The 144,179-nt window shown below is 44.6% G+C and overlaps 1 protein-coding gene across 2 annotated transcripts; it reads right to left on the minus strand.

Moving 5' to 3' along the window:
• Positions 1-2,011: 2,011 nt before the first annotated feature.
• On the minus strand, positions 2,012-63,687 carry BNIP2 (BCL2 interacting protein 2). Of its 2 annotated transcripts, XM_077263928.1 has the most exons (11): positions 63,463-63,687; positions 50,451-50,567; positions 47,579-47,640; positions 33,974-34,159; positions 24,148-24,324; positions 11,491-11,593; positions 11,012-11,143; positions 9,084-9,170; positions 8,888-8,986; positions 7,716-7,751; positions 2,012-4,453 (listed from the first exon to the last, which is right to left on the minus strand). In XM_077263928.1, the coding sequence occupies exons 1-11, from the start codon at positions 63,522-63,524 to the stop codon at positions 4,402-4,404; spliced, it is 1,113 nt and encodes a 370-aa protein (XP_077120043.1). In that variant the 5' UTR covers positions 63,525-63,687; the 3' UTR covers positions 2,012-4,401. The 2 variants fall into 2 exon arrangements, with proteins under 2 accessions (XP_077120043.1, XP_077120044.1); XM_077263929.1 differs by lacking the exon at positions 7,716-7,751 and having other exon boundaries at positions 2,529-4,453; positions 63,463-63,649.
• Positions 63,688-144,179: the final 80,492 nt, after the last annotated feature.

A 144,179-nucleotide genomic window follows, 5' to 3' on the forward strand; every position in this document is an offset into this window, starting at 1 on the left:
GTGTGCCCAAATAGTGGTTTACCCCCACATATGGGATACCAGCATACTCGAGACAAACTGGGCAACAACTATTGGGGTCCAATTTCTCCTTTTAGCCTTGTGAAAATAAATAATTGCTTGCTAAAACATCATTTTTGAGGAAAGAAAAATGATTTTTTATTTTCACAGCTCTGCGTTGTAAACTTCTGTGAAGCACTTGGGGGTTCAAAGTGCTCGACACACATCTAGATAAGTTCCTTTGGGGGTCTAGTTTCCAAAATGGGGTCACTTGTGGGGGGGGGTTTACTGTTTAGGGACATCAGGGGCTCTGCAAACGCAACGTGACGCCCGCAGAGCATTCCATCAGTCTGCATTTCAAAATGTCACTACTTCACTTCCGAGCCCCGGCATGTGCCCAAACAGTGGTTTACCCCCACATATGGGGTATTAGCGTACTCAGGAGATACTGGACAACAACTTTCGGGGTCAAATTTCTCCTGTTACACTTGGGAAAATAAAAAATTCTGGGCAAAAACATTATTTTTGAGGAAAGAAAACGTATTTATTATTTTCACGGCTCTGCATTATAAACTTCTGTGAAGCACTTTGGGGTTCAAAGTGCTCACCACACATCTAGATTAGTTCCTTCGGAGGTCTAGTTTCCAAAATGGGGTCACTTGTGGAGGAGCTCCAATGTTTAGGCACACAGGGGCTCTCCAAACGCGACATGGTGTCCGCTAATGATTGGAGCTAATTTTCCATTCAAAAAGCCAAATGGCGTGCCTTCCCTTCCGAACCCTGCCGTGTGCCCAAACAGTGGTTTACCCCCACATATGGGGTATCAGCGTACTCAGGAGAAACTGGACAATAACTATTGGGGTCCAATTTCCCCTGTTACCCTTGGGAAAATAAAAAAGTCCGGGCTAAAAAATCATTTTTGAGGAAAGAAAAATTATTTTTTACTTTCACGGCTCTGCGTTATAAACTTCTGTGAAGCACCTGGTGGTTTAAAGTGCTCACTATGCATCTAGATAAGTTCCTTGGGGGGGTCTAGTTTCCAAAATGGGGTCACTTGTGGGGGAGCTCCAATGTTTAGGCACACAGGGGCTCTCCAAACGCGACATGGTGTCCGCTAACGATGGAGATAATTTTTCATTCAAAAAGTCAAATGGCGCTCCTTCCCTTCCGAGCCTTACCATATGCCCAAACAGTGGTTTACCCCCACATATGAGGTATCGGTGTACTCAGGAGAAATTTCCCAACAAATTTTAGGATCTATTTTATCCTGTTGCCCATGTGAAAATGAAGAAATTGAGGCTAAAAGAATTTTTTTGTGAAAAAAAAGTACGTTTTCATTTTTACGGATCAATTTGTGAAGCACCTGGGGGTTTAAAGTGCTCACTATGCATCTAGATAAGTTCATTGGGGCGTCTAGTTTCCAAATTGGGGTCACTTGTGGGGGAGCTCCAATGTTTAGGCACACGGGGGCTCTCCAAACGTGACATGCTATCCGCTGAAGATTGGAGCCAAATTTTCATTCAAAAAGTCAAATGGCGCTCCTTCCCTTCCGAGCCCTGCCGTGCGCCCAAACAGTGGTTTACCCCCACATATGAGGTATCAGCGTACTCAGGACAAATTGGACAACAACGTTCATGGTCCAGTTTCTCCTTTTACCCTTGGAAAAATAAAAAAATTGTTGCTAAAAGATCATTTTTGTGAATAAAAAAGTTAAATGTTCATTTTTTACTTCCATGTTGCTTCTGCTGCTGTGAAACAGCTGAAGGGTTAATAAACTTCTTGAATGTGGTTTTAAGCACCTTGAGGGGTGTAGTTTTTAGAATGGTGTCACTTTTGGGTATTTTCAGCCATATAGACCCCTCAAACTGACTTCAAATGTGAGGTGGTCCCTAAAAAAAATGATTTTGTAAATTTTGTTGTAAAAATGAGAAATCACTGGTCAAATTTTAACCTTTATAACTTCCTAGCAAAAAAAAATTTTGGTTCCAAAATTGTGCTGATGTAAAGTAGACATGTGGGAAATGTTATTTATTAACTATTTTGTGTCACATAACTCTCTGATTTAACAGAATAAAAATTCAAAATTTGAAAATTGCAAAATTTTCAAAATGTTCACCAAATTTCCATTTTTTTCACAAATAAACGCAGAAATTATTGACCTAAATTTACCTCTAACATGAAGCCCAATATGTCACGAAAAAAACAATCTCAGAACCGCTAGGATCCGTTGAAGCGTTCCTGAGTTATTACCTCATAAAGGGACACTGGTCAGAATTGCAAAAAACGGCAAGGTCATTAAGGCCAAAATAGGCTGGGTCATGAAGGGGTTAAAATGCTATCTGCTACTATGCCACCTGGCCCAAACTTTAATAAAGCAATGTGATGGGAGTAGATGTCAAGTACAGTCTTCAGCTATACCCTATAGCAGTCAATGTCCGTCATCACTGCACATTACATTCAGTAACACATATACAATGGCTTTAACGTTAATAAATTGCGTGTGTGTACGCGGTTCGTAAACAATTTTTTTTCATAAGCTTCCATATTTTTACAATGTTCAAAAGTCACGTGGCTAAATAAGACTATTGCTAAAAAATTACCTGAAGAAAACCAAAAGGGCAGTTTTCATGGCACCATAAATACTATAGGATCTAGGAACAAAGATGACAGAACAACAACTAGTTATACTCGCAATGTATGAGAAAATATAGGCATTGATAAAGAAAAAAAGGAAAAATATTAAAGCGGTAACATGACTAGATGAATTTCTTCTATTGCAATTTTTGGAATCCTTCCACTTCACAATGAACGCTCTCCAATAATACAGATACCAGTGCACTAGGATTGTCAGCAGACCACAGTAGTCCATCCGCAGGTTGGTCAATGAGCGCTAATTTGCTGTCAACCGGTCTGTGTCTGCAGTAAGCAATGGACAACTCAAAATCCCTCACAGCCGTGTGTGTATGTAAGGCTCGCTGCGTCTGACCAATATGTTCACTGTATATTCTGGGGAAAGCTCCCAGTGTATATGGCAAAGAGGGTGACCACTTTCTTATTATCTTTACCGAGGTGATGTAAGTGGAGAATGTACCACTTACTCCTATACTGTTCTCAGCAGCTCAGTCCCACTATGGACTCACTGGTCCTAAACATGGTAGCTAATGTAAGGGCATGTGATCAAACCCGTCCACAAGCAGCCTCCACTGAAGAGCACTGCGTAGCACATGGGAAACTAGCGCATGCACAGTGTTGTTAAATAGACTTCTTTCACCCAAAACAGTCTCCTTTTCACCTGTCGGGATGGGCTACCATATAGCATTTATGGTATTTTCTTATGGAGAGAGGGCCACAGAAAAAAAACAAAACAAAAACTATACAGTACAATTTTTTTTCCTCAATAAGATCCTATGAGCGACTCCTGCCACTATATGCCTAAACACCGGGGCATGTCGGAGCCTTCAGTCTCAAACCCAAGTAATGGGCATATGATGTAAGGCTCCAGACCACCCGCAATGTCCTATGTGCTGGAAGGGACAATTGTGGTATCCATATTACTACATGTTCAGTGAGGAGGTATGTGGAAGACTGATTCACTTGGACTTGTAAGAACTTTGGGTGTGTTCATTTACTGCCCAATTTACTCCTACAAAAGTTGACAATAGAAAACAAAAAATAGGAAAGCAGATCTTTGATATGCTTAAAATAATGCAGCAACTACCGTAATTGAAATGCAAGCTACTAAACAATGGGGTAATCTCTTACCTAGGCTGACACTAGGTCAGGCACTAACCAGGGAAACTCACAAGTTATACTCTTTGCACATGAAACCCATAACACTTTCTATGCGTCAAAGCTCTTCCTTAGGTCAACATTCAGTGTTCTCACTGACAAAGCACAAGGTATGAGTCCTCTAATATAACTCACTGGACATGCAATGTACATCACCAAGAGATGTATCATATGAGCCAAATATGACAAAAACCATTATAGCAATAGTGCATCTAACCACCCAAACGGCAACATCTGAACACTTACTCAGTGGCCTAAAACCAACTTCTACAACAATGACTTGTGGTGTCTACTTCACAATCGGCTTCATCGCTGGTATAACCATGTGGTGTGCACACTTTCACTGTCACTATCACATACATTAACTAGTCAAAGGTAGGGCACCAGCAATGGGTTAACAGTCAATATATTGCAACACGTCCAGTGCCTTTGTATATTTGTAACAGTATGAATAAGGATCCAAGATTACTTTTCAAAGAAAACCCATAGTCACATCTGAAAGGCACGTTTCAGAGCAGGAAAACTTTGACAACAGTATACTGCAAACAGGAGTAACGGACACGTGTCCCCATCTTGATGGACGTTCTACCGGTTCATAGGACGTCATCTACAATCTTATTGCACATTAGCTTGGTCTTCTGTCTTCTTGTTAAGTTCTTTATCGACACTGAATAATAAAGTAGAAAATTAAGAAATTAAAGTTTGTTATTTGCTTAAAAAGAAAATGTAAAAGGACTCAGTCTAAGTTATTTGCCAAAACAGTCCTCAGCTGGAAGCTGCTCTCCTCTGAGACTGAAGACTTTCTACACAGCCTCTTTACTCCTGAGCAAAAGTCTCTGCTGGCCGCTTCTGCCCATCCGATTTAGTAATCATCTACGGTCTCAAACCCCCACAGATTAAAACTTCAAAAGTGCAGGTACGTTTTAAAGGGGTTGTCAGCAATTTCTGGACTTACTTTTTTACAATGGTGAATTTACAACCATGTCTTCAACAAGAAAGGGAACCCATTGAGGGCGAATTTACAGCACACACCTTGCAGGCAGACAGGCCACATTTCCTACTCGTACAGAATGACCAGTAATGCATCGCTCTGTGTGCCCAGACTGTCATTGCCCTATTACACAGGATCATGAGCTGCCAAGCTTAAAAACCATTTCACCTGACGAATGAGTGTTTTGCACTTTTGTTGGGATATTATCAGCCTGTTTAAACTCAAATATCGTAAAACGGGTGTTCCTGTAAGGCTATGTGCACACGTAAGAAGGGTCCTCTGCGGGTTCTCCCGCAGCAGATTTGATAAATCTGCAGGGCAAAACCGCTGCGGTTATCCCTGCAGATTTATCGCGGTTTGTCTTGCGGTTTCCGCTGCGGGTTTAGTCCTGCACTTGTTTTACTATTGATGCTGCATATGCAGCATCAATAGTAATGTTAAAAATAATAATTAAAAAAATGGTTATACTCGCCCTCCGACGTCCCGATCTCCTGCACGCGGCGGTCCGGTTCCAAAGATGCTACGCGAGAAGGACCTTCGTGACGTAACGGTCATGTGACCGCGACGTCATTGCAGGTCCTGCTCGCATAGCAACCCTGCGACCGGATGGCCGCGTGCAGCGCTGAGAGGTGAGTATATCATTTTTTATTTTAATTCTTTTTTTTTTTTTACACAAATATGGTTCCCAGGGCCTGGAGGAGAGTCTCCTCTCCTCCACCCCGGGTACCATCCGCACATGATCCGCTTACTTCCCGCATGGTGGGCATAGCCCCATGCGGGAAGTAAGCGGATCAATGCATTCCCATGTGTGCAGAATCGCCGTGATTCTGCACAAAGAAGTGACATGCTGCGGATTGTAAACTGCTGCTTTCCTGCGCGTTTTTTTCTGCAGCATGTGCACAGTGTTTTCGGTTCCCCATAGGTTTACATTGAACTGTACACTCATGGGAAACTGCTGCGGACCCGCAGCTGCAGAAACGCTGCGGATCCGCAGCAAAATCCGCAACGTGTGCACATACCCTAAAGGCTTATTCAAGATAACGTTTGAGCATTTCCACCCCAACTGATCACACTCCATAACAGGCCGTAGCAGCAAAGGCTTTTTACTGAAGCGGCTTTGCCTAGGAAAAACCTTCACAGCTGCGCTGGAGTCTTAAAGATGACTTGTGCGCATAGGGAGGTTTTAGGAGATTTTCTTATTTTTACTTTCCCTGAAGTGGTTTTGTAGGATTTGGATTATTTTTTTTTTCTGAGCGGACACTGCATAGTTTAGAGCAGTTTCCAACAGAATCCACTTCAAAGTGACATGCACTTAATTTTTTTCCACTAGGCATTTTTCAAAACCTATTTAGAACAACAAAAAAAAATCACGTGAACAACGAAGTGGATTTTCCATAGAAATGAAATAGAAGTTTTCCAAACGTTTTTGAAGAGGATTTTGGAGACAATCCACTAAAAAAAAATAATAATAAAAAAAAAATAAAAAAATCCTCCATGAGAACATTTCCTAAAAAGCTTCAAATGGCAGTCTGAACATTGCGAAACTGAATTTGTAATACATTTCATGATATCGATAAAAAAAAAATTGCATTTCACATAAAATCTCGATTTAAACAAAAGGTCATTTTCTCGTGACACATTACCTTTTGTAAAACATTTTTTAATTATTAATTTATACAATTGATCTTAAAAAGTAGCCATCATCAATAAATACCCATCTCCCCCTGCATGTGGCACATTTCTACCGCTAAGGAGGTGCATATTGAAGTCAGATTTTAAAGGGGTTCTCTGGTAATAGCAAAAAAATAACTAAAGAAAATAACATTATAAAAAAAAAAATCCCAAATACATTTTATTAACAAATCACGCTCATTTTGTCAAGGGAGATAATCACTATAGAACTAAAATGGCTGCTGTCTTATTACCCCAACAGAAACCTGTCCCAGAAGCAGAGGGGCACGTTAGCATGTGCAGTGGGGGGCTCACCATTCTAGGACAGGTTTCGGTCATTGTAACAAGGACAAAAAAAATTGAGATTTACCATTTAATAGTAATCGGGAATTTATTTATCAGGACATTTCCTTTAGTTATTTTTTCTATTCCCGGAGAGACCCTTTAATGAACCTGTAAAAATAAGCTGTGCTGCCCCTTGTGGCGATGGTGTTCTGCAGAGATTATCATACGTAGATAAAAGGCACCACTGTTCAATAGTCATTGAATGTTTATACAAATTCATAGAAAGACAATGGTGAGTAAATGAAAAGAAGATGAAATTATCTTGAAAGCATTTGAGATGTGTGGTTTATGTAAAATAACTGGGATTGATTGTGCTTCTAATTAAATGATGCACCAATATTTCATTAATAGAATGGACTCATGCAAGCTGTGGGAATTTGGTAACAGCATGTCAATGACAGGCAGGGGCACATAATGCAGATTGGGAAGTGCCCGTGTCCCTGCCGGCCACATGGAAGCTGGGAGAGAGGGGAGCAGACTCCGCTTTGGCGTACTGGTTAGCCTGAACACCACAGCACGGCAAATACAAACATTGCACTGGTTATATACCTTGTTATCATGTGTGCCCACAAACAATCATACCATGCCATATATACCTCGGTATCACTCAACAGCATGCGGATATATGTACATAGAGACATCAAACCAATTAGATACTGGGACTATTAGTGAACAGAAGAACAGACGTTGATTTAATGGAATCGTATAGAAGTTGGATGGCAGAAAAAGACCACGATGTCCATCTTGTCTGCCCTTATATTTTTATCCCATGATTATGTACAAAGTAAGACTACGTATAGGGTGCATGTTTGTATTTCCTAGTGCAATATGGTATTCTCCAAGCTGACCAAGAAGGGAAGGGTTAGTTTGTGCAGAGCAGATGGACTTGTCTCAGTGCAACCCACAGAAGGTGTGCAGATACCTTTTGTGTTTCTTTTTACTTTTTGCGTCGTCATACCTTAGTAGGAGAGAGTTGGAATTCAGTAAACAGAAACAACGGCTAGATAACGGATATGACAGGAGTATTTAGTTAAGAGAAATCGGCACACTAATGCAAACCATAAAGCTACACGCTTCCATATTTTCTACAGCTCATGGTATAAGGACATGTCCCCTACTGTCTCTAGAGTGCTGTCTATATGGAGCAAGAAGTGCAGGAAGCACATCAATCAGAGAGTGATGGGGCATCTGCAGGACACCATGAGGTGTCACGGAGAGAACACGTGACCCACACGTTCTTATGTGGAAACATGGAGAAGATATCCTACAAGCAGCTGGTGTGTGGGGACAACGATCTACTGACTAGTCACGGTCACAAGAAAGATTCCTTGACATAGGCCATCATCGGTTTAGGTGTAATATCCATAAGTAATGAGGTTCTCCAATCCAAACTATTTCACTAGAGAATACTATAAAAAGGCATTAGGTGGAGTCAGAACTATCACTGCAATCACCGGAATCAGACACTGGTGGAGCCATTAGCTATGTCTGCTTGAAGCATGTAAGAGAAAGCTTACTATTAAAAGCCAGCTTGGGATTGTGCTTTGGATGACTAGTCCGATGCAGGTCCCTGGCTGCTTTCTCTGCCTTTCTCCCCATAACAGACAGGTCTCACAGGGGCAGGGAGACACACACCCCTGTCAGTCTGGGGGACCGCGAGGGACCAGTTTTCGACTAGTCATCTGAGACACATAGTCCCTGGCCAGCTCTTCTAAGCAATTTTTTATTTTTTTTTTAATCTAAAATGCCTCCGCATTTCAGAGAAATGTATGCACAGCTGCAGTGACGGAGCCAGCGTCTGATTCCCGATGCCCATGGTTCATGGTTTGGGTGGCACGAGTCAGCTGACATTTTAATATGATGCATTTAGATAATAGAAATATTCTACATAGAGACCAAATAATACATATCATTAAAACGTGTTGCCCTACTGTTCCTGCAACTTTATAACTTCCAGCATTCTCTGAAGACCTGTTGCCATCATGGATTGCTGCGTGTTATATTCTTGCAATAACCGGTGAGCCAAAGGGGATCACTACTAATAAATGAAAACATTTTGCTCAATATTAGTCTAGAAACATAAATGTAACATACTCTTTTATGCAGTCTGGTATGACGACATACTCCATAGGAATAAGCTCGGCTAGTTCTACCAGGCTAAAGACATACTTAATCTTCTGACTGAATTTCGAGCTAAAGAATGGAGAAACAAAAAGCAAAAGAAATAGTGAGGATACATGAGATGAAAAGCTTATAAATTTCTTGTATAGAACGGATCAATCGGATGTACCTGATGAATGGCTTGGTAATAGCGAGCAATGTTCTGATAAACCAGGAAGGATGGACAATGATGAGAGACTTCAGATTTTTCCGTAGCCTTCAAAAAAAGAACATCACGTTATAAAAAAAAAAAAAATAATCACATCTCAGATTTACATGACTTTGATGGGCTGGGGAGGTCCTCGGAGTCAGGGGGCTGATACATATAGAAATGTGCTACTGACACCTGACTATGTTTCTATGGATGTCTATCAAATACCTTATAGCCTGGCTATTACAGTTAACTCATGGGATGATGTTACACTGTCAAATACCCAGCTGGACCACCAGGATTCCTGAAAATGGACAGGTGTGAATCTCCAAATGTATATGTGATCACTAGCCATTGGAAGGAATGGGGATTACATAGTGTTTGTTTTCTGCTTAAGCCACAGTGGAGCGGATCATATACAGAGGAAAGGCATAAAAGAGGTCGTTCTACAACTTTTTTTTGACAATTCCGGAGCGCTTGCATGTACAGTAGTGTTGTTCGGAGCCGTAGTGTGCATGATCAACCAACTTTACATAGTGCAATTTTGTTTTAGGCTATGGTACAGTCATTTTGTCCCCTCTGGAGGAAATAATGCAGACAGTAAAGATCTTTATGCCTGTATCATTGGTTCCTGTGCCGCTCCTGTGTGTCCATGCCAATATACCGTATATACTCGAGTATAAGCCGACCCGAGTATAAGAAGACCCCTAATTTTGCCACAAAAAACTGGGAAAACTTAATGACTCGAGTATAAGCCTAGGGTGGAAAATGCAGCAGCTACCCGTAAATTTCAAAAATAAAAATAGGTACCAATAAAAGTAAAATTAATTGAGATATCAGTAGGTTAAGTGTTTTTGAATATCCTTATTGAATCAGGAGCCCCATATAATGGTCCATACAGTTCATGATGGGCTCCATAACATGCTCCATACAAAATACGCCCCATATAATGCTCCATAAAGTTTATGATGGGCCCCATAAGATGCTCCATATTAAAAATATGCCCCATATAACGCTGCACAAAGGTTAATAAGGGCCCCATAAGAGGCTCCATAGAGATATTTGCCCCATATAATGCTGCACAAATGTTGATTATGGCCCCAATAGATGCTCCATAGAGATATTTCCCCATATGCTGTTGCTGCGATTAAAAAAAAAAAAAACTTAAAAAAAAAAACCCCGACATACTCCATTCTCTTCGCTCAGGCCCCTGGCACTTGCAATATTCACCTGTCCTCGTTCCACTGCCGGGCTCAGTCTTCCTGTCCTCCGCACTGACGTTCAGGCAGAGGGCGCGCACTAACCACATCATCGCGCCCTCTGACCCGAGCGTCACAGCAGAGGACGCAGAAGACGGAGCCCGGCGGTGGAACGAGGAAAGGTGAATATCGCACAATGCTACTCACCCTCCCCATTATACTCACCTGCTCCCGGCGCAGTCCCTGGCAGCTTCCCTGATAGCGTCTTTCCAGCATTGAGTGGTCACCGGTACCGCTCAGTACAATAATGAATATGCGGCTCCACCCCTATGGGAGTGGAGTCGCGTCCATATTCATTACTGTAATGAGCGGTACCATGTGACCGCTCAATGCTGGAAGAAGCTGTCAGCGCCCGGAGACCATCGGAGATGCAGGGACCACACCAGGAGCACGTGAGTATGTCACAAACACCCCCCCCCCCTGGGACAATGACTCTAGTATAAGCCGAGAGGGGCACTTTCAGCGTAAGAAAAGGGCTGAAAATCTCGGCATATACTCGAGTATATACGGTAGCTTAAACACAAAGTGTAGCAAGGAAAACATTTTAAGCAGAGATGACTGTGAAAAACAACTAGAAAACACTTAGGATTTGAACAGCTGAAATTCTCAAAAAAAATAAAGGAGGAAATAATTGTAAATCAGTCTTACCGCCTATCGATTTGCTGATAGCATCTCCGCAGCCAGCCAAGACTTGGCATTTTTCTTCTGGTTGTGGCTCCATTTAAATAAACAATCATGTAGTTCTCTGCAACTAGCATTTCCAAAGTGCCAATGACGTACCTGCCAAAACAGCGTGCACAGGTCTTACAATGCTGGAAATCATTAGACAGAAGCCAGAATGTATCACTGCTGTATGTGTGCGTCTGAGAAGTGAATGTGGATAACATCCTAGTATTCCTGGATTTGGTGTCCTGGGACCCTGACAATGCAGCAGAACCTCTGTGGAGTCACAGATTATAACAAGATCTTTGCACGTACGCTATACGTCAGAAGACACACTCCGCCACGTGGGCCTTTACCCTAATGTTGTGTTCCTACAATGCACAAACTGCAGCATGGCCAGGTAGCGGTGCAGGGAGAAATCATTCACACACCCCATCCACGTTACCCCACACAGCAACACTTACTTGAAGAGATTGTCCATTAGATATCGATAGTTCGGTTGACTGCTGTCTGGCATAAAACATACAGCAAATACAATAATGGCGTTCAAGCCATCACCATAGTAACCTAAAAACACAATGGAACAGGTTGGACAAAAATTTCCCACAAAAATGCAAAGTATATACAGTGGGGAAAAAAGTATTTAATCAGCCACCAATTGTGCAAGTTCTCCCACTTAAAAAGATGAGAGAGGCCTGTAATTGACATCATAGGTAGATCACAACTATGAGAGTCAAAATGAGAAAACATTTGCAAATTATGGTGGAAAATAAGTATTTGGTCACCTAAAAAACATGCAAGATTTCTGGCTCTCACAGACCTGCAACAACTTCTTTAAGAGGCTCGTCTGTCCTCCACTCATTACCTGTAGTAATGGAACCTCTGAGCTTGTTATCAGTATAAAAGACACCTGTGCACAACCTCAAACAGTCATACTCCAAACTCCACTATGGTGAAGACCAAAGAGCTGTCGAAGGACACCAGAAACAAAATTGTGGCCCTGCACCAGGCTGGGAAGACTGAATCAGCAATAGGCAATCAGCTTGGTGTGATGAAATCAACTGTGGGAGCCATAATAAGAAAATGGAAGACATACAAGACCACTGAATCTCCCTTGATCTGGGGCTCCACGCAAGATCTCACCCCGTGGGGTCAAAATGATCACAAGAACAGTGAGCAAAAATCCCAGAACCACACGGGGGGGATTGGGGGGGGGAGGGGACCTAGTGAATGGCCTGCATAGAGCTGAGACCACCATAACAATGGCTACCATCAGTAACACACTACGCTGCCAGGGACTCCGATCATGCAGTGCCAGAGGTGTCCCCCTGCTTAAGCCAGTACATGTCCGGGCCCGTCTGAAGTTTGCTAGAGAGCATTTGGATTATCCAGAAGGGTATTGGGAGAATGTCATATGGTCTGATGAAACCAAAGTAGAACTGTTTAGTAGAAACAAAACTCGTCGTGTTTGGAAGAGACAGAATGCTGAGTTGCATCCAAAGAACACCATACCTACTGTGAAGCATGGGGCTGGCAAATTCATGCTTTGGGCCATTTCTCTGAAAAGGGACCAGGACGATTGATCCATGTACATGAAAGAATGAATGGGGCCGTCTATCTTGAGATTTTGAGTGCAAACCTGCTTCCATCATCAAGGGCATTGAAGATGAAACGTGGATGGGTCTTTCAGCACGATAATGATCCCAAGCACACCGCCAGGGCAACGAAGGAGTGGCTTCGTAAGAAGCATATGAAGGTCCTGGAGTGGCCTAGCCAATCTCCAGATCTCAATCCCATAGAAAACCTTTGGAGGGAGTTGAAAGTCCGTGTTGCCCAGCAACAGGCCCAAAACATCAATGCTATAGAGGAGATCAGCATGAAAGAATGGGCCAACATACCACCAACAGTGTGTGCCAACCTTGTGAAGACTTACAGAAAACGTTTGGCCACTGTCATTGCCAACAAAGGATATATACCAAAATATTGAGATGAACTTTTGTTAATGACCAAATACGGTACTTATTTTCCACCATAATTTGCAAAATAAATCTTGCCAAATCAGACAAGGTGATTTTCTGGATTTGTTTTCTCATTTTGACTCTCATAGTTGTGGTCTACCTATGATGTCAATTACAGGCCTCTCTCATCTTTTTAAGTGGGAGAACTTGTACAATTGGTGGCTGAGTTAATACTTTTTACCCCACTGTAACTGGTTTATATTTTTCGAATATTTTACAAATAGAAAGTAAGATTTCTGAACATAGTCACCTGGCAGATTGTTAAAATGCCAAAAGGTAATTCATTCCAGTAAAGAGAGACCCCTTATGTTTGAGAGCCCATATCATCTCTCCTTCGTAAGATCACTGGAGCTTACATCTAGGATGGACAAAAACCGATCATCTGCACGTTTTTCTGACACAAATAATAACAGATGCAATCTATGGCATACGTGTCGAAAAGTTAATTTGCCATGTTGGATTTTTCAGGTCATTGTCAGGTGCTGTAGTTTGTGCGGACTGACATTTCTGAACCTCATCAACCAAAGCCAAATCTGAACCACAGATCATGAGAGTTATCGGTGATATGTCACTTTTATTTACAAATATGTCATCCAAGATGAAAACTTTTTAACAGACCAACCAAGAAAGACAATATCAATAGTAATAACTAATAATATTCAAACCCGCCAGTCTATACGAACATCCCAGGATATGAATGCTGCAAGTCCACCAGGTGAATTCGCTTTTGTGTTTTTTAGTTTGTGCTTTTTTTTAAAATTTAAAACAATTGCTGCTGTCAGTTTTTACTTTCGGACAACTCGTTTAAAAGTCCACCATGCTGTCCTATAAATCTGTCAGCAGAAAACAGGTGCCCGTAGGTTGTGAATTGTCTGTCAGCAGAACACTTGTATAAAACCTGTATCTTTGTGGGATTACATGAAAGCAGATAATCTCTTGACTGTAGGATGCAGATAATATGCAGTTTAGTGGCAGCTCTGGATGCTCTGTACAAATATTTTTCTGACCACTCATGACAGCACCTGAGAGTGGTACATGCTCCGGTCACTGGACAGGAAACCAAGAGCACAAAATAAAAGGTAACTCCCTCTTCCTCCTTCAATGTGGTTTCTTGTCCTTTGGATATAGGAGCCTGGAGCAGCCGAGAATCATAGAACACCACAGCATGGCCTATAGCATCCTCTAATAAGAATGGCAGTGAGTACAGGGGCCCAGTTGGATGCTGAAATGCTAACATCAGTTTGGGAGAATCAACATTTAATCCCTTAAAGACCAGGGGCAATTCCGTTTTTGCATTTCCATTTTTTGCTTCCCTTCTTCCCAGAGCCATAACTTTGCTATATTTCCGTGAATATATCCTTGCTTGTTTTTTTGCGGGACGAGTTATACTTTTGAACACCTCCATTGCCTTTACCATATCGTACTGGAAAATGGGGAAAAAAATCTAAATGCGGTGCAATTCCACATTTTTTTTTTTACCATGTTCGCCAAATGCTAAAACTGACCTGCCATTATGATTCTCCAGGTTATTAGGAGATCGTAGACACCAAACATGTATAGGTTCTTTTCTATTTAAGTGTTGAAAAAAAATCCAAAAAGTTGGTTAAAAAAAAAAAAAGTGCCATTTTCCGAGACCTGATCGTCTCCCCTTTTCTGGATCTGGGGCTGGGTGCAAGGCTTATTTTTTGCGTGCCAAGCTGTCGTTTTTATTGACACCATTTTGGGATAAATACGATGTTTTGATCACCTGTTATTATTGCAATGTTACAGCGACCAAAAAAAACCGTAATTCTGGCATTTGATTTTTTTTCCCTCGCTAAGCCGTTTACTGATAGATTGGGCGAGTCTGAATGCGGCGATATGAAATGTGTATTTTTTATTTTTTCTAAATTGTTTTATTTTGAATGGGGCAAAAGTGGGTTGATTTGAACTTTTATATAAATTTGTAACACTTTTTACTAGCGTCAATAGTCTCCATTGGAGACTAGAATTTGCGGTCATCCGATTGCTTGTGCTACACACAGCAGGACTTCAGCCCTTCTATGTGTAGCTAAAATGTTCATCTGCTATAAGTGCCGGCCACCAGCGGCGTTCATAGCAGTTCTGCAATGACAAACACAGGGGTTTCCTGCAGATGCCAAGTTGTCATGCCAACCCATCGGCGACCCGCGGTCATGTAACACAGGTGGCATTAAGACACACATCCGGTTAGGGCGAGTTAAATGCTGTTGTCAGAGATTGACAGACGCATTTAACTAGTTAACAGCTGCGGGTGAATCGCGACTCCACTCGCGGCTGTTAGGGGCATATGTCAGCTGATTAGATCAGCTGACGTGTTGGAAAAGGTGAGGGCTCATCGCTGGAGCCTGCACCAAAGAGAGAAAGGTGACCTATGATGGCCACGGAACGTCACAAGTCATTAAAGGGTTAATGCTTCAGTACCTACCTATGTTTGACTTGGGGCCTTGTGTTTCAGTAGTCCTATGGTTTTGTGATTCCAGCATGTCTTACAGCCTGGTGTTTCTTATTTAGGTTCTGTGGCTACGTTAAAGCGTCTGTCTTGTTAACAGATCCCGTGTTCGAATCTCAGTAGTATCTCGCCTTGTGTTTTGTATGTTGGACCGGCTGCCTCATGTCTTGTGTGTTGGGCTGGATACTACGGGTATGGCCTCATGATTCAGGTTTGCCATCCCACCTCATGTCTGGTCTTATGACTCATGTGTTGCCTGCCTGAAAGTTTTCTGGCCACTTTGTAGTTGTTGAAAAAACCTGCCAGCTCAGGTCTAGGGTTTTCTTCGGCTGCCTCTGCCTTACAGCTTGACTTGATGGGGCCTTCAGTTAATAAAATACAATCCTGAGGATAGCTGGTGAGTCCAACAGATTTCCAGTCAATATTGCATACTTGAATAACATATACAACTGGTCCGCATTTAATATTTGATCCCAGTTTGTCCTCTTGGTAGGAGGTGTAAATTGTTGCACTAATCAGAATGAAACTATTTTAAATCCCGTGTGGACGGGCTGACGTATCTAAGCCACATTTCTATGTCCCAGTTATTCTTCTAGTTGGAGTTGGTCATGGTTGTGATAAGCCAAATGACATTATTGTAAGTCCAGTTAATCTTCAGGGTCTGGAGTTATAATTTGGAATGGTGGGCATTTAAGTTGGTTAATTATTTAGGTTCCAGGTTATACTTTTAGTGGGATTTGCAGCTTGGGCATGGCTAAGCTAAAGAAAACAAGTGTAAATCCAGTTCATCCTTCCAGTCTGATGTCATAACATGGACTCTTAATTTACGTTGATAAAAATCTACATCTCAGTTTACCCTCCTAGTTGGAAGTGCAAGATGGACATGGCTGCGCTAAGCTGATTAAACCCACCGAAAGTCCAGTTAGGAACTCTTGTTGGAGTCACAAAAGAGCCTTGTGGATGCAAAGTGATTAAATTATCAATGCCACAATCCACTCTCCTGCTTTGGAGTGGTAAGATGAATTTGATTGTGACAAGTCGGGCGGCACTATACCGGTCTGCCCTCCTAATGGAGGTGCAAGCTGGACTCGCCAGTATGGGGCTGATAAACCATCAATATCCCAGTATAGCCAACTAATTGGAGTTTCACGACAGGCATGGTTAACCGGATCTGGTGAAAATATTCGGAAAATGTAGTAATTGGAAATTATATTCACCCAATGACGGTCCCGCTGCGGTCAGAGTCCGATGGGTGTCGCCGTCCGATGCCTCCCTTCTTCTTACGATGACGTCCTCTTCTTGCATTCACACCGCGGCTCCTGCGCAGGCGTACTTTGTCTGCCCTGTTGAGGGCAGAGCAAAGTACTGCAGTGCGTGGGTGCTGGGCCTCTCTGACCTTTCCCGGCGCCTGCGCACTGCAGTACTTTGCTCTGCCCTCAACAGGGCAGACAAAGTATGCCTGCACCGGAGCCACAGCATGAATGCAAGAAGAGGACATCATCGTAAGAAGATGGGAGGCCTCGAACAGGACCGCGACACCCATCGGACCCGGACAGCAGAGGGACCGCCCCTGGGTGAGTATAATCTAAACTCTTTTTCTCATCTTTCAGGATACATCGGGGGCTTATCTACAGCATTCCAGAATGCTGTAGATAAGCCCCTGATGCTGGTGGGCTTAGCTCACCTTCAATTTTGGGGGTGACAGGTTCCCTTTAAATATTCAATGCGCTTTAGGAGCGATAAATCTAACTCTGCAATAAACCTATAAGGGGAGGAATCAATGAAGGAGTTAAAATGTCCCCTTACCTGTTAGACTCCTGTGGCGAAGGAGGAACATGTTTTTGCTAGTTAAGGCGAATGCCTTCACACAGAGGTAAGACCATTCTGATTATTACTTAAGAGCAGAATGATACGTCATTAAAGGTACATGGTTGAGGGGACGTGGCTCTAATACCTTGGTTCAAGACCATCTGAGCTTTTGATTAATACCATATGAGGTCTATATCTCTTTCTGATCGAGTCGCTACCTCACGGATGGGAGGGGAGTGGTGCAAATTCAGAGGTGATAGTTATCACTTGGCTTAGTCTCTTTGCTCAAAAAATCTCAAAAACTAATCAATTTGGCATTGAACGGTCTTCAACTAACAATCTTAATCGTTGGATTGTATTAAAATCCAGTTATGTTATGTTATGACTTAACTTACACCCTAAGGAACACACACACAAAAAAAAAAAAAGAAAGAAAAGAAGATTTGTTATCCCTTCACCTCCGGGCAATTTTCCATTTTTTTTCGCTCCCCTTCTTCCCAGAGCCATAACTTTTCTATTTTTATGTCAATATGGCCATGTGAAGGCTTATTTTTTGCTGGGCGAGTTGTACTTTTGAATGGCACCATTGATTTTACCATATAATGTACTGGAAAACGGGAAAAAAAATTGCAAGTGCGGTGATTTTGCAAAAAAGTGCGATTCCATAACTGCCTTTTTTCTTTACCATATTCAATAAATGCTAAAACTGACCTGCCATGATTCTCCAGGTCATTAAGAGTTTGCAGATACCAAAACATGTATAGGTTCTTTTTTATTTAAGTGGTGAAAAAAAAAATCAAAAGTTAATGAAAAAAAAATACTGGTGCCATTTTCCAAGACCAGTAGCGTCTACATTTTTTGGGATCTGATGCTGGCTGAAGGCTTGCGCGCTGAGTTGTTTTTATTGATACCATTTTGGTGTTGATACGATCTTTTAAATCGCCTGTTATTGCATTTTATGGTAATGTTGTGGCGCCCCCAAAAAAAGTTTAAATTTTTGTCTTATTACACCATTTACTGATAAAATTAATTATTTTTATATTTTGATTGGGCGTTTCTGAACGCAGCGATCTCAAATATGTGTTTTTTTATCATTTTATTTTGAATGAGGCAAAAGGGGCAATTTGAATTTATATATTTTTAAAAACTATTTACACTTTTTAGTTGCTTTAATAGTCTCCTTAGGAGACTTGAAGCAGCGATCTTCTGATTGCTTGTGCTACACTTAGCAGGGCTCCAGCAGAAATGCTCATTTCCTATGCCACAGGACGACGCTCATAGCAGATTGGCAATGACAATCGTCCAATGGGCGTCGCGGTCCGGCGCCTCCTATCTTCATATGATGACTTCCTCCTCTTGTCTTCCTGCTGCGGCTCCGGCGTACTTTGTCTGCCCTGTTGAGGGCAGAGCAAAATACTGCAGTGCGCAGGCGTTGGGCCTCTTTGACCTTTGCCGGAGCTGTGGCAGGAAGACAAGAAGAGGACGTCATCGTATGAAGATAGGAGGCGCCGGACCCACACCGCGACGCCCATCGTACCGGACCACAGCGGGAAGTGGGTGAGTATAACCTGTTTTTCTTACCTTTCAGGTTACATCAGGGGCTTATCTACAGCATTACAGAATGCTGTAGATAAGGCCCTGATGCGGTGCCTTAGCTCATCTTCGATTTTTGGGGTGACAGATTCCCTTTAAGTCTTAGTACCAGTTCCTATATACTTCACTTGTTGGTTAGGTTATTTAACAAGTACAGAATATTTATTTGAATCCAAGGAAGATAACCAACCATACATATAGTGAAGTCCATAAATATAGACTCTCTGGGGAAAAAAAAAAAGTTGTTGTAACCAGTAGTAGTTCTTATACTCTGGTTGGTGCTTTTTTGAGACAATATCTTGATTGAATGATACCTAAAAACTTTCACAATCCTCCTTCCTGAAGCACTATCTGTTGAACTAGTATATTCTTGGGATCTCTCCTCAGGTGTAAGATCTTACACCTATCAAAGGGTTCTTTGGTCATTGTCTCTCAGGTGCGGCCATGGGTGAGGGGGAAAATGATAATTACATACCGGCAATTTGATTTCATGAAACCCATGACAGCACCCCTATTTATTCCCTCTGTAGCTTATGGTTGGTGGTGGTTGTAGAATTGGGGGGGCCAGGGAGCACCACACTTGGGCAATTGTATTACTGCATACCAGATACGTAATAATGAGGGGTGCCGCTCACTGCAAGGCTAAAGGGATAATTGTACGAAAAAACAAGAAAAGAAGCCATGCAAACGGAGCGCACACCCAAAGAAAATACAATCTAAATAGAAAAATATATAACAATAATTTATTTTACATAGAGACAAGTGCACAAGGATAAAAACATATTAAAAGAACAACAAACACACTACCGGTCCCATAGTAGATGTTAAATAAGAAGACGGCCCAAATGCAGATGGTAAATAACAGAGGCAAAAAAATACACCACCAATATGCTCTTTAAATTTTATGCATTATGTGAGGAAAACCTACAGTGTGGAGGGTGAAAAGCCATGCATGCTATGTATATATAGGCATGGTATGCCCCCTAATTAAATGACCAACAGATGGCAATGTAGATATGAGTAAATATAGCAAGTCTGGGCGTCCCCAGACAACCATAAGGTAAAAATAAAATACCCTTAAACTGTTAGAAATAATAGGCCACCAGTACGGCCCCAATAAGCCAAAAAAAGAGGAGTGGCAAAAAGAAACAAAACCGCCTCACCAAAATAGAGGTGCCAAGAAGATGAAAGTATATGGCACAAGGTAGACAGGGAAGAGAAGGGGGGCAGAAGGTAAGTCACCCAGTAGGTCGTCCAGTGCGTGGTGTGGGCCGTCGGCCGTCAGCAGTCAGCAATGGGAGAAAATGATCCCGGGATCCAAGCGGTGTGGGGGAGGCCCCACGCGTATCGCTGCTAACCGCAGCTTCGTCAGGTGAAGTGCTCTGGGAGTTGCCTCTACTGGGAGTTGCCTCTTTATTGTGTTCTCTTGGCTTCCTGCCCAGTGATAGGGGCAGATCCCGCTTTCTCAGGTACAGTCATGGGTTTCAGCAAAATTAATTTAGCGGTAATCTACTATATAATTGTCTAAGGGTACTTCCGTCTGTCCTTCTGTCTGTCTGTCGCGGTTATTAGTTCGCTGATTGGTCTCGCCAGCTGCCTGTCATGGCTGCCGCGACCAATCAGCGACGCGCACAGTCCGGAAAAAGATGGCCGCTCCTTACTCCCCGCACTCACTGCCCGGCGCCCGCATACACCCCTCCGCTCACCGCTCACACAGGGATAATGCCGGCGGTAACGGACCGCGTTATGCTGCGGGTAACGCACTCCGTTACCGCCGCTATTAACCCTGTGTCTCCCCCACTTTGTAATATTGACGCTGCCTATGCGGCATCAATAGTACAAAATGTAATGTTAAAAATAATAATTAAAAAAAAAACTGCTATACTCACCCTCTGTAGACCCCTGAGCCGCACGCGCCGCCCGCCATCTTCCGTTGCAGTGGCAAAGATGGTATGGCAGAAGGACCTGCCATGACGTCACGGTCATGTGACCGCGACGTCATCACAAGTCCTGCGCGCCTGCGCGGAAAGGACCTGATGTGACGTCACGGTCATGTGACCGCTACACGGTCAAGTGACCGCGACGTCATCACAGGTCCTGCGCTCAGACCAACCCTGGGACCGGAAGCTGCCGTGGACTACAAGGGGCCCTCGGAAAGGTGAGTATATGTTTATTTTTTAACCTGTGACAAACCTGGCTAGGCAATATACTACGTGACTGGCCAATATACTACGTGGCTCTGTGCTGTATACTACGTCACTGGGCAATATACTACGGCGCTGAACAATATACTAAGTCGCTGGGCAATATACTAAGTCGCTGGGCAATATACTACGTCGCTGGGCAATATACTACGTGCCTGGACAATATACTACGTGGCTAGGCAATATACTACGTGGCTAGGCAATATACTACGTGACTGGGCAATTTACTACGTGGCTAGGCAATATACTACGTGGCTAGGCAATATACTACGTGACTGGGCAATATACTACGTGACTGGGCAATATACTACGTGACTGGGCAATATACTACGTGACTGGGCAATATACTACGTGACTGGGCAATATACTACGTGACTGGGCAATATACTACGTGACTGGGCAATATACTACGTGACTGGGCAATGTACTACCAGAGGCAGCAAGGCAACCCCAAAACATCAGGGAACCTCCGCCATGTTTGACTGTAGGGACCGTGTTCTTTTCTTTGAATGCCTCTTTTTTTCTCATGTAAACTCTATGTTGATGCCTTTGCCCAAAAAGCTCTACTTTTTTCTCATTTGACCAGAGAACACTCTTCCAAAACGTTTTAGCCTTTTTCAGGTAAGTTTTGGCAAACTCCAGCCTGGCTTTTTTGTGTCTCGGGGTAAGAAGTGGGGTCTTCCTGGGTCTCCTACCATACAGTCCCTTTTCATTCAGATGCCGACGGATAGTAAGGGTTGACACTGTTGTATCCTCGGACTACAGGGCAGCTTGAACTTGTTTGGATGTTAGTCGAGGTTCTTTATCCAACATCCGCACAATCTTGCGTTGAAATCTCTTGTCAATTTTCCACATATAGGGAGGTTAGCCACAGTGCCATGGGCTTTAAACTTCTTGATGACACTGTGCACGGTAGACACAGGAATATTCAGGTCTTTGGAGATGGACTTGTAGCCTTGAGATTGCTCATGCTTCCTTACAATGTGGTTTCTCAAGTCCTCAGACAGTTCTTTGGTTTTCTTTCTATTCTCCATGCTCAATGTGGTACACACAAGCACACAGGACAGAGGTTGAGTCAACTTTAATCCATGTCAACTGGCTGCAAGTGTGATTTAGTTATTGCCAACACCTGTTAGGCGCCACAGGTAAGTTACAGGTGCTGTTAATTACACAAATTAGAGAAGCATCACATGATTTTTCGAACAGTGCCAATACTTTTGTCCACCCCTTTTTTTATGTTTGGTGTGGAATTATATCCAATTTGGCTTTAGGACAATTCTTTTTGTGTTTTTTCATTTAAGACAAATTAAATGAAGATAATAATACCAAAGAATTTGTGTTTGCAATCATTTTCAGGAAGAAACTGACAGAATTGCAGGGGTGTCAATACTTTTGGCCACAACTGTAAGTTCTAAAAAGAGAGAGAAAACCCCACTGATCACAAGATCTTACACTCTACAAGAGAGAATCCCACTAGTCATAAGAGCTTACACTCTACTTATGATCAGTGGGGTTCTTGCTCTAACTCTTGTAGAGAGAACTCAAGAACCCCACTGATCAGAGAGAATGCACAAAAAGAGAAAACGCCGGTTCTATTCAAAGCGACAATACGTTTGTGGAAGCACAGGGATTGAGTGCAGCTGATTAGCTTCCAGGAAGACAGGTGCAATACCCAGACAAGCAGAGTCTTAAGAAATCCTGGTAAAGAATGAATGGCAGGCACTCTGTGTCCAGTAAAACTCTTCCTTTACTTGAAGAGTCTGGACCCGTTGAAATGTAGTCTGTGCGTGAAACAGCTGTCATCCACATGGTGACCCACTCCCCCTGCATCCATGTTTTAAAACGTCTTCAAATAATGAAGTGTTACTGGGCACCGAGTGCCACCCAACCATCTTTTTACCAGGATTTCATAAGAGAGAGAACCCGACAGTGTGAGAGAACTCCGCTGACCATAGGAACTTAAACTCTTCATTAGAGAGGGACTTATCTGATGACTCTGGAGATAGAAAATGACTCTGCTGCACAAACTGTGCTCCACTGGAAACCGCTGATCTATAATTGCCTCGGTACTGGCCACCATTGTAAAAAGATATCTGTAAGGTGTCATAGCTGCAGGGTATTATGGGGAGGCCTGCGCAACAACTTAAAACTACATTATATACACACACAAGGTGTGTATGGGTACCAGCGCATACCCATACACACCTTGTGTGTGTATATATATTTATTGTTTGTTTTTACAAACCGAGGTGGAGGGTTGTTGGTATCGCAGCAGGTATTGACAATAACGTTGACAATTTGCGCCACCAACTTTTAAATCTTGTTAAAACTACATTAGCCTGTTCTATTATGTCTCAGCAGTGTATGAAATGGTGCTGGACAAGTTTTTTTCTATTGTGAGCTGAATCTCAAAATGTTCGTATTTGGGGAGGATTTGCTAATTTTAGGAAATTTGACTCAAATTCGATCCTCTGCAGATTGATCAGCTCATCTCTGACAGGTCTGCCTTGAGGGAAAGTAGTAGTATCTATTCTCTTGACCCCTCCTTGGAATGTATGCGCTGTGGCCTCTTTGCAGGTCAAGAGGAAATATAAATAACCCACAGCTATTTGTAGACTCCTATCCACAGAGCTAGAGTTGCTCTGATGTTGGTGTAGTGACTAAAAGGATTGATCTGTACATTCAGGTCACGCTTATAGTGCTGCGAGGAAGACTACTAGATGTTCTCTCTCATTTCACCAACTTGAGAAAGCCCCACTGAAGTCCATGAAGAGCCCAAATGCAAAACTCAAAGATGGAAACTGTCTCGTTCTGTCAGGAGATAGATAGCTCTTGGTCTGTTTTATGTACCGGTGCATAGAGGTGGTTATTGTAGACATCCTCCATCTCTCCATGTAATAGAGCTCTACAAATATGTACTATTAACATTGTCCTCATAGCAGCGAACATCGGGTATTGATTTTGAAACATTGGCACTTCATTACACAGAGTGCCAGGTGCCACACTCAGACCATTGTCCAGATTTACCTCCATGGCTAATGACTTTCTTGTAAGGCTCGATGGCTGACATGTCCACTCTATGATCCTGCTCTCCAATCCTGAACATACGCCAGCGTCTGCTCTCCTCCTTCTCCTCAGCAGCACTGTACTCTGGGATTGACCCTTTCGGAAGCACTTCAGCGGATTTCGGTTTTGGAAGGTCATCTGTTAAAACAGAACAAAATGAAGCTGCGCACTTCCAGAGATATCATCCGCTAGGGTCATTAACCACTTTCCTGTGGGTCTCTGGGAACAATGCTCTCTGTGAGAATTCTTCTTTTCAGTTAACCAAGAACATGGTTCTTTGTGCTGAAGTGGGACATTCCCGACAATCTGTAATACACTTCATACACAGTATGCCATTTATAGGGAACAGTGAATTGATTTTGGAAGACGACACTGTGCGGCCTATCATGACTATGAATTACGTCACCAGCAGATCTCATGGTGCCACTGGATGGAGCGGACGCCCCTGTTAACATTTTAGTATCTATATAATACAAAGAGAGAACGACAATACAAGTAAGCCATTTAGCGCACATTAAAAAATATTACCTTGATCATAAAGCCATCTCTGATATAAAACCCTTTTACTTCATGCCTTATTTTCGGTTATCCAATAGTAGGACTTCACTGATATTTCTGAAATATTTTTTCTCCTAAGAGCACATTCACAGTGTTGTCTCCCAAATTCAAGACATGGTATTGCTGGTTGATTTGGACATGTTCTCATAGTTTCCAGAGTCCTTTCGCAGAGAGTGATTACTTGCACACACGGGGCTACCAACTGCTTATTGCACAAGACATACTAACGGTGCTGTGTAAGCAGGCAAGCAAACGATCAGATATGAATTAACACGTGGACATGCGCCAAATCACAGCTAGGTATATACACGGACAAAGCATCCCATTATGGGGTACAGTATTTTGGTTGATTATGTGTGATTAATTGTAGGTTTTCATGATTTCTGCAAACCAAGAAGCCTGCTCCCTTACCACAAAGCAAGGAAGAAACGACCTACTGTTAGATGCCTCTTTCGAAGGCTTAGCTCTTAAAGTATACTATCCTCCACGGCAATGGAAACAGCAGCATAGAAAATAAAACAACAAATAGAAAGGAACCCCTTTACAGTGTCTTTAAATGAAGGGCACACCTTGGGCTGGTTAATGGCTTCATGAGCACACAGGCATGGCTTGCCGGAGAGGAGCCATGAAAGCATTAAACAGCTCGGTACATGAGTATTATAACAAGTAATCGACAAGCCACCCAGTATGTGATACAGTTGTGCTCAACACCATAAGCCCCCCTGAATATAAGGCAAGTCATGAAAAACTTCTCCCGAAATAAAGGGTTTAGTAACACTGCTTGGAGATATAGATTTATTAGGGTCTTGTACAAACTCGGCATGGGAAAAAGAAACAGAACCGAAAGCAATACAGACACGAGTAACCCCTTGCCTCCGCAGACGGTTTTCGTATTTACGTTTGCATTTCTTACTTTGCTTCAAGACCCATACATTTTTTTCTCCCATCAACCTAGCTGTATGAGGGCTTGTTTTTATTTTGCAGGACAAGCTGTAGTTTTTAATAACTCTGACCAATTTTATCATACAAAGTATTGAAAAATGTGAAAAAAAAATCCTAGTGGGATAAAATTGTGAAAAACAAATGCAATCCTGACATGGTTTTCTAAATTTTGGAATTACTGTGTTCTGTTTTAAAAAAAAAAAAAAAAAAAAAAAAGGAAACATGATTTTCCGGTCAGTTCAATTATGATTATGGCAATATAAGATTAGCATAGATTTTTACATTTTACATTAAGTAGAGAACAAAACTCAGAAGTTTGCACAAAAAAATAAAAATGTGACATTTGTCTTGTCCTTTAGCGTCATCTGTATTGTTATTTTTCTGTCAACGGAGCAGTGTGAGGGCTTGCTTTTTGTATGGCGATTATTTTCTGGGTCACATACAATGCATTTTATTTAGGTAGACGAGGTGTCAAAAAACACCTCAATTCTGGCATGTAGATGTTTTTTTCTCTTCATGGTGTTTGTTTCATCGGATAATTTGATAGACTGGACTATAACGGATATAGTGATAACAAATAGGTTTGTTTTTTTCTGTAATGTCTTTATTTTTAATGACAGACAATGGGAATGGGTATAATGCAAACATACAGTGGGTACGGAAAGTACTCAGACGCCTTATAATTTTTCACTCTGTTTCATTGCAGCCATTTGGTAAATTCAAAAAAGTTCATTTTTTTCTCATTAATGTACACTCTGCACCCCATCTTGACTAGAAAAAAAAAACAACACAGAAATGTAGAAATTTTGGCAAATTTAATAATAAGTATACAGACCCTTTAATAATAATAATAATAATAATTTTATTTATATAGCGCCAACATATTCCGCAGCGCTTTACAACTTATAGAGGGGACTTATACAGACAACAGACATTACAGCATAACAGAAATCACAGTTCAAAACAGATACCAGGAGGAATGAGGGCCCTGCTGCTCGCAAGCTTACAATCTATGAGGAAAAGGGGAGACACAAGAGGTGGATGGTAACAATTGCTTTAGTTATTTGGACCAGCCATAGTGTAAGGCTCGGGTGTTCATGTAAAGCTGCATGAACCAGTTAACTGCCTAAGTATGTAACAGTACAGACACAGAGGCTATTAACTGCATAAAGTGTATGAGAACATGATGGAGGAACGTGATTATGTTGTTTTTTATTAATAGGCCACACAGGGATAATTAGGTTAATGCGTTGAGGCGGTAGGCCAATCTGAACAAATGAGTTTTTAGTGCACGCTTAAAACTGTGGGGATTGGGGATTAATTGTATTAACCTAGGTAGTGCATTCCTAAGAATCGGCGCCGCACGTGTAAAGTCTTGGAGACGGGAGTGGGAGGTTCTGATTATTGAGGATGCTAACCTGACGTCATTAGCGGAGCGGAGGGCACGGGTAGGTTGGTAGACTGAGACCAGAGAGGAGATGTAGGGTGGTGCTGAGCCATGGAGTGCTTTGTGGATGAGGGTAGTAGTTTTGTACTGGATTCTGGATTGGATGGGTAGCCAGTGTAATGACTGGCACAAGGTAGAGGCATCGGTGTAACGGTTGGCGAGGACACTTTGCTCAGACACTCATTTACGGTAAGTCACATGCTGTCCATTTCCTTGTGGTCCTCCTTGAGATGGTTGTACTCCTTCATTGGAGTCCAGCTGTGTTTAATTAAACTGATAGGACTTGATTTGGAAAGGCGCACACCTGTCTATATAAGACCTCACAGTGCATGTCAGACCAAATGAGAATCATGAGGGCAAGGGAACTGGCCAAGAGACAGAATTTGTGGCAAGGCACAGATCTGGCCAAGGTTACAACAGAATTTCTGCAGTACTCAAGGTTCCTTAGAGCACAGTGGCCTCCATAATCCTCATATGGAAGAAGTTTAGGACCACCAGAAGTCTTCCTAGACCTGGCCGTCCAGCCAAACTGAGCAATCGTGGGAGAAGAGCCTTTGTGAGAGAGATAAAGAAGAACCCCAAGATCACTGTGGTTGAGCTCCAGTGATGCAGTAGGGAGATGGGAAAAAGTTCCACAAAGTCAACTATCACTGCAGCCCTCCACCAGTCAGGCCTTTATGGCTGAGTGGCCCGACGGAAGCCTCTCCTCAGTGAAAGACATACGAAAGACATTGCTTAAAAAAAAAAAAAAACAACACACACATATGAAGGACTCCCAGACTATGATAAATCAGATTCTGTGGTCTCATAAGATGAAGATAGACCTTTTTGGTGATAATTCTAAGCAATATGTGTGGAGAAAACCAGGCACTGCTCATCACCTGCCCGATACAATCCCAACAGTGAAACATGGTGGTGACAGCATCATGCTATGGGGGTGTTTTTCAGCTGCAGGGACAGGAAGACTGGTTGTCATTGAAGGAAACATGAATGCGGCCAAGTACAGAGATATCCTGAATGAAAACCTCTTCCAGGGTGCTCTGGACCTCATCACCTTCCAACAAGACAATGACAAAGGCATGGCTTCAGAACAACTCTGTGACCATCCTTGACTAGCCCAGCCAGAGCCCGGACCTAAACCCAATTGAGCATCTCTGGAGAGACCTCAAAATGGATGTCCTCCAACGTTCACATCCAACCTGATGGAACTGGAGAGGACCTGCAAGGAGGAATGGCAAAGCATAATATTCTACTAGTTTCTGTTCTTAGCCACCTAACTAGATTTTAACCTGTCAGAGGACCTGAAGCTGCAATACCACAGTAGTGCAGTACACGTTGTAAATCTCAGTCTCTTATGGGGGGGGGGGGGGGGGGGACAGGGGTCTTCGGTAGGCCACTGGCTGCCATGGTAACATACATGCGCAACAGCTCCATTAAATGCCTCTGTCAGAGATTAGGTGGTGCTCAGATGGTACAGTAGAAAATGGTGAATGTTAGGCAAGCTTTCACCTAGAAGGTGGGAGACGGCACCAGAAGAGAATGCACTCAGGATTGAGCAGGTTGACAATTTATCAAGGATGTCGTCATTCTGTGGACTCAAATAAAGGCAACGTTACCTGCCAAATATTGTAATTTATATCACTACTGGGCAGCATACAGCATTATTTGCTGAATCCTTTATTTTCTGTCAGAGATTAAGCCATCTAAATGGTTAACAGTACCAGAGGGCCAATCGCTGTTAGGGTAAGTTCACACAGGGCGTTTTTGCTGTGTTTTTTATCTGCGGAAAAACCTGATCATCTTAGCAGGAAAGAAGCTGCGCTAAAAACGCAGGTTTAGGTGCATTTTTTTCTCTCTTTGTGCATGCCAATAAAGTGGAGTGCACACAGAAAAAAAAACAACTTCCTGTAGATAGATAGAATGAATAGATAGAATAGATAGATTACCTGCGGTATCCTCTTCCCCGGCATTTTCCCACGGTGGGGAAGTTACCTCAGGTCAGGCTGTGAGGGAGCGCAGGCTCGGTGACGTCACCGCTGGTTCCTGAGCCTGCTCCGTCTCATTCATTCCCCAGTTGCTTACAGCCAGGAGCGGCCACATTAGCAGCGCTCCTGGTTGTAAGCTTTATCTCCCCCAGATAGTGAGTGGGACACTCGTTATATTGGACTGTGACGGATCAGGAAGTATGCTTTGCTTTTTTCATTTTAATTTTTATTACAGAAGATTGATGGCTTCGCTTTGGAATGGCAGAACAATAAAAAGATGGTCAAAACTGTGTGGTGTTTTATTTCATTAAAATACTTTTTTCTGCATGTGTGTTTATTTAACCCTTTAACTGCTATAGGATTAGTAATGGATAGGTGTCTTACTGACACCTCTCCATTACTATGCCGACTTAGTGTCACCTTACAATAAGAAGGTGACATTAACCCCTCATTACCCCGCTTGGCACCTCTACAGGGCAAGTGGGAAGAGGCGGACAAAGCCTCAGAATTGGCACATCTAATAGATGCGACTTCTCTGGGCAGCTGTGGGCTGCTATTTTTAGGCTGGGGGGCCTACATCAATGGCTCCTTACCAGCCTGAGAGCATCAGCCCCCAGCTGTGAGCTTTAGCAAAGCTGGTTGTCAAAAATTCGGGGAACCCACGCGGTCTTTTTTTAATTATTTATAGCACAGGAGCAGCAGATGAAAACTCCCATCAACCGCTCCGGATGTCACTGTAATTAGCGGCTGTAGGTGTCAGATGATGGGATCAGTAGTCCCATCAGCTGACACCAGTGATTGGAGGTGAAGTTTACACCTCCGATCACAGCTGAGCGCTCCTGCTGTCTTCTGACAGCGTGGGAAGAGCGGCTCTCTCACTGGCAGGGATGATCTCCCCGCCAATCAGAAGCGGTGTTTACCACGCTGGCATGCATATGACAGCGTGTCAAACACTGCAATGTTGGGCCCCCCATTCAAGTGAATGGGGATCGGGTCCGCTCTGCTGGATGACAGGCTGCATGGACGCATCATGCAGCCTGCCATCTAGATGTAGCAGAGCTGAGTGTGATGTCACATCTGGCTGTTCTTGACTTTTCTGCAGCAAATATGCTGCAAGAAAAGTCAACCTGCGTATTTGCAGCATTTTTTCACCATCCATTCAAGTCAATGGGTGGAAAATGCTGGAAAAACGCTGAAAGAAGTGACATGCCCTATGTCAAAAAAACGCTGCAAAGCACAAAATACTGATCACACAAAAACCCAATGTGTGTGCATATAATTTCTGAAATCTCATAGGCTTTGCTTGTACTGTAAAAAGCAGCTGAAAATTAGCATAACTAAACGCACCAAAAATGCCCTGTGTGAACTTACCCTTAGACAGATGACAGCTATGTAAACAGCCGACATCGGCAGCGTGTGGAGGGAGCTCGGATTCTGACCGCAGTGCTGACATACTTGTAGGTCATTTTGCGCTGAAGGGTAAATGGCATGAGCAGATCAGTTTGAAACAAAAGACATTATTGGGCTAATCCGTAACTAACTACAAATTAGACTCACCTCCCAATCTGGTTAGGGTACGGCCAGATGGAGAGGCCAAATACTGCTGTTTGATTTTGCAAAGGAAAAGCTGAAATTCGCGGTGTGGTTTTGCAAATTAATCAGCTGTTCCTCAGCAAGATCAAGTGCTTGCTGGTTAAACGATTGGCACCAATTCATAATGACCACCAATTTTCTCTGGCAGAGAAGGCGTGCGCTTCTTAACGAATCAGGAGTGCCTAGCCAGTGTTGTGCGTCAGAAATCTTACTCTAGTCTCTAACTAATTGGGGTAAGATTTCTTGGGTAAGGAATGCCACAGCCTGTCATGCGTTAGATGAGCTATGGTATCACACCCCTACTGCGCCACCTCCCATCTCTTCTATATTTTAGCAGAGCTGGGATAAACTTGTGCGAAAACACCAAAAGTCACAAAAGTTTTACGCAACTCCAAGATACTTAGAAATGTAGCATCTTTTCAAAAGCAATTTATGCCAAAATTCTGGTGAAGTTGTTTTGATGAATTGGGGCCTATAGATCTGTTTACAATGCACATTTGCTGACTTCAAACGCACACTGAACGTTCTTAGGAATGCTCCTTTTACGATAATTGTGCAGTCTGAACAAGATGCCCATCACCCAATGAATGAGCAAAACACTCTTTCGAGTGAAATGATATTGCACAAAAGATCATCATTCTTGGCAGCGCATCATCCCGTGTAAATAGGTGTAAACACTGTCGAACAATTGCAGCTGATGTGCACTGAACAATCTACTACAGATCATTCAGAGCACATCAGAAATGGAGTCGGTCTGTGTAAAATAAGCTATTGAATAACTGCCAAGCATGTTGACAGTCGGGGGACACTTAACACTGCTAATTGTGTAGTATGTGCAGGCTTTTGAACACTAGCTTCAATATCTCAAAATGTTATGAAGCTTGCTACTCACGGAAATGTCAAGAACTTTCTAGGATGTGGAAGAAAGAGAAAGTTTGATGGTGGAACCCAACATTTGTTTGAAATGAGGCAAAGAAACCATGTACAACATTCAAAGAACTTCAGGTTGATCTGGAGTGATGGTTTCAAACTGTATTCTACGCAGCTCACTGAGTAACATCCACCTGTATGTGCGAATGGATGCCAGACAGAACTCTGCCTAGACACAAAGAAAAATGACAATACTTTTGGGAAAATATTCTATGGACAGATAACACTAACCTAAAGATTGCTATGTTTACAGGCAATAAAATAAAGCCTATAAGAAAAGTGCACACTGCATATAGTGAAACATGGTGGAGGATCCATAATGTTGTGAGGCTGCCTTATTGCATCCGGAACCGGAGGCCTTGAATGTGTTACAGGAACAATGAAATCCGAGAATCATCACAGCATTTTATTGCCCTGTGCACCCAAGTAGCAGACATTAGGTTGGAGTGGAACAAAGTGGGCCCTACAAAAGAAAAATGACAAAAGCACACAAGCAAAAGCACAAAATGATTAGAAAATAAAAAAAATGGACTGTTTTATCCTGGACATCTTAGAGAGCTGAAATCTACTATTTGGAAAATAACTTCTGCAAATATTTAGGACCTTGAGAAATGCAGTGAAAAAAAATATCTGCAGAAATGAATAAGGGGCTTACAGAGGCAGGCATTGTTGCCAAAGCTTGTGCAACTACGTGTAAGTGAAGGATGCCTTAAATCCCATCCATGCCATGTACTAAGCTTTTTTATTTTTATTTTTGAAGTGACTGCATGTATGATGATAGGACAATGTTTAAAATAATCTAATACACAGTGTGTAAATCAATTATTTCTGAAATATTGGCCTATAATTACGAATAATCAAGGGTGCCAGTAATGTCAAGCACAACTGTATAGTACACGTATTCTTATGAATGAACAAAAAATAGCCAGAATGCAATATCATCAATCACCATTGACCATTAACAATGTGAACTATGGAACCACCAGGCTGTACCACCTTAATGCCTACATGACTACAGCCAATCAGAAGCTGCAGCTGCCAAATGGGACGGAACGGGACCATAGTGACATTTTCTGCAAGACCAGAACAATTTGGTGCTCGTCTGCTGACAACTTCCCTGAGAAGAATACTTACAGATTTGTTGTGGAAAGCAATCCCCAGCAATGTGTGAACATACCCTTACAGAAAAGCAGAGTGTTTCAACACATCTCATTATGAAGCGGATAGATTAGGTTTGGCTAAAAAACATTTGCTCGTCACCACAGATGAATAGGTGATAGGCCATGGAGACCGTAACCTGCATCTGTTCTATCTAGTAGCCTGAAACGTACCTACTTTTATCTTCAGAAGTCATTAATACCTTCCTGTGCAGAATCTCTCCCAAACTTAATAAGTCGGCAAGTTTACTTTAAGGGTATGTTCACACAATGTCTTTTAGATGCCAGCATACCCCTATAGTTATTGAAGAGACTTCTTTCACATCTTTTTTTCATACACAAGACAGTGAAGCCACCTAAAGAATTGTCAGATTACTTCTTTTAAAGCCTGAAGTGGTTAAAAGAAGAGAGAATAGATGAAACATATGTACAGCAATTCATTTTGACATTGCTGTGCTTATGTTCATTATTTTGGCATTTTATTAGCGTTTTTTCTGGTAGGTTCCAGGAAGAATCTGCCAGAAAAGAAACGATGTGTGAACCTACCCTAAGAGTTCAGAAACTTCCTTATTTTATAAAAAGTCTGTCTGCTGTGGACAAGGAGGTAAGAGGGAGGAGGGGTGTGCAGGTGAAGTTTCTTTCCTCAGTGTGTCTGGGACTGCATGAGGAGGGGCGCAGCAGCTGTAGCGGAGGGGCGCAGCAGCTGGAGCGGACGGGCTCAGAGCAAACAATACAGCTCTTGCATCTCACCAAGAAGAGCCCACCCCTTCAGCAAGCATGGAAAGAAAAAAAAAAGTCCATTAGCGAAAACCAGCAGAGTGCAGGAACAAGACCAAAATCATTTCTTGTGGTTAGATGTAGACACAGACAAACAAAACCATGACATTTGGCTTTACAGGTTATAACTGTTGCATCTGGGGAAAAAAACACTTCTCTACAAGCAAGCTGCCTTTAGAGGATTAGCACTAATCCAGCTCTATGTATTCAAGGTCCCCGTAAGCCATGTAGCTCATGAGTTAAGCGCCTCTGGCATCTAAAAGTCATTATATACTGCATGTCCGCTACAGGAATGGCTTATCTCAGACATGGGGAATACTATCGACCAGGTCACTACGAGCGCTAAAATAATTGCATGTAAATCATACTAAATACACAGCATGAAATAAATCCATTACCTTCCCATTCAAATTCATTGCTGTTTTCAGAAGGTGTATCTAGATCATCTAAATCCAAATCTCCACTTTCATCCAAGTCTTCAGATAAGATGGAGCCTTCGCCACGATCCAGAGTTAAGCTTAGGTTGGGAGCCATGAGTTTCTTCTTTGCTTTTCTACTGCCATTTATTTCCTCTGGACTCGGTACTAATAAGAAGAAAATGCCCACAGTGATATAAGCAGAAGTGTCAGGTACAAGTTCTGAAAACTCTCATTGTTTACATAAATGTGTGCATCACAACGTGGGAGAGCATGAGTAATAAAGGTGGGATGGGAGCGCTTCTCGCAGAAAATAATAGCATGAAAAACCATGAAGTCTGTTATCTGCGATTGCTATTGGCATGCAGTGGTCTTGACATTGCCTTAAGAGAAGATGCTTATGAAACATCATTTCAGCAAATGCTAAATTGCATTCTTGTAATATATAACATGGGTCAACCCAACAGTTGATAAAAAGTAAAAAAAAATATAAAATTAAAAAAATAAATAAAGTACTCACCTTTTTGCCCTAGCAATCCAGTGAAGTCAGTGGACGCCGCAGCCAATACCATACTGTACTTGCACCATTGCTTAGCCCTGAGGCATGACGACAGTAGGGCACATGAGTGGTCACTTGTAGATAAAGGCCGGGAGGACCCCAGGAGTTTATTAGCCAGATCACAGTCTGCTATGCTTTCCTATACTGTAAAAGAAAGGTATCCAACGCATACTGACCCAACAGTGACCAAAAGGACACCTTTGGCCTGTGTTAATTGAATGGGGCCCTATATGGAAATATAGACTAAATGTAAAGATATAATGCAGTGTGCACGCACAGAAGCTCTATGGAAAGGCACGCTCCATCCCTACGGCTCCATACTACAGAGCATTAGGCATTCTGGCACCTACTCCCCGATGTCTTTGTAAAGTGACGTATTCCAGGAGTATTCTAGATACAGCCAGAATATGAAATCAGACGCATGCTAAGGTACAGCTCACCCCAAGCCATAATGCTACGTTCACATTTGCGTTGTGCAGCGCAGCGTCGGCGGCGCAACGCACAACGCATACACAACGCATGCCAAACGCATGCATAACGCTGCGTTTTGCGACGCATGCGTTGTGTTTTTGGACGCCAAAAAAATGCAACTTGCTGCGTCCTCTGCGCCCTGACGCTTGCGTCAAAAAAGACGCAAGCATCAAAAAATGCAAGACAACTCATGTCCATGCGCCCCCATGTTAAATATAGGGGCGCATGTCGCATGCGTCGCCGCAGCTGCGCCCGACGCTGCGCTGCACAACGCTAATGTGAACGTAGCATAAGATTGTCAGAGGCTGAATACAATACTGTCCATAATTGGAGTTCTCTGTCGCATATCCTTAGAGAGTCAAATGTTTAGCTGTAATCTATTAGTGCCAACAGTCTCCTATCCACATGTACAGTGGGTACGGAAAGTATTCAGACACTTAAAATTTTCCCTCTTTGTTTCGTTGCTGCCATTTGGTAAATTCAAAAAAGTTTTTTCTTCTCATTAATGTACACTGTGCACCCCATCTTGACTGAAAAAAACAGAAATGTAGAAATTTTTGCAAATTTATTAAAATAGAAAAACTGAAATATCACATGGTCATAACTATTCAGACCCTTTTCTCATACACTCATATTTAAGTCACATGCTGTCCATTTCCTTGTGATCCTCCTTGCGATGGTTCTACTCCTTCATTGGAGGCTGTATTTAATTAAACTGATAGGACTTGATTTGGAAAGGCACCCACCTGTCTATATAAGACCTCACATCTCACAGTGCATGTCAGACCAAATGAGAATCATGAGGTCAAAGGAACTGGCCAAGAGATAGAATTGTGGCTAGGCACAGATCTGGCCAAGGTTTCAACAGAATTTCTGCAGTTCTGAAGGTTCCTAAGAGCACAGTGGCATCCATTGTCCTTGAGGGTATGTGCACACGTCCAGAACGCATGCAGAATTTTCCTGAGATAAACCTGAGGTTTTCCGCAGGAATTCTGCATGCGTTTTTTGCGCAATTTTGCGCGGGTTTTTTTTGCGTATTTTTTGCGTTTTTTTCCGGACACTCCAAAACAATGGGAAATCCGCATAAAATCCGCAAAAATAATGAACATGATGCTTCTTTTCCCCAGCAATGCGTTTTTTTGGCGGAAAAAATGCATCATGTGCACAAAAATTGCGGAATGCATTCTAAATGATAGGATGCATATGTATGCGTTTATACGTTTTTATAGCGGTTTTATCGCGAAAAAAACAAGAAAATTCCTGAACGTGTGCACATACCCTAAATGGAAGAATATTGGGACCACCAGAAGTCTTCCTAGACCTGGCCGTCCAGCCAAACTGAGCAATCATGGGAGAAGAGCCTTGGTGAGAGCGGTAAAGAAAAACCCCAAGATCACTGTGGCTGAGCTCCAGAGATGCAGTATGGAGATGGGAGAAAGGTCCACAAAGTCAACTATCACTGCAGCCCTCCACCAGTCGGGCCTTTATAGCAGAGCGGCCCTACGGAAGAGCCACCTCAGAGTAAGGCATATGAAAGCCCGCATAGAGTTTGCTAAAAAACAAATGAAGGCCTCCCAGACTGAGAAATAAGATTCCCTGGTCTGATGAGACGAAGATACGCCTTTTTGGTGATAATTCTAAGCGGTATGTGTGGAGAAAACCAGGCACTGCTCAGCACCTGGCCAATACAATCCCAACAATGAAACATGGTGGTGGCAGCATCATGCTATGGGAGTGTTTTTCAGCTGCAGGGACAGGACGACTGGTTGTCATTGAAGGAAATATGAATGTGGTCAAGTACAGAGATATCCTGGATGAAAACCTCTTCCAAAGCGCTCTGGACCTCAGCCTTGGCTGAAGGCTCACCTTCCAACAAGACAATAACCCTAAGCACACAGCTAAAATAACAAAGGAGTGGCTTCAGAACAACTCTGACCATTCTTGACTGGCCCAGCCAGAGCCCTGACCTAAACACAATTGAGCATCTCTGGAGAGACCTAAAAATGGCTGTCCACCAACGTTCACCACCCAACCTGACGGAACTGGAGAGGATCTACAAGGAAGAATGGCAGAGAATCCCCAAATCCAGGTGTGAAAAACTTGTTACATCAGTCCCAAGAAGACTCATGGCTGTACTAAGCTCAAAAGCGTGCTTCTACTCAATACTGAACAAAGGGTCTGAATATTTATGACCATGTGATATTTCAGTTTTTCTTTTTTAAATAAATTTACAAAAATTACTACATTTGTTTTCTTTTCAGGCAAGATGGGGTGCAGAGCATACATTTAGGCTGTGTGCACACGTTCCAGATTTTTCGTGTTTTTTTCGCTATAAAAATGCGATAAAACTGCAAAAAAAACGCATCCATTAAGCATCCTATTAATAGAAGGCAATCCGCAATTTTTGTGCACATGTTGCGTTTTTTCCGCTAAAAAAATGCATCGCGGTATAAAACGCAGCATGTTCATTAATTTTGCGGACTTCCCGTTATTTAATGCATTGGGAAGCTCCGGCAAAAAACGCGCAAAATCCGCACAAAAAATGCGAGAAAAACGCGAGAAAAATGCATGTGGATTTCCTGTGGAAAAAGTCGGGTTTTTTTCAGGAAATTTCTGCAAAGAATCCTGACGTGTGCACATAGCCTAATGAGAAAAAAACAAAACTTCTTTGAATTTACCAAATGGCTGCAATGAAACAGAGTGAAAAATTGAAAGGGGTCTGAATACTTTCCGTACCCACTGTACATACTATTAATATGTGTAGGTTACACAATGTGATCTGTATGAGTGAAGTCATGCGTTGTCATTACCTTCTTCAGAAGGAAGTGAGTCAGGACGGTGCAGACACAAGGACAAACCACAGATGGTAGTTAATACAGCAGGCACAGAGAGTAGCATGCAGATATAGCTAGGAGGTAGATACTTGCGTGAGTTATGAGATGCTGAGTAAGGGGTACAGTAAACTGACTGATCCAGCACTGGAAATGCCCAAGCTAAAGCAGACACACAGGGTCCACAGACAATAAAGGGACACAAAACAAGACGCATATTATAGGAGGAGTAAGTAGCAGAAATATTTCTAAGACCAATGTACAGAGAAATAATCACTTTATAGCCATGTTTTGTATTACTTGAGATTCAACTGGGACTTAAAATTCTACTTGTCATTGACTATGCATGGATCTAGGACTCAGCAATAAATTGCTACCTTACGGCTAGGTTCACACATTGCATTTTTTTTTAATGCAAATTAAAAGATGCGTTTTACAGTAAAATACAGCTGAAAAAGGGCAGCACAGCTTACCTGCCCAGGTCTCTGAACAAATAGGCCACGTTCACACTTTGCGGTTTTTACCGCGGATCCGCGGCGATTTTGATGCTGCGGGTCCGCAGCAGTTTCCATAGCGTCTACATTAACATGTAAACCCTATGGAAACCGCAAACCGCAGTGCGGTTTAAAACCCGCAGCATGTCACTTCTTTGTGCAGAATCGCAGCGATTCTGCACCCATAGAAATGCATTGTTCCGCTTACTTCCCGCATGGGGCTGTGCCCACGTTGCGGGAAGTAAGCGGATAATGTGCGGGTGGTACCCGGGGTGGAGGAGAGGAGACTCTCCTCCAGGCCCTGGGAACCATAAATAGTGTAAAAAAAAAAAAAGAATTAAAATAAAAAATGATGTTATACTCACCTCACAGCGCTGCCCGCGGCCGTCCGGTCTTCGGCTTGCTGTGCGAGCAGGACCTGTGGTGACGTCGCGGTCACATGACCGTGATGACGCCGCGGTCACATGACCGTGACGTCACGAAGGTCCTTCTCGGCACAGCATCTTTGGAACCGGACCGCCGGGTGCAGCGCCGAGGAGATCCGGACATCGGAGGGTGAGTATAGCCAATTTTTATTATTTTTATCATTACTATTGATGCTGCATATTGCTGCATATGCAGCATCAATAGTACAGGAGTAATCCCGCAGCAGAAACCGCGGAACTAACCGCGATAAATCTGCAGGGATAACCGCAGCGGTTTTGCCCTGCAGATTTATCAATTCCGCTGCGGGATAAACCTGCAGAGCACGCCGCAGAGTGTGCACATGGCCATACACTACAGGATGCAGCCAACCCATATAGCAAAGATGTTGAAAAACACGTGCAAAATACTAAATAGGCAGCCACTCACCACATACCCACTCATGGAGGGGGTGACTGCTTAGTATACATTTGCATAATAGAGGCCTGTATAGGGCGCTGTTCACATGTACAGTAGATAATGCATAGTGTCTGGTCCTCAGCCTATTAGTCACGCTCATACTATTCGATTAGGCGGTTTGGCCAGCAGTCTCTCAATGCATCCCAGTGTGAACACCCCTGTATACAGGACCCAACAAGCTGGGCTTGGCTGCACCCTGAAAAATAAAGCGCACAAAATACATATAAATATGTGAGGTATTGGTCGATATTCTGTCCAAGATATGGAGGATTTTTAGTCCTCTTTTGTGGCTTTGCTACTAAGTTTAGTAATAGGACTCAAAAGCGTGAGGACCCTTGACGTTGTGTTGCAAGCTTGCATGTCCTGTATGGTTATAATCGAAGAAATGTTACCACTAACATGAAGTACCATATGTCACGAAAGAAAAAAACTCTCTCAGAATCAGTGGGATACGTTGAAGCGTTCTAGGGCTATAACCTAATAAAGTGACAGTGGTAAAGGTACCGTCACATTAAGCGACGCTGCAGCGATAGCGACAACGATGCCGATCGCTGCAGCGTCGCTGTTTGATCGATGGAGAGCTGTCACACAGACTGCTCTCCAGCGACCAACGATGCCGAGGTCCCCGGGTAACCAGGGTAAACATCGGGTTGCTAAGCGCAGGGCCGCGCTTAGTAACCCGATGTTTACCCTGGTTACCAGCGTAAAAGTAAAAAAAACAAACAGTACATACTCACCCAGCGTCCCCCAGCTTCTGCTTCCTGACACTGACTGAGCTCCGGCCCTAACAGCACAGCGGCTTTCACTTTCACTTTAGGGCCGGCGCTCAGTCAGTGTCAGGAAGCAGACGCTGGGGGAGGTATGACGCTGGGTGAGTATGTACTGTTTGTTTTTTTTACTTTTACGCTGGTAACCAGGGTAAACATCGGGTTACTAAGCGCGGCCCTGCGCTTGGTAACCCGATGTTTACCCTGGTTACCAGTGTAAAACATCGCTGGTATCGTTGCTTTTGGTGTCAAACACAACGATACACGGCGATCGGACGACCAAATAAAGTTCTGGACTTTATTCAGCGACCAGCGACATCACAGCAGGATCCTGATCGCTGCTGCGTGTCAAACTAAACGATATCGCTAGCCAGGACGCTGCAACGTCACGGATCGCTAGCGATGTCGTTTAGTGTGACGGTACCTTAAGAATTGTAAAAATTGGCTTGGTCATTAAGTACCAAATTGTCACTAAGGGGTTAAATTAGTGATGTGTTAAAGTAAACAATTGCCTGAGAAATTCAATGGCCAACCAAGGTTTAAAACTAAACAAATGCCTACCAATGTGTGAAACTGAACAATGCCTGACCAGCTCAAGGGTTGACCAATGTGGGAAAGCAAACACTGACTTAAAAAAATCTTCTTCCACTAAATAATTTGATCAATTTGCCCTTTTTTCACATATGCCTTGCATTGGTGGCCTAACACCTTGTATTGTTCATGCTTGTAAGGTGGAAGCAAAGCTAAATTTTGATATCCTGAAAAATGTAGCAAAAAAAACAAAAAACACACACAGCAAGAAAAGCAGCAAAAACCTACCGCACTCTTTGTCTGCAGCTTTACTGCCAACGATCAGGTTTTGGCTGCAGAAAAATAAGCAGCAAAAATGCAATTTGTGAACATAGCCTAAAGGTACCGTCACATTTAGCACCGCTGCAGCGATCTAGACAACGATCTAGATCGCTGCAGCGTCGCTGTGTGGTCGCTGGGGAGCTGTCACACAGACAGCTCTCCAGCGACCAACGATGCCGGTCCCCGGGTAAACATCAGGTTACTAAGCGCAGGGCCGCGCTTAGTAACCCGATGTTTACCCTGGTTACCATTGTAAATGTAAAAAAAAAAACAAACACTACATACTTACATTCCGGTGTCTGTCCCCCGGCGCTGTGCTTTCCTGCACTGACTGTGAGCGCCGGCCGGAAAGCACAGCGGTGACGTCACCGCTGTAGTCTGCTTTACGGCTGGCCGGCGCTGACAGTGCAGGAAAGCACAGCGCCGGGGAACAGACACCGGTATGTAAGTATGTAGTGTTTGTTTTTTTTACATTTACACTGGTAACCAGGGTAAACATCGGGTTACTAAGCGCGGCCCTGCGCTTAGTAACCCGATGTTTACCCTGGTTACCAATGAAGACATCGCTGAATCGGCGTCACACACGCCGATTCAGCGATGTCTGCGGGAGATCCAGCGACGAAATAAAGTTCTGGACTTTCTGCTCCGACCAACGATGGCACAGCGGGATCCTGATCGCTGCTGCGTGTCAAACTCAACGATATCGCTAGCCAGGACGCTGCAACGTCACGGATCGCTAGCGATATCGTTCAGTGTGAAGGTACCTTTAGGCTCTCCTGGATTTGGACAAGTCAGGATAACTGGACAGATACAGTGTATGTACACAGTGCACACAATGTACTTTTCAGGGTCTGCTACTAAATCTGTGTGAAAAAGGACTCAGAATAAACATCGGCATTTGTATGTAAAACTAGCTTGCTATGCATATGTTCAGCCTCAGGAGCACCTTCTACCTGCTTCAGAAGTGAGCTGACCATTCTTCAGGCATCTTCCACTCAGAAGATGATCTCTACTTACAGTAAGAGTCAATATGAAGGCTCAAAAGATGCACAGAAGAAGAGTATATTTTTGAGTGGTTTCCCAGCTTTTTCACTTGAGGAACCACTAGTGGGTTTTTTTTTTGTTTTTTTTTTAAAATAAAGGGACCAGAAAAACACAAGTATAAAAGACGACCCAAAAATGCGATAAACCACTGGTGGTCCAAATTGTAGACGTGTCCTGAAGAGTCTTCCTTAGAAAACGCATTGGCTTTGCCTGCGTGTGAAAGACATCATCTGCACATATCCTAAGGTCGGTTTCACATGTCCGTATATTTCCAGTACTGGAAAAACGGTACCGGAGATATCTATGTCCGTGTGTGCAATACTTGCGGCACACATTCCCAGGCAGCGGGTCTCATCACTATTCCCTGCTCTGCCGGCAATCGTCGCGAGCAGAGGAGAATAATGAGAGTTACATTAAAGTCAGAACGATGACAGCAGGTGGCATCATCACTGGCATTTTCCCACGGTCCTGAGGTCATCGCAGTTCAGCCCGGCATCGATGATGTCACCGCTGGTGAATGATGCTGCGCTCTCAGCATCTCATTCACTAGTGGTTCTCAGCCTGGGTGGTCGCATCTTGGCACCGTCAGACGGTGGGACAGAACGACGGACAGGTATGGTATATTGTTGTTTTTTATTTTACTTTTATTACAAGAGATCGAGGGCTTCGGTGGAATTAGGCGAGGTCGTAAGTATGGTTTCATTGAGATTATTAAAGGAGTCTGTGTCATTTTTTCAATTAATAGACTTTATTCTGGCTGTGCCTTTATTTACCATGTAACTATAGGATTAGTAATGGAGAGGTGTCTAATAGACGCCTCTCCATTACTAAGCCATAGGCTTGATGTCACTTGACAATACAAAGGCGACATCAACCCCACAAATATGAACCCAACTTGCCACCGCTGCAGGGCAAATGGGAAGAGGCAGGCAAAGCGCCAGAAATCTAATAGATGCGCCTTCTCTGGGCAGCTGCAGGCTGCTCTTTTTAGGCTGGATGGGGGCCTATATCAATGGTTCCTTACCAGCCTGAGAGAGAATACCAGCCCCCAGCTGTGAGCTCTAGCAAGGCTGGTTGTCAGAAATGGGGGGACCCCACACTGTATTTAAAAAAAAATATTTATTTAAATAATAAACAGTGTGGGGACCCCTCTATTCTTGATAACCAACCTTGCTGAAGCCGACAGGGTTGCAGCCCCCAGCTGTGAGTTTTGCCTGGTTGGTTCAAGAAAATAGAGGGAACCCACGTCGGGTTTTTCATTCATTTATTTCGTTATATTTCAGGCGCCAGCTGAGGAATACCCCGATCATCTGCTCCTGCTGCCACTGTTATTAGCGGCAGCAGGTGTCGAATAATAGGAGTAAGAGTCCCAAAAGCCCCCCCACTTGCTGTCATCGTTCAGACTTTAAATATAACTCATCATTCTCCTCTGCTCGCGCCGATCGCCAGCAGAGCAGGGGAGAATGATGAGAGCCATCTTCAGCACCTGCCGCCGGGGAACAGCGCTTACTGTAGTGCTCCTTCGCCGATGCGTGTCACACGGAGGACATCAATGTGTGTTCTCCATGTGCGGTAAAAAAGATGGACATATCTACGTGTGGAGCACACGGACACACGGTCCATGGAAACCCACTGACATGTGCACAGACCAATTCATTTCAATGGGTCTACGTGTGTCGGTGTCTCCGATACGTGTGAAAACTGTCACCACAAGTACGTGTGAAAGAGGCTTAAGAATGTATTTCCAATGACCATTGGGAACAAGCGATCCTAGGAAGATTTGTTTGCCAATAGTTAGGTTGCTTAAACAGGCCGCCAATCATCCAACAAAAAAGCAAAACGTAAGATTGGTGGGTAACATATTCATCCTGGATACAGGACATGAGCTCACGAGAAAGTCGATATTCTATGTGCACAGGAGGGTCATATTAACGACTTTTCTGTGCACGGGAGTGTGGTTGGCCTGTCTACGCCTCCAGGCTATTAAACAGCCGACAACTAACTTCATTATGGATGACCGGCGATTCATTTAACAACCCTATCCGAAAGCCAGGTTATATGGTCAAAGACAGTAAGTGTTCCGATTTGTTCTCCTGTGCCACAGAACAGATGAGAGTACCAAACAAGGCAAAGCCACAATGTGCCATGGCAAATGGAAAGGTTCTGACAAAGCATGCATCACCGTTACTGAATACATTATTGCTTTTAAACAATCTCACTAGACGTACAAAAAAAACTGATGTGCCGCAATAAGCAACATTGATTTTAGTGGACATTTTTTTTTATACCCAGAGAGTGCCATAACCTGGATAGAAACCATAACTGCATGCTGTAATTTTACACCCTCCAAAAAACAAACAAACAACCAACCAAAAAAACACCACAATCTGCTTGTGTGTGGAAGTGACCTAAAACTATATTCCGATTTTGGAAAAAATAAAAATTAAAAATAACTTATAGGACAAAGTTTGATAAAAAAAAAACAAAAATTAGCAAATTTGCGATTTTACCAACAAACTGGCAAAAACTCAAAAATTATACTAAGGCTATGATCACAGGCACCCAAAACCTGCTGTCTTGGCACTTATAACGCTGCATTCAAAACACCCGTTTTGCAGCGTTATCCTGGCATTTTTTAGGTACGGATTACACGTGTGCTTTGCCAATGTATAGGGGGATATAATTGAATACAACTGTAAGATCTTATTATGGGCCCCATGTTCAAAAGACGCTCCCAAAATTGTAACATATCTGACTGGTTGTCAGGATGCTAAGCTCTAGCTTAAAATGAATCAGGGTGGCTAGATAAAAAGGGCTCAGAGTACAAATAGGTTTGTGGAACCACTAAATTTATGTTAAGTCTTCTGAAAATCCACAAAAAACTCCACCTCACTGTATCCCCCATAATATAAATGTATAAGATGGGGTAGGCAGCCACGCAGGGTCACTGGCACAGGCATTAGGCTCAGCCTACTCTGCCTAGATTGGGGGGTCATCGCTGTTGCACAATGAGGAGACCAGCAAAGAACTTATCTCACCCTCCTCACCCTGGAGGGTTTCACAACAGGTCATATCGCAGGCTTCCTCAGCGGGGAACATGCGCTCAGCAATGCCAATAAATAGATGCGTGTGGACATACGCAACACACAACTATAAAACTGAGGGGTGCTGTACTAATGTATAGTTTTGGCTTTTTGATTTTTTATATGTAACACAGCTAGGAAGTAAAATATATGCACCCAAGTGCTAAACTTAACTACTGCAATTAAGGTCCAGCCCTAATCAACACTGCTCCATACAAAATTAACACCCATTACAACAGGCCACAATTACCTACCATTAACCCCTTCATGACCTTGGGATTTTCCGTGTTCGTTTTTCGCTCCCCTCCTTCCCAGAGCCATAACTTTTTTTTATTTTTCTGTCAATATGGCCATGTGAGGGTTTATTTGTTGCGAAACAAGTTGTACTTTTGAACGACATCATTGGTTTTAGCATGTCGTGTACTAGAAAACAGGAAAAAAATTCCAAGTGCGGTGAAATTGCAAAAAAAGTGCAGTCCCACACTTGTTTTTTGTTTGTTTTTTTACAAGGTTCACTAAATGCTAAAAGTGACCGGACATTATGATTCTCCAGGTCATTACGAGTTCATAGACACCTAACATGACTAGGTTATTTTTTATGTAAGTGGTGAAAAAAAATTCCAAACTTTGCTAAAAAAAAAAAAGAAAAAGAACTGCGCCATTTTCCGATACCCGTAGCGTCACCAATTTTCATGATCTGGGGCCGGGTGAGGGCTTATTTTTTGAGTGCCGAGCTGGCGTTTTTAATGATACCATTTCGGTGCAGATACGTTCTTTTGATCGCCCGTTATTGCATTTTAATGCAATGTCGCAGCGACCAAAAAAAAGTAATTCTGGCGTTTTGAATTTTCTCGCTACGCTGTTTAGAGATCAGCTTAATGCTATTTTTTATTTTTTATTGATTGATTGGGTGATTCTGAACGCGGCGATACCAAATATGTGTAGGTTCGATTTTTTTTTTATTGATTTATTTTGAATGGGGCGAAACGGGGGTGATTTAAACTTTTATATATTTTTTTTTTTTTACTTTTGCCATGCTTCAATAGCCTCCATAGGAGACTAGAAGCTGGCACAACGCGATCATCAGATCGCTGCTATGCAGCAGAAATGCAGGTGTGCTATGAGCGTCGACCACAGGGTGGTGCTCACAGCTACCGGGGATCAGTAACCACAGAGGTCTCAAGGACCTCTATGGTTAGAATGCAGAAGCAATTGTCAGCGATGCGCTCATTTCCGTCCGCCCGGCAGCGCCGGTTAAATGCCGCTGTCTGCGTTTGACAGCGGCATTTAACTAGTTAATAGCGGCGGGTGAATCGCGATTTCACCCGCCGCTATTGCGGGCACATGTCAGCTGTTCAAAACAGCTGATATGTCCCGGCTTTGATGCGGGCACACCGCCGGAGCCCTGCATCAAAGCGCAGTATCTGACCTCGGACGTACTATCCTGTCCGAGGTCAGAAAGGGGTTAATCAATTTTTTTTCCATATTTTCATTTTTATAAACATTGAAAAAAAGTAAATAAAGGAAGAAGATGCAACAGGGAGGGAGTTTGAGGTACATGTAGCAGAGCTATACGCGTTGCGGGACAAATTAATTATCTTCTCGGCTGACAGGTGAGGAATATGGTTGTTTATGATTTTAGTTCTGTTACAGAAGACATTGGCTTCAGTGGATTGGGCGTTGAGGCGAGTATACATGGTTTTGGCAAATGTAGATTAATTAAAGAAGTCCGTGTCATTATTTCAAATGAAAGGACTTTATTCTGGGTGTGTATTTTTTTTACAATAGCACTATGCGGTTAGCAATGGCGGCACCTTACAGACACCCCTCTATTACTAACCTCTGGGCTTGATGTCACCTGACAATACAAAGGGTGACATCAACCCCCCCTCCCACTATCACCCCACTTGTTACCGCACCAGGGTAAGTGGGAAGAGCAGGGCTAAGTGCCAAATTTTGGGGAAAGGAAATGCTAGCTATACAGCAGTGAGGTGATATTAATAGCCTGGGAAGCCCCATAGGTATTACCCCCTGGCTATAAACATCTACCTTCAGCTGTCCACTGTCCCTATGCTGGTTAATAGAATGTAGGGAGATCCCACGCCATTTTTTTTTTTTAAATAATTTATTTAATAAAATACACATGTACAGTAAACTACACACAAAAAGCACTGATTTTATCTCATTCATATTTACATAGATTTTTTTATCTATCTGTATAGCTGTCTAATCTCTCTCTAATAGATATAGCAGAATATTTCCTTGAAAAACCATGTGTAATCACCCTATTTAAAAGCTCATGTTATTATTGCATTGCAATCGGATCATATTTGCATGTAAATCGGATGCTAGGTGTTACAAATCGCATTGTATTGGCATGAAAATCGAATGACACTCGTCCAACTTTTCTGGACTGAAATCGGACCTCTTTTCTTCCACAGTGATGGATATGAGCCCTTAGTTATAGAACAGCATAAAAAATAATCCCTACAAATTTTTTTTAGATGGGTTCAAAAATATGGATACTGGTATTACTGAATATGTATATATAGCATTTACAAACAGAAATATAGGTGGCACTATAATAGCCAAATCCTCTCTTACCTGGCCTGCCATCTGCTCCAGATAAGAAATCCCCTTCAATATGGTCATCTTCTGGAAGTGGTCTATTAAACAGTACATTGCAACATGATTAGCTAAAATCACACTAAGTGTAGACCTTGTAGACATACTAAGGTCTTCAGGAGGCATCTATAACACGTGATGGAATTCCAACTAAGTTGTGTACAACTGCACTGAGGAGACTGATGACAGGAGGAAAATGAAGGATAAATACTTATATAACCTACATCAAAACTAAGAATAGCTCCGAACATAACTTTGGCTAAAATAAGACAGACATTTTTCAATCTAAATTTAAAGGGTTTAACCAGGAACTTTTTTTTTTTTTTTTATAAAAGATCCAACTGGCTGTAACCACACTGGGCTCAGCGGTGATGCCAATGACAGTGATTGGCTGCAGTAGTCTCATCATCGCTGCAGCCAGTCAACAAGAACCAGTGCAGAGGCTGAGAGGCAGTGTTGGAGGGTGAGTTACTGCAGAGTTTGTTATTTTCAAAGAGCATAAGTCCATGGGACCTACAAAAATTATTCTAAGAAAACCCCTTGAAAAGGCATCTAGGGCAAATGTAGGAAACCTCCCTCTATGAGCCAGACAGAGAAACTGAAAAACTATTCTACTAGGCCTGTGCATTCAATAATATGGGACGGCTTGCATCTGATGATACATGTTTCAGTATTAAAGGGAACATGTCACCCCCAAAATCAATGGTGAGGTAAGCTCACCGTCATCAGGGGCTTATCTACAGCATTCTGTAATTCTGTAGATAAGCCCCCGATGTTACCTGAAAGAGGAGAAAAAGACATCTATATATCTATATATATGAGGCACCACATCACCACACATAATCCTGCCCCCACCCCATTACCACACACAATCCCGCCCCACCATATTACCACACACAATCCGCACCACATCACCACACACAATCCCGCCCCTCACAAGTCCCGCCCCCCACCACATCACCACACAGTCCCGCCCCTTCAACACATCACCACACACAATCCCGCCCCCCAACACATCACCACACAATCCTGCCCCCCCACCCCACATTACTAAACATAATCCCGCCCCCCCACCACATCACCACACAATCCTGCACCTTCAACACATCACCACTAGTGTTGAGCATTCCGATACTGCAAATATCGGGTATCGGCCGGTATTCGCTGTATCGGAATTCCGATACCGAGTTCCGATATTTTTGTGATATCGGAATCGGAAGTTCATATAACTTCCCAGTCATCTTCGGCGTGTGTGGTGTGTATGGTTCCCAGGGTCTGGAGGAGAGGAGACTCTCCTTCAGGCCCTGGGATCCATAGTCATGTAAAAAATAAAGAATAAAAAAAAAAAAAAATATACTCACCCCTCCAACGGACCCTGGGCCTCAGCGGTGCAACCGGCAGCCTCCGTTCCTAAGAATGCAGTGAGTGTAGGACCTGCGATGACGTCGCGGTCTTGTGACTGGTCGCGTGACTGGTCGTGTGACCGCGACGTCATCGCAGGTCCTTCACTCACTGCATTCTTAGGAACGGAGGCAGACGCTTGCACCTCTGAGAGCCAGGGTCCGTCGGAGGGGTGAGTATATCCATATTTTTTTTTTTTCTTTATTTTTTACATGACTATGGATCCCAGGGCCTGAAGGAGAGTTTCCTCTCCTTCAGACCCTGGGAACCATCCAGGATAGCGTCCGATATTTGTGTCCCATTGACTTGTATTGGTATCGGTATCGGCGATATCCGATATTTTTTGGATATCGGCCGATCCAATCCGATACTTTTGAATATTGGAAGGTATCGCTCAACACTAATCACCACACATAATCCCGCCCCCCCAACACATCACAAATAATACCACCCCCCCACCACACAATCCCGACCCCCACCACATTACTACACATAATCCCGCCCCCCCACCACATTACTACACATAATCCCGCCCCCCCACATTACCACAGATAATCCTGCGCCCCACCCCATTACCACATCACCACACAATCCCGCCCCCCCACCACATTACTACACATAATCCCGCCCCCCCACCACATTACTACACATAATCCCCGCCCCCCCACATTACCACAGATAATCATGTGCCTCATCCCATTACCACATAATCCCACCCCCACCACATCACATCACGACATAATCCCGCCTCCAACACATCACCACACTATTGTTATTAACTTCATTTTAAGTTAATTTACCACCTGCGTAAGCGCTATTGAATGTTGTCATTATTTACTTTAGTTTAATCACCAGCAGCGTTAATTAGATAGCAATGAGCGTGCCGAGCGTTAGCTGGCTGGAAACATCTAGTTAGATTATACTCACCCAGGGGCGGTCCAGCTGCGGTCCGGGTCCGATGTCTCAGGTCCGGTCCGGTCCGGAGCCTCCAATCTGCATTCCATGACGTCCTCTTCTGGTCTTCACGCCGCAGGCGCCGGGACAGGTCAGAGAGGCCCGTCGCCTGCGCACTGCAGTACTTTGCTCTGCCCTCAACAGGGCAGACAAAGTACACCTGCGCCGGAGCCGCGGCGTGAAGACCAGAAGAGGACGTCATGGAATGAAGATGGGAGGCTCCGGACCGGACCTGAGACACCCATCGGACCCGGACCGCAGCTGGACCGCCCCTGGGTGAGTAGAATCTAACGTCTTTTTCTCCTCTTTCAGGATACATCGGGGACTTATCTACAGCATTACAGAATGCTGTAGATAAGCCCCTGATGACGGTGAGCTTACCTCACCATCGATTTTGGGGGTGACAGGTTCTCTTTAAAGAATTAATCTGTTACATAGAGTATCAGCAAGATAACAAGCTGCATAATACATAGCTATGGTAAGAAACAACACTTACCTGGGAAAGTCTTCATCCTGCCATTCCTCCTTAAGCTCTACACCTTCCATCCTAAGCCTTGCTTCGGTTGTAGCCACAGACTCCTGTCTGTCAAAGGATCCAGAAAAGGTGTCTTGCCTAAAACATAATTAAGTGAATAATACAATTAGAACAGGATATTCAGAACATGAAAATATGAAATAAATGTAAAGTGAAATAAATGTGGCATAAAACTATCTCATGTGCACCAAGCAATGAAAAGGCTTCATAGAAAGTCATCCAATCTGAGATTAAGGCTGCATTCACACTACATTCTCTGCGCAACTGTATATGATGCTCGGCCCGGTCAAGTATCTCATGACCCCAAGTCAACAAACCCAGAGGCGTACAAGAGGCTAATCAAGGCCAGGAGAGCGGACTGACTGAGAGCAGCAGAATGTAGATTTGTATTTCTCATAAGTTGCTCTGTCCAGTAATGCATACCAATCTGAAGAACAAGACGACACTCCTTTGGCCTTCGTCTGGCGAATGTGGGCCTATGGGTAATGTGGGTACATCAGACGTATGTACCAGGAACTTTCCTGCTACATGTAGTAAGAGCATGAAAGTAGCTTCACATGTATCGAAAACTTATCAGATGGAAATTTTAACTACTTCCCCCTCTAAGAGCAGCATACAGAAGAGTCTTGGCCCATGTTTGCAGCTTTGAGCACTCAACTTGAACGACAATTCAAATAAGTTTCACCGAACCTTATAGAAAGGAAGAACCGAGAATGACTAGGAGATGCACCAGATAATTAGGAGACAACACATCTGGGTAGTAGTTTACACCTGGCTAGCGTGCAGCCAAGCGTGGCTGGCATCCTGTCCTGATGCTCAAGGAATGCAGCGGAACAGATCTGGTATAACGCAACCCATGATACAAGTTAACATATAGAATGCAAGGGCAAGACACAAACTGTTCACTGGTGGCTCATGCCCAGCATACAGTGGCACAACGCACATCAGCAACACATAGTGGCAAAATGTACATCTGTGACATGTCCAACTTATAGCAGCACAACTTTCATATAATGGTCACCAATAAGAAACAGACATGAATGACTACAGTGAGATGTGTAAAATAATTCAATTGTACCCATCCAAGCAAAGAAAGTATTCATAAGAAGCATTGAAGATGTCCACTGGAGGACTAGGTTGGGAAATCCTCCAGACACATCTCAGAAGGTTAGAACGCAGAGAACAAAGCCAAAGTTAAAGGGGTTATCCACTACTATGTGTGCAAACTGTAAAGCGCTGCGGAATATGTTAGCGCTATATAAAAATAAAATTATTATTATTATTATTACTACTAGGACAACCCTTTCTTGATCTAAATGTTTGGCCCTGATAAACTAAAACTTATACTCACCTCCTGTGACGGAGCCGTTCCAGTGGTGTCAGCAGTCGAGGCTCTTGTGCGGTTGTAGGACACAATCAGCGCTGGCGACACTGTCTCCACCTTCATATGAATTGAATATGAAGAGGAAGCTGGGCTGATCTCTGACTTTCTCTTCATTTTCAATTTGTATGAAAGTGGGGAAAGTGATGACGCCAGCGCTGATCAGGCGCCAGGCACAACGTGTCATAACCGCACGAGAGCCCCGAGACCGCGAGTACAAACACTGCTAAAATAGCGCCAGCACAGGCGGTGAGTAAAAGCTTTTTTTACTTTCTCGGGGCCAAACATTTAGATCAAGAAGGGGTTGTCCTAGTAGTGGACAAACCTTTTAACAAATTGGGTTTCTAAATAAAACCCAGCTTGGTTTTAGTGTGTGGAGATGTGAGAATGGTTGTGATACTCATGTTTGTGGATGACCAATAGGAAGCAATGCGACGATGGCCAAGAAGTAGAAGCTTCTCTGTCATTCTGTGATGGAGTATGCTGTATTTTTGCACAGACTTGTGTACAGGCCTAGAGGGCAATGCTCTCTTTCTGCTGGTAAAAAATGCTCTGTCTTAACCTGTTTATCACAGATCTTTTCAAACTGATCTCCCTAATAGTCATGCAACATGCAGGTCCTCATGTAGCTATATCATATAACTTATGTCTTATTATATTTCCATAATATTGGATATTTTCAAGTACTGTATATCTGCCCCAATAAGCAACATTAGACTCCTGCAAATGACAGGGTGGGACAACTTCTGCATGGGACTTCCATAAGCATTCTTTGTGCAGGAAAGGACTACGATCTTGAAAGCAGGAAAAGCATCCATACCCCTGGTAAAAACAGTCCAGAAAGCTATATAGAAAGGGGTCATTTCCACAAACATGGACAGACCCTAGTACAATATGACCAATGTATTATACATATGAAGCTAGAATAAAAGCGAAATGTACAGGACTGTAGTAAGTAGTAAAACATGTAAAAAACATAGGGCACTTAGTTAACATTTCTTTATAAAAAAAAAAAAAGTGTAAAAGCCATTCCACCACGAAAAGATGTAAGGAATCATTATAACGACAAACATAATTATGTCCTAAACAGGCCTTAAGGTAGACAGGGGCAAAGCAGAACCTGCGTCTGACTGTGTTGGGACTGGTCTGTGGAATGCTAAGCACATAAAGGTGCACAGCCAAGGAGGCCACACTCCCAAATGTACCGGAAGCTAAAGCAAAACCAAAAACAAGGGACAGCAAACCTGGTAATAGGAGTGCAGCATGCAGGAGAACATTGAGTACCTGGATCACTCTTTAAAACAAAAAAGTATAAAAAGCCATCCCACCGCAACATTACACAGCAAGAGATATTTCTAGAACTTGTTTTCATTATGCATCTCCTTGATAGGAACACGGACTTCTATTTTTAACAATATACCTGCACACTATCTAATTACGATAAAGAACATTTCAATTCTAATTTATACCTATATATTTTGATAGTAAACGGCAGTCAAAGGTCCACTGACATAAGCTAATAATATTAATATTACTATTATTATTATTATTATTAATAAATAAAAAATTATTATATAACTTGCTATTAAACCAATACATCTATTCATGGTAAGAAGATGGGATCCATTAATATTGGTGCAAGAATAATCGATGATAATGTATGTAAAGCGCTGCGGAATAAGATAGAGCTATATAAGCAAAGTATAATAAATAATCATCTATGAGAACAAAAAACAATGAGCTTAGGCTTCAAACACACTTATCAGCTGTACAGATGTAAAACAGGAAACCCCAGAAGGAAAACCGCTATACAGTGCTGGTGCCCGAGAGGAAGCAGGAAAGCAGCAAGGACTGTGCGGCTACACTGGGAGCAGCCTCCATGTGCCGCAACCAGCACATAATGGCTCGCCTTAACATGCACAGTTATATAGAGCTGCTTCTTTAGGCCAGTCACCTCTTCGGATCGGTCTGTATTAACAAACATGAGAGTTCTACATGAAATAACAATTCTGGAAAATGTTTAGCACTCTACTGTCCGACACTATAATGAGCCTTGCAATACCATTATAGATATTCACTAAACCATCTACACTTAGCTGTTTCAGGGTACTTCCCCCTCATCAGGGTAGTTACCGCAAGTGGCAATAGCATTCTCCTGGAAGGAAAGAAAGCTAGTGTGTGTTATCTGTGGAGCATTTCCAACGAGTCTCCATATTTAGTAGAAAAACTACCAGAAACTGTGACCAAATGATTGTATACTTGCAAGACAATAAAAACAGATAGTACTCACCCTCTACAAGGCCAGTGCCGGCTCTTTGACGCTGTTCCGCTCTCTGTATTGGCTGCAGTGCTGACGTCTATATCAGCAAAACAGCTGAGCTCGAGGATTGGCTGCAGCGGCGATAAGTGCTTTAGCTGTGATGTGTTACCGATGTTATCGAGAAATAGAGACCGGAGCAGCGGCAGAGAGCTGGCACTGGACCCTGGGAAGGGCGAGTACCATCTGTGTTTCTTGTTTCACAAGCATACAATCATTTGGGTACAGGTTCTTAGATAGAATGGCTCCTCTTAAAGGGGCAGTATTATCCCAAAACTCATCAACAGGTAAAGTGAGCCCCTCTAGAATATGACATGTATGTATTTTTGGTCTAATTGGGACTGTATTGCTGGCTGTTTACATCTGCAAAGTCATTAAATATTTATTTTGCTATTCCTATTTATCATAGGTGAAGTGAAAATTCATTAAATATTAATGCATTAAATAAAGTCCATCAATTATGGCAAGTGCACTGCTACATAATATTCTATTATATACTAGAATGAAACCTGCACAAAATATTCTGCCACCAGAACGGTCCAACATGGGTCAGTCACCGGCACGACACAAAATAAACCACGCTTTGGAAGGGAATCCCTCAAAAACAAACACACTGCGAATGAGCATGAACAAATGCAACCACAGGTGTGTTTCAAGAATGTGAACCTATGAAATACGGGACTAGTGGTCAAAACCTATTTTTATGTGGTTATATAGTTAGGCTGGAGTCACACTGCCGTATAACACTGCCGAATAACACTGCCGAGTGCTATGTGATATAACCTGGCCTAGCATTCGGCCCAGTGTTATTATATGGGGAAGAGCAGATCTGCGGTTATTTTCTCATGCCAATTCAGCATAAGAGAACAATGGCAGTATGCTGACATTGGCAGCGAGACTCACCTCACCTGCACACATACAAATCTATGGGAGCGAGTGAACCATCGCGCTGCACTCGGATATCACCCAAGTGCAGTGCGATTCTCGCCGACACCGGCAGCAGAGGAGATGGAGAAATGACTTGCTCTGATCCGGTCATGCGGGAGGATCGGAGTACGGAGCACTGACACTCGGCTCCCGATCGCAGCAGAGCAGGAGCCAAGGGTCATTAGTAGATCACATCCGATGCCATACGCTGGTGAGCCTTAAAGAAGCACTTCTACAAAGTTTTTTTTCATTCATGAAATGTGTGCGAATGTGCATGTAATGTAGTGTGATAATATACCGTACTCACCCACCCCTGTTCTCTCCGGTGTTTAGCGCCGTTCTACTCCTCTTCTGACTGAAGTCACCACAATTGCAACTAACTGGCTCACTCTATGGCTATGCTCACATGTTGCTTCTTTGCTGCATTTTCTTCTGCAGGTAAAACCTGCTCACTCGGCAGTAAAGAAGCTGCTTAAAGGGAACCTGTCACCCCCAAAATCAATGGTGAGGTAAGCTCACCGTCATCAGGGGCTTATCTACAGCATTCTGTAATGCTGTAGATAAGCCCCCAATGTTACCTGAAAGAGGAGAAAAAGATGTTAGATTATACTCACCCAGGGGCAGTCCCGCTCCGATGGGTGTCTCAGGTCCGGTACAGCACCTCCCATCTTCATTCCATGACGTCCTCTTCTGGTCTTCACGCCGCGGCTCTGGCGTACTTTGTCTGCCCTGTTGAGGGCAGAGCAAAGTACTGCAGTGCGCAAGAAAGGTCAGAGGCCCAGCGCCTGCGCACTGCAGTACTTTGCTCTGCCCTCAACAGGGCAGACACAGTACGCCTGCGCCGCGGCGTGAAGACCAGAAGAGGACGTCATGGAATGAAGATAGGAGGCGCTGTACCGGACCTGAGACACCCATTTGACCGGACCGCAGCGGGACCGCCCCTGGGTGAGTAGAATCTAACGTCTTTTTCTCCTCTTTCAGGATACATCGGGGGCTTATCTACAGCATTACAGAATGCTGTAGATAAGCCCCTGATGACGGTGAGCTTACCTCACCATCGATTTTGGGGGTGACAGGTTCCCTTTAAAAAAAAGCAGGTTTTGGTGCGTTTTTCTTGCCGATACAGTTTAGTGCCTGTTCCTGAGTTTTCTGCCCCCAAAACGCAGCAAAACCCAATACCTCATTCAGCGTCGGACTGGAGCACCTTGGGCCCACCAGATTATTCTGCTACACAGAAGTAAATACAAGACCACCAATTGTGTGATAAAACAGGCTAATATCAGGGTATAAGGTAGTATATGTCTTAATTATGTAGAAGGGGTTGGGGTAGCCCCCCTCATAGAATATAATGTAGCCCCCCTCACAGAATATAATGTAGCCCCCCCATAGAATAAAATGCAGCCCACCTCATAGAATATAATGCAGCACCCAACAAAATACAATGCAACCCCCTCATAAGATATAATACAGTCCCAACCATAATGTAGCACCCTCATAGGGTATAATGCAGCCCCCCATAGAGTATACTGTTGCCCCCTCATATAGTATGATGTAGCCCCTCAGAATATAATCTAGTCCCCTGAGAGAATAATGCAGTCCCCCCCACAGAATATAATGTAGCCCCCTCATAAAGTATAATGCAGCCCCTCTCCACCCTGCATCATTGTTCTCCCCATCCACCCCATCATTGCCTTGTCCCCCACCACCCCTATCATTGCCCTTTCCACAACCTCCATCATTGCCTTCTCCCCCACAACCCCCATCATTGCCCATTCCACCACCACCATGGTCTTTTCCTCCACTATCATAATTGTTCTTTACACAACCATAATTGCTTTCTCCCCCACCGCCCTATCATTACCCATTTCAACACCCCCATCATTGCCCACTTCACCACATCCATCATTGCCTCCTTCCTCATCACCCTGTGGTGCTGTGTGTTTGTCTGCGCGTGTGTGTATGTGGTGCGGTGCTTTGTGTGTGAGAGTGGTGCGGTGGGGCTTTACATGCGGGCGGTGTTAGCTGCAGCCTGCGGTTAATGCTGCCCGCTATTTAAGTGAAATGGTATTCACTCTTCTCCATGCCCATGTGGGCGTGGAGAAGCATGAATGTTAATTTCTCTTTAGCAGCGGGGACAGGTGTGGCTTCCGGTCACCCACTGCTGCTCCACGGGCACAGAGCGGGTCCCCTTGACTCACGGGCCCAATAGACTCTGGCTAGGTGCCCTTAGAGCAGTGAGAGCCTTAGGCAGCTGCTGGCCAGTATGTCAGTAGGTGTCAGTGCCTGGACCCACTGGAGAATCCTCCGGTTATCCGGTGGGCCAGTATGACCCTATCAAATTTTTTTTGCCGTCATCAAAAATGCATCATGTGAACATAGCCTAAACACTGTAAAAGCCACTTCCGGGTCACGCAGAGTGGTGATGTCATAAAGAAGAATGGCGCTGGACACCCAGGAGAGCAGGGGTAGGTGAGCAAATTAATATGCTCACGCTACATTACATGCACACATTTAATGACTACAAATATACCGTACATAGGAGGGCTTCTTTAAAAGACTTCAATAAAAACTGAATAACCCCTTCTAATAATGTGAAAATTCACTAGACCAGAAGCAGAAGACCGTACAAACAATTATCAATTTTCATTATAAAAACACTAATGTAAGCATATTTTATGTGACATTGTATTTGGCCTTTTCCATTAAAGGTTCACAGACCACCCAAATGAGCAAATGAGGATTGCAGTCATGGAGGGGCTCTATGATGTAGAACATTTGGTGTTCAGCCATTATATATTAGACTCCACAGGACAGCAGACGTTACACAGTTACGTCAGAACTGACCTCTTAAGACTTTTAATCAAGGTTAAAAAAACACCACTTTTAGGCTATGTGCACACGTCCGGAATTGCGGCGGAAATTTCCACGGCAATTCCGCAACTGTGCCGCGGGTAAAACACATGCAGAATTGGCATGAGTTTTCCCGCTAAACACTGGCGTTTTACAAGTGTAATTAGCTTGCAGAATGCTAGTGTTTTCCAAGCGATCTGTAGCATCCCTTGGAAAACTGATTGACAGGTTGGTCACACTTGTCAAACAGTGTTTGATAAGTGTGACCAACTTTTTACTATTGATGCTGCCTATAATTTTCAACAATTTTGGTCCTCGAGCCCTCAGAGGCCATGTGCACACTTTGTGGATTTTGCTGCGGATTCGCAGCAGTTTTCCCATGACTTTACAGTACCATGTAAACCTATGGAAAACAAAATCCACAGTGCACATGCTGCAGTAAAAAACATGCGGAAACGCTGCGCTGTTTATTCCGCAGCATGTCAATTCTTTGTGCGGATTCCACCTGCTCCATAATAGCAATCAGCAGGTGTAAAACCGCAGGTGGAATCAGCACAAAAAACGCAGTGCGGATTTACCAAAATCAGTGCGGAAAAATCCACACACCTTTCCGCAACGTGTGCACATACCCAGACAGTTCTCTTCTCCTCTTTCTGTTCTCCTTACTTAATGTGTGACACACATTGCCCACACCTGTTACTTGCCACAGGCGAGTTTAAATGAGCATCACATGCTTGAAACAAAATGGTTTAGGCTACGTTCACATTTGCGGCCAGCGCCGCAGCGTCGGGCGCCGCAGCGGCGCCGCATGCGTCATGCGCCCCTATATTTTAACATAGGGGCGCATGGACATGCGGCGCACTTGCGTTTTGCGCCGCATGCGTCGCTGCGGCGCCCGCGTCGGGGCGCAGAGGACGCAGCAAGTTGCATTTTTGCTGCGTCCAAATTCAATGAAAAAAACGACGCATGCGGCGCAAAACGCAGCGTTGTGCATGCGTTTTGCTGCGTTTTTGTTTGCGTTGTGCGCTGCGGCGCCGACGCTGCGGCGCACAACGCAAATGTGAACGTAGCCTTATCCACAATTTTGGAAATGTGCCCATTTTTATGGGTTTTGAGGGAAATTGTCCAATTTGCCATTTTTTGTGTTGTTCCAATACACAAAGGAAATAAATGTGTAACAAAACATGTTTAATTGCAATAATTTTTGTGGAGAAATACTTCATTTTTTTAAATAATTTCAAGGGTGCCAACCAGGGCTGTGGAGTCGGAGTACATTTTGGTGGAGTTGGAGTCGGTACAAATTGGACTGACTCAGACTCCTAAATATATATATATATATATATATAAATATAATATAAATTGGGTTCAGTAGTTCAGTGCAGGATGTACTATAAATGTTTTCATAATTTGGGAAAGTTATGAAATGTCCTATAAATGTCTGTTCTGTTCCTGACCTAAGCATCTCTGCTTTTACTTGAGATCAATCTGTGCTGTACTTTAAGTACATGTTCAGTAGTGAGGCAGGGCTGTGGGGTCAAAGTCAGAAGTCAGGGAAATTGAGGAGTTGGAGTCAGTGGTTTTGGTTTGGCTTACCGACTCCTCAGCTCTGGTGCCAATACTTTTGGCCATGACTGTATATAAACGCCTTAGGGTGCTTTCACATTGCTTTTTGGCACCCGTTTGTTTGTCCCTACTGGAGGCGGATACCCAGACACAGTCTACTATGCAGGACTGTGGAGTCGGAGTCCATTTGGGTGGAATCGGAGTCATGGAAATTGAGGAGTCGGAGGTTTGGCTTACCGACTCCACAGTCCTGCTACTACATCTGAGTGTCCGCCTCCAATAGGAGTATATGTCCAATAATGATGCACAACCGTGCGAATGTTCACTCTGTCAGCACTGTTATAGTCTATGGCCTCGTCGGCGCATATACCAGAATCTCATTATTTTGCGAACGGCTTTGGACGCAAGTTCCGACAAAACCAACGACCAGGTAACAACATGCAATGTGAAAGCACCCTTAACGTGTCAAGTGGTAATCTAACCACATGGCGGCAGCATTTTGGTCATAATCGAAAAAGCACACGCTAAGGCGTAAGTTTTTGTTGCCTACAAATGTAGGCATGTGTTCCAGAAAGAAAAAAAGGAGTAAATGAAGGAGACCACAGAACTTTTCGGACGAATGCCATAAACGCTTCAAAAGCAGTCATCATCACCAAGACTCCACAGTGTCATTATGATTATCCAGGATTGGCAGCAAGTGTGGACGGGCACATAACTGCAAGTGTGTGATTTGCTTACTTCCGGCCACATTCAGACTACACATGCTCGGCCTCACTCAATGTATTGTATTACAGAAGTGTATAGCATTGTATTACAGCGGTGTGCACACGGTAAGGATTCAAAAGACTGGACAACCCATTTTAAAAGGGCCTGTCAGCACAGAATGACCGCTCAGTGCTTCCCAGCAGGGCCAAACATATATATATACACACCTTCCCACTTGTTTGTTTTCCATCTATCTCCACCATCTCATCTCTGATTGACAGCTCTGGCTTCATAGAGCTAGAGGAGGGAGGAGAGAGGGAAAACAAGCAGGTGGGAAGGTGTATGTAAGTGATTGCCCTTCGCTTGGTTTGAACAGTCATTCTGTGCTGACAGTCCCTTAGGCACGGTGGCTCAGTGGTTAACATTGCAGCGCTGGGGTCCTGAATTCAAATCCCACCAAGGAAAACATCTGCAAGGAGTTTGTATGTTCCCCCGTGTTTGTGTGAGTTTCCTCCTGGTTCTCCGGTTTCCCCCCACTCTCCAAAGACATACTGATAGGGAATTTAGATTGTGAGCCCCAATGGGGACAGCGATGACAATGTGTGTAAATCGGTGTGGAATTAATGGTGCTATATAAATGAGTAAAATAAATAAACAGTGCAGCTCCACAACGAGAACAACATGAAAGAGATAAACTCCAAAAGGTTACAAGTCCACTAAGGTCCCTGCTGGACATGACCTGTCGGGCATTTCAGCTACAGTCACAGCAGATCTTCCAAATCTCAGTGATGAATAACTTAGTCAGCTGCCAACTATTGTCCTGTATAACAGTGCCAGGCTGATACCCATGGAGGACTCAAATCTTCTGCCTCTGACAGAGCAGCAATTTTCTGACTGTAAAGTCAAATGTTCTATATTTTGGGTAAACCAGCATGATCTACAGGTATAAAGGACAACCTTCTCAGCCCAGATGGAAGACAGCTTAGTTTCAGGCTAATCACAGGTGCTTTAACATGATATATACCAGGATGCATCACTAATGATATTATTGTAAAAGAAAATATTGTATCCCCTTCTACAGCATAACCTCCAGAAGCACAAATATGCACAGTTTTACTGACCAGTTTTCTTTTGATTGTTTTTTGGCCTTTGTCAGGTATTTGGAGCCCGGGCACATGCCATCAAAAATAGCAAGTTTTCTAAGGGTAACCAATTCTGGAAATTCTCTGTCATAGGAGGGGGATTTGGAGGAGTTTGAGGGTATGTGCACAAAGCGTCTTTTTCAGGACATAGTCCACATGAAGGAGCTACAGAAACTCTACAAAGAATGAACATAATGCACTAGTCATGAGCGAGTATACTCGTTGCTCGGGTGGTCTCCGAGTATTTGTTAGTGCTCGGAGATTTAGTTTTTGTCGACACAGCTGCATGATTTACGGCTGCTGGACAGCTTCAATACATGTGGGGATTCCCTAGCAACCAGGCAACCCTCACATGTACTCAGGCTGGCTAGTAGCTGTAATTCATGCAGCTGAATTGACAAAAATGAAATCCCCGAGCACTAACCAATACTCGGAGACCACCCAAGCAACGAGTATACTTGCTCATCACTATAATGCACAGCGATGTCTGAGCCACTTGCTGAGCACACATTCAGTCTTTCCTTCTTTCAATCACTTCAGACCTCGAAAGGCGGGAAGCACCTGACAGACCTAAAATGTTCATTCTTGGGGTGACTTCCATTTAGGATCTGCTCACTAAAACTGAAAAAGCGCCAGAGAAGCAGAAAATATCGCCAGTGGTTTCCTCAAGCGTCTTCAGCTTCAAAGACACAATCTAAAGGACGCTCTGTGCAAATTCCCTAAGGGTGGGTTCAAGCAGGATTTTTTGCTGAATTTTCACAGCAGAAACTCTCCAAGGCTAGGTGCACACGACGCCCTTGTTCTGCCAGCATAGCCGCATCAGGATAATGCCAGAGGTCTTTTTCCTGATGCATATTTGCTGGCGGGTAATGCGTTTCTGCGGTGACTCCACCACTGACATCTTTTTACTGGGCAAAGTGGTGATCAGCTTCATAGCGGAAGTAGCCTTCTGAATGGGCAGGTTACTTCTTTCAATCACTTCATGGTTTCTGAACCCTGAAGCAGTTAAAAGAAGTGACTAAACACAGAGCATGTGCACAGCAGTGTCGTTTTCACATTGCTGTGCATTATATTCATTCTGTGCGTCAGGCAGTGATGAGTAAGCGTGTTCAGGTGAGGTGTTATCTGAGCATGCTCTGGTGCTAACCGAGTGTCTTCGGTGTGCTCGAATAATACATCCGAGTCCCCAGCCTGCATGTTTCATGGCTGTTCAACAGCTGCAACACCTGCACAGATTGCCTAACAAACGGGCTATCCATGCATGTGTTGGGGCTGTCGAACAGCCACGGAACATGCAGGCTCGGGGACTCAGGCTTATTATTCGAGCATGCTGAAGACTCTGTTAACACCCGAGCATGCTCAGATAACACCTCATCCATACAAGCTCGCTCATCACTAGCATTATGGTGGTTCTTCAGGTGAATGTCAAGTGGAATCCACCTAAAAAAAGTCACCAATCTGACCTTTTCTTTTTTTTAACTCCTCGTGGCTTTTGTTCAAAAAACTCACTAAAAAAAAAAAAAATCTCAACACTTTTTACATTTCCTTATCGGTTTTGACTAGCTTTTGCAGAGTTTTTTTCTATATTCTTCTATATGGAAACCACTCGCTGGTCGTATCTTCGGTCTCTTCAGCGTCTCCCACCACCTCAGGTTTCCACAGAGCCAAGAAGGTGAAGGGAGCGACCGTTCTCCCGCCGCCCCCTTATGTCCTGGAGCCGCCCGGGGGTCTCCGCGTGGGACACTACCAGTGGGGGCCATTTGGTTTTTGAAAGAGAGGAGTCTGGGAGACGGGAGCACAGGGGGACAAAGCAGAAAATACCTCAGAGAAGAAAGTGACAACAAAGAAAGAAGAGACATCAGGAGAAGTCGCCGTCTGCCGCGAGCTCGCCCACCTGGGTAACTGCGCCCCCCACAACAATTAGTGCCAGCCCCAGATGTGCCAGGACGTGGGCACAGCTCTCAGGCCGTGTTCCGGTAGGCGACCCAGGTACCGAGCACATGTACAGGCAGGGAGCACCGCACACAACGTACACAGCCCGGTGCGGAGGGAACACCGCCGCCAGGCGCGGGAAATGGCAGCACTCACTCGGCATCCTGGACGTCCGGCTCCTCGGCAGACATGTCTGCAGCTCCGTCCCCATCAATCATGTCATCGGCTCCGCGCTCACCACTACAAGGAGTGGCCCGGACCCCGCTGCGGACACGGCCTCCGGGGGCAGCGGCACTTCCTATCCTCTACAAGGACCTTGCTGACGTCACGGGCACATGATCATGATGTCAGCACCACGTGACCGCTCATTGGCGGCTGTTCTCCTGTCAGTGACTGAGGGACTGCTGCTGTGCTGTGGTGTCCTGTAATGGGGGCGACCAGTAGTGTCCTGCCTTGGGTGGTGTATGATAATTGGGGGTGACCAATGGTGTCTTGCGGTAATTGGGGGCAATCAGTAGTGTCCTGCTCCCGGGAAGGGGGGACCTGTAGTGTCCTGCTCCCGGGAAGGGGGGACCTGTAGTGTCCTGCTCCCGGGAAGGGGGGACCTGTAGTGTCCTGCTCTGGGGGGGCGACTAGTGATGTCTGGTAGGAAAATACTAAAACCCTATGTGTCATATACCTATGCCTATGGTAGATTTTTTAGTCATATTTGTCTGTACCTATGCCTATGGTAGATATTGTACAGTGTGCAGGAAATCAGCGATTCCGCAAAATTAATTAATGAACATGTTGCTTTTTTTCCGCGTTTTTCGTTTTTTCGCGGAAAAAAATCGCAACATTTGCACAAGTTTTGCGGATTACATAGAAACGATTGGGAACCATATGTAAGCGTTTTTTTCATGTTTTTATCACATTTTTATAGCGAAAAAAACGCGATAAATACTGAACGTGTGCACATAGCCTTACAACTCCCTTCTCTGTGTACCTGAACTGAGAGAGGGAGGGTGATGTTTTGAGTGAGATAAAAGGCACCTTCACACTGAACAACTTAACAATGATATCGCTAGCGATCCGTGACGTGGCAGCGTCCTGGATAGCGATATCGTTGTGTTTGACACGCAGCAGCGATCAGGATCCTGCTGTGATATCGTTGGTCGGAGCTAGAAGGCCAGCACCTTATTTCGTCGCTGGATCACCCGCTGTCATGGCTGGATCGGTGTGTGTGACACCGATCCAGCGATGTCTTCACTGGTAACCAGGGTAAACATCGGGTTACTAAGCGCAGGGCCGTGCTTAGTAACCCGATATTTACCCTGGTTACCATTGTAAATGTAAAAAAAACCAAACACTACATAATTACATTCCGGTGTCTGTCGGGTCCCCCGGCGTCCGCTTCCCTGCACTGTGTCAGCGTCGGCTGGCCGTAAAGCAGGGCACAGCGGTGACGTCACCGCTCTGCTTTAGGGCCGGCGCTTACACAGTGCAGGGAAGCGGACGCCGGGGGACCCGACAGACACCGGAATGTAAGTATGTAGTGTTTGGGTTTTTTTACATTTACACTGGTAACCAGGGTAAACATCGGGTTACTAAGCGCGGCCCTGCACTTAGTAACCCGATGTTTACCCTGGTTACCCGGGGACTTCGGCATCATTGGTCGCTGGAGAGCTGTCTGTGTGACAGCTCTCCAGCGACCACACAACGACGAAACAGCGACGCTGCAGCGATCGGCATCGTTGTCTATATCGCTGCAGCGTCGCTTAGTGTGACGGTACCTATAGGCTAGAAGCTAATGTTAATATTGTCTACCTTGAGATAGTATATAAACCCTCCTCTCACACATCCAGTACCCTAGCAACCAGAGACTGCAGAGTAAGTGGACATGCTAGCTGGGGCATATCTTACAGAAGTCAAGCTGCAACACCAGGCTCTCCCATCATCACTTTGGTAAGTATTACGAATAACCGTTTTAAGCTCCGTTTTTTTTATTGGAATAAGTTCATATTAGTGACAGAAAGTTACTTTCCCAGTTTCATTAAGATCTTTTTAGGGATTCAGTCTTTATGCGCCGCCATATTCTGCCATACCTATGCCTAGTGTGTTATCATGGTTGGAAACGGAATAACGGTTTTAAGCTCCGTTTTTTTTATTGGAATAAGTTCATATTAGTACAACAAGGTTATCTTCCAAGTTTCATTAGGATCTTTTTAGGGATTCAGTCTTTATGCGCCATATTCTGCCATACCTATGCCTACTGTGTTATCATGGTTGGAAACGGAATAACGGTTTTAAGCTCCGTTTTTTTATTGGAATAAGTTCATATTAGTACAACAAGGTTATCTGCCAAGTTTCATTAGGATCTTTTCAGGGATTCAGTCTTTATGCGCCATATTCTGCCATACCTATGCCTACTGTGTTATGGATGGAAGCGGAATAACGGTTTTAAGCTCCGTTTTTTTTATTGGAATAAGTTCATATTAGTCCAACAAGGTTATCTTCCCAGTTTCATTAAGATCTTTTTAGGGATTCAGTCTTTATTTGAATTATAAAGTTGCTATGTAGGAATATATGGGTGTTCAACTTTCTTCCCAAAATAATCTCTGCTAATGGTAACCAGATCTTCCATCTAAATATAGCACAGTCAATGTCATCTGTCCTCGATCTAGCTTGCCATATAATAAATGGCTCCATACAATGTAGCTGGCTCTGCTGAAGTCAAGTATTCACTTCCAGGATGGATGATAATTCTTCGGTTTGGGTTTGTTGGGGATAACACTTGGAGTACTGTACTGTTAAGCTGGGTTCACACTGCGTTGTGTGAACCCGTTTAACGGACTACGTTACACCGCGCCATAACGCGGTGTAACGTAGTCCATTAACGCCGCCATTACTTGCAATGGCGAACGCATCACTAGCGCACGCCCTCAATGGCGTGACGGACCCGAGACGCATTGAGTGACGGACCCGAGAAGCGGGCTGCAGCGTTTCCGGGTCCGTCACTAGTAGCGCACTGCTAGTGCAGATGGAGCTAGCAGATGCTCCATCTGCGCTAGCGCAGTGCCAAAGTCGGCACTTGCGTTAGTGCAGTCCGTTTAACGGATTTGTTGAACGTACTGCACAACGCAAGTGTGAACCTTAGCTGCAAACGTTGGACCTCTGCCTGGTCTGTCAAATTTTCTTCATGCCACCAGTAGGAAGGTGCTTTAAAGGGAACCTGTCACCCCGTTTTTTCAATCTAATATATAAAGCTGAATGTGTGTGTGTGTGTATGTATGTATGTATGTATGTCCGGGATTGGCATCTGAACCGTAGCAGCTACAGCCACAAAATTTTGCACAGTCACACGTCTGGACCCCGAGAGCGTCATAGGCTATGTTGTGAGGTGAAATTTTAACCCCGCGCTTTCCAATTCACCAAACAATTTTGCCCCTATCTACATAATGGGGAAAAAGTGAAAGGAAAAGTGTTGGAGGCGTCGCAGCTACAGGCACAAAATTTTGCACAGTCACACGTCTGGACCCTGAGAGCGTCAAAGCTATATTGTGAGGTGAAATTTTAACCCCGCGCTTTCCAAGTCACCAAACAATTTTGCCCCTATCTACATAATGGGGAAAAAATGAAAGGAAAAGTGTTGGAGGCAAATTAACAGCTGCCAGATGTGAACAAGGGGGACTTAAAGAATGACAGCGATGGCACCAAAGAGTATATACTGTACAGTTGCTAAGGTGGGGCCCCAACATGGGATAATCACACCACCACGGGGATATGAACACACACACAAAATGCGCCACACACTACCACGTGCTCGAACACATATACCACCCTCAGTGCACATTTCACCACACATACACCAACCTCGCCACATAAAAGTAGAAACACAAAAGTCGCCGCTCAAAACTCGCCACGCGCAAAACTCTCCACATGCAAAACTCGCCACACGTGCAAAACTCGCCACACGCAAAACTTGCACACGCAGAAAAATTGCCACACGCAGAAAAATTGCCACATGCACAAAAGTTGCAACACATGCAAAAGTTGCCTCACACAAAACTTGCACATACTCAAAAGGCACCACACATAAAACTCGCCACGCGCAAAACTCGCCATGCGCAAAACTTGCTGCACACAACTTGCTACACTAACCTGTCACATGCAACTCGACACACAAAAAGTTGCTACACGCATGTCGCCACACAAAACTCATCTCACAAAAGTCCCTACATGCATGTCGCCACACGCAACTCAACACACACAACTTGACACACGAAACTCGCCCTAAAACACACACAAGTCTGGTATCCTTCAAAAATAAAAATCTGATTAATAAGCAGACAAACTACAAGAGCAACAAATGTACCATATAGGAATCCGGCAGCTGTCAGTCACATGACCAGTCTATTATGTGTATGTGTGAGCTAATATATACTGCCAGGGGGTGGGCTTACTGTTGGCTGGGGATTTATCAGGCTGCCATTTTAGCTTACAAATACTGAGGTAAAAATACTGACCAAATAACGTGTGAACGAGGGCTAATACAGGAGGAGATGGCATACAGCTATATACTATATACAGGAGATGACACACAGGTATATACTATTTACAGGGGAGATGACACACAGGTATATACTATATACAGGAGGAGATGACACACAGATATATACTATATACAGGAGAGATGACACACAGGTATATACTATATAGAGGAGGAGATGACATACAGGTACATACTACATACAGGAGGAGATGACATACAGGTATATACTATATACAGGAGGAGATGACACACAGGTATATACTATATACAGGAGCAGATTACCTACAGGTATATAGTATATACAGGAGGAGATGACACAGGTATATGCTATGTATAGGAGGAGATGACATACAGGTATATACTATATACAGGAGATGACACACAGATATATACTATATATAGGTGAGATGACACACAGGTATATACTATATACAGGAGATTACATACAGGTATATCTAATATATAAAGCTGAATGTGTGTATGTATGTATGTGTGTATGTCCGGGATTGGCATCTGTACCGTCGCAGCTACAGCCACAAAATTTTGCACAGTCACACGTCTGGACCCCGAGAGCGTCATAGGCTATGTTGTGAGGTGAAATTTTAACCCCGCGCGTTCCAATTCACCAAACAATTTTGCTCCTATCTACATAATGGGGAAAAAGTGAAGGGAAAAGTGTTGGAGGAAAATTGACAGCTGCCAGATGTGAACAATGAGGACTTAAAGAATGAGAGCGATGGCGACAAAGAGTATATACCGTACAGTTGCTAAGGTGGGGCCCCGACATGGGATACTCACCACACACGGGGATATGAACACAAACACAAAATGCGCCACACACTACCACGTGCTTGAACACATATACCACCCTCAGCACACATTTCACCACACACACACACCAACCTCGCCACATAAAAGTCGAAACACAAAAGTCACCACTCAAAACTCGCTACATGCAAAACTCGCCATATGCAAAACTAGGCTCACGCAAAACTCGCCACACGTGCAAAACTCACCTCATGGAAAACTCACCTCATGCAAAACTTGCACACACAGAAAAATTGCCACATGTACAAAAGTTGCACCACATGCAAAAGTTGCCTCACACAAAACTTGCACATACTCAAAATGCACCACACATAAAACTCGCCACGCGCAAAACTCGCCATGCACAAATCTTGCTGCACACAACTTGCTACACTAACCTGTCACATGCAACTCAACACACAAAATGTTGCTACACGCATGTCGCCACACAAAACTCATCTCACAAAAGTCGCTACATGCATGTCGCCACACGCAACTCAACACACACAACTTGACACATAAAACTCGCCCTAAAACACACACAAGTCTGGTATTGTCCTTCAAAAATAAAAATCTGATTAATAAGCAAACTACAAGAGCAACAAATGTACCATATAGGAAATACGGCAGCTGTCAGTCACATGACCTGTCTATTATGTGTATGTGTGAGCTAATATATACTGCCAGGGGGGAGGGCTTCCTGTTGGCTGGGGATTTATCAGGCTGCCAATAGCAACCAATCACAGCTCAGCTTCTATTTTGCTACAGTTAATTAACCTGAGCTCTGATTGGTTAATATAGGCAACAAAGACATTCTCAGTATAACAAAGCTAATATATGTTGTGAAATGCTTCTATTTGCTTAGTTTTTGCCTTTTAATAATTACATTTCTATCTATTTGTTTTGTGGTTTTTGTGTGCAGAATAAATTTTTGTTAACACATTCTATTTTGCTAACAGCAGTCATTAACCCGGGCGAAGCCGGGTAGTACAGCTAGTATTAGATAAAAATACCGTTAAATAGGGCCTGAGCTGTGCTAGACAATAGTGTATTTTTTGTCCCCTGATTCCCCACCTATGCTGCCGAAATACCTTACTAAAGTCACCGTTTTTGCCGCCTGTCAATCACGCTGGTCAAATGGCCGTGTTTAAATCCCTGCTTCTCTCCCCCCCGCTCCTCGGCGTGTCTGACGTAAATTTGATCTGTGAATCGCACAGATCGCGCTCTTTTTTGGCAACTGTGGGCATAGCATACAGCGCATCACTGCGCATGCACCGGATGCGCGGTGATGTGCTGTATGCTCTGCCCACAGTTGGGCAAAGCATAATGCACAAGAGCAGAATGCACTGCGCATTTGCCAAAAAAGCGATTCACAGATCGAATTTACGTCAGACACGTCAGATTGAAGAATATGGCACATAAAGACTGAATCCCTAAAAAGATCCTAATGAAACTTGGCAGATAACCTTGTTGGACTAATATGAACTTATTCCAATAAAAAAACGGAGCTTAAAAACGTTATTCCGTTTCCAAAAAAGTGAACCACTACATTCATGTATAGCAACTTCATGTCAAATAAATACATAAGTACATAAATTGGTTACTCTGCTTCAAATAGAGTGAAGTGGAAAGGAAAACTAAATTAAGAAAATGAAACAGTAAAAAAAATCTAAAATAGGCATAGGTATAGATGAATACGACTAAAATATCTACCATAGGTATAGGTTAATTTGGCACATAGGGTTTTAGTGTGCACCTGTCTGGTAATAGCGGGAGACCGGTGATGGGGGCAACCAGTGGTGTCCTGCTCTGGGGGCCGACCAGTAGTGTCCTGTAATTGAGGGTGACCAGTGGTGTCCTGCTCTGGGGGCGGACAATTAGTGTCCTGCCTTGGGTGGGAGACCAGTGGTGTATGATAATTGGGGGCGGCCAGTAGTGTCCTTCTCTGGTGGGCTACCAGTGATGTCCGGTAAATGACTACTAGTAGTGTCCTTCTCTGGAGGGGCCACCAGTGGTGTCTGGTAATTAGGGGCAACCACTGGTGTCTGCCAGTAGTGTCCTGCTCTGGGGGGGGGCGACATATATACAATGTGCATATGGCTCTACGGCAGGTGTGCCTCATGGAGGGATTCATATTATCTGGAGGGAATGTAAAAAAACAAAAAAGTTTTTCCAACTCAGTGATTTATGGCACGGTACACATAGCGGCTCTCCTGCGCACATAGCGGCTCTCCTGCGCACGTAGCGGCTTTCCTGCGCACGTAGCGGCTCTCCTGCGCACATAGCGGCTCTCCTGCGCACGTAGCTGCTCTCCTGCGCACGTGGCGGCTCTCCTGCAGTCCGGGTGGTTTATGTTTATCTTCTGGTTCTTTATTTTTTGCTTCTTTTTTTTGTTTTACCAAATAATTGCCTTTTTTTCCCCAAAATCAGTATTTAGCAATGTGTGAGGAATTTTTTTCTTGCACAAAATCGTGTTATCCTGTGGCATTTTTGGTACACGTAATGTTTTTGGGAGGCAGGACGAAGACTAGGCTGCAGGTGCCCCAAGCTCTGAGGGGCCACAGAGAGCCCCTTTTGGTGCCATGGTCCTGAGTGCAGCATCTGAGGGGTTAACCTGTCAAGATCTGTGTGAAATGGTCTCTGCTGTTTCAGTAATGTCTTCTGGTGGCCGGTGCCGCTGCGTACATCGTTTACTAGTGATGATTGAATCCATCCATGGAGAATCAAACTCAAGTTGAATTTCTTTAACTTTTTCGGGTCCTCGTGACTCCAAATAGCGTTTGATTCGTGCAGATCGGCCAGAAGAAAAGCTGTCAGGTGGTCAGTCGGCCTCCCCATATTTCCCAGCAGCTTTCACATCAAAGCTCAGGCCACATAAATTGGTCTCTGTTCCCCTCTATGCCCCCCTGTACCCCTTCTCCTAAGACTATATTGACAATAAAATAGATATATTATTGGGGGATTACAAATCGCTCCACACCTTTCCAAGGCAGTTGGACTACTTGAGATTTGAGCAAGTAAAATTTTTGGGAACATTTTTTTCAGAACTCAGTGAATTAGAATTTTATCAACCGCTGATACGCTTTTTCATGGCAGCCGTTAAAGGTAAGGTACCGCGTTTGTAGATCATTAATAAAAAACTGTAATGTAGCATAACATGCTGCTATAACCAAGTTTTAAATGCATGTGAAACAGATTTCGTGTGTTATATGTGTTTAAAGAAGGAACTGGGGGCTGACATCTTGGTTTCACAGCAGTTCACGACACTAAGGGTATGTTTCCACTGTCAGGATGGCCGGCGGTATCGCCGCAGCGGCGAAGCCGCTCGGCGCTAAGCCCCGCCCCCTTTCTGGGACGCGATCATGCCGGATGTGTTAACTCTTCACATCCGGGATGATCGCTCTCTCCCATAGCGCCCTGTGATATGCCTTGCGGGGACGCTGCGTCCCCGCAAGGTGTACGGACATGCTGCGATCTGAAAAGACGCGCAGCATGTCCGTAGTCGCAGAGCCGCCGCGTGCGGGTTTCCACGCATAGTGGACACGGGATTTCATAAAATCCCCTCCACTATGCTGGAACATCTGGACGCTGCTTGTTTGACGCTGCGGCTCTGCGCAGCGTCAAACAAGCAGCGTTTCCTGACCGTGGAAACATACCCTAACAGTGTCATTTTACAGCACCCCATGGACATAGGGTCAGCGCCGGTCTATTATCTCCTATCTATAACATTGGAGAGGCGTTAGCAGTGAGCTGGGCACGCCTCTGTGGGCTGCACAACTCACTGCTGTAGGTGTGACTAGCAGCCATTTTATTATAGCCCAGTGCTCTCTGCCCAGATACACTTACTCTCTATCACAGGAGCTCCATTCACTCCATTAAGCTGCATTCCCAGCCTACAGAGAGGTGACACCTGACACCTCTCTCTGCCATACAATGTATCTCTCCCCTCCCTCCACATTGCCTGGCCATTCACTGCAGACCTGGAGCTCCTTCTTATCTTACTGAGGGATGAGTCACAGACAGCTCTGCACAGACAATGCTGCTCCATACACACCACATAAACTAACTGTGCTTCTGATGCACTAACTGCTGGTGATAGCAGATCACAGGGCAGTCACACACAAAATGGCTCTGCTGTGATGCTGCTATTCATTCTGCCCCAGGGATATTAGACCACCCAAAAGGGGAGGGAAATGCTGATGTCAGCAGGTACTGCCCAGATTTTCCAGCTAACAGTAAAGCTGGTAAGTCTTACTATAGCTGCTTGAGGTCTAAAATGGAAAATGCTCCCCCTAGTGGTCAATATATATATTTGTAAGAAAATATATAATATTTTTCATATAGAAATGTTTGCAAACAGTGCAAACATTGCATTAGTACATTTTATTTACTATTTTAAGCTTAATTTCACAAAAAAACAAACTACAAGAAAACTGGTGGCACCTTCCCTTTAACCCCTTCATGACCCAGCCTATTTTGGCCTTAATGACCTTGCCGTTTTTTGCAATTCTGACCAGTGTCCCTTTATGAGGTAATAACTCAGGAACGCTTCAACGTATCCTAGCGGTTCTGAGACTGTTTTTTCATGACATATTGGGCTTCATGTTAGTGGTAAATTTAGGTCAATAATTTCTGCGTTTATTTGTGAAAAAAATGGAGATTTGGCGAAAATTTTGAAAATTTCGCAATTTTCAAATTTTGAATTTTTATTCTGTTAAATCAGAGAGTTATGTGACACAAAATAGTTAATAAATAACATGTCCCACATGTCTACTTTACATCAGCACAATTTTGGAACCAAAATTTTTTTTTGCTAGGAAGTTATAAAGGTTAAAATTAGACCAGTGATTTCTCATTTTTACAACAAAATTTACAAAATAATTTTTTTTAGGGACCACCTCACATTTGAAGTCAGTTTGAGGGGTCTATATGGCTGAAAATACTCAAAAGTGACACCATTCTAAAAACTACACCCCTCAAGGTGCTTAAAACCACATTCAAGAAGTTTGTTAACCCTTCAGGTGTTTCACAGCAGCAGAAGCAACATGGAAGGAAAATATGAACATTTAACTTTTTATTCACAAAAATGATCTTTTAGCAACAATGTTTTTATTTTCCCAAGGGTAAAAGGAGAAACTGGACCATGAACGTTGTTGTCCAATTTGTCCTGAGTACGCTGATACCTCATATGTAGGGGTAAACCACTGGTTGGGCACACGGCAGGGCTCGGAAGGGAAGGAGCGCCATTTGACTTTTTGAATGAAAATTTGGCTCCAATCTTCAGCGGATAGCATGTCACGTTTGGAGAGCCTCCGTGTGCCTAAACACTGGAGCTCCCCCACAAGTGACCCCAATTTGGAAACTAGACGCCCCAAGGAACTTATCTAGATGCATAGTGAGCACTTTAAACCCCAAGGTGCTTCACAAATTGATCTGTAAAAATGAAAACGTACTTTTTTTTCACAAAAAAATTCTTTTAGCCTCAATTTCTTCATTTTCACATGGGCAACAGGATAAAATGGATCCTAAAATTTGTTGGGAAATTTCTCCTGAGTACACCGATACCTCATATGTGGGGGTAAACCACTGTTTGGGCATATGGTAAGGCTCGGAAGGGAAGGAGCGCCATTTGACTTTTTGAATGAAAAATGATCTCCATCGTTAGCGGACACCATGTCGCGTTTGGAGAGCCCCTGTGTGCCTAAACATTGGAGCTCCCCCACAAGTGACCCCATTTTGGAAACTAGACCCCCCAAAGAACTTATCTAGATGCATAGTGAGCACTTTAAACCCCAAGGTGCTTCACAAATTGATCTGTAAAAATGAAAACGTACTTTTTTTTCACAAAAAAATTCTTTTAGCCTCAATTTCTTCATTTTCACATGGGCAACAGGATAAAATGGATCCTAAAATTTGTTGGGAAATTTCTCCTGAGTACACCGATACCTCATATGTGGGGGTAAACCACTGTTTGGGCATATGGTAAGGCTCGGAAGGGAAGGAGCGCCATTTGACTTTTTGAATGAAAAATGATCTCCATCGTTAGCGGACACCATGTCGCGTTTGGAGAGCCCCTGTGTGCCTAAACATTGGAGCTCCCACACAAGTGACCCCATTTTGGAAACTAGACCCCCCAAGGAACTTCTCTAGATGCATAGTGAGCACTTTAAACCCTTATGTGCTTCAGAAATTGATCCATAAAAATGAAAAAGTGCTTTTTTTTCACAAAAAAATTTCTTTTAGCCTCAATATTTTCATTTTCACATGGGCAACAGGATAAAATGGATCCTAAAATTTGTTGGCCAATTTCTCCTGAGTACGCCGATATCTCATATGTGGGGGTAAACCACTGTTTGGGTGCACGGCAAGGCTCGGAAGGGAAGGAGCGCTATTTGACTTTTTGAATGGAAAATTACCGTATTTTCCGGCGTATAAGACGACTGGGCGTATAAGACGACCCCCCAACTTTTCCAGTTAAAATGTAAAATCTCCTTAAAAGTCGGGGGTCTTCTTATAAACCGTGTCGTCTTATAGGACCGGTAACTAATGTGCCTTTTGGGGGGGGGGGGGAGTGGGCCTGATGATGACGAGGGGGCGTCTCACAGGAAAGTGAGTATCCCCCATTACCTCATTGTATCGCTGCAGCGTGGGGTCTCTGCTGGGAGCGGCGGCTGCTGCTCCTCATTGTGCAGCGTGGGTGCTGTGCTGTGGCGGCTCCTCTTCTTCAGTGTGGGGCCTCTGTGCAGCTGGGCGGCGGCGGCGGCGGCTTATCTTCAGGCAGTCGGGGCTCCTCCGGTATCTCCTTAAAGCCCGGAGGCCCTGCCGGCAACTCCATCGGTGCAATGCAGTGGCCTTCAGGAACATGGCCGCTGCTCAGATTCAGATCTCGTCCCGAGATCTCGGGAGACGAGATCTGAATCTGAGCAGCGGCCATTTTCCCGGAGACAGCTCCATTGCTGCTATGCGGTGGCCCGGCCGCTGGGGGCTGCGCATGCTCAGATTCAGATCTCTGAATCTGAGCAGCGGCCATGTTCCCGGAGGCCACTGCATTGCACCGATGGAGTTGCCGGCAGGGCCTCCGGGCTTTAAGGAGATACCGGAGGAGCCCCGACTGCCTGAAGATAAGCCGCCGCCGCCGCCCAGCAGCATTGAGGCCCCACACTGAAGAAGAGGAGCCGCCGCCCCACGCACAGCACAGCAGCCGCCGCCGCTCCCAGCAGAGACCCCACGCTGCAATGATACAATGAGGTAATGGGGGATACTCACTTTCCTGTGAGACGCCCCCTCGTCGTCATCAGGCCCACTCCCCCCCCACCCACCATATACACCCGGCAAGGCGATACCCGGCGTATAAGACGACCCCCGACTTTTAAGATGATTTTCAGGGGTTAAAAAGTCGTCTTATACGCCGGAAAATACGGTAGCTCCAATCATTAGCGGACACCATGTCGCCTTTGGAGAGCCCCTGTGTGCCTAAACACTGGAGCTCCCCCACAAGTGACCCCATTTTGGAAACTAGACCCCCCAAGGAACTTATCTAGATGCATAGTGAGCACTTTAAACCACCAGGTGCTTCACAGAAGTTTATAGCGCAGAGCCGTGAAAGTAAAAAATAATTTTTCTTTCCTCAAAAATGATTTTTTAGCCCGGACTTTTTTATTTTCCCAAGGGTAACAGGGAAAATTGGACCCCAATAGTTATTGTCCAGTTTCTCCTGAGTACGCTGATACCCCATATGTGGGAGTAAACCACTGTTTTGGGCACACGGCAGGGTTCGGAAGGGAAGGCACGCCATTTGGCTTTTTGAATGGAAAATTAGCTCCAATCATTAGCGGACACCATGTCGCGTTTGGAGAGCCCCTGTGTGCCTAAACATTAGAGCTCCCCCACAAGTGACCCCATTTTGGAAACTAGACCTCCGAAGGAACTAATCTAGATGTGTGGTGAGCACTTTGAACCCCAAAGTGCTTTACAGAAGTTTATAACGCAGAGCCATTAAAATACAAAATAATTTTTCTTTTCTCAAAAATGATTTTTTAGCCCTGAATTTTTTATTTTCCCAAGGGTAACAGGAGAAATTTGACCCCAAAAGTTATTGTACAGTTTCTCCTGAGTACGCTGATACCCCATATGTGGGGGTAAACCACTGTTTGGGCACACGTCGGGGTTCGGAATGGAAGTAGTGACGTTTTGAAATGCAGACTTTGATGGAATGCTCTGCGGGCGTCACGTTGCGTTTGCAGAGCCCCTGATGTGACTAAACAGTAGACACTCCCCACAAGTAACCCCATTTTGGAAACTAGACCCCCAAAGGAACTTATCTAGATGTGTGGTGAGCACTTTGAACCCCCAAATGCTTCACAGAAGTTTGATACAGGAAAGAAATATATCTTGGTACCGTGTTAGCCAGTAGATAGAAAAATATTTAGAATTGAGAGTCCTCAGTGGTTGATACCTTTTAATGGCTAACTGAAAAGATGGTAACAAATTGCAAGCTTTCGAGACTACATACGTCTCTTCATCAGGCAAAGACTAAAACAAATTCTGAAGAATCACATATTTATGCACAACATAGTATAGAGAAAAAAAAAAAAAAAAAAAAGAGGGGAAAAAAACCCATGGATAAGCTAGGTGACATGAAGCAGAATTACCATGGGTGATAAACAGTTACGTCCATAAATATTGGGCCAATTCTTAGATAAGGATTGTTTTATTGTCCTGTGATTAGGGTCTCGTTCTGTTGTGATGACATCACAACAGAACGAGACCCTAATCACAGGACAATAAAACAATCCTTATCTAAGAATTGGCCCAATATTTATGGACGTAACTGTTTATCACCCATGGTAATTCTGCTTCATGTCACCTAGCTTATCCATGGGTTTTTTTCCCCTCTTTTTTTTTTTTTTTTCTCTATACTATGTTGTGCATAAATATGTGATTCTTCAGAATTTGTTTTAGTCTTTGCCTGATGAAGAGACGTATGTAGTCTCGAAAGCTTGCAATTTGTTACCATCTTTTCAGTTAGCCATTAAAAGGTATCAACCACTGAGGACTCTCAATTCTAAATATTTCACAGAAGTTTATAACGCAGAGCCGTGAAAATAATAAATACGTTTTCTTTCCTCAAAAATAATTTTTTTGCCCAGAATTTTTTATTTTCCCAAGTGTAACAGGAGAAATTTGACCCCAAAAGTTGTTGTCCAGTATCTCCTGAGTACGCTAATACCCCATATGTGGGGGTAAACCACTGTTTGGGCACATGCCGGGGCTCGGAAGTGAAGTAGTGACATTTTGAAATGCAAACTTTGATGGAATGCTCTGCGGGCGTCACGTTGCGTTTGCAGAGCCCCTGATGTCCCTAAACAGTAAACCCCCCCACAAGTGACCCCATTTTTGAAACTAGCCCCCCAAAGGAACTTATCTAGATGTGTGTTGAGCACTTTGAACCCCCAAGTGCTTCACAGAAGTTTACAACGCAGAGCTGTGAAAATAAAAAATCATTTTTCTTTCCTCAAAAATGATGTTTTAGCAAGCAATTATTTATTTTCACAAGGCTAAAAGGAGAAATTGGACCCCAATAGTTGTTGCCCAGTTTGTCTCGAGTATGCTGGTATCCCATATGTGGGGGTAAACCACTATTTGGGCACACGCCGGGGCTCGGAAGGGAAGTAGTGACGTTTTGAAATGCAGACTTTGATGGAATGGTCTGCGGGCGTCACGTTGCATTTGCAGAGACCGTGTCTAAACAGTAGAAACCCCCCACAAGTGACCCTATTTTGGAAACTAGACCCCCAAAGGAACTTATCTAGATATGTGGTGAGCACTTTGAACCCCCAAGTGCTTCACAGAAGTTTACAACGCAGAGCCGTGAAAATAAAAAATCATTTTTATTTCCTCAAAAATGATGTTTTAGCAAGCAATTTTTTATTTTCACAAGGGTAACAGATGAAATTGGACCCCAATAGTTGTTGCCAAGTTTGTCCCGAGTATGCTGGTACTCCGTACGTGGGGGTAAACCACTGTTTGGTTGCACGTTGGGGCTCGGAAGGGAGGGTGCACCATTTGACTTTTGGAACGCAAGATTGGCTGGAATCAATGGTAGCACCATGTTGCGTTTGGAGACCCCTGATGTGCCTAAACAGTGGAAACCTCTCAATTCTAACTCCAACACTAACCCCAACACACCCCTAACCCTAATCCCAACTCTAGCCATAACCCTAACCCCAACACACCCCTAACCACAACCCTAACCCAACACACCCCTAACCCTAATCCCAACCCTAATTTCAACCCTAACCACAACCCTAACCCCAACACACCCCTAACCATAACCCTAACCACAAGCCTAATCTTAAACCTATTTCCAACCCTAGCCCTAATTCCATCCCTAACCCTGAGGCTATGTGCCCACGTTGTGGATTCGTGTGAGATTTTTCCGCACCATTTTTGAAAAATCCGCAGGTAAAAGGCACTGCGTTTTACCTGCGGATTTACCACAGATTTCCAGTGGTTTTTGTGCGGATTTCACCTGCAGATTCCTATTGAGGAACAGGTGTAAAACGCTGCGGAATCCGCACAGAGAATTGATATGCTGCGTAAAATACAACGCAGCGTTTCTGCGCGGTATTTTCCGCACCATGGGCACAGCGGATTTGGTTTTCCAAAGATTTACATGGAACTGTAAACCTGTTGGAAAACTGCTATGAATCCGCAGCAGCCAATCCGCTGCGGATCCGCAGCCAAATCCACACCGTGTGCACATAGTCTAATTCTAAGGCTATGTGCACACGCTGCGGAAAACGCTGCGGATCCGCAGCGTTTCCGCAGCTGCGGGTCCGCAGCAGTTTCCCTTGAGATTATAGTTCAATGTAAACCTATGGGAAACAAAAAACGCTGTGCCCATGCTGCGGAAAAAACTGCGCGGAAACGCAGCGGTTTACATTCCGCAGCATGTCACTTCTTTCTGCGGATTCCGCAGCGGTTTTACAACTGCTCCAATAGAAAACCGCAGTTGTAAAACCGCAGTGAAATCCGCAGAAAAACCACGTTGAATCCGCAGCGGTTTTACACTGCGAATTTATCAAATGTGCTGTGGAAAAATCCACAGAGGACCAGAATATCCTAACCCTAAGGAAAAATCCACAGAGGACCAGAAAACCCTAACCCTAACCCTAACCCTGGTTCTGAACCTAGTGGGGGAAAAAAAAATAATATTTTCTTTATTTTATTGTTGTCCCTAGCTATGAGGGTGATAAAGGGGGGGGTCATTTACATTTTTTTTTTTTTGATCACTGTGATAGGTTTTCACAGTGATCAAAATGTACATGGAACGAATCTGCCGGCAGGCAGATTCGGCGGGCGTACTGCGCATGCGCCCGCCATTTTGGAAGATGGCGGCGCCCAGGGAGGAGACGGACCGACACCGGGAGGCTCGGTAAGTATGTGGGGGTAAGGGGGGAGCTCGGGGGGTGGATCGGAGCACAGGGGAGGTGGATCGGAGCAAGGAAGGAGCGGGCAGGAGGACGGGGGAGCGGACAGGAGGACGGAGAGGACCGGGCCACATAACGGACGACTGGGGAGGAGATCGGGGTGGTGGTGGGGGGCAGAACATGATTTCCAGTCATGGCAGATGCTATTGCAGCATCGGCCATGGCTGGATTGCAATATTTCACCATTTTCATAGGTGAAATATTGCAAATTGCTCTGATTGGCTGTTGCACATTCAACAGCCAATCAGAGCGATCGTAGCCACGTGGGGGCAAAGCCACCCCCCCTGGGCTGAAGTACAACTCCCCCTCTCCCTGCAGATCGGGTGAAATAGGAGTTAACCCTTTCACCCGATCTGCAGGGACGCGATCATTCTGTGACACAGCATATGCGTCACAGGTCGGATTGGCACCGACTTTCATGACGCATACGCTGTGTCACAGGTCGGGAAGGGGTTAAGGTGCCTTAAGCCTCAGCGCCACTTTTTAACCCCTTCATGACTTTAGGATTTTCCATTTTTGCGATTTTCCCCCCCCCCTTCTTCCTAGAGCTATAACCTTTTTATGTTTCAATCAATATGGCCATGTGAGGGCTTGTTTTTTGTGGGATGAGTTGTTCTTTTGAACAACACCATTAATTTAGCCATACAGTGTACTGGAAAATGGGAAAAAATTCCAAGTGCTGTGAAATTGCAAAAAAAGGTGCAATTCCACAATCATTTTTTTTTACCATGTTCAATAAATCCTAAAACAGACCTGCCATAATGATTCTCCAGGTCATTATGAGTTTGCAGATACCAAACGTATAGATTCTTTTTTTATTTAAGTGGTGAAACAAAATCCAAAGTTTGTGAGGTTGATACAATTTTTTTGATCTACTGTTACTGCATTTTAGTGCAATGTTGCAGCGATCAAAAAAACGTAATTCTGCCGTTTTGACTCTTTTTCTCGTTGCGCCATTTACCAATCGGATTAATTGCTTTTTTATTTTGAAATATCAGGTCTTTCTGGACACAGCAATGGCAAATATGTGTATTTTTGATTTTTTTCTTCATTGTTTTTTTTTTTTTTTTTAATGGGACAAAAGGGGGGTGATTTGAATTTTTATCAATATACCTAATTTGGACGTGTCCGTGTGTCTGTGCACAATAAGTCATCCACAGCTGAACAGTAACTTAGGTATCCATAGTTACTACCACTAGCAGCTAACTGCCTGGGCGTAACCATGGATACCTAAGGAGAGGAGCTCTCCCTGGTGGCGAGTAAAGGCATAAGCCTTTTTTCCAACACTCACGCAACACTGAGGCAACAGTGTGAGGCAACATTGCAAAGATGGATCAAATTGAGCGCGCTGCTGCACGTAGAGAAGCGAATCGCATACGGATGCATAACCTGCATCTTAGGCCTCTTTCACATTTCCGTCGGTACGGGGCCGTCGCAATCCGATGTACCGACGGACGTTGTGCAAAATTGTGCACAACGTGGGCAGCGGATGCAGTTTTCCGACGCATCCGCTGCCCATTCTGAAGTCCGGGGTGGAGGGGGCGGAAATGGTGGATCCGACGGACGAAAAAACGTTCCCTTGAACGTTTTTTCGTCACGACGGTCCACCAAAACACGACGCATTCGTTGCACGACAGATGCGACGTGTGGCCATCCGTCGCAATCCGTCGTCAATAAAAGTCTATGGCAAAAAAAATGTGTCCTGCCGGCACATTTGCAGGATCCTTTTTTTACCAAAACGACAGATTGCGACGGATGGCAAAAAACGGAAGTGTGAAAGAGGCCTTAATGAAGCAGAAGAAGAACGAAATTGTTGAAGAACTGCTGATGCAGCCCAACAGAGGGCGGCCAGAGCAAGAGAAACAAATTAACTGAATCACGTAGAGCATCTAATGCTGCACGACAACAAGCAACACGCAATTCACAAAGTGATACACATATTTCACAAAAAAGAGAAGATAGAATACGTGTCCAAAATGCAAGAGTCACTCGACGACGGCAAGTTACATTTGCCGCTAGAGGACTTCTGAATCAAATTGATGAGACACATATTGAAGAGCACTATGCAGGCAAACTGACATTTTGATGTCAGTTCTGACAATCTAAAAATTTCAAAGACGAAATGGAGCAGGACAAAACATTCCCTTCCTGCTGCAAGAGAGGGCGCATCCAATTAATTGGATGCGCCCTCCCATTCGTATGGATAATCAATTAGTCAACTTGATGAAAGGAGAACATCAGCACTCCAGTAACTTTATGGCTAATATAAGGCAATACAATAGATCGTGTGCTTTGGCATCAATGGGAGCACAAGTAGCGCCACCTCCTAAGCATGTCCATACTGTTTTCAAATTCATGAACAAATTAACCACAGAACTGCCCCATTGCATCCCGCTGTGGGTAGTACTCCCAAGTTTGCTCACATGTATATCTTGGACAGTGAAGACGCATTAAGTGCAAGAAGTCAAGCAAATAAAAAGTGCCTCCCAGCACTGTTATCATCTCTTCGAGAGAAAATGAAAGCAATTAACCCACTCGCAAGCGCGTTCACAATTATGAGGGAATTTGAAATAGAGGAAGAGAGGATTGCTGAATTAGAAAATCGCGATCCACTCGAAATAACAATGCCAATTATAAATGACTACAATGATGAACAGAGGCGCTACAATGCACCAAGGTGCAGTGAAGTAGCTATAATTTATTTAATTTAATAGGGACATCGGAGTTCACCTCAAAAGTGAAAACCAAACTGTTCAAATCAGCTTTCTTCACAGAAAGTGTGATGCAATGACATATCCACTTCTATTCCCATATGGGGACTGTGGATGGACAATAAATTTGACAACTCCAATTGCTCTAAGTGTGCAACATCAAGAAATTGGTGACATTAATCTACCATCCATACAAGTGGATCAAGATCGACAAGAAAAAAATCACCCTGTTGCCGTACTATGCATACAGGCTTGCCATTCGTGACGAGTTCAATCCCCTTTTAAATGCTGGGAAGTTGAAGCAACAATTTATCGTTGACAGTTACGTCAAAATTGAATCCGACAGGATCGAATATATAAAACAAAATCAAAAGGCATTACGCGTCAACAATTATGCCGGCGTTATGGATCACATCCATAATGCTGCGTTACATAGGGCTATGGGATAGCTCTACCCGTTCACTTTCTTCATGGATAGCGCTATGGGATAGCTCTACCCCAACAGTATTAACAACAGAGCTTTTTCATACACAAGATAGGAGTGGCAGGAGATGTACATCAGGTATATATGTTTGCTATTAGTCTGCACATACAGTACAGACCAAAAGTTTGGACACACCTTCTCATTTAAAGATTATTCTGTATTTTCATGACTATGAAAATTGTACATTCACACTGAAGGCATCAAAACTATGAATTAACACGTGGAATTATATACTTAACAAAAAAGTGTGAAGCAACTGAAAATATGTCTTATATTCTAGGTTCTTCAAAGTAGCCACCTTTTGCTTTGATGACTGCTTTGCACACTCTTGGCATTCTCTTGATGAGCTTCAAGAGGTAGTCACCGGAAATGGTTTTCACTTCACAGGTGTGCTCTGTCAGGTTTAATAAGTGGGATTTCTTCCCTTATAAATGGGATTGGGACCATCAGTTGTGTTGTGCAGAAGTCTGGTGGATACACAGCTGATAGTCCTACTGAATAGACTGTTAGCTGCTTTTTTCTTGCCATAATACAAATTCTAAGTAAAGAAAAACGAGTGGTCATCATTACTTTAAGAAATGAAGGTTAGTCAGTCCGAAAAATTGGGAAAACTTTGAAAGTGTCCCCAAGTGCAGTGGCAAAAACCATCAAGCGCTACAAAGAAACTGGCTCACATGAGGACCGCCCCAGGAAAGGAAGACCAAGAGTCACCTCTGCTTCTGAGGATAAGTTTATCTGAGTCACCAGCCTCAGAAATCGCAGGTTAGCAGCAGCTCAGATTAGAGACCACACAGAGTTCTAGCAGCAGACACATTTCTACAACAACTGTTAAGAGGGGACTTTGTGCAGCAGGCCTTCATGGTAAAATAGCTGCTAGGAAACCACTGCTGAGGACAGGCAACAAGCAGAAGAGACTTGTTTGGGCTAAAGAACACAAGGAATGGACATTAGACCAGTGGAAATCTGTGCTTTGGTCTGATGAGTCCAAATTTGAGATCCTTGGTTTCAACCACCGTATCTTTGTGCGACACAGAAAAGGTGAACGGATGGACTCTACATGCCTGGTTCCCACCGGGAAGCATGGAGGAGGTGTGATGGTGTGGGGGTTTATTCAAAATTGAAGGCATACTGAACCACCATAACTACCACAGCATCTTGCAGTGGCATGCTACTCCATCCGGTTTGCATTTAGTTGGACCATCATTTATTTTTCAACAGGACAATGACCCCAGACACACCTCCAGGCTGTGTAAGGGCTATTTGACCAAGAAGGAGAGTGATGGGGTGCTACGCCAGATGACCTGGCCTCCACAGTCACCAGACCTGAACCCAATCGAGATGGTTTGGGGTGAGCTGGACCGCAGAGTGAAGGCAAAAGGGCCAACAAGTGCTAAGCATCTCTGGGAACTCCTTCAAGATTGTTGGAAGACCATTCCCAGTGACTACCTCTTGAAGCTCATCAAGAGAATGCCAAGAGTGTGCAAAGCAGTCATCAAAGCAAAAGGTGGCTACTTTGAAGAACCTAGAATATAAGACATAATTTCAGTTATTTCACACTTTTTTGTTAAGTATATAATTCCACATGTGTTAATTCATAGTTTTGATGCCTTCAGTGTGAATTTACAATTTTCATATTCATGAAAATATAGAAAAATCTTTAAATCTTTAAATGAGAAGGGGTGTCCAAACTTTTAATTACATCATATCCCTTTTATAAGAGACTGTAGATTGTAACTAATTTCAGTGTAAACACCGTCTGATCTTCTTCCCGCCTCCTCTTTCTTTCTTTCTTCTTATCTTACTAATTGTTCCCATTATTAATTAAGCCTGAAACGTTAGTATGAAGTGTGTAATTAATTGCATTAAGTCCCATGTCATGCACAGTGTGCATTTTTATGGATTTGGTGCTTAGATAGTGTTCCACTATGATTGTTATCTACTCGAGTGCCATTGCCTAGGATATATAGTGAGTCATGTGGGAGCCGACAGGATGGAATAGCAGGTGAGTATACGCATGTGTGATCTTTCCCGAACAGTGGACGGACATTGTCCAGAATATCCCGGAACTACTTCCCTCTAGGTGAGCATTACGAATTACTAAAGGAGGAGATATAGGTAGAAAGGAGAAAGATGATCTTTGGTTATTGGGTGGTGTCCTCCGTGGCGAGGGAGGAGGTTTCCATCATAAAGATAAACCTATCAAATGACAGGTTAGTCTCTTGTATATCAGTCTATGCATGCTTATTGGGTAATAGAAACACATGCACCTATTGGTAGTGCATTCTAAGGTGCGCGATTGGATGACCTCTGAAGATGATGTCATAGCCTAGTCTTTAAAAGATCTGGCTGTCGTTCAGCCAGCTCTTTATAGCCTCATTCCCCTGATGATACTGCAGGGCGAAACATGTTGGGGAGGCTTCTAAATTTTAAATGGCATGTACTGGTGAACTGTTGTGGAGGGCCGAACCAATAGGCTGAAATGAATTAAGCTCAATATTAATATCTACATATAATTATTAATATTATCACTTAATATTGAGCAGAATTCAGTATGCCAATATTACCCTATATACCGTTTGAACCCGAATTAAGCCTAATCTATATTTAGTATGAGGCCCACACAGCCTCCCCAATTCCACAGTAAGACCCCCATAGCTTCCTCATGTGCAGCCAAACATCCCATATACATAAATAACAAAAAAAAAATATATACCTCAGTCCCATTCCCCAGCACTCTGTTTCTGTTCCTGTCTCGGTGTCGCCGCTGCACTAACTCTCCACAGTACACAGCTGACACGATGAAATGACGTCTTCTCATCAGCTGTTTCACACGCTGATTGGTGGAGGAAGTGACCTGAGGACCCTCCTCCACCAATGCAGTCAGCGTGTATATACCGTATTTTTCGGACTATAAGACGCACTGGACCATTAGACTCACCAAGGTTTTAGAAGAGGGAATTAGGAAAAAAAATTGGAGCAAAAAATGTGGTCAATTCTGTATCCCCATCCTGATACACATGGCCCCTCATTCCTACCCTGGTAAGCATGGCTTCCTCATCCCTATCTTGGTATGCATGGATCCCTCATGACTAGTGATGAGCAAGTATACTCGTTGCTCGAGATTTCCTGAGCATGCTCGGGGGGGGGTCTCCGAGTATTTGTAAGTGCTCAGAGATTTAGTTTTTGTTGACGCAGCTGCATGATTTACAGCTGCTAGCCAGCATAAGTACATGTGGGGGTTGCCTGGTTGCTAGGGAATCCCCACATGTAATCAAGCTGGCTAACAGATGTAAATCATTCAGCTGCGGCGATGAAAACACTCGGAGGACACCCGAGCGTGCTCGGGAAATCTCGAGTAACGAGTATACTCGCTCATCACTAGTCATCACTATCCTGGTATGCATGGTCCCCTCATCCCTATCCTGGTGTGCGTGGCTCCCTCATCCCTATCCTGGTGTGCATTGCCCCCTCATCCCTATCCTGGTAAAAATGGTCCCTCTCATCCCTATCCTGGCAGGAATGATCGCCCTCTTCCCTATCCTAGTATGCATGGTCCCCATCTTTATCCTGGTATGCAGGGCCCTCATCTCGTCCTAGTATGCAGGGCCCCATCACTATTCTGGTATGATGGGACTATGCATACCAAGACGCTAGTAAAGAGAAATGAATATCCGTTGTCCTCCATGCCCATGGGCATGGAATGCAATGACAATTCATTTCTCTTTAGCAGTAGGCACAGGATTTAGCCACAACCATGGGCACGATCCGGACCGTTGGCCACTGTTTCAGCCCCTTGACTGTCTCGGTCCATGGGCCGGACTGAGACAGCCAGAGGGCTGGATGTGGCCCGTGGTCCGCACTTTTCCCAGGTCTGCACTAAAGGATAGGTGCAGCTGACTTTGATAGAAGTCTAAATAGATGGCATTCATCAGTAGTCCAATAGACAATGAGATGTGTGAAATAGACTTGATGAGATATTCCCCTGCTGACATATAGCCAGCATTTGGTGGATTAAGTGATACTAACTGATACCTTTAACCATTTCGATTCCTGAACATTAGGGAATGATAAATGGGGAAATAGTAGATCTGTCTGATAAGTTACCGAATTAGTCTATTTGACTGGACAGATAATAAGTCTGTGCACCTATAATGCAGCTACACTTTCCAAATTGGTTCCCTGATAATCAAAGCACTAGCACTTTATTAGTAACTAGAGACTAGCCACTGATTCCTCACTCACTAGTATTATGAGTTTTTAAAGAGTATGCCCCTTCTGTTAATAAAATATAATTAAAAATGACATTTTATTTAGGGTCCTTAATAGAGATTTATATTTGCCTTTTGCAATTTGTGTGAAGTATATGACAACCCTGTGCTGCCCTAAAACAGTATTGATTTATTGTCCAACTTTGCTATGCTCCTGTTAAACAGGGCTGTGAAGTCAGTAAGCCAAACCTCCGACTTCTCAATTTCCATGACTCCGACTCCACCAAAATGGGCTCAGGCTTCACGACTCTGACTCCACAGCCCTGCCAAGGCAGTGGAGTCGGTAAGCCAAACCTCTCCTCAATTTCCATGACACCGACACCACCAAAATGGGCTCCCACTCTCTGACTCCACAGCCCTGCTGTTAAACCCTGACTTGTCCCCTCCCCCAACCCATGAGGCATGGGACAGAAATGTAAGGTCAACAAGGCACCAAGACACAGCAGGGATAACAGAAAACCTCTATCAAAGAAAAGCACAAACCAACAATAGGGAGGAGGATAGGGACAGGGAGGAATAAACTAAATGGGAATAGAGACCAGGAGATAAATACACACGTACTACAGTAAACCACAGATCACTACTACAACAACTCCACTCCAACCACTTAGCTTTAGCACTCTGCACAGGAAGACAAATCTTTCACCAGCAGGGACTAAACTCCCTGAGTCAGTATATATATAGAGGGAGTAAATGATAACCAATTGCAGCTAAGAACAACCAAGCTGTATGGTCTCAGCAAACATGGAAAGAGTCCTTAACCCTCCCAGCACCGAAGGAAAGGCAATCCATTTAAAATAGGACATGAATCATACCATCTCTAAAGAAGAGTGTGATTCATTACCCGATGTGACCGTCTAACTCCAGCTCTCCCAGGGGGTCGTGACACCCTTGTTACATCAAATCAGCCGTCATGGGCTGGAAAAGATGCGGGCTCAGCGCCGGAGCCCACATCAAATGCCGACACATGACCTATGACGTACCTATACATCATAGGTCATTAAGGCGTTAATGATGCTGAGGATTAAGTGAATAGCGCCCCTCAGTGGGTGAAAATCCCACTGGTGACAGCTGTATATGATAGCTGACACCCCGCAGCATCGACCCTGACTGGTTTTAGAACTGAACGGGACGACTAACCCCTTAAACACTGCTGTCAATAGCTACAGTGGCATCTAAGTGGTTAAAGGGAACCTGTCACCTGAATTTGGCGGGACCGGTTTTGGGTCATATGGGCGGGGTTTTCGGGTGTTTGATTCACCCTTTCCTTACTCGCTGGCTGCATGCTGGCCGCAATATTGGATTGAAGTTCATTTTCTGTCCTCCGGAGTACACGCCTGCGTGTACTACGGAGGACACAGCATGAACTTCAATCCAATATTGCGGCAAGCATGCAGCCAGTGGGTAAGGAAAGGGTGAATCAAACACCCGAAAACCCCGCCCATATGACCCAAAACCGGTCCCGCCAAATTCAGGTGACAGGTTCCCTTTAAAAGACCCTCTTTGATACCATCAGGTCCCTTTGATCGTGACCACAGGGTACGGCTGCCTGTTAGATTCTGCTATAAGTACTACAATGCATGAGACAGCGATCAAAGTAAAACATATGTTTCACCGTGGAACTAAGTGAAAAAGTAAAAAAGAAGTGAAATTTAATGTGTAAAAAAAACCTCCAAAAAAGTAGCTTTGCCACTCAAAACACAGCTTTTGTGTTAAATTAACAAAAAACAAAATAACTGGTATTGCCGCTTTCGGACCCAATCTATAACACTGTCACTTCATTCTGTATAAAGTAAGAAATTAGCCTGCACACTGTTATAGAGATGAGGCGCTGGTGTAACGGACATTTCTACCGTACAGTAAGACTTAAAACCCACTTTGGTCACTCGGCGGGTGTCACTGACAACAGAACATCTCCTGAAGAGGAAGTTACTGTTCCTGAGCTTTCAATCTCTTTGCTTGGTCTCCGCAATCCCAGTTCCTTCTGCCCTCCTTGCACACACCATGCCACCGAAACTTTCATTGAATTAGTAGACCGTGAGGATAGACAGCTTTCCCATCAGCAAAAACTTGACTTTTTTCCTACACATTCTAACCTTTCACGAAGTAAAAAAGAAGCATTGAGGTCCCTACATAATAACAAAACAATTATTATCAAACTAGCCGACAAAAGGGGTGCCACTGTAGTCATGGACCAGTCAGCGTACTCTAATGAAATCTACCGTAAACTATTTGATCCAGATCCAGATAATTTCCAAAGATCCCACCACAGAAATCAAATCAAAGATATGTAACCTTGTCACCCTCTACCGGATCGATACATCATTGATAAAAAGACAGCCACATTTCTTGTACATCCTCACCCCATCACGCCAGTTTTCTACATATTACCCAAAATACACAAATCACTGGACAATCCACCTGGCAGGCCAGTTGTGGCATCAACGGATTCTATTTTATCACCACTCTCTATTTTTCTTGAAAAAGTCCTTACACCACTCAAAACAACCAGATCGTTCCTGTTGGACACAGGACATTTCCTACAGATCATTAACCCCTTCACCCCCGGAGCTTTTTCCGTTTTTCCGTTTTCGTTTTTCGCTCCCCTCCTTCCCAGAGCCATAACTTTTTTATTTTTCCGTCAATTTGGCCATGTGAGGGCTTATTTTTTGCGGGACGAGTTGTACTTTTGAACGACATCATTGGTTTTAGCATGTCGTGTACTAGAAAACGGGAAAAAAATTCCAAGTGCAGTGAAATTGCAAAAAAAGTGCAATCCCACACTTGTTTTTTGCTTGCCTATTTTGCTAGGTTCACTAAATGCTAAAACTGACCTGCCATTATGATTCTCCAGGTCACTACGAGTTCATAGACACCTAACATGACTAGGTTATTTTTCACCGAAGTGGTGAAAAAAAATTCCAAACTTTGCAAAAAACAAAACAAAACAAAATTGCGCCATTTTCCGATACTCGTAGCGTCTCCATTTTTCGTGATCTGGGGTCAGGTGAGGGCTTATTTTTTGCGTGCCGAGCTGGCGTTTTTAATGATAGCATTTTGGTGTAGATACGTTCTTTTGATCGCCCGTTATTGCATTTTAATGCAATGTCGTGGCGACCAAAAAAACGTAAATCTGGTGTTTCGAATTTTTTTCTCATTACGCCATTTAGCGATCAGGTTAATGCTTTTTTTTAATTGATAGATCGGGCGATTCTGAACGCGGCGATACCAAATATGTGTAGTTTTTTTTTTTTATTATTGATTTATTTTGATTGGGGCGAAAGGGGGGTGATTTCAACTTTTATGTTTTTTTTATTTTTTTCACATTTTTAAAAACTTTTTTTTTTTACTTTTGCCATGCTTCTATAGCCTCCATGGGAGGCTAGAAGCAGGCACAGCCCGATCGGCTCTGCTACATAACAGCGATCATCAGATCGCTGTTATGTAGCTAAAATGCAGGTGTGCTGTGAGCGCCGACCACAGGGGGGCGCTCACAGCCACCGGCAATCAGTAACCATAGAGGTCTCAAGGACCTCTATGGTTACAATGGAGGAGCATCGCCGACCCCCGATCATGTGACAGGGGTCGGCGATGCGCTCATATCCGGCCGCACGGCCGGATGCGGTAGTTAAATGCCGCTGTCTGCGTTTGACAGCGGCATTTAACTAGTTAATAGCGGCGGGTGATCGCGATTTCACCCGCCGCTATTGCGCGCACATGTCAGCTGTAAAAAACAGCTGACATGTCGCGACTTTGATGTGCGCTCACCGCCGGAGCGCACATCAAAGCGGGGGTCCCGACATGTGACGTACTATTCCGTCACATGTCGGGAAGGGGTTAAACACTTGGGCTACATACCACCTGACAGTATGTTTGTCACATTAGATGTTAACAGGTTATACATATCCATTTCACATGAAAAAGGCATGGAAGCTACCAGGTCTCTTCTAGTCTTATCCAGCTTGTCCATTGATTCAATTCAGTTGTGTCTTGACCTGCTAAGATTGGTTCTCTATGAAAACTTCTTCCTATATGAGCACACATTCTATATTCAGAAACGCGGGACCGCCATGGGATCGAATGTGGCGCCAGCATATGCAAATGCTTTCATGAACCACTTTGAAGTCAATCATATATTTACCAATATTTTGTTCATACAGTATGCCAACTACTATCGCTATATTGATGATATATTCTGTATTTGGACAGGAACTTTGAGTTCCCACAATGATTTTGACTCGTATCTTAATTCCATCCTACCAGAATTACAATTCACTATCCATTGTAGCAACGAACAGGTACCCTTACTAGACACCCTGGTACTCAAAAATGAGGAAGGACACCTCACAACGGACCTATACAGCAAGTCCACAGATTGCAATAACTTGTTACACTATTCCAGTTGTCATCCCAGAGCCACCAAGTATAGTCTGCCACGCTCCCAGTTCAGTAGGGTTTTGCGGATTGTTACAGATCCAGAAACACTCAACACCAGACTTGACATCAGGACACAAAAATTCAGGGACCAACATTATCCATCTAGATTGTTAGAGAAAGAAAAGGCCCGAGCCATAACTCCACCTTCTGCACCATCTACTTGCACTGCAGAGAGAGTACCATTCATGCACACCTATCATCCCTGTATGTCTAAGGTCTACTCAATTATTAAGAAACATTGGCCACTTCTTTCCGAGGCATATCCCAATATCGAATCCTTCAACACCTACGCTGATTTGTACCAGGAGGCCTACCAACATAAGGCATACGGTGGTGCTGGCCGATATAGGTAGCTCACGCCCTACTACCACACAGAGATTACTGAGCACCAGACAACATGGTACATTTCCTTGCCTCAATTGCGCCGCTTGGTCTGTCATTAGGTCAGAGAATATTACCCACCCTAGGACTGGCAAAAGTTATCCCATTCGTGGCTATTTCACATGTGACTCAGATTTTGTGATCTATGTGGTCAAGTGCCCATGTGGTCTCCTGTACGTGGGGGAGACTACACAACATGTTAGAGACCGAATAGCAAGTCACAAGCCCACTATAAGATGTGGCAAAATCCGGCTCCCCCTCCCGGATCATTTCACTAAACAAAGACATTCGGTTGCACAATTGAAGTTTCAAGTGGTGGAGCAGGTCACCCGCCTCAGAAGGGGCGGCGACCATGTGAAGCTTCTTAAACAAAGAGAATCATATTGGATCTATATGCTTGATACTCTAGAACCCAGAGGCCTAAATAGAGAAATAGATTGGCTCTTATGAATATTTGGATATATTTATTAACCATATTCTTCTACTATATTGCAGACACATTGACTTTGCTACTCCATAGGTGAGTTTACATCTAAACACAAAAGGATAATATCCTAATTCCAATAGATGCTCCCCTTTAGGCCCAGTATCATCTGTGTGGCATGCCATCCATAATGTGTGACCTTTTCGCTACCTGTTTTATATTTATCCCCTCTCTATGATTGGTCCATTTACCCACCATCATATATTACATCTAATATCCTATCCTTTTTAACATTACCTGCATATTACTTAATTTAAATAGCTCTGACTGCCCTCATATCGCCGCCATCTACTGCTGCCCATTATCATACAGGGTATTTCTCTTCTAAATGGTATATTGCTGCCGGACATTTCCGCCTGTTGGTAACCATGCAGGGAGCTCCCTTGACGACCAGTGCGCAAGCGTATTCTTGTTCACTTACTACGGTACACAGCGTCCCTGACGACCAATGCGCTGTTAGGACTGGCGGAACGCACCGAATAAATATAAAGATAATAAAAGGTGCGGTCGCAGCCCGGGGTCCACCGTGCAGAGATGGAACCTGCTGCTAGGTAATGGCACTATATGGCAGTACTACGCCAGACTAAACTCGGGTTCTGTCACCTGGTATGAACTGATGCGAACTCTGTTGCTTCACAGAGTCGCAGGGAAACTAAGGAAACGCTGAGCCTGTTAGCAGTCACAGGGTGCAGCAGATGGACGCTAGTGGTATTCCTGAAATTCACCCCCACTATGCTGGTGATTGATCCAGCTCTGACCCTTGGTGGCTTTTGAGCTCGCGCCTGAGGACGCCCTGAGTCAGATGCTGAGATCAAGCGGGAGTTCCCACCCTACACTGACCGGTTGTCAACTAATTAATTAGTACAGAGCCGCACTGGCAGACGCCACTAACTACCCTTACAAGGGTTAGGAAAGCGCTCTAATTGTGTACGGCGCCGCACTGGCGGTCGCTGCTGGTTAGGCGCAGTAAGGATCATGCTCTTGTGTTAAGGATAGCACTGTCAGGCACTAGGTAGCTCCAACATTCGCGAACATTCAACAACTCAAGGAATGGGAATGATTAAGGAGCAATCACTAGAACAGGCATAAAACCACACACACGATTACAGGTTTATACTAGCGCATGGCCAAGCGACCCTTTTATAGATGTAGCCTTCCGGGATATTCCTAGTGGTCCAATCAGAGCCGCTACAGGACCTGAGCATGTGACCTGCGAAATCCAATGAGAGGTCGTCCCACGGGTATGCTCAGTAGATGAAAAGCAGGACCTCGTCCCTGGAATGTCTGCTCGCCGCTGATTAATGCTGGTTACAAAGGCTGAACCTGGGGCAGTAGCCGTAACCAGCTCCACAGTATCCGCTTGAGCCAGACGCTGGGACCGACGTGTCTGCTGAGCAGACTCCACTGTGGCTGAGGAAGAATGGGAGACCCCAGACAACATGGTCCAAGATTCCCCCTGTGCAGCGGCGGGAACTCGACACCTAACATGCGCAGTCGCATACATTGATTGTGAGGCGTCACTTCCGGGCTGGACATGACACTTCCGGCCGGATGGTGCGAAACACATTTAAATACCTCGCAGCTACTCCCTAAGCACATGCTGCCATATCTCGATCACGCTACAGCACAAGGTAAATACCGATCCAGATGCCACACTGTATCATAGGATGGGCACCACAGTGACTTTACCTACAAATCCACAGGTCTTTAGCCATACTGGCTCATACATTCATATCCTTGGCGCAGCAAATTGACACTCTAGGTAATCGAGCACTATGTATACTACCTCTTTACATTTATATGACATAACCCCTAAATACATCATTTTTCCTTACAGCTACTGCGGATTTTTCAGTTCTTCTATTCCCCAATCTGTGCCTTATTTTCTCTATACACCTGGATTAAGGTAAACCTCTACCACTCCTCTCCCTTATGTGCTTTGCTGCTTCATGGTTACCCTATTCTTTGATGTATACATGTTGTTATAGTGTTTAGAATTTTGTTATAGATTAGGATTTACTCTTGGGGTTACTGTATTACCGCAGGATGAGGTCACTTATTTATCATGCCATTCTGTGAAATTTACTTTTGATTTGTTTTCTTTTTTTAACAGCGACATATGAATAAGACCCCGGAGGGGTCGAAACGTCATTCTCTGTAGTCGTTTTTCTTGAATATACCTTTTGCTCCCATATGTACAGTATTTATAATAAATTCTATGATTTCTGCAAGATATTCCACTAGAGTGTGTGGTGAACTTTGACTCTTCTTTCCATATGGCATCCAGCATTTGAAAAATGTAATAAAAAAAACACTCCAAAAAATGTATAATCTCCGAGTAATATACCAGTCATGTAGCACCTATTCCAGCTCCATGACTGGTATATTACTCGGAGGGTATACATAAATATTTCTTTCTTGTTCCATCTGTATCCTTCTGCCTACTTACCTACTGGCACCTATATTCTATTTTTGTACCTCATTTCGGGTTCAGGAGTGGTACTTTAGCTAGAACCATTTAGTACTATCCAGACCTTGATCTTCTCCCCCTTAATTTTATTGAGTATGCATGGTCCTCTATGTAATTGATAAACATTCTTACTTGCCGTATATGTCTTGCATTGATGGTTTATGGCTTTTCCAATGCTCCATTAATAACTGTTGTCTGGGTTAGAGGGTTTATGGTGTTAATAGCATTGTTTTTAGTTGATATGGAATCTAATATACTGCCCGTAATCATTAGGCCGCCTTGTTTCTCCACCTATGGCCTCTATAATACCGTTTCTAGTCAGCATGATGTCATCTCTTTACTTACTCAGGATGTCTCTATTATTGCCTCCGGTCTTTATCTTGCCATCCCTCTACCTACCTGTGGTGTCTATATTATCGCCTTTCGTCACCATGTCACTTTTTCATTTATTTACCTAGGGTGGCTCTAAAAACGTCTCTGGACACAACACATGATTATAATGGGTCTTCTAGTTACATAGACTTTCTATGGGGCTATTAGAGTGGACACCATTGTATAGTATCTAAAATAATAGAGTTGTGGATTGGTGGCACTTTGCTACATGATATATGTGATAGCCCGTATTTTCAGTTATTCAGCATTACTCTATTGTTGGCCCACAAATCTTGTATAGAGACAATTTCCTCATACTTTGGTTCCCCATCCCTTTTTATTCCCTCCCATTCCCAACAGCTGTAAGCAGTTGCTGTGGATCATCGCCCACCAGTGTACTATGTTGGCTGACACAGCGCAGAGTGCGCATGCACCAGTAAATGATACTCTTTCAATTATATTCCTTGCTTTCTTCGGGATGTGCACGCGCACCATCAAGTCCTGTAAGAGAAATTTCTGCCCTACTTTATGCCCTACGCAGCTTCCATTTCTGGAGGCTTTTTTTCCACTTGCATTTCACGAGCCATGCATGTGATTGATCAGACACTGGCAGGCAAATCCTGCCAGTTAGGTCATGATTCTAAATCATAAGAAATTGAAGGAATTGGAGCACTCACCCAGATCCTTCTTGATGTGCAATTTTATTCCATGGTAAAACGTGACATCAAACCATATTAAAGTGCGGAGTGCAGGTAGCAGGGGAGCTATGCAGATGGAGAGCCTGACGGACTATGGCCGTTTCGTGCTTTCTTAGCGCATCTACAGGTCCATCTGGTCATGATTCATTCTGGTTCCTGTGACTTGCCACCCCACATCGTTCACCACTGGTATGTACTTTGTTAACCTGTACACCATGTCCAAATTATTATGCAAATGATACTTTTCTCGGATTTTCCTAAATGGTCGGTGCAAATGGCGGTCAGTCTAATAAAAGTCATCAGCCATTAGAGTATACATCGAATTTTATTGAAGAAACCTCCCAATAATAACAGTATAATCTCCAAAATGAATAAAAACTCAAAATGCAGTGTTCCAAATTATTAGGCACAGTAGAATTTCTAAACATTTGATATGTTTTAAAGAACTGAAAATGCTCATTTGTGGAATTTGCAGCATTAAGAGGTCACATTCACTGAACAAAAAAGCTGTTTAACTCCAAAACATCCTAATAGGACAAGTAGGTAGGAACCCTTCTTTGATATCACCTTCACAATTCTTGCATCCATTGAACTTATGAGTTTTTGGAGAGATTCTGCTTGCATTTCTTTGCATGAAGTCAGAATAGCCTCCCAGCTGCTGTTTTGATGTGAACTGCCTCCCACCCTCATAGATCTTTTGCTTGATGATACTCCAAAGGTTCTCCATAGGGTTGAGCTCAGGGGAAGATGGTGGCCACACCATGAGTTTATCTCCTTTTATGCCCATAGCAGCCAATGACTCAGAGGTATTCTTTGCAGCATAAGATGGTGCATTGTCATGCATGAAGATGATTTTGCTCCTGAAGGGACGTTTCTGCTTTTTTATACCATGGAAGAAAGTTGTCAGTCAGAAACTCTATACACTTTGCAGATGTCATTTTCACACCTTCAGGAACCTTAAAGGCCCTACCAGCTGTTTCCCCATGATTCCGGCTCAAAACATGACTCCCCCACCTCCTTGCTGATGTCGCAGCCTTGTTGGGACATGGTGGCCATCCACCAACCATCCACTACTCCATCCATCTGGACCATCCAGGGTTGCTCGACACTCATCACTAAACAAGACTGTTTGAAAATTAGTCTTCATGTATGTCTGGGCGCACTGCAACTGTGAACACTGTATAGGTGTGGCCGAATAGTAGGTTTATGAACCAAAGCAAGCCTTTGAAGGATCCTACACTTTGAGGTTCAAGGGACTCCAGAGGCACCAGCAGTTTCTAATATCTGTTTGCTGGTTTGTAGTGGCTTTTTAGCAGCTGCTCTCTTAATCCGATGAACTTGCCTGGCAGACACCTTCCTCATTATGCCAAACACGTCTGTGCTCAGATTCAGCCACAAATCTCTTAACAGTACGATGATCATGCTTAAGTTTTCGGGAAATATCTAATGTTTTCATCCCTTGACCAAAACACAGTGCAGCGCCCCAGAGTCCTGGTCGTTGCAGTAACGTCTCTCTGCCGCTAAGGGGAGTGATGGTACGTCTGATTGCACTAAAAGAGTTCCCCTGACCAGGTATCACAGTCACACACTACACTTCACACTCCGGCCACCAGGGGGAGCAAAAGGTTCTATGTATTAGGCCACTCCTCACACTGTGGTAAAACTGGGGGTTGGATAGGAAGTGAAGAGAAAGCAGTTGGGAAGAGTTCGAGAGAGGGCCTGTCAGGGGTGGGATCCTGACAGCGGCCTAACACAGACAGATCGTTACGGAGCCGTGCCTGTACCTTATAGCGGCAGTCTCCTAAGAAAGGACACAAAGCGAAGTATATTGTGGAGAAGTGAGAAACGGGATCACACCACAAGGAGATAGAACCAGAAGGAGTCGTGCCCCGAGATCGGCAACATCCTTCTGAGGCGCGTAGCTGGCGGCCGGAACGCCGAGGAAGTAATAGACTCTACGCATTACTTTGAACTACGGCAGGGCAGTTTAGGTTGGCTGTCTCACCTTTTATACCTAATGAAGACAACGGAGGCAATTGTGGGAGAGGGGCGTCTCTAGGGTCCCTATAAAATAACTCCAGGCCTACCCCGTCATACGGGTACATCCTATCCATATCATCTGGGGAACGGAGAGAAAGAACAGAAACATACACGACAGTTGTGAGGACTATCCCGTGGTGCTCAGCAGGGAAGTACTACAACACCCAGGCGCTAGTAGGTAGGCTACTGATTTCCACCTGCAAAGGGAACTCTGGATGTGCCTTCGGACCGGCCGGTCTCAGCCAGCCCTGTTAGCAGTGCTCTGGATTGTGGATGCCGAAGCCTTCAGTAAAGAAGTAAAGAGACTGCAACCCTGTGTCCTTGTCATTTACTGCAACCTACACCACCACCTACTCCTTTTATTGGGCGCCCCTTAGCAGGGCCACGGACCGGGTCGGGCCACCGTGACATTCCCAGAACCGAGAGACCCGGTACCGAGTACCCCGCTGCCCTGCGTCTGGGGGCCGCTCCAATTTTGGCGTCACGAACAGGATGTACTTAAGCCTGAGGAATCAGGTCATGTGTGCCTTGGAACTGTGATTGAATTGTGCTTGAACCGTGCTTGAACCGTGATTTATTGCAAAGACTGTGTATTGCTACTTGCCGCCAAAATCCGCCATTGACGCGCCGTGAGGGGCATGAGGGGAGGAGCCATAGCTTCGTGGGCGGAGCCGGCCGAAAAGAGCGCGGAGCAAGAAGACGCGGTAAGGTGCTGATTCCGGAAGAGGAACCCCGACTTCCACCAGGTTAGCAGAGGGGAGGAGCGGCCATGTCTGATTCAGGAAGAGTGGAGGCGGCGATCGCAGACCCAGAGGCATCTCTGGGCCCCGCAGTAGACGCAGCCGCGGGCCTTGTACCACCGCCGGGTTCCGCAGAGCATGCCGCCCCCAGCAGCCAGCCGGATACTGCCGCGGCCACAGCAGCCATAATGCCCTTCTCCATGCCGTACCTACCTGGAGCAGTCTGGCTCCCGCGATACTCTGGAGAATCACATACATTAACCGACTTTAAAGAAGGGATCTGCAGCCTGCTTGAGTTTTATTCCCTGACAGAGCCTCAGAAAGTTCATATGATAACAGGCCAACTCTTTGGAGCGGCTCTGAGAGAAGTGAAGTCCTGGCCCGCCGCGGATAAGAGAACTGCGCAGCAGGTCTTTGCAAAGCTTGAGGCCACCTTTGACACCCGCACCGCCAAAGAAATTAAATTGATGTTCTATGGGTGCAAGCAGAGGCCGCAGGATAGCTTACGGGACTATGCCCTTAACCCCTTCACCCCCAAGGGTGGTTTGCACGTTAATGACCAGGCCAATTTTTACAATTCTGACCACTGTCCCTTTACGAGGTTATAACTCTGGAACGCTTCAACGGATCCTGGTGACAGTGTTTTCTCATGACATATTGTACTTCATGATAGTGGTAAAATTTCTTTGATATTACCTGCGTTTATTTGTGAAAAAAATTGAAATTTGGCAAAAATTTTGAAAATTTCGCAATTTTCCAAATTTGAATTTTTATGCAATTAAATCACAGTGATATGTCACACAAAATACTTAATAAGTAACATTTACAACATGTCTACTTTACATCAGCACAATTTTGGAACCAAAATTTTTTTTCGTTAGGGAGTTATAAGGGTTAAAAGTTGACCAGCAATTTCTCATTTTTACAACGCCATTTTTTTTTAGGGACCACATCTCATTTGAAGTCATTTTGAGGGGTCTATATGATAGAAAATACCCAAGTGTGACACCATTCTAAAAACTGCACCCCTCAAGGTGCTCAAAACCACATTCAAGAAGTTTATTAACCCTTCAGGTGTTTCACAGGAATTTTTGGAATGTTTAAATAAAAATGTACATTTAACTTTTTTTCACACAAAATTTACTTTAGCTCCAATTTGTTTTATTTTACCAAGGGTAAAGGGAGAAAATGGACCCCAAAAGTTGTTGTACAATTTGTCCTGAGTACGCCGATACCCCATATGTGTGGGTAAACCACTGTTTGGGCGCATGACAGAGCTCGGAAGCGAAGGAGCGCCATTTGACTTTTCAATGCAAAATTGACTGGAATTGAGATGGGACGCCATGTTGCGTTTGGAGAGCCCCTGATGTGCCTAAACATTGAAACCCCCCACAAGTGACACCATTTTGGAAAGTAAACCCCCTAAGGAACTTTTCTAGAGGTTTTTGAGCACTTTGACCCACCAAGTGCTTCACAGAAGTTTATAATGCAGAACCGTAAAAATAAAAAATCATATTTTTTCACAAAAATTATCTTTTCGCCCCCAGTTTTTTATTTTCCCAAGGGTAAGAGAAGAAATTGGACCCCAAAAGTTGTTGTACAATTTGTCCTGAGTACGCTGATACCCCATATGTGGGGGTAAACCACTGTTTGGGCACATGGGAGAGCTCGGAAGGGAAGGAGCTCCGTTTGACTTTTCAATGCAAAATTGACAGGAATTGAGATGGGACGCCATGTTGCGTTTGGAGAGCCACTAATGTGCCTAAACATTGAAACCCCCCACAAGTGACACCATTTTGGAAAGTAGACCCCCTAAGGAACTCATCTAGATGTGTTGTGAGAGCTTTGAACCCCCAAGTGTTTCTCTACAGTTTATAACACAGAGCCGTGCAAATAAAAAATATTTTTTTTTCCACAAAAATTATTTTTTAGCCCCCAGTTTTGTATTTTCCCAAGGGTAACAGGAGAAATTGGACCCCAAAAGTTGTTCTCCAATGTGTTCCGAGTACGCTGATACCCCATATGTTGGGGTAAACCCCTGTTGGGCGCAAGGGAGAGCTCGGAAGGGAAGGAGCACTGTTTTACTTTTTCAACGCAGAATTGGCTGAAATTGAGATCGGACGCCATGTCGCGTTTGGAGAGCCCCTGATGTGCCTAAACAGTAGAAACCCCCCAATTATAACTGAAACCCTAAAACCAAACACACCCCTAACCCTAATCCCAACAGTAACCCTAACCACACCTCTAACCCAGACACACCCCTAACCCTAATCCCAACCCTATTCCCAACCGTAAATGTAATCCAAACCCTAACCCTAACTTTAGCCCCAACCCTAACCCTAACTTTAGCCCCAACCCTAACTGTAGCCTTAACCCTAGCCCCAACCCTAGCCCTAATCCTAGCCCTAACCCTAGCCCTAACCCTAATGGGAAAATGGAAATAAATACATTTTTTACATTTTTTAATTTTTCCCTAATTAAGCGGGTGATGAAGGGGGGTTTGATTTACTTTTATAGCAGGTTTTTTAGCGGATTTTTATGATTGGCAGCCGTCACACACTGAAAGACGCTTTTTATTGCAAAAAATATTTTTTGCATTACCACATTTTGAGAGCTATAATTTTTGCTTATTTGAGTCCACAGAGTCATGTGAGGTCTTGTTTTTTGCGGGACGAGTTGATGTTTTTATTGGTAACATGTTCGGGCACGGGAGATTTTTTGATCGCTTTTTATTCCGATTTTTGTGAGGCAGAATGACCAAAAACCAGCTATTCATGAATTTCTTTTGGGGGAGTCGTTTATACCATTCCGCGTTTGGTAAAATTGATAAAGCAGTTTTATTCTTTGGGTCAGTACAATTACAGCGATACCTCATATAATTTTTTTATGTTTTGGCGCTTTTATACGATAAAAACTATTTTATAGAAAAAATAATAATTTTTGCATCGCTTTATTCTGAGGACTATAACTTTTTTATTTTTTTGCTGATGATGCTGTATGGCAGCTCGTTTTTTGCGGGACAAGATTACGTTTTCAGCGGTACCATGATTATTTATATCCGTCTTTTTGATTGCGTGTTATTCCACTTTTTGTTTGGCGGTATGAAAATAAAGCGTTTTTTTGCATCGTTTTTTTTTTTTTTTCTTTTTACGGTGTTCACTGAAGGGGTTAACTAGTGATATAGTTTTATAGGTGGGGTCGTTTCAGATGCAGCGATACTAAATACAGTATGTGTACTTTTATTCTTTGATTTTTTTTATTTAGATAAAGAAATGTATTTATGGGAATAATGTTTTTTTTTTCTTTATTTAGGAATTTTTTAAAAAAATTTTTTTTACACATGTGGAAATTTTTTTTTTTAACTTTGTCCCAGGGGGGGACATCACAGATCGCTGATCTGACAGTTTGCACAGCACTCTGTCAGATCACCGATCTGAGTTCCAGTGCTGCCGGCTTACCAGAGCCTGGTCTGCACCCGGAAGTAAGCCCTGCAGGACCCGGATGCAGCCCCGCGGCCATTTTGGATCCGGGGCCTGCAGGGATAGGAGGTAAGAGACCCTCGCAGCAACATGATCACATCGCGTTGCTCCGGGGGTCTCAGGGAAGCCCGCAGGGAGCCCCCTCCCTGCGCGATGCTTCCCTCTACCGCCGGCACACCACGATCATGTTTGATCGCGGTGTGCCGGGGGTTAATGTGCCTGGGGCGGTCTGTGACCGCTCCTGGCACGTAGTGCCGGATGTCAGCTGCGATAGGCAGCTGACACCCAGCCGCGATCGGCCGCGCTCCCCCCGTGAGCACGGCCGATCGTGCTGGACGTACTATTCCGTCCCTGGGAATTAGGGCCCACCCCACATGGACGGAATAGTACGTCCAATGGCAGAAAGGGGTTAATCTCCAGGAGGCACTGCAGGCCATCAAGCAGAATGACCCAAACAGCATGCAAGGTGAGGATAAACTCCCGAAAGAGCGATTCATCGAGGGGCTCCTGTGCAGTCACCAAAGGGCCCAACTGCACTTCCTGGCCATGCAGAATCCAGACCTGACTTTCGCACAATTCAAAGATAAAGCCATCCAGGCGCTACAGGAGCGACAGCCCAGCCATGCAGTACTTCCCAGGCATCAAGCTCTCACGTACCACCAGGAGGTGGCGCCAGATGCTCCAGTTTCCGCTGAGGCCGATGCCCAGATCCTGGAAGACGATTCCCCTGCAGGACTACGCCTCCAGATGCAGGAGCTGACCAAGAGCGTTGCTGCCCTAGCCCGGACCGTACAGTCCCACCAGGAGGCCCCCAAGGAGAAGATCCAGCTGGCTTCCAGACCCGAGGATGTCCCCTGGCAGCGACAGAGGAGGATCCCGCCGACCAGAGGCAGGGATGACGACCGCTTTCATCGGGACGGACGACCTATCTGCCGCCGCTGCCACCAGGTGGGCCACCTTGCAAGGTACTGTCATTTAAACGAGCAACCCCTGGGGCAGAGGGCCAACCTCCAGGAGTAGGACAATCAGGCCTGCAAAATTGGAGAGCCAAATACATTGGAGGGCGACCAGTTCTTCCCATCGTGATCGACGGTATCCCCATGAACAGTTTGCTGGATACCGGTTCTCAGGTGACGACTATGCCTTACATCCTTTATAAACGTTATTGGGAGGACACCGACATTACTCGTGGCCCCAATGATGATTTCACCATAATAGCCAGTAATGGTCAGCCATTGCCACAAGTGGGATATAAAGAGGTCACCATTAAAGTGGGGCTTGTAGAATTGGAGGCCCAAGGGATTGTCATTGTTGATATTGACCGACGTGAATGTAATCCCATGATGACCATTGGTACTAATGTCATAGAAAATTGTCTTGCAGAGGTTATTGTCTTGTTACAGCAGGTAGCAGAAACAGCTGGTTACAGTGAACAACGTGCCCTGCAGAAAGAAATCAGAGCTCTGATGCAGAGACAGCAGGTGGAGCTGACTGGTGGTGAAATTGGCCGTGTCACAGTGAGTGATTCAAACCCCATTGCGATACCCCCCAGGAGTGAAATGTTAATATGGTGTCGGGCAGCCATAGGCCTCAGGGATAAAGACTACCAAGCCCTGGTAGAACCTGTATATTCAGATAATAGGCCTACCCTCCTGACAGCCAGAGGGGTGGTCGACGTCCGCAAGGGGAGGGTGCCAGTACGTGTTCTTAACTGTGGGGAGGAAGAAGGCCTCCTAACCAAATATTCCACACTTGCCAAACTGTTTACTGTTAATAATAGTGTGATACAGGCACCCGGACCCTTGGTCCCGTCCAATCCGGCGGAGAACGACGGCTCTGCAGGGCAACTGAAAGATTGGTGTCGGGAATTGCACGTGGGCACTGACTCTACCCCATCTCACCAGAAACAGGGGGCCTACAGGGTGGTTCAGGAGTATGAGCGGGTATTCAGCAAGCACCCCCTAGATTTCGGGCAGGTAAAAGGGATTCAACACCATATCCCCACAGGAGATCATCCACCCATAAAAGAGAGATACCGTCCTGTACCCCCAGCTCATTATCAGTGTGCCAAAGACATGTTGCGAGAGATGAAGGAGGCTGGGGTAGTGAGAAACAGTTGTAGCCCCTGGGCAGCTCCATTAGTCCTCGTTAAGAAGAAAGATGGCACAATGAGGATGTGTGTTGATTATAGGCAGCTAAATCGCATTACACATAAAGATGCATACCCACTGCCCAGGATAGAGGAGTCCTTGGCTGCTTTAAAATCTGCTAACTACTTCTCTACCTTGGATCTCACCAGTGGGTACTGGCAGGTTCCCGTGGCAGAGGCGGACAAGGAAATGACGGCCTTCACGACGCCGATGGGTCTCTGCGAATTCAACTACATGCCCTTCGGATTGTGCAATGCCCCGGGAACGTTCCAGAGGATAATGGAGTGTTGTCTAGGGCACAAGAACTTTGAAACCGTGTTTCTATACCTGGACGACGTCATCGTCTTCTCCAAGACTTATGAGGACCATCTGAAGCACCTGGCCTAGGTGTTCGAAGCCCTGTCCAACTTTGGCCTAAAGGTAAAACCGTCCAAATGCCATCTGCTAAAACCCAAGGTGCAGTACCTGGGCCATGTAGTGAGTGCCGAAGGGGTGGCCCCAGACCCTGACAAGGTCACTGTGATCAAAGACTGGCCGAAGCCCGGCAACCTCCATGAAGTCCGGCAGTTCTTCGGGTTGGTAGACTACTACAGGAGGTTTATCAAGGACTTCACCAAGAAGGCCGCGCCATTGCAAGACCTGTTGGTGGGCCAACCCAAGAAAACCAAGGGTAAGAATACCCCATTTGATTGGAATGATGGACTGGAAGGATCGTTCACTTGCTTAAAGTTGGCGCTGACGGGAGAAGAGGTACTGGCCTACCCTGAATATGACCAACAGTTTGTGCTGTATTCGGATGCCAGCAACGTGGGGCTGGGAGCCGTGTTGTCCCAGGTCCAGAAAGGCAAGGAGAGGGTAATCGCTTACTCCAGCAGGAAACTGCGTCCCACTGAAAGGAACCCTGACAACTACAGTTCCTTTAAGCTGGAATTCCTCGCCATCGTTTGGGCAGTGACGGAGAGGTTCAAGCACTACCTGGCCTCAGCAAAATTCACCGTCTTCATGGATAATAATCCACTAACGCATTTGGACACAGCAAAACTTGATGCCTTGGAACAGCGGTGGATGGCCCTTCTGTTCAATTACGACTTCACCATCAAGTACCGGGCAGGGCACAAAAATGCGAATGCCGATGCATTGTCCCGGATGCCCAACTTGCCAGAAACGGGGGAAGACCCGGAGGCACTTGAAGAGGTAGAGCTGCCCGCTTTTCATCGCCCCAAGGCCACCCAGTGTTCCCATCATGTGGAGAACAGGCGCAAGAATAAGCAGGATGCCACGCTGAATCCCCTACCCCATCACGGATGGGCAGAGACCCAGGATGGTGAACCCGCGGTCCGTCGGGTGAAAGAGCTTCTGACGCAGGCAGGTTTGCATCCCGGCCCGGATGATCCACAAGAGACACAACAGCTGTGGAAGGGGAGAGGCAAACTGTTTATTCATGATGGTAAGCTGTGCCGGAGAAGCATCGACCCACGCACTCATGAATTGGTATGGCAGATAGTGGTCCCAAGGCAAGATGTGCCAATGGTTCTGGGAGCATACCACGATGGGGCAGGACACTTCGGATGGAGGAAGTTGGATAGGCTACTCCGTGGGAGGTTCTACTGGATTGGCATGAAGAAAGCCATCGAGAAGTGGTGTCGAGAGTGTGGCCCATGTAGCCTACGCAGGAAGGACTGTGACAGCCAGCGGGCCTTGCAGCCTATCATTACCAAACGGCCGCTCGAACTGGTCGCGCTAGATCACGTGAAGATAACACCTAGCCGGTCAGGCTATATCTACGCTCTTACCATCGTGGATCACTACTCTAGTTTCCTGGTAGTCGTGCCTGTCAAAGATCTAACGGCCAGGATGGCCGCCAAAACCTTCCAGCAGTACTTCTGTAGACCACATGGGTACCCGGAGAAGGTACTGACCGATCAGGGGCCAGCATTCGAAGCGGAAGTGTTCCAGGAGTTCTGCAATCTGTACGGGTGTAAGAAGATCAGGACTACACCATACCATCCACAAACCAACGGGATGTGTGAGAAGATGAACCAAGTGGTGATCGACTTACTGAAGACCTTGCCTGTGGAGGAACGGAACTTGTGGCCAACAAAGTTGCCTGACTTGGTAGACATGTACAACCACATCCCAGTGAACTCCATCAACTGCACTCCAGAGTACCTGATGCGAGGAAGATCTAGCAAGTTACCTGTTGATCTGGACTTGGGGGTCCTAACCCCTGAAGATACCTCGCCAGATGCAGATTGGGATACAGAAAGGCAGCAAAGGTACCGCCAAATACAGGAATGCGTGGAAAGAAGTCTAGCCCAAGCCAGACAAAAACAAGAAAGGGACTACAACCAGCATGCTCCTGCGATTCCCTTGTCACCCGGTGAGCAAGTACTCAAACGGAAGAGGAGATTACACAAGCTTGACGACCAATGGGAAGCAGAACTGTTTACCATCCTGCCATCCGATTTTGACAATACGAAGGTCTGTCTCATCAGCAAAGATAGAGGGGAAACCTCAATGGCAATATCCAGAGACCACCTTAAAATATGCCCTGACAAGTTGAGAGAGAGGGAAACAGATCCAGGGACCTCTCCACCTGTAGAAGAGGAGAAGATGATACACACGGTTCTCGGCGATTTTCCTCAGTCTTGGACTCAAATAAATCAGGCCATCGTGGTACCTGTTTTAACGTTTCGTCAACTGAAACCGCCAGAACTAAATGTGGTGCCAGATCATTCGGACCCGCAATCACAGCAGACCCCACCAGAGGATGCCATGCCAACAGTTGAACCGGCAAGTTCTCCCTCTGCTATCGGTGAATCTGCCATGCCCACCATTAGTAGCAGTAGCCCTGAGAGCCCCAGCATGCCAGTGCTACCCAGACTCACTAGAAGTGTAGCTAGAAGACAGTGCACTACACAAGCGATAGCAAGCGCAGCGGGCCCTGTTAGGCCAATAGCAACCCCTGCACTGCGGATGTCTACACGTAGCACCAAGAATCAAACTCCACTTCGCTACAAAACTTGGAAATATTAACGATAGCTGCTATTTGGTTGAAAATATTTGTGTAAATATCTTTGTTACAGGTTTAAAAATGGACAATGGAGTAATGGACAGTGAATTGCTCCAAATCTTTCAAAAGGGATCCCTTTGTTTACCCGGGATCCCTGCTGTTTCAAAGTTACACCCACTGAACTGGGAGTCATGAACTGTGCATGACCAAGACTTTCGCAACGTTCAAGTGTCCTCACCTCCCATAAAGGGAAGCACTGTTATATTTATTTGTTTATAGCATTTACTTGTTCATAGCATTTCGAAAATTTTGTATGTCTTTTACTAACATGTATTGTTGTTCTTCTTTTCCCAGTCCGGGAGTACTGGATTTAACGGGGGGAGTGCAGCGCCCCAGAGTCCTGGTCATTGCAGTAACGTCGCTCTGCCGCTAAGGGGAGTGATGGTACGTCTGATTGCACTAAAAGAGTTCACCTGACCAGCTATCACAGTCACACACTACACTTCACACTCCAGCCACCAGGGGGAGCAAAAGGTTCTATGTATTAGGCCACTCCTCACACTCTGGTAAAACTGGGGGTTGGATAGGAAGCGAAGAGAAAGCAGCCCGGGAGAGTTCGGGAGAGGACCTGTCAGGGGTGGGATCCTGACAGCGGCCTAACACAGACAGATCGTTACGTAGCCGTGCCTGTACCTTATAGCGGCAGTCTCCTAAGAAAGGACATGAAGTGAAGTATATTGTGGAGAAGTGAGAAACGGGATCACAGCACAAGGAGATAGAACCAGAAGGAGTCGTGCCCCGAGATCGGCAACATCCTTCTGAGGCACGTAGCCGGCGGCCGGAACGCCGAGGAGGTAATAGACTCTACGCATTACTTTGAACTACGGCAGAGCAGTTAACTTTAGGTTGGCTGTCTCACCTTTTACACCTAATGAAGACAACGGAGGCAATTGTGGGAGAGGGGCGTCTCTAGGGTCCCTATAAAATAACTCCAGGCCTACCCCGTCATACGGGTGCGTCCTATCCATATCATCTGGGGGACGGAGAGAAAGAACAGAACGTCCTGACGAAGGATAATAACTACCGAAACGCGCATCGGGTGAGGCGCAGGCACAGGATTCAGCCCCCTCAGGTATATATAACTATATGTTTGCTGTACATTTTTTTCTTTTTCACATATGGCTGAATGCTTCCAGCACATGCTGGCACTTTATCTATAAACCTAGTGGTAGGTCCTTGCACTTTTTGCACTTTTCAGAATTTTGTAATTGGAGATAATTAATATCTGATATTTATGCACTTGGTCACTTTATTTTGGCTGCGGTATACTTGTGCACTTTAATAATTTTATTGCATTACTGTGTTTGAATTGTTTTTCTTGGCACAAGAGAGATTTATTTATGTACAGCATAATTTAGGATATCCTGATATCATAGTGGGGTTGGAATTAGGAATATTATTTATATCCTATTTCCCTGGTGCCGCACATTTTGTTGGTTTTTATATTTCTTTTAATTTTGGTATATTGTAACCATTGCCACTACAATCAAAAATAGTCTAATAGCAAAACTGGCTTGGTAAAATGTAAATAATAATTACTAATTAATGACTAAATACTAATTGTAATGAAATATCCACAATAAAACGCTTGAATGTTAAGATTTTGTAGTTTCCTTGAACTTGTAAAGATTTTTTTTTTGCCGGCAATGTAGAATCAGAAACAATGGAGAACAATGAGAATGAACTCTTGGGAGACGTTTCCCACTAGTGGCATCTTAATATATGGTTTAATGGAACAGAAAAAGGCATAAAGTCCAATAGAAATTATAATTGATGCCAAGGTAAGATGACTCTATCCGCATAATCATAGTGCAATTCTTGTAAAATCACAACACTAAACAAGATGAGATGCACACATGGGGAGGGGCAGGGAAGAAGAAACCTGTTCAAAAACCAACATGGTCCTAACTGTTGCTTTGGGCCCTAATATAGTCCCAAGGAGCCCAGACTGCCTCAAATCTGTCCATTCTCGCATTCAAGAAGGCTGTCATGTGTTCCATCCTGTGAATGTCAGCTATTCTGTTTAATAACTTCAGAGTAGTCTGTCTCCAATGGAGGGCAATCAAACACCTAGCTGTCGTCCATACCGGTAGCAGAAATCTGGACGAATTCTTCCCCATCCCTCTAGGAGAAACATTTAGTATACATAGCAGGATCCAGCTCAATATCCACATAAATAACTTTTCGTATTAGGGAAAGAGCAGAAAATGTAGAACTCAGAACCCAGTGCTGAGCAACAACGCCAGCAAATATTTGGGAGCTGATGGTTCAGTCTGTGGAGGAGCTCCAGAGTATGATACCAAAACATCATAATTTTAGATTGGTTCTCCTTATAAAGGGTGCAGATGGTGCCTTTGTTACCTAGCCTCTCAAATTCCGTTGGTTGAGAAACTGTTAATGAGCCTTTTAGTGAAGACACAAGGTGTCTTAACGACCAGAGGAACCGTATTTTTCTGACCATAAGACGCACTTTTTTCCTCCAAATTTGGGAGGAAAGTGTGGGTGCGTCTTATGGTAGGGATGTAACATGGGGAGGGGGCAGCAGCGAGTGGGATTGCACTGGGAGGCAGGAGGCAGAAAAATGTCCCTGCCCGGCTTCAGGAATCAGCGCTGGGGAAACCACATGGTCCCGATCATTAAAGTGCTGTGAATATTCATTAGCTGCTTCCCCGCCCACCTGTCAGCTGAGCGGTGAGCCAGAGCAGCAAATGAATACTCCTTCACAGGGACACACATGCTTTCCCCAGCGCTGGATTCCTGCAGCAGCTGGGGAGATCTGTGTGTCTGGTGGAGGAGGCAGCAGCAGCAGGGCCAGAGGGGAGACACAAGATCGCATACCTGTCTGCCGGGGCTGTGCTGGGTGCTGAGTGCTCCAGCACAAGGACCTTTGTGATGTCAGGAGTGAGGGGGCTGGAGCATCACTTGGCAGCACAGCCCTCCCTCTTCTGATGTCATCACAGGTCCTGCAGATACCACACTACAATCTGCAAGCTTCCTCCTGTGCTGTGGAGAGGCAACAAGAGGGAGCGCTCTGTGGTGTCATGGGATGGGATGCTACAGCATTTTACCTCACCACAGCTGGCTGCCACAATTAAAAGGTTAGTCACTACAACACACAATAAAGCACTCTGCCACTTCTGTGGTGAACTATAACTCCCAGCATGCCATAGGATCTGCAGGACATGCAGGAGAGTTATAGTTCTCCCAATGGGATAATAATAATAATAATCTTTATTTATATAGCGCCAACATATTCCGCAGCGCTTTACAGTTTAACAGTTTCAAACACAACAGTCATGGGTAACAATGTTAACAATACAGTAATAAGACAAAATAAGATGAAATAAGACGACCCTGCTCGTGAGAGCTTACAATCTACAATGAGGTGGGGAGATACAAAGTACAGGTGTGTATTTACAATGATGTATTTACAATGATGGTCCAGCCATCTTCAGGGAGTGGGGGGTAGATGGAGATAGTGAATGGGCTACACACACACAAACATAAAATGAGTTTGATTAGGGAACGTGATAGGCCGCTCTGAACAAATGAGTTTTCAGCGAGCGCCTAAAACTATGCAAGTTGTGGATGGTTCTAATATCTTGGGGTAGAGCATTCCAGAGGATTGGCGCAGCACGGGAGAAGTCTTGGAGTCGGGAGTGGGAGGTACAGATTAGTGCAGAGATTAGTCGAAAGTCGTTTGCAGAGCGCAGTGGTCGGCTAGGCCGATAGACAGAAATGAGGGAGGAGATGTAAGGGGGTGCCGCACTGTGGAGAGCTTTGTGGGTGAGAACAAGTACTTTGAATTGTATCCTGTAATGAATGGGCAGCCAGTGTAATGACTGGCGAAGAGCGGACATGTCCGAGTAACGATTAGCCAGATGGACAACCCTGGCTGCCGCATTAAGGCTAGACTGGAGAGGGGAAAGTCGCTGGGAATGGGATCTCAAAGCAGCACTCCAGTGTTATTTTTCAGTGCCAGAGTGGTGCTTTAAATATAAGCCCTGTGCCCCCATTCTTATACTTACCCTCCAGCATCTTCATATAGTACTTTACAGACACCACACTGGTCCCGCAGCTCCATCTTCTACCTGCAGCTTCCAACATAATAACATACTATTATATATAATAATAACAACACATATAATAGTATGTTTATGTTATTAAATATTTTACCACCTTTTTTGCTTCAAATATTTTTTTCCCTATTTTCCACCTCTAAAACCTGGGTGCGTCTTATAGTCCGGTGCGTCTTATAGTCCGAAAAATAGCATTTTCATTTTTTCTCACCTTCCCAGAGCCATAACTTTTTTATTTTTTTGTCAAAATAGCCATGTGAGGGCTTATTTTTTGCGGGACGAGTTGTACTTTTGAATGAAACCATTGGTTTTACCATGCCATGTACTAGAAAACGGGAAAAAAATTCCAAGTGCGGTGAAATTGCAAAAAAGTGCAATCCCACACTTGTTTTTTGTTTGGCTTTTTTACTACGTTCACTAAATGCTAAAACTGACCTGCCATTGTGATTATGCAGGTCATTACGAGTTCATTGTCACAAAAACATGTCTAGGTTCTTTTTTATCTAAGTGGTGAAAAAAAAATTCCAACTTTTTGTTTAAAAAAATTGCGCCATTTTCCGATACACGTAGCATCTCCATTTTTCGTGATCTCAGGATGGATGAGGGCTTATTTTGTGCGTGCCGAGTTGACGTTTTTAATGATACCATTTTGGTGCAGATACTTTCTTTTGATCGCCCGTTATTGCATTTTAATGCAATGTTGCAGCGACCAAAAAAACGTAATTCTGCCGTTTTTACTTTTTTTCTCGCTACGCCGTTTAGCGATCAGGTTAATCCTTTTTTTCTTGATAGATCGGGCGATTCTGAACACGGCGATACCAAATATGTGTAGGTTTGATTTTTTTTTTATTGTTTTATATTGAATGGGGCGAAAGGGGGGTCATTTGAACTTTTATATTGTATTTTTTGATCTGCTCTGCTACATTGAGGCGATGATCAGATCGCCTCTATTTACAGTAGTAGAATTACTCACTTGATATGAGCGCTGACCACCTGTCGGCGCTGACAACAAGCCAGCAGTGACAACCATAGAGGTCTCCAGGACACCTCTGGTTGTTATGCCAACGAACCGGTGACCCATGATCACATGACGGGGGTCACCGGTGGGCAGATTTCTGTCCCGATGGCCGGAAGCGCAAGTTAAATGCTGCTGTCAGCATTTGACAGCGACATTTAACGGGTTAATAGCCACGGGTAGATCGCGATTCCATCCATGGCTGTCCTGAGCACATGTCAGCTGTTCAAAACAGCTGCCATGTACCGGGATAGATGTGGGCTCACCGCCGAAACCCACATCAAAGGGAGGGAGTCCAACATCAGTGTAAATGTATGCCCGACGTCTGAAAGGAGTTAATTTGCATGAACTGGAAGAACTCTCTATTATAACAAATTTAGATTTAATAGCATCAAACGAGAGAACTTCCAACGTGGTACCATCTGCTAAATCCACATATCTAAATAATTCTGCCAAAATCCACAGGTGGACCATTGTCAGTTCCATACTATTTGGTGTACTATTTGGCTCTTGGGAGAGGTCAACCCAAAGTGCCTTGCACATTAGAGCCAAAGATCCCTCGTAAACTGCATAGGACCCAGCAAAGTACCGTATATTTTGGACTATAAGACGCACCGGACCATAAGACGCACCTAGGTTTTAGAGGAGAAAATTTAAAAAAAAATTGCAGCAAAAAATTTGTTCAGTTCTATACTTAATGTCCCCAATCCTGGTATACATGGCCACCTTATCTGTATCCTGGTATGCAGGCCCCCATCTCTTTTCTGGTATGCATGGCCCCATTTTTATCCTAGTATGCATGGCCCCATCCTTATCCTGGTATGCATGTCCCATCCTTATCCTGGTATGCATGTCCCCATCCATATCCTGGCATTCATGGCCCCATCCTTATCCTGGCATGCATGGCCCCTTCCTTATCCTGGTATGCATGGCTCCATCCTTATCGTGGTATGATTGGCCCCAATCCCTATCCTAGTCTGCAGGGACCCCATCTTCCTGGTATGCATGGCCCCATCCTTATTCTGGTATGCATGGCCCCATTCTTATCCTGGTATGCATGGCCCCATCCTTATCCTGGTATGCACGACCCCATCCTTATCTTGGTATGCATGACCCCATCCTTATCTTGGTATGCACGGCCCCATCCTTATCCTGGTATGCACGGCCCCATCCTTATCCTGGTATGCACGGCCTCATCCTTATCCTGGGATGCACGGCCCCATCCTTATCTTGGTATGATTGACCACCTTCCCCATCCTGGTATGCATGGCCCCATCCTTATCTTGTTATGCATGGCCCCTTATCCTGGTATGCATGGCTCCATCCTTTTCCTGGTATGATTGGCCCCAATCCCTATCCTAGTTTGCAGGGACCCCATCTCCGTCCTGGTAGGCATGGCCAGATATCCCTATCGCTGTACAGTATGCAAGAACCCCATCTCCATCCTGGTATGCATGGCCCCATCCTTATCCTGGTATGCATGGCCCCATCCTTATCTTGGTATGCATGGCCCCTTCCTTATCCTGGTATGCATGGCTCCATCCTTATCCTGGTATGATTGGCCCCAATCTATATCCTAGTTTGCAGGGAACCCATCTTCCTGGTATGCATGGCCAGAAATCCCTATCGTGATACAGTATGCAATGACCCCATCTCCGTCCCGGTATGCATGGCCCTATCCTTATCCTGATATGCATGGCCCTATCCTGATCCTGGTATGCAAGGCCCCATCCTTATCTTGGTATGCATGGCCCCATCCTTATCTTGGTATGCATGGCTCCATCCTTATCCTGGTATGCACTGCCCCATCCTTATCCTGGTATGCACTGCCCCATCCTTATCCTGGTATGCACAGCCCCATCGTTATCCTGGTATGCACGGCCCCATCCGTATCCTGGTATGCACAGCCCCTTCCTTATCCTGGTATGCATGGCTCCATCCTTATCCTGGTATGATTGGCCCCAATCTATATCCTAGTTTGCAGGGAACCCATCTTCCTGGTATGCATGGCCAGAAATCCCTATCGTGATACAGTATGCAATGACCCCATCTCCGTCCTGGTATGCATGGCCCTATCCTTATCCTGATATGCATGGCCCTATCCTGATCCTGGTATGCAAGGCCCTATCCTGATCCTGGTATGCATGGCCCCATCCTTATCTTGGTATGCATGGCTCCATCCTTATCCTGGTATGCACTGCCCCATCCTTATCCTGGTATGCACAGCCCCATCGTTATCCTGGTATGCACGGCCCCATCCGTATCCTGGTATGCACGGCCCCTTCCTTATCCTGGTATGCATGGCTCCATCCTTATCCTGGTATGATTGGCCCCAATCTATATCCTAGTTTGCAGGGAACCCATCTTCCTGGTATGCATGGCCAGAAATCCCTATCGTGATACAGTATGCAATGACCCCATCTCCGTCCTGGTATGCATGGCCCTATCCTTATCCTGATATGCATGGCCCTATCCTGATCCTGGTATGCAAGGCCCCATCCTTATCTTGGTATGCATGGCCCCATCCTTATCTTGGTATGCATGGCCCCATCCTTATCCTGGTATGCACTGCCCCATCCTTATCCTGGTATGCACAGCCCCATCGTTATCCTGGTATGCACAGCCCCATCCGTATCCTGGTATGCACGGCCCCATCCGTATCCTGGTATGCACGGCCCCATCCTTATCCTGGTATGCATGGCCCCATCCTTATCCTGGTGTGCACGGCCCCATCCTTATCCTGGTATGCACGGCCCCATCCTTATCCTGGTATGCATGGCCCCATCTTTATCCTGGTGTGCACGGCCCCAACCTTATCCTGGTATGCACGGCCCATCCTTACCTTCCTTGCGCACTCTCCCTACATCCTGCTTCAGTGCCAGCAGCTGCTTTGGAGGAAAAACATGCGTCTATAGTCTGAAAAATATGGTAAATGGTATTTTAATAGACTTAGTTGTACATAAAAGGGAGTTCTGGTGGATCGGGACCAACCATAACCTTTTCATTTCAGTCCAAATATTGTAAGCCCATAATGAAGCCCACGAGTGGAGCCTCCTCAGATGTGCTGCCCAATAGTATTTAACGATATCTGGAATTGACAAGCCCTCTTGTGATCTTTCAGATGTGAGAACACGTTGTATAGTCTATGTCTATGACATAATTCGTTCCATATGTACTTCCTTCTAGCAGCTTGAAGAGATCTAAGTTTCCCCAGGGGAACATTAATGGGGAGAGTCTAAAAATAACAAAAGTAGCTTAGGCAGGAGAGACATCTTAACTGAAGCTATCTGGCCAATCAATAAGAGGAAAAGGGGCATCCACTTAGTCAATAGCATCCTCAACTCTCCAAAAAGAGACGGATCGTTACAATTCTATCAATTGCTATAGGAAGAGGACAGATTATCCCCCAAATATTTAATAGCCTCAGTTTTCCATCTAAATTTATAGTTTGTCATTAAACGATCAAGAATATTAGGGGGAATATTGAAGGGTAAGGCCTCTGTTTTAGAGGTATTTAATTTATATCCCAACAGATGTCCATACTTCTTTAAAGTGACCATGAGGTTGGGGAGTGTTTATATGGAGTTTATTGAGGGTCAGTAAAACGTCATCAGCAAATAATGAAATCTTAAATACCTTATTCTTGACTTCCATCCCTGAGATATTATGATTTTGATGTATCATTGCCGCCAGAGGCTCAATACATGTTACATATAGCAGGGGGTAAAGAGGGCATTCCTGCCTCATGCCGTTCGAGATGCGAAAAGAGGGGGAAATGCAAAAGGACAGTTTAATTGAGGGTTATGGGGATCTATACAATGCCTTTAATGCTGTTAAAAAAAACTCCCAAGATACCAAAGGACTTCATTGTTTCAAAGAAGATAGAACAATTAAGTCGGTTAAATGTATTTGTTTTGTATTGTATTATAAAAACTTCAATAAAAATTCAGTTGAAAAAGATAAATAAGTGTTTGTGTTTTATTTTTGTTAGGCACATCAATCAAATCTGCTGCCCTTCTGGTGTTGTCCCCTCCCTGGCAGAAAGGGACAAAGTCTACTTGATCCATACTAATAAGCCGGAGTAGCCACTGACCAAGTCTACTAGCCTACATACACGTAAATATTTTCAAGTCTGAGATTAATAGGGCTATCAGACGAATATTAGAGTAATCCAAAGTGTCTTCCTGCCGTAGGAGTCGTGAGGGATCAGCACTTCTGCAAAAGTTTTATAATCAAGATACTGTATGTCAGCCCGTCTGGGCCATGAGACCTTCTCAAAGGCAAGTCTTTCAAGATTTCAGCTACTTCCTCTTGGGTAACCGAAATATTAAGAGTTTATCGCTTCAGGAGATAGGGTAGGTAAATTTAAATGTGATAAATAATTTTTCAATAGGGAGTCCCATCTATTCACATCCAAAGGAAGCGTATCCTGGAGATTATTTAATTACTATAGAAGTTATAAAATAAATTAGATATCTCAGATGAATTATAGTGTGTAGTATTGCCTTCACTTATTGTTTGGGGATTTGAGGACAAGGCCCTCTCTTTCCATTGCCTAACTAATAATATATGTGTTTTATTGCCCTTTTCATAATATTTTTGCTTTGTGTATAGTAGTTTCTCTACCTTTCACATAGGTATTTCAACTTATTTCTAATCTCTACCACCCTCCTCAAAACCTGCAGAGAAGGATATGCAGTTACTTTATTCTCTTCTCTTTTGAGTTGCAAAGATAAATTATTATATTCAAGTTTGGCCTTTTTTTTCAATTTGGAACCCTCTTTAATACAATGACCCTTCATTACTGCCTCATGAGCCTCCCTCCCAGAGCATTGAAGGAGAATGAACTGAACCCTCATTTAGTTGGAAAAAGGCAGATGCGCAAGTAAAGTTTTCCTAATGCTGAGGTCCTTGATAAGAATCTCATTCAGACGCCAGTGGCAAGCCCGGGTTAATGGCTGAGAAAACTTCAGGTCTAACAGAATTAGGGCATTATCAGACCACGTGATTTATCCCATCTCCGCCCTTTCCAACATTCTAAAAGTGTAAATATTTCCAAAAAATAAATCTATTCTTGTGTGGGTATGGTAAGGAGAGGAGAAAAAGGGATGATCTATTCTCCATAAATCAAACATAGATTTAGCTCTAATCAATTTCCTAGATTCCAACCCTAGCCTGGCTAAATTTTGTAGAAGCAAGCTGCTCCAATGAGTGCCTATCAAAAATCTCTGAAAAGGGGACTAAAGTCTCTCCCACTGTCAGGGCTGCTGTTGGCAATTTCTGACGTAAGCAGAAAACTTTTTATAGAAAACGAATCTAACCCACGTTTGGTACATAGATATTGCATAAAATAGTTGGCTTGCCCTTCAGAATAAAATCGCTACTCCACCCCTCTTTTTTTCATTATAAGCAGAGTAGACCTGGGGAAAAGAATTTAGTGCGGACTTATATGTGCCTGTATAATCATAGTGGGTCTCCTGTAAGAACACTACCTCTGCGTTCTGAGAATTTACCTCCCGCAGAGCAAGTCCTCTTTTCCTAGGTGAATTAAGACCCCTTACATTAAAGGGAACCTGTTACCCCCAAAATTGAAGGTGAGCTAAGCCCACCAGCATCAGGGGCTTACCTACAGCATTCTTTCAGGATACATCGGGGGCTTATCTACAGCATTACAGAATACTGTAGATAAGCCCCTGATGCCAGTGGGCTTAGCTCACCTTCGATTTTGGGGGTGACAGGTTCCCTTTAAGTGACAGTACAGGTGCCATGGTGAAAGCCTAAAGACCATTGTCTGCAAGTGTTGAGCTCACATAGGCCCAGAGTCTTCCACATATCTCCCATTCAGGACTGCCCAGTACAGGCCGGGTTCCCTTACTTTTACAGGACTTCTACTGCTCCATCTGAAAAACTGAACTATACCAAAAGAGGATGGTAAACACACAAGGTTAAGGAATACACAAAAACACAAACATTTTGATAAATTTCGACTTTCAGTGAACATAAAACTATGTTTCCCAGGAAAAACTCCTGGCAAGGGGTTATGCCTGTGAAACAAAATGAGCCCATCAGGAATTTGATGAGAATAATGTAACCCCAATATAAAATACTGTGGGAGTAGGGCCTGAGATTTAAAGCGAACCTGTCACCAGGTTTTACCGCTATAAAATACAGCCACTGCCTTTAAGGGCTTATCTACAGCATTCTATAATGCTGTAGATAAGCCCCCGATCTGACCTGAAAGATAAGAAAAATAAGTTTTATTATACTCACCCGGGGGGAAGTCCGGTCCAAGGGGTGTCGCAGATCCGGGTCCGGCGCCTCCCATCTCCTTGTGATGCCGCCCTCCTGCTTGCTTCATGGCTCCCGGCATCATGCTCCTGTGCAGGCGTACTTATCTGCCCTGTTGAGGGCAGAGAAAAGTACTGGCCATGGAAATATCCATGGAAGTATGGCAGGTACTATTATTATGTATATATTGTAATAATATTGAAAAAAAAAAATTCTCTATATGAAGTATTTTTGGGGGGCACTCCCAGGCTGCCTTTTGCGGTTGCAGTTTTGTTCTCTAAAGGACCATGAATATATGGAAGGCTATTGAGTGGAGTATACTTGCTTTGGAGGCTTTTGCTTATACTGTGCATAAGGCTGCTGGGAGATGCGGAGGGAGTGTGGATGTAATCCATCCATAACGTCCTATCCTGCACTCCTAAGGGCTAGTTGCACTCTTAATATGACCTACGGGGTTTATATCGATATTTATTTTAAATGTTTAAGCCTCGGTATGTATGTACTGTATGTATTGTGAGCCTGTTGTGGGCAAGTTTGTCCTTAAGTAAAACGGTGGCCATAGATGATGAACACTATGCATGCTCACTGTTATGATCCCAATGGCAGAGGATCTCTGATATTCCGGCAAGATAGCAAAAATATAAATACTGCTCTAGGGAGGTGGAAACTGGGCTAACCGCATACCTGATCCTGACACAACAACTAAAAGTAGCCGGTGAACGTGCCTACGTTGGTTCTAGACGTCTCGAGCCAGCCGGAGAACTGACTACCCCTAGAGGGAAAAAATAAGACCTCGCTTGCCTCCAGAGAAATTGAACCCCAAAGATATAGAAAGCCCCCAACAAATAATAACGGTGAGGCAAGAGGAAAACACAAACGTAGAGATGAACTAGATTCAGCAAAGTGAGGCCCAATAGTCTAGATAGCAGAAAATAGATAGTGGACTATGCGGTTAGCAGAAAACCCTACAAAACATCCACGCTGAACATTCAAGAACCCCCACACCGACTGACGGTGTGGAGGGAGAATATCAGTCCCCTAGAGCTTCCAGCGAGTCAAAAATCAAATGTAAAGCAAGCTGGACAAAAACACTGAATAATGCAAACGATCCAAATTGTACAAAACAGACTTAGCTTTTCTTGCATGAGGCAGACTGAAAGGAATCCGGAGGAGACCAAATAGGTCTGGATACAACGATGCCAGGCAAGAGACTGAGTCCAGAGGAGACTCAAATAGGAAACACCCGCTGCTTAACGACACAGCTGGAGCTCAGGCCTGCAACAAGACATACCTAACACAATACCGTTAGTGACCACCAGAGGGAGCCCAGAAACACAGTTCACAACAGTACCCCCCCCTTGAGGAGGGGTCACCGAACCCTCACCAAGACCCCCAGGGCGATCAGGATGAGCAGCGTGAAAGGCATGAACCAAATCAGCCGCATGAACATCAGAGGCGACAACCCAGGAATTATCCTCCTGACCATAGCCTTTCCACTTAACTAAATACTGGAGTTTCCGTCTAGAGATACGAGAATCCAGAATCTTCTCCACCACGTACTCCAACTCACCCTCAACCAAAACCGGGGCAGGAGGCTCAACAGCAGGAACCATAGGCACCACGTACCGCCGCAACAAGGACCTATGGAACACATTATGAATAGCAAAAGACGCTGGAAGGTCCAAGCGAAAATACACCGGGTTAAGGATTTCCAAAATCTTATAAGGACCGATAAAGCGAGGCTTGAACTTAGGAGAGGAGACTTTCAAAGGAACATGCTGAGAAGACAACCAAACCAAATCCCCAACACGAAGTCGGGGACCCACACCGCGGCGGCGGTTGGCAAACCGCTGGGCCTTGTCTTGTGACAATTTCAAATTGTCCACCACATGGTTCCAAATCTGCTGCAACCTATCCACCACAAACAAATACAGCAAAGTCAGCCCTTTAAATCATAGTTAAAACTTAGCATTTATTAATACACCTAGAATAAAAATATAAATAGAAATTGTGTACATAAAGTGCTCATGATTAACAGTGCACTAGATAAAAAATGGCACAATCTCACCCAAATTTTTAGCTGGCCCTCGGACTTCTGCTCCATATACCATGAGACCAGATGATGGGGAGAAAGGACATCAAGACCAAACAAACGACATAGGGGGGAGTCTCTGAGACCATTTTTTCTTATACACAGGATCTCGGCATACAGAGAGGTCACACCCTGCCACTGCAGGTGACTTCGTCCGTTTTTCTTTAGCCCGGATAAACTTCCCCTGATGAACCCCCCAAACGGGTGGGGAAACGCGTAGGGAAGACACACACTTTTTTTCAGGGTGGCTATATTTACCAGGGGCACCGAAAAATAGACTCACACTTGGGTACTGCCCTTGTAAGGGCGGGAGCTAATTGCAAGGGGCACGACAGGGTAAAGAGGACCCCGTGTTCCCCACTCCCCCCTATGTCGTTTGTTTGGTCTTGATGTCCTTTCTCCCCATCATCTGGTCTCATGGTATATGGAGCAGAAGTCCGAGGGCCAGCTAAAAATTTGGGTGAGATTGTGCCATTTTTTATCTAGTGCACTGTTAATCATGAGCACTTTATGTACACAATTTCTATTTATATTTTTATTCTAGGTGTATTAATAAATGCTAAGTTTTAACTATGATTTAAAGGGCTGACTTTGCTGTATTTGTTTGATATTTTGAGTCAGAGACATTCAGAGTAGACTTTCTGGGTGGTTGTATTGCTTATATTCTGGTAACCTATCCACCACAGAATCAACCCCAGGACAGTCAGAAGGTTCAACCTGACCCGAGGAGAAACGAGGATGAAAACCAGAGTTGCAGAAAAAGGGTGAAACCAAGGTGGCAGAACTAGCCCGATTATTAAGGGCAAACTCGGCCAGTGGCAAAAAGGTAACCCAGTCGTCCTGATCAGCAGAAACAAAACATCTCAAATAAGTCTCTAACGTCTGATTAGTTCGCTCGGTCTGGCCATTAGTCTGAGGATGAAAAGCCGACGAAAAAGACAAATCAATACCCATCTTAGCACAAAAGGATCGCCAGAATCTGGACACAAACTGGGATCCTCTGTCAGATACAATATTCTCAGGGATGCCATGCAAACGAACCACATTCTGAAAGAACAAAGGAACCAAATCAGAGGAGGAAGGCAACTTAGGCAAGGGCACCAAATGGACCATTTTAGAAAAACGATCGCACACCACCCAGATGACAGACATCTTCCGAGACACCGGAAGATCCGAAATGAAATCCATGGAAATGTGCGTCCAAGGCCTCTTTGGGATAGGCAAGGGCAAAAGCAACCCGCTGGCACGAGAACAGCAAGGCTTAGCCCGAGCACAAATCCCACAGGACTGCACAAAAGAACGCACATCCCGCGACAAGGAAGGCCACCAAAAGGACCTGGCCACCAAATCTCTGGTACCAAAAATCCCAGGATGTCCCGCCAACACCGAAGAATGAACCTCAGAAATAACTCTGTTGGTTTGTCCATCAGGGACAAACAATCTCTCTGGTGGACAACGATCAGGCCTATCAGCCTGAAATTTTTGCAGCCCTCGTCGCAAATCTGGGGAAATGGCAGACAAAATTACTCCCTCTCTGAGAATACCAGCCGGCTCAGAGACTCCCGGAGAATCAGGCACAAAACTCCTAGAAAGTGCATCAGCCTTCACATTCTTCGAACCAGGCAGGTACGAGACCATAAAGTCAAAACGGGAGAAAAACAACGACCAACGGGCCTGTCTAGGATTCAGGCGCTTGGCAGACTCGAGGTAAATCAGATTTTTATGATCAGTCAAGACCACCACACGATGTCTAGCTCCCTCGAGCCAATGTCGCCACTCCTCAAATGCCCACTTCATGGCCAACAACTCCCAATTACCAACATCGTAGTTCCGCTCAGCAGGCGAAAATTTCCTTGAAAAGAAGGCGCATGGCTTCATCACGGAGCCATCAGAACTTTTTTGCGACAAAACAGCCCCTGCACCAATTTCAGAAGCATCCACTTCAACCTGGAAGGGAAGAGAGACATCCGGCTGGCACAAGACTGGCGCTGAAGTAAACCGACGCTTCAGCTCCCGAAAGGCCTCCACGGCCGCAGGAGACCAATTAGGTCTGGATACAACGATGCCAGGCAAGAGACTGAGTCCAGAGGAGACTCAAATAGGAAACACCCGCTGCTTAACGACACAGCTGGAGCTCAGGCCTGCAACAAGACATACCTAACACAATACCGTTAGTGACCACCAGAGGGAGCCCAGAAACACAGTTCACAACAGTGGCCTGGCATTCTGTTATGATCCCAATGGCAGAGGATCTCTGATATTCTGGCAAGATAGCAAAAATATAAATACTGCTCTAGGGAGGTGGAAACTGGGCTAACCACATACCTGATCCTGACACAACAACTAAAAGTAGCCGGTGAACATGCCTACGTTGGTTCTAGACGTCTCGAGCCAGCCGGAGAACTGACTACCCCTAGAGGGAAAAAATAAGACCTCGCTTGCCTCCAGAGAAATTGAACCCCAAAGATATAGAAAGCCCCCAACAAATAATAACGGTGAGGCAAGAGGAAAACACAAGCGTAGAGATGAACTAGATTCAGCAAAGTGAGGCCCAATAGTCTAGATAGCAGAAAATAGATAGTGGACTATGCGGTTAGCAGAAAACCCTACAAAACATCCACACTGAACATTCAAGAACCCCCACACCGACTGACGGTGTGGAGGGAGAATATCAGTCCCCTAGAGCTTCCAGCGAGTCAAAAATCAAATGTAAAGCAAGCTGGACAAAAACACTGAATAATGCAATTGATCCAAATTGTACAAAACAGACTTAGCTTTTCTTGCATGAGGCAGACTGAAAGGAATCCGGAGGAGACCAAATAGGTCTGGATACAACGATGCCAGGCAAGAGACTGAGTCCAGAGGACACTCAAATAGGAAACACCCGCTGCTTAACGACACAGCTGGAGCTCAGGCCTGCAACAAGACATACCTAACACAATACCGTTAGTGACCACCAGAGGGAGCCCAGAAACACAGTTCACAACAGCTCACGCACACTTTACCAATTGGTTGGTTCCGAGGAGACGTCACAGACATACTCAGTGCGGCAGAGAGTAGGCCGAATACAGCATTCGTGACGGTGGTGTCTTCAACATACTGTTGTTGTACAGTAAGATTTTTTTCTGTAATGTGACTGTTTTAGTACTACCATATGAATATGGTATCCTTCTTTATATGAGCTCATTGACACTATTACACTGCTGCACTTTAGAAGCAGATGTATATCAACTGGGTGACTTGTTCACATGTATCACTGAATGCGCTGGTATGAGCACCTGATGTATTAATTAAAACTGTTTTACATATCGTATATACTGGAGTATAAGCCGACCCCCCCTAATTTTGCAATAAAAAACTGGGAAAACTTATTGACTCGAGTATAAGCCTATGGTGGGAAATGCAGCAGCTACCGGTAAATGTCAAAAATAAAAATAGATACCAATAAAAGTAAAATTAATTGAGACATCAGTAGGTTAAGTGTTTTTGAATATCCTTATTGAATCAGGAGCCCCATATAATGCTCCATGCAGTTCATTATGGCCCCATAAGATGCTCCATATTCGAATATGCCCCATATAATGCTCCGTGCAGTTCTTTATGGCCCCATAGATGCCCCATATAATGCTCCATGCAGTTCATTATGGCCCCATAGATGCCCCATATAATGCTGCATGCAATTCTTTATGGCCCCATAGATGCCCCATATAATGCTCCATGCAATTCTTTATGGCCCCATAGATGCCCCATATAATGCTCCATGCAGTTCTTTATAGCCCCATAGATGCCCCATATAATGCTCCATGCAGTTCTTTATGGTCCCATAGATGCCCCACGTAATGCTCCATGCAGTTCTTTATGGCCCCATAGATGCCCCATATAATGCTCCATGCAGTTCTTTATGGCCCCATAGATGCCCCATATAATGCTCCATGGAGTTCATTATGGCCCCATAAATGCCCCATATAATGCTCCATGCAGTTCTTTATGGCCCCATAGATGCCCCATATAATGTTCCATGCAGTTCATAATGGCCCCATAGATGCCCCATATAATGCTCCATGCGGTTCTTTATGGCCCCATAGATGCCCCATATAATGCTCCATGCGGTTCTTTATGGCCCCATTTATGCCCCATATAATGCTCCATGCAGTTCATTATGGCCCCATAGATGTCCCATATAATGCTCCATGCAGTTCTTTATGGCCCCATAGATGCCCCATATAATGCTCCATGCAGTTCAATATGGCCCCATAGATGCCCCATATAATGCTCCATGCAGTTCATTATGGCCCCATAGATGCCCCATATAATGCTCCATGGAGTTCATTATGGCCCCATAAATGCCCCATATAATGCTCCATGCAGTTCTTTATGGCTCCATAGATGCCCCATATAATGTTCCATGCAGTTCATAATGGCCCCATAGATGCCCCATATAATGCTCCATGCGGTTCTTTATGGCCCCATAGATGCCCCATATAATGCTCCATGCGGTTCTTTATGGCCCCATAGATGCCCCATATAATGCTCCATGCAGTTCATTATGGCTTCATAGATGCCTCATATAATGCTCCATGCAGTTCTTTATGGCCCCATAGATGCCCCATATAATGCTCCATGCAGTTCATTATGGCCCAATAGATGCCCCATATAATGCTCCATACAGTTCATTATGGCCCCATAGATGCCCCATATAATGCTTCATGCAGTTCATTATGGACCCATAGATGCTCCATATAACATTGTGCCACATGTAATGCTGCTGCTGCACTAAAATAAAAAAAATGACATACTCCCCTCTCGTCGCTGCCTGCTGCTCCTCAGCATCCCGTCTCTCTTCACTGACTGTTCAGGCAGAGGGAGGCGCGCACACTAATACATCATGGCGCCCTCTGACCTGAACAGTCAGTGCAGAGGACGCGGAAGACGGAGCGTCGGTGGAAAGCAGAAAGGTGAATATGAAATACTCACCTGTTCCCGGCGTTCCTGACGTGGTCCCTACATGTCCCATGGTCTCCGGGCGCGGCAGCTTCTTCCTGTAGTGAGCGGTCACATGGTACCGCTCATTACAGTAATGAATATGCAGCTCCACCCCTATGGGAGTGGAGTCCATATTCATTACTTTAATGAGCGGTACCACGTGACCGCTGAACAAAGGAAGAAGCTGCCGTGCCCTAAGACTCTGGAACATGCAGGGACCGCGTCAGGAGCACCGGAAGCAGGTGAGTATTTGACAGTCGTCGCTCCCCCACACCCGCCGAACATGACTCGAGTATAAGCCTAGAGGGGCACTTTCAGCCAATTTTTTTGGGCTGAAAATCTCGGCTTATACTCTAGTATATACGGTAATTGATGGATGGTTTATTGAGGCAACACTATTTAAATGTTCACTTGATGTTTGTCCACTGCTTGAGAAAGGCAGAGAAATCTGCTGAAACTTTGCCATTAATGGATCGATAAAGCCACTTTTTTTACATTTATTTTTCAGAGAGCTGCCTGTTTTTTTCTGATTTGCTGAATAAGGAGGGAGCCGATGATGTTCGCTCATCTCTAGTCACAACCCATTGCAAGTCTATGAGACCCTCATTCTGGCTCTCTTAGACTTGCATTGAGAGCTTGTGACCGTTACCTCTGACTTCCGTTCAGTCTGAAGTTGGGGTCACAAGATGGCTGCATGGTGCCGCTACGGCACCAGGAAGAGCTGAAGATGCAGGCTGTGAGTATAATATTAAGTGCATGGATCTTAAGTTAGTGGCACCACTCCAGCACTGCAATGAAAAACAACAACGCTGGAGTGGTGCATTAAAATATCAACTTCCTGAAGTAAGTTTCCTTGGCCGAACACTGCATCCTAAGGTCCTTGCATATTTCTTGGTATTCTCAATGCTGAGAGGCAGATACCTACAGTATCTATCATACAATACCATGATGGAGACATCTTTTCTCTCCCCCATGATGGCACCACGGAGAGAGGGATCCACCCCACAGGGACAGGAAACCTACAGATAAAAAAGGCGGTACCTCTTTCCCGCATCAGTTGGTTTCCTGTCCCTGATGGGGAACCTATAGTCGACTTGGGACATACCTGTAGATCGTCGTGGGATGCTGGGGGCCGACCAGTCCGATTCAAGCAGTGTTGGTTCCCTGTCTCGGCTGGGGCGGTTTTCTGAAGCGCCACCACTGGGGTCAACGGACCTTGAGGGTATGTGAGGAGAGGCAGTGAAGAAAGGATCTGAGCCTGCCGCTCCTGGGGTTATCACAGAAAAGATCACCGTGGTGGCAGCGGCGGGGGGCGACTAGGTGACAGCGGTCACCTCACTGGAATGCTGCCGGACTGTCTGTGGTACAACATGGCAGGGGGCGAGTAGGTAACAGCAGTCACCTTACTGGCGGTGCGACACCTGGGATGCCGCTAAGAGCTGTGCACACACCTTGACGTTTGGTGAATGGGCTCACAACATTTGGCCAAATTTTGTGCTAAAAATCTCATGTGTTTTTTCATAAATTTCACAAGCCATTATGCTGTTCACATTTCATGTATTGCACATTTCCTTGCTTTAGCACAATAAACTTGAGTGCAGCCATTATCTATTTGCTATGTAAGACTTTTTGGTTATGCACCAGTTCAGACTAGATGGCTGTTCAGTCAGTTTTTCTATATTTACTATGTATTGCTTTTTCTGACTTGAACGCCCCGCCCTTCACCATGCTGTGATTTTAATTACATCCAAACACAGTTGGTTCTAACCTCCTCTATAAATACAGGCTTTACCATTTTATTAGCCATAGGTAAGTGTTCACACTAGGCAGACAGGTTAGTTACCTGTTGTGGATTCTGTTTTTGGGCTCCCTCTGGTGGTTACAACTGGTACTGGGTGACTTTGGTGGGTTGCGGTCTCTGGTTTCCACCTGTCCATCAGAGCCTGGGTGTTTCCTATTTAACCTGGCTTTCCTGTCATTCCCTTGCCGGCTATCAATGTATCAGTGTGTCTCTGTTACCTTTGCTACCTGCTCCTAGGCCTTCAAGACAAGCTAAGTCTGGATTTCCCTGTTTCATGTTTGCTTTCATGTTTTTAGTCCAGCTTGCAGATATGTAATTCTCTGCTGCTGGTTGCTCTAGTGGGCTGAAATTACCACTCATGTACCATGAGTTGGCACATGAGTTCAAGTAATTTCAGGATGGTATTTTGAAGGGTTTTAAGCTGACCGCGCAGTTCACCTTTTGTATCCTCTGCTATCTAGCTTAAGCAGGCCTCATTTTGCTGAATCTGTTTTCATAACTACGTTTGTGCCTTCCTCTCATTTCACCGTCATTATATGTGGGGGGCTGCTATTTCTGTGGGAATATTTCTCTGGAGGCAAGATAGGTCTGTGATTCTTCTGATAGGGGTAGCTAGATCTCCGGCTGGCGCGAGACGTCTAGAGTCCCCCCAGGAACGTTCCCCGGCTGCTGTTAGTTGAGTGGTGAGGTTCAGGATCACGGTCAGCTCAGGTTCCATCACCCTAGAGCTCGTCCTGTTTTTGCCCGTGTTATGTGTTTAATTCCCTGCCATTGGGAACATGACAGTATAGCCGGCCCACAAAGTGTTAATTGTTTGGGCTGAAGCAGGAGGAAAAGAAGTGTTGAAGGGAAATTTTTTTTTTTTTTTTCCCTCAGAGTTTTGCTGCCTAGCCCTTAATTGCTGTCTAGCTGCTTCTTACCTCCTCTTAACCCTTGAATGGCTCTGACCTTAGCTGTTTAACATGGATGTCCAGAGTTTGGCTTCCAGCCTGAATAATCTTGCTGCAAAAGTTCAAAACATACAGGATTTTGTTGTTCACACTCCTATGTCTGAACCTAGAATTCCTATTCCAGAGTTTTTTTCTGGAGATAGATCTACCTTCCTGAATTTCAGGAACAATTGCAAATTGTTTCTTTCTTTGAAATCTCGCTCCTCTGGAGACCCTGCTCAGCAGGTCAAGATTGTAATATCTTTCCTGCGGGGCGACCCTCAGAATTGGGCATTTGCATTGGCACCAGGGGATCCTGCATTGCTCAGTGTGGATGCGTTTTTTCTGGCACTGGGATTGCTCTATGAGGAACCTAACCTGGAGATTCAGGCTGAAAAGGCTTTATTAGCCCTCTCTCAGGGGCATGATGAAGCGGAAGTATATTGTCAAAAATTTCGGAAATGGTCGGTGCTTACTCAGTGGAATGAGTGCGCTCTGGCTGCAAACTTCAGAGATGGTCTTTCTGAGGCCATTAAGGATATTATGGTGGGGTTCCCTGCGCCTACAGGTCTGAATGAGTCTATGGCTATGGCCATTCAGATTGATCGGCGTTTACGGGAGCGCAAACCTGTGCACCAGTTGGCGGTGTCTTCTGAACAGGCACCTGAGACTATGCAATGTGATAGAATTCAGTCCAGAAGTGAACGGCAAAATTATAGGCGGAAAAATGGATTGTGTTTTTATTGTGGTGATTCAGCTCATGTTATATCAGCATGCTCTAAACGCACAAAAAAGGTTGATAAATCTTTTGCCATTAGTACTCTGCAGTCTAAGTTAATTTTGTCTGTAACTCTGATTTGTTCACTGTCATCCATTTCCGTCGATGCCTATGTGGATTCGGGCGCTGCCCTGAGTCTTATGGATTGGTCATTTGCCAAACGCTGCGGTTTTAGTCTGGAGCCTCTGGAAGTTCCTATTCCTTTGAAGGGAATTGACTCTACACCATTGGCTATGAATAAACCGCAGTACTGGACACAAGTGACCATGCGCATGACTCCCGTTCATCAGGAGGTGATTCGCTTCCTTGTACTGTATAATTTACATGATGTACTAGTGCTTGGTCTGCCATGGTTACAAACTCATAATCCAGTCCTGGATTGGAAAACAATGTCTGTGTTAAGCTGGGGATGTCAGGGGGTTCATGATAATGCACCTCTGATTTCAATCGCTTCATCTACTCCTTCTGAGGTCCCTGCGTTTTTGTCTGACTATCGGGATGTTTTTGAGGAGCCTAAGCTCAATTCGCTCCCTCCTCATAGGGATTGTGACTGTGCTATAGAATTAATTCCTGGCAGTAAGTTCCCTAAGGGTCGTTTATTTAATCTGTCAGTGCCAGAGCATACTGCTATGCGGAATTATATTAAGGAGTCCTTGGAAAAGGGACATATTCGTCCATCTTCGTCCCCTCTGGGAGCAGGTTTTTTTTTCGTGGCAAAAAAAGATGGTTCCCTGAGGCCTTGTATAGATTATCGCCTTCTGAATAAGATTACAGTCAAATATCAGTATCCATTGCCATTATTGACTGATTTGTTTGCTCGCATTAAGGGGGCTAGGTGGTTCACTAAGATAGATCTTCGCGGTACGTATAATCTTGTGTGGATAAAGCAGGGTGATGAGTGGAAAACCGCATTTAATACGCCTGAGGGCCATTTTGAGTATTTGGTAATGCCTTTTGGACTTTCTAATGCTCCTTCAGTCTTTCAGTCCTTTATGCACAATATTTTCCGTGAATATCTGGATAAGTTTATGATTGTGTATTTGGATGATATTTTGGTGTTTTCTGATGACTGGGAGTCTCATGTTCTACAGGTCAGGAAGGTGTTTCAAGTCCTGCGGGCCAATTCTCTGTTTGTGAAGGGCTCAAAATGTCTCTTCGGAGTCCAGAAGATTTCTTTTTTGGGGTACATTTTTTCTCCTTCTACTATTGAGATGGATCCCGTCAAGGTTCAGGCGATTTGTGACTGGACACAACCTACATCTGTTAAGAGCCTTCAGAAGTTCTTGGGTTTTGCTAATTTTTATCGTCGGTTCATTACTAATTTTTCCAGTGTTGTTAAACCTTTGACTGATTTGACTAAAAAGGGTGCTGATGTTGCTAATTGGTCTCCTACGGCTGTGGAGGCCTTTCAGGAACTTAAGCGCCGGTTTTCTTCTGCTCCTGTGTTATGTCAACCAGATGTTTCACTTCCTTTTCAGGTTGAGGTTGATGCTTCCGAGATTGGAGCGGGGGCGGTTTTGTCACAGAGAAGTTCCGATGGCTCGGTGATGAAGCCATGTGCGTTCTTTTCTAGAAAATTCTCGCCCGCCGAGCGCAATTATGATGTGGGTAATCGGGAGCTTTTGGCCATGAAGTGGGCATTTGAGGAGTGGCGTCATTGGCTTGAGGGTGCTAGACATCGTGTGGTGGTCTTGACTGATCACAAAAATCTGATTTACCTTGAGTCTGCCAGGCGTCTGAATCCTAGACAGGCTCGTTGGTCGTTGTTTTTTTCTTGTTTCAATTTTGTGGTTTCATACCTGCCAGGTTCAAAGAATGTGAAGGCAGATGCTCTTTCCAGGAGTTTTGTGCCTGACTCTCCTGGAGACTCTGGGCCTACTGGTATCCTTAGGGATGGGGTAATATTGTCCGCCGTCTCCCCAGACTTGCGACGTGCATTGCAGGAGTTTCAGGCGGATAAACCTGATCGTTGTCCACCAGAAAGACTGTTTGTTCCGGATGATTGGACCAGTAGAGTCATCTCCGAGGTCCATTCTTCTGTGTTGGCTGGTCATCCTGGAATATTTGGTACTAGAGACTTGGTGGCCAGGTCTTTTTGGTGGCCTTCCTTGTCAAGGGATGTGCGCATCTTTGTGCAGTCTTGTGAAGTGTGTGCTCGGGCTAAGCCTTGCTGTTCTCGGGCCAGTGGGTTGTTGTTTTCCTTGCCTATCCCGAAGAGGCCTTGGACGCACATTTCCATGGATTTTATTTCAGATCTCCCTGTCTCACAGAAAATGTCCGTTATCTGGGTTGTGTGTGACCGCTTTTCTAAGATGGTTCATTTGGTACCCTTGCCTAAGTTGCCTTCCTCCTCTGAGTTGGTCCCTTTATTTTTTCAGAACGTGGTTCGTTTGCATGGGATTCCGGAGAATATCGTTTCTGACAGGGGATCCCAGTTTGTGTCTAGATTTTGGCGGACGTTTTGTGCTAAGATGGGCATTAATTTGTCTTTCTCGTCTGCATTCCATCCTCAGACGAATGGCCAGACGGAGCGAACTAATCAGACCTTGGAAACTTATTTGAGGTGTTTTGTTTCTGCTGACCAAGATGACTGGGTTGCTTTTTTGCCACTGGCCGAATTTGCCCTTAATAATCGGGCTAGTTCTGCTACTTTGGTTTCTCCTTTCTTTTGTAATTCGGGGTTTCATCCTCGTTTTTCCTCTGGTCAGGTGGAGCCTTCGGATTGTCCTGGAGTGGACGTTGTGGTGGACAGGCTACATCAGATTTGGAATCAGGTGGTGGACAATTTGAAGTTGTCTCAGGAGAAGGCTCAGCAGTTTGCTAATCGCCGTCGCCGCGTGGGTCCCCGACTTCTTGTTGGGGACTTGGTGTGGTTGTCTTCTCGTTTTGTCCCTATGAAGGTCTCTTCTCCTAAGTTCAAGCCTCGGTTCATCGGTCCTTATAAGATCTTGGAGATTCTTAACCCTGTATCTTTTCGTTTGGATCTCCCAGCATCGTTTGCTATTCATAATGTGTTCCATCGGTCGTTATTGCGGAGGTATGAGGTGCCCGTTGTTCCTTCGGTTGAGCCTCCTGCTCCGGTGCTGGTGGAGGGAGAATTGGAGTATGTTGTTGAGAAGATCTTGGATTCTCGTGTTTCCAGACGTAAACTCCAGTATTTGGTTAAGTGGAAGGGTTATGGTCAGGAGGATAATTCCTGGGTGGTCGCCTCTGATGTTCATGCGACTGATTTGGTCCGCGCCTTCCATAGAGCTCATCCTGATCGCCCTGGGGGTTCTCGTGAGGGTTCGGTGACCCCTCCTCAAGGGGGGGGTACTGTTGTGGATTCTGTTTTTGGGCTCCCTCTGGTGGTTACAACTGGTACTGGGTGACTTTGGTGGGTTGCGGTCTCTGGTTTCCACCTGTCCATCAGAGCCTGGGTGTTTCCTATTTAACCTGGCTTTCCTGTCATTCCCTTGCCGGCTATCAATGTATCAGTGTGTCTCTGTTACCTTTGCTACCTGCTCCTAGGCCTTCAAGACAAGCTAAGTCTGGATTTCCCTGTTTCATGTTTGCTTTCATGTTTTTAGTCCAGCTTGCAGATATGTAATTCTCTGCTGCTGGTTGCTCTAGTGGGCTGAAATTACCACTCATGTACCATGAGTTGGCACATGAGTTCAAGTAATTTCAGGATGGTATTTTGAAGGGTTTTAAGCTGACCGCGCAGTTCACCTTTTGTATCCTCTGCTATCTAGCTTAAGCGGGCCTCATTTTGCTGAATCTGTTTTCATAACTACGTTTGTGCCTTCCTCTCATTTCACCGTCATTATATGTGGGGGGCTGCTATTTCTGTGGGAATATTTCTCTGGAGGCAAGATAGGTCTGTGATTCTTCTGATAGGGGTAGCTAGATCTCCGGCTGGCGCGAGACGTCTAGAGTCCCCCCAGGAACGTTCCCCGGCTGCTGTTAGTTGAGTGTTGAGGTTCAGGATCACGGTCAGCTCAGGTTCCATCACCCTAGAGCTCGTCCTGTTTTTGCCCGTGTTATGTGTTTAATTCCCTGCCATTGGGAACATGACAGTTACCCATTCGATCTGAGATTACCTTGACATTTGGTGAATGGGCTCACAACATTTGGCCAAATTTTGTGCTAAAAATCTCATGTGTTTTTTCATAAATTTCACAAGCCATTATGCTGTTCACATTTCATGTATTGCACATTTCCTTGCTTTAGCACAATAAACTTGAGTGCAGCCATTATCTATTTGCTATGTAAGACTTTTTGGTTATGCACCAGTTCAGACTAGATGGCTGTTCAGTCAGTTTTTCTATATTTACTATGTATTGCTTTTTCTGACTTGAACGCCCCGCCCTTCACCATGCTGTGATTTTAATTACATCCAAACACAGTTGGTTCTAACCTCCTCTATAAATACAGGCTTTACCATTTTATTAGCCATAGGTAAGTGTTCACACTAGGCAGACAGGTTAGTTACCCATTTGATCTGAGATTACCTTGACGTTTGGTGAATGGGCTCACAACATTTGGCTAAATTTTGTGCTAAAAATCTCATTTGTTTTTTCATAAATTTCACAAGCCATTATGCTGTTCACATTTCATGTATTGCACATTTCCTTGCTTTAGCACAATAAACTTGAGTGCAGCCATTATCTATTTGCTATGTAAGACTTTTTGGTTATGCACCAGTTCAGACTAGATGGCTGTTCAGTCAGTTTTTCTATATTTACTATGTATTGCTTTTTCTGACTTGAACGCCCCGCCCTTCACCATGCTGTGATTTTAATTACATCCAAACACAGTTGGTTCTAACCTCCTCTATAAATACAGGCTTTACCATTTTATTAGCCATAGGTAAGTGTTCACACTAGGCAGACAGGTTAGTTACCCATTCGATCTGAGATTACCTTGACGTTTGGTGAATGGGCTCACAACATTTGGCCAAATTTTGTGCTAAAAAATCTCGTGTTTTTTCATAAATTTCACAAGCCATTATGCTGTTCACATTTCATGTATTGCACATTTCCTTGCTTTAGCACAATAAACTTGAGTGCAGCCATTATCTATTTGCTATGTAAGACTTTTTGGTTATGCACCAGTTCAGACTAGATGGCTGTTCAGTCAGTTTTTCTATATTCACACACATGAACCGGCGCCCCCTATGACGCGAGTAACCGCAAGGCACTACTGGGAAATCAGTAGTGCGCATGCATGGGAACAATGACGCGATTAGTGAGGTGCATCACTGGGAAATCCAGTGATTCCGGCATGCTGCATCAACGGATGTAAGGGGAGGGCCCTGACGAGTATTTAAACAAGTAAACTCGTGGGAAACAGCGCTTCAAGGCACCATGAGTGATCAGGAGCAGCCACAGGAGCAGGTCTTGCAAATCCATTCCACTCATCATGGGTAAGAGGCTTCTTCCCAGCAACGCAGTGGCGGCAGCCATTTGGGGTCTCAGCGCAGCAGAGGCTCCAGCAGAACCACCAGGCCAAAAGAGGATCCATCCGTGGAAATGGTCCCTGGGCCAAAGCTGGTATCTTTCTTTCTACAGGAGGGTAAGTGAACTTCGTGAAAGTCCATCCTTTTACTAGGGTCTGTTTTCTCTCTCATAGGGGAAGAAATGTGTAGCAAAGTCCAAGCATAGGACGTGTGCGCTCTGCACAGTGGAGCTACCCACCACGTGGGAAAAGATGCTCTGTACTACTTGCATAGAGCAAACGATTTTCGAAGAGACTCCAAAATTTGCTTCAGATCTGAGAACGCTAATAAAAAATCAGGTAGAAGACACCTTCAAAGGCCTGAAGGGCTCAAGGAAAAAACGTAGATCCAGGCACAGGTCCCCTGAATCAAGTGCTAGTGAGGCGGGGAGTGACTTGTCTGATTCAAGCAATTTGTCATCTTCCCTTTCCTCTTCATCATCCTCAGAAGGGGGTCGCAGCTGCTTCCTGATTGAGGAGACAGAGGCTCTTGTTATAGTGGTCAGAACAACCACGGGGCTGGTAGACTCACAGCCCAAGAAAACAGTCCAAGACTTAATGTTTAGTGGGCTAGAGCAAAAAAAGCGGAGAGCATTCCCAGTAAATGAAAAAATCCAGTCCCTATTTAAAAGGAAGTGGAAGAGACTGGAAAAAAGGGCCTTCTAACCCCAAAGAGAAAGTACCCCTTTGATGACCCAGTATACTCTTTTTTGGGAAAAAGCGCCAAAGCTGGATGTGTCAATAGAAAAAGCCTCCAAAAAATGTGCCCTGTCTTTTGAGGACATGGGGACATTGAAGTACCCCATGGAAAAAAAGGCAGAAACTTTTCTGAAAGGCTCCTGGGAGGCCGCTGAGGGGCTAAAACCAGCAATAGCTGCCACATGTACAGTCAGAGCCTTAGTGATATGGCTAGATCACTTGGAGTCACAATTGAAGAAAAAGTCCCTAGAGATACAATTCTAGATTCGGTCCCTGTAATGAGAGGAGCAGCTGCATTTCTAGCAGATGTATCAGCGGACTCGGTCAGGTTAGTGACCAGGTCCACTTCCTTTTCTAATGCTGCGAGCCCTATGGTGCTGGCCAAGGGATCTGCAGACAAAGTCAAAATTATGCTCCATTCCCTGTGAGATTCCTGTTTGGACCTACACTAGACAATATTTTGGACAAAGCAGAAGATAAAAAGAAATCTTTTCATGGGTTTTCCAGCCAGTGCTACAGATGGCCCTTTCGGAACAGAAGGTTCAGTCAGAGGAAACCACCAAAAACTACAAGGATGGGTGGGAGGATAAAACTAATAGAGGCAAGGGGTTCATGTTCAATAGACACTTTGATAACAAAAAATCAACCCCAATGAAGGTGTTCCCCAGGTCGGAGGGAAGTTGGCTTACTTTCTCCCTGCCTGGGAAAAAATATCCAGAAGGACGTGGATCTTGGATATAATAAAACTAGGGCTAAAACTAAAATTTAATTCTCCCCCACTCCCTTCCTTCATAGTAACTCCACAAAGGTCATCAAAAGACGAACAATTAGCTCTTCAGAATAAATTCTAGCTCTAATAGAGAAGGACGTGCTTCAAGAAGTCCCCACCCAAGAAAGAGGCAAAGGGTTTTATTCCCCTCGTTTCCTGCGGAAGAAGCCAGATGGGATGTACAGGACAATTGTAAATTTAAAAAAGTTGAACAAATTTCTGGAAATTCAACACTCCAAAATGGAAACAATAAAATCAGCTGTGAGAATGATTTTCCGACCTGTTTCATGACTGTGTTAGACTTGAGGGACGCATACTACCATGTACCCATCCACAAGAACCATTCCAAGTTTCTCATGGTGGCAGTCAAAATTCAGGGGAAATTAAAACATTACCAGTTCGGAGCACTCTCATTCGGCCTGGCCATTGCCCCTAGGGTATTTACCAAAATAATGGCGAAAGTTATGGCCCACATAATAGAACAAAATATTCTGATAGTTCCATATCTGGACAACCTCCTGGTAATAGGCGATTCTCCTCATCACTGCAAAAAACAGCCAAAGTTATGAGGTCACTGATGAGTCTGGGATGGCTATTAAATTTATTCAAATCCCGAATCATACAGAGTCAATTACAAGAGTACTTGGGAATAATCCTAGACTCAAACAAACAAGAATGTCATCTCCCACTGGGAAAAATTCAGAACATGATACACCTGGCAACACGCATGAGAGACTCCCCTGTCACCACCTTACAGAGGGCGATATCAATGCTGGGATCAATGTCAGCTTGTATTCCGGCGGTCCAGTGGGCTCAAGCCCATACCCGAGAACTACAATGGGATATATTAGCTTCAGGAACATCTCTAGGCGGAAATTTAGGAGTGCAGTTAAACATCTCGTCAGGAACGGACAGTTCTCTAGCATGGTGGACGGATGCAAACAATTTAGCCAGAGGCGTTCCCTGGGTATATCCCAAATCCTAACCACGGACGCAAGCCCCTGGGGGTGGGGATCACACCTAGGAGATCAGATAACCCAGGGTCCTTGGTCAGAGGAGCAAAAATTAGTTTTGTCAAACATGAAAGAGCTGTTAGCGGTGAAACTATCCCTTGTTCACTTTCTAAGCTCCCTTCAGTCTCACCATGTAAGGGTGTTCTCGGACAACCGAGTGGTGGTAGCATATCTGAAGGGGTTATAGAAGGGGTGCTCACTGTTTAAGAGAGGTGCTCTGGAGAAAAAACATATAAATATCAAAAATAACTCCGGCACACTGAAAGTTCCAAATGAATAATAAAGTTTATTATATTCTTCCGAATTTTCTATATTTTATATTTTTCAAAAATAAATTCCGCATACGGTAACCAAAACAGGATGAGTGAATCAGGTATCAAATTCAACGTTTCGGCTTAGTATGAGCCTTTATCAAGATATACCTGTATCTGCAATGACATGAATAATAATTGAGTTCTCAATTCACATATTCATTTGGAACTTTCAGTGTGCCGGAGTTATTTTTGATAAGCATATCTGAACCACCAGATCTTGGTCTCTGATGGACGTGACAAAGTCCATCTTTCATCTAGCTGAGGCCAACCTAGGCTCTTTGTCAGCATTTCACATAAAGGGCATAGAAAATCAGCAGATTTCCGAAGTCGAACACGACTGAGACAGGGGGAGTGGGAGCTGAACCACAAAATATTCAATCAGATCACAGAACATTGGGGTTGACCAGAAACAGACCTGTTCGCAAACAGCCGGAACTGGAAAATAGAGGCTTTCTGCTCAATCGATCCCTTGGGGAGCCCAGTTGCTCTAGACGTCTTTACGATACCTTGGAATTACCATCTAGCTTATGCCTTCCCGCCAATAGCCCTGATTCCCTTAGTGCTGAGGAAAATTCGGGAGGACAACACGAGGGTGATCGTAATAGCCCGTTTTCTGGCCAAGGAGTACATGGTTTTCGTGGCTGAGGGTGATGTCCATCTCAGTCCCTTGGGTTCTCTCGGACATCCCGGATCTGTTGTCCCAGGGGCCGGTGGCTCATTCGCAGGTAGAAAACTTGCATATGATAGCTTGGCACTTCTGAGCAGTAGGGGATTTTCTCCAAACTTAGTCGCCACTCTACTACATAGTAGAAAACCAGTAAACCGGCGTATGGGAGGATTTGGAAAAAAATTATTTCAGTCTCAGGTGCCAATCTAGTAGGGAAAGTTCCAATAAACAAAATCTTAGAATTCCTACAGAAGAGTTTGGAGCAGGGTCTGTCCACAAGTACCTTAAAAGTTCAGGTGGCAGCGCTAAGGGCCATGTACATTGTACAACCATGACCTGGCCGGGAACCGTTGGGTAGCGAGGTTAATTAAGGCTTCAAGTAGATCCAGATCTATTTCCCTTCATACTACTCCACCCTGGGACCTGAGTTTAGTCCTTATTGCATTAACTAAGGCTCCCTTTGAACTTTCGGAAGCCCCGCTGAAAATTATATCTCTGAAAACCTCCCTGCTCATAGCTGTAACATCAGCACGTAGAGTTAGCGATATCCAGGCTTTGTCATCATTCCCACCTTTCACAAAGATACTAGAGGATAGAGTTGTCCTTAAAACTGACCCAGCCTATCTTCCAAAAGTAGCATCGCGGTTTCACAGGACGCAAGAAATATCCCTGCCCTCCTTCTGCCCCAATCCCAATAATAAGGGGGAGGAAGTCCAACACACTTTAGATGTAAAGAGATGCCTAATCCAGTATCTGGTTGCTACAAGGGAGTGTAGAAAGGGAAGGTCTCTTTTTGTGTGCGTTCAGGGTCGACGAAAAGGACAAAAAGCATCAAAAGCCACGCTGGCAAGGTGGATAAGAGACACTATCACCCTATCATATTCCTCATGTGAGGTAGCCATTCCGGAGGAGATAAGAGCTCATTCGACCAGAGCAGTGGCAACTTCCTGGGCAGAGAAGCCTGCGCTCGATAGAGCAGATATTTAGAGCCACTACTTGGTGTTCTCCCTCTATGTTCTTTAACCATTATCGGCTAGACCTGGCCTCTTCTTCAGATCTTACCTTTGGGAGAAGGTTTCTGGAGGCAGTGGTCCCCACCCAATGTACAATCTATGTAATTCTCTCCATGGTGACGTCATGGGGGAAAGAGAAAAACCTAGTTACTTACTGATAACGATATTTCCCTGAGCCCATGACGGCACCCGTACATTCCCTCCCTTCATGTGTGGGTGTGCACACTAAAATTAGTTAGTTACTTTGGAAAATAGCCACAAGGTGCCTCTATTAAGCTTATATTAATGTTAATTATTTTGTATAGCCGTTCATGTTGCAGCCTGAAGTTCCGTTAATGCTCTGTAAACCAACTGATGTGGAAGAGAGGTACTGCCTTTTTTATCTGTAGGTTTACTGTCCCTGTGGGGAGGATCTCCTTACTCTATGGTGCCGTCATACGGACACGTGCGTCTTTAGCGACCTATTTCTTACGGCCATCTTTTATGCTGAGCTTCAGACATGCCTCGGTTACACCGATCTTCTGATGGCCATGACACGCATTCTGGTAATTGGTGGTGGGTAAACGACTAATTGTAGGCTGGATCCTGGATCTCATACCTCCCATAGCCACCGTTGTTATTAATCCTGTACGTTACCATTCCTGCCGTCACTATGCCCCATTCCCCGATCACTTAATCCAACGACTTTTCCGCCATATTTTTGCAAAAATCATGCACCTTCCCAGCAGCAACTATGTAGGAAACCACGTTATTGTTTTCAAGGGTGTTTATGACGCCCCCGTAAAAAAAAAAAAAGTTTACACACTATGTTGATGTGTACCCCCCCAGGGGGAAAGGTTTGTCAGCCCATAGGTATTCCAAGTATAGGAGACCCACTCCTTTGTAATGGGACAGTTTTTTTTGTGAAGCCCTCCTCCACGTTTCTTCCAAGGGGGATTGGGGTGCGTGCAAATTTGGGTCAAGGCAACCCTTGCATTCAATGCATCACCTAACAGTATGGCAGCAACAAATGAAAAATAATAGGAACTTTGGTTTCATGTGGCCATCCAGGACATCTGTTCCAAGGGGTATTGGGGTGCCTGTTACTTTGGTGCAGGGCAGGCCTTTCATTCAATGCACAAGCAAACAGTATGGGAGTACAACATGAGTAATGTGAAGTTTGTTTTCCTGTGGCCATCCAGTACCTGGGTTCAAAGGGTTATTGGGGTGCATGTAACTTTGGTGCAGGGCAGACCTTGCATTCAATACATAAGCAAACAGTATGGGAGACACACTTTCTTCTAATGGGAACAATTTTGTCATGTGGCCCTCAAGTATGTCTGCTGAAAGGGTTATTGGGATGCCTGTAACTTTGGGACAGGTGTTGTGATCCTAGTGGTAGAGGTTCTCAAATGTACAAACTAAGTCTGCTAACACAAAAACTAGCTCATAGGGAGGTGGTAACTAGGCTGACCGAATATCTGATCCTAGCACACAACTAACAGTAGCCAGGGAACGTACCTACGTTGATTCTAGACATCTCGCACCAGCCGGAGAACTAACTAACCCTTTCAGAGAAAATAAGACCTCACTTGCCTCCAGAGAAGGGACCCCAAAGATGAAATACAAGCCCCCAACAAATAATAACGGTGAGGTAAGAAGAAAAGACAAACGTAAGTATGAACTAGATTTAGCAAAGTGAGGCCCACTAAATAATAGCAGAAAATAGAAAGAGAACTTATTCGGTCAGCAAAAAACCCTATCAAAATATCCACGCTGAAAATCCAAGAACCCCCGCACCGACTAACGGTGCAGGGGGAGAATATCAGCCCCCTAGAGCTTCCAGCAAAAATCAGAATCACATTGTAACTAGCTGGAACAAAATATCAGAAATGCGGATAAACAAAAATAAGAAAGCAGGACTTAGCTTATCTTGCAAAAAGCAGGAGACAGGAGCCAAAAGACTAGACTGGTAACATCGATTCCAGGCACCATACTGAGTTTCTAGGAAGACTAAATAGGAACACCCAGGCCAAACGACCCAGGTGGGTAAAAACCTGGAGACAGACAATTCAAGTGTCATACCGCTAGAGAACACAAGAGGGAGCCAAGAAATACAATTCACAACAGTACCCCCCCTTTAAGGAGGGGACACCGAACCCTCACCACGACCACCAGGACGATCAGGATGAGCCGCGTGAAAAGCACGAACCAAATCGGCCGCATGAACATCAGAGGCGACCACCCAGGAATTATACTCCTGACCATAGCCCTTCCATTTGACCAGATACTGAAGCCTCCGTCTAGAGAGACGAGAATCTAAGATCTTCTCCACCACGTACTCCAACTCGCCCTCAACCAAGACCGGAGCAGGAGGGTCAACCGCAGGAACCACAGGCACAACATACCGCCGCAACAAAGACCTATGGAACACATTGTGAATGGCAAATGACACAGGAAGATCCAAACGAAAAGAAACTGGATTAAGGATTTCCAAAATTCTATACGGACCAATAAAGCGAGGCTTAAACTTAGGAGAGGAAACCTTAAGAGGGACATACCGAGAAGACAACCAAACCAAATCCCCAACACGAAGTCGGGGACCCACACCGCGGCGGCGGTTGGCAAAACGCTGAGCCTTCTCCTGTGACAATTTCAAGTTGTCCACCACATGACTCCAAATCCGCTGCAATCTATCCACCACGGAATCCACCCCAGGACAGTCAGAAGATTCAACATGCCCCGAGGAGAAACGAGGATGAAAACCAGAATTGCAGAAAAATGGCGAAACCAAAGTAGCGGAACTAGCCCGATTATTGAGGGCAAACTCAGCCAATGGCAAAAAGGTCACCCAATCATCCTGATCCGCAGAAACAAAACATCTCAAGTAAGCCTCCAGCGTCTGATTAGTTCGCTCCGTTTGGCCATTAGTCTGAGGATGAAAGGCAGATGAGAATGATAAATCAATGCCCATCTTAGCACAAAAAGATCGCCAGAACCTGGACACAAACTGGGACCCTCTGTCAGACACGATATTCTCAGGAATGCCATGCAAACGAACTACGTTCTGAAAGAATAAAGGAACCAGATCGGAAGAGGAAGGCAACTTAGGCAAGGGCACCAAATGGACCATCTTGGAAAAGTGATCACACACCACCCAGATGACAGACATACCTTGAGAAACCGTAAGATCTGAAATGAAATCCATGGAAATGTGTTTCCAGGGCCTCTTCGGGACCGGCAAGGGCAAAAGCAACCCGCTGGCACGAGAACAGCAAGGCTTAGCCCGAGCACAAATCCCACAGGACTGCACAAAAGAATGCACATCCCGCGACAAGGAAGGCCACCAAAAGGACCTAGCCACCAAATCTCTGGTACCAAAAATCCCAGGATGCCCTGCCAACACCGAGGAATGAACCTCAGAGATAGCTCTGCTGGTCCATTTATCAGGAACAAACAGTCTATCAGGTGGGCAAGAGTCAGGTCTACCAGCCTGAAATCTCTGCAACACACGTCGCAAATCAGGAGAAATGGCCGACAAAATTACTCCCTCTTTAAGAATACCAGCTGGCTCTGAGACTCCCGGAGAGTCAGGCACAAAACTCCTAGAAAGAGCATCTGCCTTCACATTCTTCGAACCAGGCAGGTATGAAACCACAAAGTCAAAACGGGAGAAAAACAACGACCAACGAGCCTGTCTAGGATTCAGGCGCTTAGCAGACTCGAGATACATCAAATTCTTGTGATCAGTCAAGACCACCACACGATGCCTAGCTCCCTCAAGCCAATGACGCCACTCCTCAAATGCCCACTTCATGGCCAACAACTCCCGATTACCCACATCATAGTTCCACTCCGCAGGCGAAAACTTCCTAGAAAAAAAAGCACAAGGTCTCATCACATAACAACCAGAGCCTTTCTGCGACAAAACAGCCCCTGCACCGATCTCAGAAGCGTCTACTTCAACCTGAAAGGGAAGTGAAACATCAGGCTGGCACAAAACAGGCGCCGAAGTAAACCGGCGCTTCAGCTCCCGGAAAGCCTCTACAGCTGCCGGAGCCCAATTAGTCACATCAGAACCTTTCTTGGTCATATCCGTCAAAGGTTTCACAACGCTAGAGAAATTAGCAATAAAACGACGGTAGAAATTAGCAAAACCCAAGAATTTCTGAAGACTCTTAACGGACGTGGGTTGGGTCCAATCATGAATAGCTTGGACCTTGACTGGGTCCATCTCCACAGTAGACGGGGAGAAAATGAAACCCAGAAAGGAAACCTTCTGCACTCCAAAGAGACACTTTGAGCCCTTCACGAACAAAGCATTATCACGCAAAACCTGAAACACCATCCTGACTTGCT

The sequence above is a fragment of the Ranitomeya variabilis genome, chromosome 5 (genome assembly GCF_051348905.1).
Source record: "Ranitomeya variabilis isolate aRanVar5 chromosome 5, aRanVar5.hap1, whole genome shotgun sequence".
Lineage (NCBI taxonomy): Eukaryota > Metazoa > Chordata > Amphibia > Anura > Dendrobatidae > Ranitomeya > Ranitomeya variabilis.

Excerpts from the sequence above, each read along its gene's own strand:
- BNIP2 (XM_077263928.1), bottom strand. The coding sequence starts at position 63,524 with ATGATTGATGGGGACGGAGCTGCAGACATGTCTGCCGAGGAGCCGGAC. Across the intron at positions 50,568-63,462 it reads CCGGACGTCCAGGATGCCGA|GCAAGACACCTTTTCTGGAT; the intron begins GTGAGTGCTGCC and ends ATTATGTTTTAG. Across the intron at positions 11,594-24,147 it reads GAAAGTCATTAGCCATGGAG|GTTACTATGGTGATGGCTTG; the intron begins GTAAATCTGGAC and ends TTGTGTTTTTAG.